The sequence below is a fragment of the Chiroxiphia lanceolata genome, chromosome 2, assembly GCF_009829145.1.
Source record: "Chiroxiphia lanceolata isolate bChiLan1 chromosome 2, bChiLan1.pri, whole genome shotgun sequence".
NCBI lineage: Eukaryota > Metazoa > Chordata > Aves > Passeriformes > Pipridae > Chiroxiphia > Chiroxiphia lanceolata.
The window spans coordinates 75,379,947-75,524,125 of NC_045638.1; the positions used below are offsets into that span (position 1 = coordinate 75,379,947).

Below are 144,179 nucleotides of genomic sequence, written 5' to 3' on the forward strand. Positions count from 1 at the left end.
TAGACATGTAATGTGCCAGTATTGATGCAACCCACTGATTGCTGTGTATATCGTGCAAACAGGCTTGTTGACCTACCCGTGCCACATTTTCAATGTATATTCAAAATAAAAATCCATATTTAAATTAAAAAACCCCTGCAATATCACAGACTTCTGACTCTACAAACATCTTTTCCTCACTCTGTAATCAAATGCTTGCATTAACAATAACATAACCAAAATCTAATTCAGTGATGCATTTTCTTATTCAGAATTTCCCCTCTCTGATAATGAGAGAAGAAAAACAGCATGGCAATTTTAGCCAGGGAAAAAACCTCCTTGGTTCTTTCGTGAAGGGAGAATATAGCTCTTCGTTTTTTATATGACATTTCAGTGCTGCAGTCACATGCATTAAAAATGTAAAAGGAAAATGTAGATGTAATCTCTACAGTTCTTATTTCTCTACATGAAGACAAGATTAACAGTCTACAACACCTGCACCACTTGGTATTTTCCTACTGAGATCTCAGAAATAAATCTGGTCCTCACCTCGTGATTAAGCACAAAATGAACTACTGCACTCTTTTTTTCGTGGATGCTTTCAGCCTGCTCTTCTCCTGAATGTGTAAGAATTTCACTGTAATAATGAACACACAGTTTTCAAGGATTGCCACTGCCCTCTTGTTAAAAGACAAAAGGTATTTTTTTGGCTGCAAAAATTTTTGTTCCCACTGTCTACCTGACTAGTCTCTCATATTCTTTGCAAATCTAGGAAGTTCCAAAACAAATTCCATTTTATCAGCATGCTAATCAAATCCACACAGAACATCTCTTAATCAGATCTATTAATTTTGTTTAATTACGTAGAAAATTTAGTGTGACCTACATTTTCAGTAAAATTATGGCTTGAACTAAGTGCAAACTCTTGTCTTGATCTTTTGCTGCTAATACCCGCTGTTAGTAATGTGAAATTACCTTAATTCTGACTGGAACAACCTCTCCTTCAGTCCCCCTTTCACACTGAACCATTATAAAATAATTCTCCTTTTCAAGAACGTAAACTGCTTTTCATGTTTCCACTCACTGACTGCAAATACTAAAAAAAAAAACTGTTGCAGCACAACATTTAAAAACAATGGAAAAGTAATCCAGACTAAACCAATGCAGCAAACACATCCTACACCCCCAACAACAACAAACCCCCCAAAACTGAGAGGCTGGTATTAATCCAGATCTGTTTTCAGATAGAATTCACCCTCTAATCTACAGCAAAAATTTACACAAAGAAGTACTGTAGCAGTGGAAGTGATGGGCAGGCAGGGGGGAGATGAAAGCTGCTCTTCTCAGCAGAGTCAATCTAAATTGTCTGTAAAACAACCTGAATGAAAATCATCTTCATGTCATTTGTGACAAACTATGCTAAGATATGAGAAGCTGAGGAAGTTTCATTTAAGCATGAGTGGAATTTGTGACAAGATAATGACAGCATCTGGTTTAAGTGATTAAAATATATTATCAATATATTTGTTTTTCTGGATGCTTAGGAGTGTAAAGTTATTTTAAAAGCTGGTTAGAATGATAATCATTGGGTAAATGAGCACACTGCATAGAGCACTGACTTCTTAATATAGTATATGAGCTCCTCACCATGTCATGGGGCTTTCTTGGGTTTCGGAGCCCGGCAGCTGTAAATGAGTGTTAAATGCAAGCTAGAGGGTCTTGTGACTGGGTGGGTTCAGACAGAACAAAGCCAAAAACAATGCCCCCATTAAACTTATTTGAAGCACAGTACCCAGTTTAGTTTTCTCTGAAAGGCAAACTTCAAAACCACTTTGAGAACTTAACATAAGGCAGCTCTTGATTTGGCTTAAAATTGCATCACTCCTCCAACCCAAACTGCTAGTGCAGACACACTGCTAGTAACTAGCGTGAAGAGAACATATGCTTGTAAATCAAAACATTCAGGTCATAAATTCTTTTTACTAATGAAAGTTTGGATCCCAGTACACCATGTCCATATCTCATCCAGAGGGTTTGTATCAGTGTCACTGGTAAAGACTTTTACTCTATTTATATATCTGAAAAACCTACTTGATGATGTAAATTTTCCACAGTGACTTAAGGCCTAGTAATTTTATTTGTGAGATAACTGGACAGAGCTGACCCTCTAGAATACTTGACCTCTCCAAATTCATCCTGGGCTCACAGGATGAGGCAGAACAAATCAGAAACTGCTTGTTCAAAGTGAATGTGAAAGGAAAGCACTTCTGGTGTTAGGCAAAAACATCTGATACGAAACTGCCCTCTCTCTTGGGGAGGCCTTTTGGAGCAAAAATGACCTTTCTCTAGCTTAATGAGAGTTCCACATAGACTGTAAATTCTGATTAAGCTTCTGTCCTCCTACTTCTATTAATAAACAACATCTACATTAAAGAGTGCAAAAAAAAGAGGAAAGCAGATGCTGTTTGAAGTACTTGCGTTCATTTACTAATTCACATTTTTCTGCTGTATGTATGTACAAATGAGGAAACATTTATGAGAACAGTTTCTTTACTAGTTTCTTAGTACTAAACCCAAAGAACTTAATTACCCAATAGGTCCTTCTGGCTTCAAAATTAGTACTGGTCAAATAGCATCAAAGCCTTTACAAATCAACAAAACCTTTGCATCAACCTCGCAGAAAGATTCCCCTGTAGTGTGGACATGGAATAAACCAAGAGACAGTAACAATGCAGAAGAAACGTTTAAACAGCACTGACATCAGCATTTCAAAATCTAAGATAAGATTATGGTTTGATTAATTTATCAAGGACCCAAGCTGAGAGGAGATGATTAGGATAAGGTTTCAAAAAAAAAACCCCCTCCAACAAAACACAGTAGCCTAAAGTAATTTTAGGGTGAGATTTAGAGCATGTTACCTATACTTCATCTAAGGAATATGTTTATTTTCTCACTCTATGACCTATTTGATTTTCAATGTATGCACTGTTTCTGCAGTGCAGTAAAAAAGGAATCAGATGGCCAGCTACTGTGGAATAACATAAGTTACTAGCTAAAAAATAAGAAATAGTTGGTCAAGGAGAGAGAGCAACATAATTCGTTTGAATTTGGGGTTTCAGTAAACCTGGAAAATCAACACTATCAGACACAATTTTATCTATGTCTGTATACACTATATACCTGATAGAACTGGCAACTCTATAATGGTAATAATATGTGCATTTAGGTCAGGTAGATAGTACATCAAAGGGCATTTGTTTTGGTTTGGGTTCTTTTTTTTTTCATTAGTAGCACTTTTGGCATAAAGTACTCTCTGCTAACACAAAAGAAACCAGGACAATGCACTCATCAGTCACAGCCAGCATGGGTTCCACAGGGGAAAGTCCTGCTTGACAAACTTCATGTCTTTTTACAACAAGGTAACCCACCTAGTTGATCAAAGGAAGCCAGTTGATGCACTCTTTTTGGATTTCAGTAAAGCTTTTGAAACTGTCTCTCGCAGTGTCCTCCAGTTGAGGGAGGGGATTGTCCAGCTCTGCTCTGCACTGGTGCGGCCTCACCTTGAATATTGTGTGCAGTTTTGGGCGCTGCAATGTAAGAAAGATGTTAAGCTATTAGACAGCATCCAAAGGAGAGCCACGAGGATGGGGAAAGGTCTGGAGGTGAAGCCAGAAGGAGCTGCTGGGTTAATTGGCTTGTTCAGCCCTGAGGAGACTGAGGTGGGACCTCACAGAGTCTACAACTTCCTCATGAGGGGAAGAGGAGGGGCAGGCATTGATCTCTTCTCTGTGGTGATCAGGGATAGGACCCAAGGGAATGGCCTAAAGCCGTGTCAGAGGAGGTTTAGGTTGGACACCTGGGAAATGTTCTTGATCCAGAGGGTGGCTGGGCACTGGAACAGGCTCCCCAGGGAAGTGGTCACAGCACCAAGCCTGACAGAGTTCAAGAAGTGTTTGGGTGATACTCTCAGATACATGGTGTGATTCCTGGCATTGTCCTGTGCAGCTGGACTTTGAGGATCCTTGTGGGTCCCTTCCAACTCAGAATACTCTGTGATTCTATGAACTGTGAGAGCAGGAATCTGAGTTAAAACCTGTTCAAAGCCTGTCCCCAGAAGCTTTTCTCTCCCTTCAGTGAGGGAGATTCTCCCTATTCTCCTTTAGTGTTAATTAATGCCATCACTAGATAGTAGCCTCTCTTCTGTTTCCCCAGAGAACACTTAAGAGAATATCCTAGAGAAACTTAAGGAATTTTAGCAGTGTTTCGTTGACAGTGTTTTTGAGTGGCAAAATTTCCAAAATTCAAAATCAGAATAAAAACCTACTGTATTTAATCTATGTATTTAGAATTGATTAACTGCTAATAAACACTCTTATAATTGGAATACTGTGTTGTTGCAGCATCAAATAAGGAAGTTACGCAAATTGGAACTGCTGAAGATTATCACTGGTTTAATTCTTACAATTTTAATTTATGTTGGTGGAGATCCATGAGGTCCCAGTAGCCTCAAAAGGATTTCACACAAGCACACAAGCTTGTACTTCATGATCAAACCACAAACTCAACACCACTGTTAGCAATAGATTATATTTTTAGCACAGAGAGGGAGCAAAAAATAAATTTTTATCATCCAACAATAGACTATGAAAAATCTGTAGTCCTGAAAAGTAAATTGAAAAAAACCCCAAAAATCAAACCACTCCTCTATTGTATTTTCCTACTAGAGATGTCAAAGGGACTGAATGTGATGCTGTGCTTTAGAAAGCCAGGAGTACAAATCCTTCTATAGTCTAGCACAGTAGCTTATCACTCTTAATGCAGAATCCAGTCTGAGTACAATCATGTAGACAGTATATTCCATAACTTGCCAAACAGAAGTCCAGGAAAAATGATAGGAGGTATGGCAGAAAGAGCCCTATGGGACTGTTGAAAGAAACAGCAGAAATTAAAACTCATAGTACGCACCTGAAAGGGCTGCTCTGGGCTTGTACAACCCAGTTCGGTTTTGTATCTGCCCACAACAGCTGCGGAACCAGGACACAGCCGGAGACACACCCCACGATTTTGGAGCGTGATGCTCTATCCCTGTCTGGAGTTTAGAGGAAAACACTAACTTCGCTCAGTAAAAGCATGGCTAAAGCACAAAACGTCGGGGAGCCGGGGGCTGCTTTTTGCCCGCTTATCTTTGCGTTCCTGCCGCTATTTCAAGTTTAAAATGTGTGAGTAGCAGCAGGAACAGCACGCTGAAAGTCTCACTCCGGCAGCTTCACCCCAGCAGCAGAGGCGCTGACCCAAGATACACTCCGCTCCGCCCCACAAAGGGCTGTCATCGGGGAGGACCCGAGAGTCACCTGGACCCGCGGAACGCCTTCGGGAGCCCGGAGCAACCCAGCTCCGGAGCGAATCCCGCCGCCACTTCCCGCCCCGACATCCCCAGACAGGAGCCGGGCAGAGCTTTCGCTGTTGATGCCTATTAACGGCCTCTTCTCCGCGGCGCTCTCGGGAGCTGTAGTCCCAAACCCCTGCCTGCCCGGCCCCGCCGCAGGGCGGATCCACGGCCTTTGAACTACATCTCCCAGCGTGCCGCGCGCCGGGGTGGTGCCCGCCTGTGGCGCCGGGAGGCTGTGCGATGGCGGCAGGTTTGTAATCGAAGGAGAGGGCTGGCGGCCGGGACGGCGCGGCTGCGGGACCACTGTGAGGAGCGGCGCCGGGGCTGGGGCTGGGGCTGGGGCTGGGGCTGTCGCCCCGCTACCTGCGAGGGGCTGCGGGTCGGAGCTGTCGCGGTGTGGGTGCTTCGGGGCCGGGAGAGCAGCGGGCGCTGTGGGAACACTTAGGGCGTCCTGTGTGAGGGCGGTATCCGTGTCCGTGAGGGAAGGAGGGCGCCGGGCCCGACCCCTCGGCTCGGCTGAGGAACGTGGCTGTGCTCGTCTCCCCACTGTCGAGCTTTGCGGGGATTCCTTTGTCCCTCCTCTCCTTCCCGGTACGGGTCGGCCTGATCCCTGCCGGCTCCTGCGGTTGGCACCTCCTGAAGGTGCTGCTGCCGTGAACTTCCTGGGAAGGTTCAGACTGGCAGGCGGCCCCCAGAGGGTGTCCGAAAGGTGACGGGTAAAACAGACCGTGGGCCTTGAGGGCTTGAATTTGCCTCTGCAGGAATCTGCACCTCACTGGGAAACTTCCCGTAGCGTCACAAAACAGAAGGCAGTCGGAAAACATCTCAATAAGGGAATTGCGCTGTTTCTCCCAGTCGTGCTTTCAAACTCTGCTTGGAAGCATAAGCCTTTTTACAGTAGGAAACTTAAGTGAGAGCTGACATGAACTGATCCCTTGGGAACAAGGAAGCTTTATGAAGTTATTTCCTGATCGGCAGGACTGTTGAGCCTGGGCTGCTGTGGTTGCCTGTCCTTTGTCCCCTGGCCCCTTCTTTCCTCTGTGTTTCCCCTGACACACCATATGCACAAGCAGAGAGTTACTTGCCCGACGGCTAGTTTGAGATAGCAGGGCTGAGTGGCCCGGCTCCTGCTGCCACACTGTCATCGGCAGCAGTTCTGTCTCTTTTTCTTCCTAAGTGAGGAAGTCACTTTGAGTCTCCTCCCTACCTGAATTCATTCATGGTTGATGGTACTTGTAGGATATGTTGCAGTCTTCAAACTTCCTTTTGGATGGATTACAAAAAAAAAAAAAAAGAAAGTTTTTGCGATAAAGAAGCTAACAGGCAGCACGGTTGTAGAGTTTCCATGAGAAACAAAGGAATACAAAAAAATGATAGAGTTGAATTGAAATATATGTAGTAAAATGTTTGTATTTAGACGGGCATATTTGAAACTTTGCATTAATATGAACGTCCTGTGGGGGAAATCTTTCACCTCATCACCTGTCTTCTTTTGTTGCAAGTGTTTAAAAGAAATTCTGAATCCTTCTCTGTACTACTGAAGAGAATATTACACACAACATTGTAGTATTTGAAATGATATTAACTGCACTCAAATAAGACGGTTAAGAGTTGGATTATGTTTATATTCTGCACAGGAAGTGTTTGTTACTTCTTGTCCAAATGCTTTCTATTGATTGTGATGTATTTTTATAAATATACCAGATTGGTTAAAAGAGGGTAGCTTACTGGGAATCTGTTATTGTAGATTTCTTATTTTGTTTATCTGCTTAATTTTTAGGTGCTAAAAGTGGATAACTGTCCAAGTACCTGGAACTTTGAAATTTATACTGTCCTAACCCTACATAACATAATATTGTTATGTTAATGCTAATCAGCAAAGAAAGTGGAGTACCATTTACAAGATGCCAACTGTTGAAAATCCGAGTGGTGAACAGAACTTCATTGCACATTGGATGTTCAATAGTTCCCGTGCTGGAGTCTTATTAGATCCTAGTTTTACAGCTTTGAACTGCAAGAAAGAAAATCTGTTACCTGGACCTGAAAATATCACATCTTTACCTGCCGAAGTGTTGCATCTTTCAGACACTTGTTCTATAAGTGATGACTCCCTGTGTGAAGAGTCTGGCAGCTCTCGTACACTTCAGCAATACAGCACTGGAACATCTTTTCCAGCAGCAGCATGTGATGTGGAAAGCTCTAAACCAGACTTTGTCTGTGGTGAAGTGGATGGTCAGAAAAAATCCGGTTACAGTGACCCACTCTTAAAAAGGCTTGAACAGGTAAATGAATTCCTTGACGTACATCCATTAAGATTTAGTTTTTTCCTGCAGATGATTTGTCATATCTGGAAGTAAGCAAACTCCTTGCAATGTATAGACTACAGCAAGCTTAAAGAGCAAGTCCTAAGTTACAGTTATGTGTACATAAAAGTTGTTGTCCTCCTCATGATGTGCAGTTACAGAGTCTAACTACCATTGTTTCCAGGTGGGGCAGGTTCCAGTTTAAAGCTAAATTGTTCTCAAAATCATTTTACCTTTAAAGGCACACACAGTTTTACAATGTCCCATTGTTTCTTCACTTGAAGCTGTGGAAATGGGGTGCTGGTCATTACAGTGGTAGTATTTCACCACAAGTATTCACAAGTAGTGAAGTTGTATGTTCTTGTATCTATAGCAACGTCTTTTGTTAGTTCTCAAAGTAGGTGTGAACACTGATATACCTGGTTCCGTTTAGATGAAGAGAGATGTTAGTTTTGAATGTGTATCCAAGACATCAGGACAAAAAGATCTGGAATTATAATGCTGTGATGTTACTTACCTTTTTTTTCTAATGCAAGAATGTCAGGTAATCCACTGTAAGTGTCTGTACGTTTTCTTATAGCTCTTCCCAACTACTAGATACAAATTGTGTTAGCTGAAAGTGTTCAGCAGCACTTTAATAGATCTTACTGTTAAGGATTAAGAACTCTCTTACCTCCTTGTCCACTCTGCCAGCAGCTACATCAGCACTAATCTCTGTGTCTGTTCACTCGACTGGAGAGGGAGAGAGGGAGAGAGGGAGGGAGAGAGAGAGAGAGAGAGAGAGAGAGCGAGCGTGTCTCTAGATGCTATAAAAGTTAGTTTTGTCCTGTATTTTACATGATAGGAAAATATTTATTCACTTTTTAAATATTGTCAGCAGTATCACTCAGTGGCTAAATGACAAATATTAGCTGGTTAATTGGTACCTTAAGTGCAATTTTTAAGTCTCTTGTCTTAGAAAGTTATTGACAATCTATAACAAAAAAGTAATCTGATGCTTGTCACAGCATGAGATTTTTTTCAGTTTGGTTTTCTGAGGATATTGTTATCGAAACAGGTATGATTAATTTAGTAAGTGAAGGGGTTGGAGATGAGACTCAGGTGATCTTTGGATCTTGATCACTAGCTCACAACTTCTACTTGCATAGTGCCTTCTGTTTATACTGGGACTACAAGGGAAATTCAAGGGGATTTTTTTTCTTACCTGTTGAATGACAGTTGTGGTCCAGTTGTTGATCTGTGGAAGGAATTCATCAGACCCTTCCTTTGGAGGAGCTGGAACTAGCACATGTGTATGCGTGGGAGATACAAAGATGGACACAGAGGCTCACCACCCATTGCTGTGGTTTGGTAGCGTGCAGAATGCCCTGCCTTCATATGACCCTCAAAGTTGGTATTGGGGCAGGACCAGGGACTCCTGCTGCACAAGAAAATGAAGATTGGATTACTGAATTTAATCAGCATTTTAATTCGTTTTTTTTTCAAGTAGCTTCATGGGTCTTAATGTTGCTCAGTGCTCTTTCCCCTCTCTTGTTCCTTTGCATCAGTATTGTTCACTGTAACTGAGACTTTGGAGAGAGGAAAGAATAAAGTCCACTTTTTCTAAAGCTTTAATTATTATGAAGTATTTAATACTTTAATAAAAACACAGCACAGTAGAAGTTGACATTGAAAGAGCAGGATTGAAATGTTTTTCCCATGCAGTAGAAATGAATGTTCTGATTTCTATTTTTTGCAGATTGGTCAATTAAAGACTGGTGGAACTGTTAATCGCACAAAGTGGAAATAGCATGTGTATTCTTAGATAGAAAAATTCTTAATTTTCTCTATGTTACACTGGCCTAATGGAGCATCTTTAAAACAATAAATACCTGCTGTCTTGATGCTGCTAATCCTGTGGCACATTCTAAATAAACCTAGCCTCTAATACATTTAATTTTTTGTTTGAAAAGCTGAAGGAATTGCAACGACAGAAACAGGAACAGCTAAAGAAACAACAGATGGAGCAACTTCAATGGCTAATGGAAGAGCAGCAGAAGCTACTTAGCATGGTATCTGGCCAGACAGCAGCTCTTGGTAAGTTGAGAAAAAAAGCACATGATGTACTTTGAATAAACTGAAAAATTTAATCTCATTTTCCAGTTAAAATCTTAAAGTGTATTCTGTGTTCTTCATCTTAAGACTTGATTAGTCTTCATCTTTGACTTGATTAGTCAAAGATAAATGTTGCATTGCTTCAGTGCCTGAAAAATTGAGTGCTGCTGTGGAAGGAATACCATCCTGTTTTTATAAAATGCCAGCTGTAATTGTAAATTGATCAATATGCACTATGATGTGAGCCCTTGTTTTGAAGTACACGTATTAATTATAAAGTGTAAACCAAAGTTACTTTCCTTTCTGATTAGCTGTTTCTCACAGTACTTTTGATTGCTTTAAACTTGCAGTGTAGCCAAATGAAGTTCCCCAGTGTTTGTGTTCACGCACATCGTGTTCAGGTAATGATCTGAACTAGACTAGAAAGCTGATCTGTATTTGAAAACAAACACTTGTATCAGTTTTCCAGTCTTGTTTGCTGTGTGCACAGAGAGGGGACAGTTCTTGGCTGGAAAAAGCTTTTAGAGTTGAGCAGTGGTATTTTTATCAGTTCAACCTGATTTAAATAATTTTCTGAGACAATTCATTTAGGGCTTATCTTAGGACAACAAAAGCAAGATTGCCTAATCACTTATTCTTGATCAGTAATGTAAGAATGGAGGCTGGGTGATCAATCTTGTTCCTCAGTACCATTTCTTTTCTCCTGTGGAACAGCAGTGTTGTAATACAAATACAATGACAGCCATTTTTTTCTTCTAATTTCAAGGCTATACTCTAACAGCTGAAAGTCAAAAGCTAAGACCTGGGCATTCATCAGGCTTAACAACTTTACACCAATTGCCATCATCTGGATATCAGAATGTCTTTGAAGACAGAACTCATGCTCCGATTGTTGCTTCATATACACAAGACAATGATTCTTTACCAAAGTTGAACAACAAAGAATGCACCTCATCTTTGAAGAACAGTCTTTCAGAAGTGTCTGCCTGTGAAAAGCAAGGTCCATGTGTGCCTATGAAAAGGCCAAATTGTTTGAACAACAAGGAAGACAAATACATTACTGGTTAGTCATTTATAGAAAGATAAATTGGTGGTGGGTTATTTTCCCCTTGTAGTTACTGAGCATAATTTTATACTGCTTATTTTGAAGATCTTCTGATTTTTGTTGGTTTACTTGATTTATTGGTTGGTTTACTGACAGCTTACAGACCTCAGAGTGTTCCTGTTGTTGTCCATGGGAGCTTTGTTAAAAGCAGTATGAGACAAAAATCAAATTATTCTCAATTTATACATACATATGTGGGAAATAGAAGCTTGATAAGAGAGCTCTTCAGCAGAGCAGACATCAAAATTTGTTCACTTATTTTTTTAAGCCATACATTAACAATAGCAAAGAAGATAAACAATCAGAATGGATTATTTAAAGAATGTGGAATTTTTTTAATGCATAATTGGATGTTCCCGTAAAAAGTGCAAATTCAAATAAAAATTAATTTGGGGAAATCTTAGGGCTATTTTGTGTAGGAATTAAGATGACATTGCCATGAAGCTCCCTTCTGGTTTTAATCTGACCTGAATGCTGCTTAAAGTATGTGCTGAAAACTGATTTGTTGTTGGGACAAAAAGAAAATTCTGTTACTTTCATAGGAAAAAACATGTGGTGTCCAGAAAAAAAGATGGAACTATTAAAGGAGAGTGAAGATAATCACATTGATTCTTTATGTGTGGGAATTGCAGATCTCTCTGAAAATTGCAGCGGAGGTGAACATTTGCGGACTAATACAGAGGAAAGGTAATTCAGACCATGCTTACCCAGTTCTTATCAAATAACACAAGTTTGGTTGAATTCTGAGTCCTGATTAGAAGAGTCTGATACTCGCAATTTATGTAGCTTTCTCAACCAAGGATTCATTTTTTCTGGATACTCTTGCTTGAAATTGCTTGTGCTGTAAAAGATGTGATGTTGTGTATTGGAGGAAGAGGTGTGTGTGCAACCTGGGGTAATGCCAGCTTAGAAGCATGTTTTAGTATAGCTCAGTATATAAGCAGTTATAATTATTGTTCCCAGTTTATTACAACCTCCTATCCACTGTTAGGTGCTAAAAGTAGTAACATGAAGGAGGAGTGCAAGGCTGTGACTTTTGAGTCAGGAGTTAAGATTGTTTAAAATGTTAAATGCCAGTTTGGATGGAGCCCTGAGCAACCTGGTGTAGTGAAAAGTGTCTCTGCCCGTGGCAGGGGAGTTGGAACTGAATGATCTTTAAGGTCCTTTCCAACCCAAACCATTTTGTGATTCTGTGAAATGTCTGTATATGGCTAAGAACTAATGACAGTGCTTGTGGCAGAAGCCTTCTCATGTATGTGGCCAGGTTTTGGTAGTGGGGGGCTACAGGGGTGGCTTCTGTGAGAAGCTGCTGGAAGCTTCCCCTGTGTCTGGTAGAACCAATGCCATCTGGCTCCGGGATGGACCTGCCACTGGCCAAGGCTGAGCCCATCAAGGATGACAGTGACACATCTGTGATAACATACTTAAGAAGAAATAAAAAGTTACTGTGCAAATGAAATTGCGGCCGGAGAAGAGTGGAGAACATGTGAACAAGAGTATAAACATCAGGGCCAGTGGAGAAGGAGGGGCAGGAGGTGCTCCAGGCACCAGAGCCGAGGTTCCCCTGCAGCCCGTGGTGCAGACCATGGTGCAGCAGCTGTGCCCCTGCAGCCCATGGAGGTCCACAGGGGTGCAGAGATCCACCTACAGCCTGTGGAGGAGACCCATGCTGGAGCAGGTGGATACCTGGAGGAGGCTGTGACCCTGTGGGAGGCCTGTGCTGGAGCAGGGTCCTGACAGGGACCTGCAGACCTGTAGAGAGAGGAGCCCATGCTAGAAGAGCAGGTTTCCTGCTAGGACTTGTGACCCTCTAGGGAACCTAAGCGGAGCAGCCTGTGCCTGAAGGAGTGCACCCTGTGGAAAAGTGACCCATGTGGCAGCAGTTTGTGAAGAACTGCCTGTGGGACTCACATTAGAGAAGTTTGTGAAGGACTGTCTCCTGTGGGAGACAGGGAGCAGGGGAAGGCTTTCTCTCTGTGAGCTGTAGCAGAAACAGTCTGTGATGAACTGACCATAAGCCCCATTCCCCATCTCCCTGTGTTGTTGGGGGGAAGGGAGTAGAATTTGGGAAGGAGGGAGGGGTGGAGGAAGATGTTTTTAAGATTTATTTTCTCATTATCCTGTTCTGATTCTGTTGGTAATAAATTTAATTAATATCCCCGCTTTGAGTCTGTTTTACCCGTGACAGTATTTGGTGAGTGATCTCCCCTGGACCTTAACTCCTGAACCCTTTGTTATATTTTCTCTCCCCTGTCCAGTTGCAGAGGGGAGTGATAGAGTGGCTTTGGTGGGTGCCTGGCTTCCAACCAAGTCAACCCACTTACAGTATGGTAAAAGATTTGTATATGGAGTTGATAGAATAACAGTAGTAGTTGGCATTGTTTTAAAGCTCATATATAATCAATATGTAGTAGTCACAACCCCAAAACACAGCACCATATGGGCTGCTATGAAAACAGCTCTCTGCATCCCAGCCAGACCCAGTACTCCTGTGAAGGAGGAGGAGTATCAAAGGGGGAGATAGGGAACATGATCTTAGTAGCATTCCTGAGTGGGAAGGTGAGACTGTAGAGCTTGGGAGTGTGGCTAAACTACGAGTGAAAGTTTGGTGATTTGGCCAAAAGAAAGGGTCATTAAGAAAAGCAGTGAAAGAAACCCAAAACCTGCATACAATATATTTTATATATGTGTATTAACTGTTGCAGGGGTTTGATAAACTGTTTCTCAAAAGATAAACACATAGTGTTAAAATGCATTTCTCAGATTAACCTAATGACTGAAACACCTCATGATTTGTTATCTTTTATACAATTACACCTTAGGTCCTTGAATAGCAGTGATGGTAAACAAATTTATTTTATAGAGAATTATAAGAGTTGTTATAGGCTTATTTTATATATTTTTTTCTTTAATTACACTAGACCTATTAAAGCTGCAATACATGAGAAGAAACAGACTTTTGAAGAATTCTTGGAAGAACAGATACAACTAGAAGAGCAGCGTCTGGAGCAAAACCAGAAGTTGCAGGTTATTTATTAATATTTTTAAAAACTTTATTCTTCTTTCTGTTTTGTGTCAAGATGTGATAGATGCTTAAAAATGTACAGGGTACATGCTGGTATTGAAAGCTAACATGTTGCATTCCTAAAAATAAAACAGTAAGTGTCAAATACTCCACTTGTTTAAGTCTTTAGAAATCCAGTAGGAATGTAGCATCTAAATTCCTACTCTAATGTGAGGTTTATTTGAAGAAATCTTCATACTGTGTGAGGAGCTTTTTAACATTTTGTGATTTACTTTTCTTTACTCATTTTCAGGAGACAAATGGATCAACTGTTCAAAAACCAGTGACCAAAAGACCCTTCCTGAAAAGAGGAGAAGGCTTAACAAGATTCACTAATGCCAAATCTAAAATAACAAAACTCGGAGAAAACACCTCAAAACTTCAACAAAGGGCTTCAGATGACAGAAATGTTATTAAAGTGGACAGATCACAAACACAGAAGAAAACTATGCCTCCTGGCAAAGAACTGGTTTCTGAAAATCCTTTTGCACCATGTAAAAAATACAACCACCCCAATAAAGCAAAACATTGCCCTATTCAGAAGACGGTGGTACTCAGGAATCACAATGGAGAAAATATCTCGCCATTAGAAACAAAAATGCAATCAGGAAAAAATTATGATGGACAGATGAGAGATTATTACGCATCAGAAATTAATAGCAAAACAGAAAATAAAGAGAACAGAGTAGAATTTGCTAAGTCTAATACTGGCAAAATCAAAAACAAATTGCCTGGCACAGAAAAGTCTCAGTTGTCTCAAGAGCTGGCCAGTGCCTTCTCTAATTCTAAACATAATATAGGTCACCCTGTGAAAGATTCAGAACTATCTTTTGAAATTTCATTTCAGAATAAGCTGGAGAACTGGGAAAAAGAAAAAGAAAAAGAGACTCTAGAATTAGATGAGTTTTTGTTTCTAGAACAAGCTGCAGATGAATTATCTTTCTCAAGTAATTCCTCATTTGTGCAAAGGGTCTTGGATCGAGATCTGCAAACTTTAAAAGGCCGTAGAATGTCTTCTACCCCTATAAAGGCAAAAGAGCAGCAAGTAAAGTTGCTGGCTGGCCAACCCACAAATGAGAAAAATGAAAGGGCAGACTGCATAGCACAGGAAAATACACATAATAGCCCAGTTATGCACTCAGTCTCAAATTCAGGAGCAGATTCTAGAATGAAGGATCCATTGAATAAAACAGACAATGTGATATTTTCAGCTTCTTCTGTGAAAACAGCTCCTGCTTTAAAAAGTAATCACTGGATTGTAAATGAAGATAAGGATGAGGGCAGCGGTGATACTACTACAGATTCTGAGAGTAGATTTGAGGCCACATTGAAGCATGACAACAAGGATGCTAAGACATCCTTTGTGAGCCATAGAGAAAGTGATCCGGAATTTTTTGATTGTGGAAGTTCTGTTACAGACATCAGCAAAGAAAGCATAAATGGAGATGCTGACCTTGGCTTGTCAGACAAAGATTGCAGTGCACTGTCAAAGCAAAAGATTAGAAGAGCTACAGACGATCACAGAAGTGTGTCGTGTTTAAGGAGGAGTAAGTTTGAATTTGATGATGAAAGAACATGGAGTGATCTTGATGAAAATTATGTTAGCAGTGATTTACCTGAAAAATACACTAAAATACCTTCGCAGATGGACTTTCCTGGACAGAATGATTCACCTGTCCCAGATAAAGCAATAAAGAGAAAAGTTGCCTCAAAGAAAGCAGATGAAATGTCCAAAGAGTCTGCAGTGGACAGTGATTCAAATGGACCTCCTGTATCAAACCTGATGATGAAACTGTTTCCTTCACTGAAACCGAAACAGAAGGCAGGCTGTCGCTTGGAACGTGAAACCAAATCGAATGTGGAACAGGATCCAGGAGGTGAGAGAACAGCAACTGGTAGGAAATGTTGAAGAGGACATATATTACAAGTCTTTCCTTCTAGCCCTTAAGCTGCAACCTGACATTGCACCAAAGGGTGTAAGTACAGACTTCTGCTGCAGGGAATGGCCCTGTTCTACCCTTACATCTCTGGTTGCGTGTCTGATGCCAGGTCTCATGATTATGCAGATTGCAGAATGACTATAATTTGTGAAAACATTTTATTTTTATTTTATTATTTAGTTTTTCTTTTTTTCCCCTCTGGAGGCTAGTTTTTTGTCAGATCAGCTCATTGAAGTAACGTGATCTGGAGCTGCTTGATCTCTGTTTCTGAATCAAGGAAAGTATCAAAGGCAAGCCAAAAATGAAGTGGTACCTCCCTTTCCACTACAGTGTGCATTTACACTACAGTAGGTTAATGCTATGCACTGCTAGGTTAGCTTGTTCCTCTTATAAAATACAAGGAAGTGGCAGCCCTGTCCATATTATCAAAGTGTAGTATAGTATCTAGAGAATTCATGTGGAATATGGGAAATCCATATTCAGTTTTTTGCTTTGCCCAAGTTGATTTCATCTATATGGTTACAGTGTGTGGAGGACTGCCTCTAAAACTTCCTGTTGAAGCTGTTGTGTTTCTGCTATCATAAAACATGGAGTTGTTCAGTGAAAGCATGAAGGTGCAGCCTCCCATTTAAATCTTCTGTCTGAAAGGTTGTGATCTTGGTTTCAAATGCTGCTCCAGTGAATGTTTAGGATTTTGTTTAGGTTTTTATGATAAGCCAGTTGATGTAATCTTTTTGGATTTCAGAAAAGCTTTTGATACCATCTCTCCCAGTATCCTCCTGGACAAAGATGGTGAAGGGCCTTGAGGGGAAGCCATATGAGGAGTGGCTGAGGTCACTTGGTCTGTTCAGCCTGGAGGAGACTGGGAAGAGACCTCATTGTTGTCTACAACTTCCTTGTGAGAGGCACTGATGTCTTCTCTGTGGTGACCAGTGATAGAACCCAAGGGAATGGCCTTGAAGTTGTGTCAGGGGAGGTTTAGGTTGGATGCTGGGAATAGGTTCTTCACCCAGAGGGTTGTGGGGCACTGGAACAGGCTCCGCATGGAAGTGGTCACAGCACCAAGCCTGACAAAGTTCAAGAAATGTTTGGACAATGCTCTCAGGCATATGGTGTGATTTTTTGGATTGTCCTGTGCAGGGCCAGGAGTTGGACTCAATGATCCTTGTGGGTCCCTTCCAACTCAGAATATTCTATGATTCATAGGAAAGCTGCTACTTCTTCTTATTGTTTTCTGGAGAATGGATTGTGTAGGGTTGTTTAAAGGTACCTGCTAGATGTTTGCAGGAAGAGGGGTAGGGGTTTTTTTACAGAATTTGAGAGTATTTCAGGATGAACGAGGCAACTATCTACACTGCAACATCAATATTTAGGCTCTTATGTTGCATACTCAGACTATTAAAACCGCAGGATTGTTAAGTAGGGGCTGAACAGCAAACTGGGATGGCAAAAAAGCCCACAAAAAACCTTCCTATTATCAGCCTCTGCAAGAGATTTCACATCAGTGTTGAGTGTGAGCAGACGTTGTAAGTAAAACTTGAAAAAACTTTTAACTGTAAATTTTCCTATTTGATATGCCTTCATACTGGTGCCTATATATAGTGTGCACATGTACATACACATTTACCATGTACATTCATTATACCCTTATGCCTTCATTTTATTTCTCTGGTTTGATGTGAAGCCCTTCACATCCAGTTCCAAATATATGTTAGTTCTATGAAGATGACCGATGTATTCAATACTTAAAAGTACTACAGGGACGATAGATCTACTCAATATTTGAGGTACTTCAGTAAATAGTACAGAATGCTTTAAAACTTTAACTTCTGTGTTATTTGAATAGTAGAAGAGTTTACAATATTACTACTGTCTCTAAAATATTATTTTTCTTTTTTTACAATTTTTAAGCTGGTATGTGATAATTGTTTTCTTCAGTCTTACGGATGCTGCTTAGATAACGTGCATCTGGCTGTGCTTTGACAGGAAATACTGTTCCATCCCAGCTACTGAGAGAGAGACTCACTGAATTGGAAACTGAAATAGAGAGATTCCGAGCTGAAAACACAACTCTAAGTAAACTCCGTGAAGAAAGAGAGCAGGCCTTGGCAAATATCAGGTAATTTTTAAATGAAACATTTGGGTTGCATTCACTTACATAGTTTGTTGCAGACTATCACGATGTCCAGTTAGTTACTAACAGCACTGGTAAACAATTCATGTGTATCAGTTACAGTGGAGATTGGTCAAGAGACTTAGACAGAAATTATAGTATTAAGAACCTCTGCTAGGTTAATATGATACCATTAAAAGTTATACTTGAGAGAATTTGTGTACTTTTGTTCTGAGGGATAACACAGTCCTAAATTGGTCTTGCAGAACTGATCTTCACACTAACGTGACTGATGCTTTTGCTTTGGATTGCATGTTTGTACAAACTGAGAATCTTTTAATTTGTACTGGGGCATTTATAAGCAACATACAGAGTAGAATAATTGCCTCTGATGACTTAAATGTGGCACACCTGTTCCTACCACAGCCACTTTTGTTTGGAAACAGTATTGTGTCTTTGGCTGATGTTTGATTTGTGACCTTCTGCTATTGGCAGATTCTTTTCCCTGGTACTTTTAGAGGAATGGAATATTTAGCCAAATCTTTTCTAAATTCAGGATAACTGTTGTGACTAGAAGATATAAAAATATAAATTGTTGGACTTCAAACACTGTGTGATAATTCTTACTCCTTAAATAAGTAATACCATTTATAGGTAAGTCTTCCTGGAGGTAATAGATGTTGGGTTGGAATCAATGACCACAAAATACTGAGTCTTCATTTTTTTTCTTAAAATCCAGATTTGAAGTAGATTTGGCCTAAACCAACAACTTTGTTTCATAATTATAGGAAAGAAATTGCAGACTTTGAGCAGCAGAAAGCCCAAGAACTGGCTGAAATAGAAGAATATAAAAAAAAGGAAATGAAAAAACTGCAAAAGGAGCGCAAAGTTTTTGAAAAATATACCGCAGAAGCTAGAGCAATTCCAGATAAAAAAGAACGTGATGAAATTCAGGTATAAGAACGTATTATTCTTCTAGTCCACACAGGAACATGGAAATTCAATTAAAGGCAGTCAACAACTATGTTGTAACTTGGTTGAAAGTTTACTAGTGATTTCAAGATGGGAACTGGTAGCAGACATGGATGGACTTGGCAGTGCTGGGTTTACAGTTGGATTCCATGATCTTGAAGGTTTTTTTCAATCTAAATCATTCTAATTGAGGAAGAAAACTACAGTCTTCACAAGGTTGTTTGATGGTTTTTAAGGCAAAAGCTCTTAACAAGCAAATCTTTTTGTCACATTTCCGTAGTAAAAACTGCTCGTGACTGTGATAGAATGATCTTCAACTTTGAAACAAAATTACCAGAGTTAAAATATTAAGTTGTAAGTTTTTATTCATGGTAGTGGATCAAAATGCAAAGTAGAACTGCACAGGAATTTTATTCTAACTGTTGTACAGTTGATGTAGTAATCTTCTACAATTTTCAGAGTTACATTTTTTATCTTCTGGTATCAGAGATGGTTTGTTCCTTCCTTGTCAGGATGTATCGTGTACGAGATGTACAGACAAGTCACATTAAACACCACACAGGGATTTCCCTTGTCCTTCCCTACACATTTTCCTTACTTCAAAAGACTGAACTGGCTGTGCAGATTTATCTGTGTTTTGTGTGACTGTGTCCTCCCTTGTTTTCCTGTGCCAAGATTTTTGAAGGGCCCTGTCAAGGGTAGCCTTAATGATTTAATGTTTCTGTCTCAAGTGTATTTGTATTGGCCAATCTTTTAAGTGTAAAGGATGCCAAGAGAGCAATAAAAACAATTCCTGTGATAGAAGTTGAGCTTATAAAGTTGGTAGTCTAAAGTAAATCTCTTTCAGGGAAGAAAACTTCTGTCTTTCACCCTCTGCACTACTAAGTTAACCTTACTTTTTTTTCTACTCTTATGCCTTTTTTGTGTGCTTGTATTTCTATTAGAAATTAAAAAAATATTTTGATATATTAAAAAATGAAAGCTCTTCAATTTTTAAATGTGCATTTTTCTAAGGCTTTAAAACAACAGATTGCAGAGTTACAGGAAGATTTAAAACGAAAAGAGGCAAAATGGTCAACTACCCATCGGCGCCTGAAAGATCAAATAGAAGCTTTAGTAAATGAGAATTTGGAGCTAAGAGAAGAAGTCAAAATTATGGAGAAGTTCCGTCTAGAAGCCTGGAAGAAAACAGAAGCTGCTGGAAGCAAGAGGAAAATAGAAAACTCTGCGATGGCTTTAAAAAGAGCAGAATCTGTACGTTATTAATTTTGGTGGTTGGTTTACATATATCTGTGTGAATACTCATGGGTTTTGTGTCCTATACTTGGATTCCAATAGCTACAACTTAGCTGTTTAATTTACTAATGTGGGGACTACAGTAGTGGTGACAGAGAATTTTGTTAATGTCACATTCTTTCCAACTGTGAATGTTCACAATGTGCAACATCCCTTTGGTTGAGGAGCTCATCTTAGAAATTCAAAATTATGCAGTTATAAGAGAAAAATCATTGGTGGGGTCTAACCTGTGACCTTCTGCCCCTTAAGGATCAGCCACAAAAAGCAGGGAGTTCACAACTGTCTAAAGCAGTTATATTAAGTTTTGAAACTGTAACTATTATTCTGGATTGCTTGCACCAAATTAACATTCTTTAGTTGTTGGTAGTGAGGGAGCAGATGGAGGAAGAGCTGCAAAGTGCAGCTTGGGCTACATCACATAAGCCTTTCTGCTGACCAAGTCTCAAAAATGTATAGTTGGTGAAAAAAGCTTCCACTAACTTTCATGTCATATGGTCAATAAATTTTGTTGATGCTGTATGAACAGTTTTATGTCACATAAACCTCCCTTTCTTTTAGTGTCTACCAAATAGAGGCTCCAAAAGTCAAACTGCATCTCTGCTTCTTCCAGTACAGAGGTGCAGCAAAATGAATGGCAAAAGTTATTCACAGGCAAAAGGTAAAAATGTTTTTCTGATCAGAGAATTCTGTTAAGTCTTTAAAGTAAAACTAATGTGAATTTTTGCTTTGTGGAGTGCATCACCACCTCAAAAGTAGTAATGGGATTGAGCATAGGGTAGGATTCTGGATAAAGCTGTGATGAGACCAATCTCAGAATGAGAATGCTTCTGGTCATATTTGGTGGTCCGGAGCATAGCAGAAGGCGTTTTCTGTAATCCAAAATGGGATTCATCATTTGTGTTCTCCAAGCTGTTGATTAGATCACAGAATCATAGAACAGTTTGGGTTGGAAGGGACCTCAAAGGATCATCTAGTTCCCCCATCTGGCCATGGACAGGGACACCTTCCACTAGACCAGGTTGCTCAAAGCCCCATCCAACCTGGCCTTTAACACTTCCAGGGGTAGGGCATCCACAGCTTCTCTGGGCAACCTGTTCCAGTGTCTCACCACCCTCCCAGTGAATAATTTCTTCTTAACTTCTACATGACTGTGTTGAGAGCATTGGAACTGCTGTGTCTCTTCTGCATCTTCTGTTATCAGGATCTATAATCATATGGGCAATGCTGTAGCAGGTGTTCCTTGTTCACATTTAGGAGTAAAAGCCTGTTTGCCTTCCTAATGAATAATCAACGGAAAGTAACTGCAGGGTATTTTTTGACACTTCTGACAGCTCAACCAACCATCATGTTACATGTTAGAGAAGTATGTTCCAGAATTGGAGGTGTTTTTATTTTGGTAATTTGACAGGAGAGACATGGGAAAAGTATGCTGATCAGTTCCTGTTAAAAAGGTTGTATTAATCTTATTTTATTCATTACAAGGCATAACTAAAAATGTTGTCTAAATTCCTGGGGGGAGGGGAGGGAATCCTTTGTAAATCTACAGAGATGAAATAGGACAAGAAAGTGTGTTTATGCCTATTGCAATGATTCTTCAGTTGTAGATTCTTGCTGACACAAGAAGCAATGGTACTGACTGATTCTTTTATTGGCACATGCTGATTCGTTTAATAAATATGCTGCTTTCAGTTACTACTGCACTTAAGAAATGGAGGTGTCCTGTACAACTTGACCTCATATATAATTGTAACACTTAAACCATACTTTAATTTCAGTGTCCAATTTAACTGTTACATGTATCTGAGCAGGAAAACTTTCTAGAACACCTGCATCCGGACCTGCTAAGGACAGAAGCAACTCTGAGACAATAACAGCACTAGAAGATTCTTCTAAGACTTTTATGGTAGTAAGTCCTGATTTTTAAGGGGGAGGAAAAAGCCTAAAAGAAAATGTTATTTGTATTTAAATGAGTATCTGGAGGGTGACTGATAAGGCTGTTGACTCACCTTCTTATGTTCAGTTTTTACAGTCATACCAGAAAATGGCTAGTCAATGAAGAGTGTTTTACCTATATCTAGTAGACGCATTATTCTTTGGCTCAGGAAAGAAAATAAACTAATAATCTCCTGCTCTTTTGAATTTTGCAAAATGTGTTACCCTTTAAGAAATTTAAAAAAGATGGGTGTTTATATGCTCCATGTAGGGCAACTGTGCAAGGATCCTGTAAGTAGTTGAATTAATTCTTACATTAATTGCTGTAGGTAACATTCAGGCTTTATGGAACTTCATCATTTCATAGCTTAATGTGGATCTCTTAAGGAAACTGAGCACCATGCTACAACACACCATTGAATTCCATTTTAGTTCAGACTACAGCTGACCAGGGTCAACCAATTATTGCTGAGGCTGAGTCTGTTTTACCACTTGAATTATACTAGGAGTTGCTTAAACTCCAGGTTGTGCTTATGCCTTCCCACACTTGTCTTCCTCCCACGATGCTCCTTGTTTCCTAAAATACCTGTCAGCCTGGGGAAAAAAAAAATGTATACAAAGCTTGATTTAGTTTTTTTGTCATCTCAGGACATCTCCCCTAATGAAGCTCATGTGTCACTACCATCTGGTCCTGCATATATGGGCAGTGAAGAGATAGAGAGAGAAACTGCTTATCCTGATGGAAAGGTAAAATAAGAGCTTGGCACTCTGAAATTCAGGAAGACAGCTGTTGTGAACAATGAATGACTACATGTGATGGCTCAATACTGACCTCTCTGCAATGTTTTCATTAGGTTGAGCAAGTTTTGAAAAATGGCTGTCACCTTGTATTTTTTCCCAATGGAACATGGAAAAAAGTGGGTTCTGATGGAAAGACTGTAACTATAACCTTCTTCAATGGGGATGTGAAACAGGTTATGCCTGATCAAACAGTGGTACGTATCCTGCATCTTCAGCCTTTTTCAATAAATATTTATTAAATATATATAAAGAAACACTTAAAATTTCTTACTAGTTATATTAAATCTGAACTGTTTTCTGCAGATTTATTATTATGCTGATGCTAAGACTACACATACTACATACTCTGATGGCTTAGAAGTCTTGCAGTTTTCAAATGGACAAATAGGTAAAGAAAACATCCAACCCCCCTGTCAGAATTAGTGCCCATAGATATCTATGTATTTGTGTAATAAGTATCTTGTCTCAAAATACATTTCAGAGAAGCATTATCCTGATGGCAAGAAGGAAATTACCTTCCCTGATCAAACTATTAAGAACTTATTTACAGATGGACAAGAAGAAAGTATCCTTCCAGATGGTACCATTGTTCGTGTTCAGCCGTAAGCTTTCCCTTCTTGGGTCCCCTGGCCTGGGGATGGGACAGGGGCACTATATGGTGACAGATCTAGTTCTACCAGTTTACATTTGAATGTACTGTACTGTGAACATGTACTGTACTGTGAACATGTACTTACTGCTTGAGTCTTGGGCTTTTCTTTTGGTAGCCTGGAGGAGACAAAGCCTGAATGCCTGAGCGTATTGTCCCGACCTGGGAGACTTTTCTGATTTGTATGTAATTCTAGAAAGCACAGGAGAACATGACTAGAAAGTGGGTCTGACTGGCAGTGCTCAGAACATCCAGTTTTAAACTTTTCTTGGATTGTTGCAGCAATGGATTTAGTGCAGAGAAAGAGCAGTAGAGGCTCACAAGAAGCCATGTCAGTTTTGCAGAAACAGGTTTTTGAGTATGACCAGCTACGATGATATTTTAACGGATTTTTCCACAAATACTGTACTTCTTAAAATTCTTCCTTTGTTTAGGCTTGCACAATTGCTGTTCTGAGATTAATCTTAAGCCTATGTATGATCCTTACAAAGTATTGGTTGTTTTTTTTTCCCCTTTAATGCAGAGACGGAAGCAAAACTATAGAGTTCAATAATGGCCAGAGAGAACTACATACATCACAGTTCAAGAGACGGGAATACCCAGATGGTTCTGTCAAGACTGTGTACATGAATGGACAGCAGGAAACAAAGTATGGCTCTGGAAGAGTCAGAGTAAAGGACAAGGATGGAAATATTATCATGGACACTAAATTGTAGCAGTGTCAAAACTGCTGAAGTGTTAAGACATCAGCAAAAATAATGTACATTTCTGTAAACAAGAAGCAATAACCCTTTAAGCTTGTTGTGTATATACTGTTTATAGTTTTTACAAAATAAATTTATTTTTAAGTGAGTGCTACAACATCAGAGTTTTGCCAATTTTTTTTCCCCATTCTAATTTTTAAGGAGCAGTTTATTGATTCAGTATTCTGCCATGTGTAGTTTAAAGGCTGTTTTTTAAAATCAGCTGTCAGAGGAAATCTAACAGCTGTAGATTACGTTATTTTAGACATCTAAGAGAAGATTCCTCAATCCAAGTCATGCTGTTTTAACCTCTGCTGTGGTGAAATACAGCAGGTGGCTAGATTTAAGAGCCTGGGTGTCAGTTTACTTACTGCTTGACTTAAAAGAGTAAATGAGTGGCAGCACTCCTATTCAGTCAGCCTTAGGCTATTTGTTTTCCTTCCTAATATTTTTTTTTCATCTCTCAGTTAGGAGGCAACAGCATCTGCAGACCACAAAATCTGTTCTATAAACTGCTCATCTATATTCATAAGGCTAGGACAGGTTGAGACTGGGGGACAAGTTAATTCTCCAAGCTACTCAGAAACACCAGAAAATTAACAAAGGTCATCTTCATCCAGTTCTCTCACCTCACAGATGTTTTTAAGCTGACTTGTCTTTTAAAATTCTGCAGTACTTACTCTAGAAAAGGGTTGCTGCCAGGCTGGCTGCTCCAATTCCATTTCTGTGGATGGTGAAAAATTCATTTCATTCTCTTGCACAGTAGAAGGTATTCACTTTCTTCATCTTGTCCCTTCTGCTCCCCCTCCCTTTTCTCCTCAGTGAAAGCAAACTCTGTTCTTACTTTGTCTATGCCATTTTGTACTCATGGGGAAGCAGTGAGAACTGTTTGTCTAGCCTGGTAAGCTGCCTTCACAGCACACCTGGGCACCACTGCTAAGGTCAGCTTTGTACCCTTGCTTTCTTTCATGGGAGCCTGAGGATACAGATGTGTAAGGATATGTGTGTGTGAGCACAAACTGGAGCACAGGAGGCTCCCTCTGAACAGTAAGAGGCTTTTCTACTGTGAGGGTGACTGGGCACTGCAAGTGGTTGCCTGGAGAGGCTGTGGAGTCTTCATTGTGCATGTGTTTTCCTCCATGATCTAGAACAAAACTTTCCACAGGGAGACTGAAAGGGGCTGAGCTTTGCATGTAGAAGATTTAGTACAACTGAGACAGCCAAAGAAACCTTACACACTGTAGCAGTAAAGGAAAACAAGCTTTCAGATGCATGCTGAACAAACTTTATTCCCTGAACTCTGAAGTGAAAGAGGTGTAACAACAGAAACAGAAAACAGCAACAATGCAAACATGGTTCAGAATAAAGACAGTAGTGCTCCCCCACCCAAACTGTTTGCTCCCTATCCTAGACTGGTGCTGGAGATGTCTGTCATCAAATAAACCTGAAACACAAGGAGGAGTTACGTCACAATAACAGAACTATCATCTTCCCTTCAAGTCTTCTAACAAGATACTAGAACAACTGTACCTAGCATCAGCTTTTTATCTGTTTCTTTACCACTGTACATTAGTTCTACCTACTCCTGTGAAAAGGGTATCACAGAACAACACTTAGGACTCCGTGGTCAAAAAAGATTGAGATGTGAATATAAAGTTTCACTATTTCAAGATCAAAGGATGTATGGAACATTATCTGTAAACATCTATTAGAAGAGTGCTTATTAAATGGGAGGGAAAAAATACTAGATAAGAGAGTCAGCCAAGAAATCTGAAAATCCAAGTCTCCGCTGTTCTCTATGGATAACACAGTGTAAAGCTCTTAATTAAAAATATTCCATGTTTGACTAGATCTATGGACATCAACATGTCATTCACGGATGTTTGCCTGAGTAACCACTGGCACCTGCCATTGAGATCAAATGCCTAAAATAAAATTAATTTTTATCATACGGGCAGAGTGCTTGGCCACATATCTGCAAATTACCTTCTTCAGTTACTGGCAGCAAAAGCTCTTTATGTTGTATCACCTTAGGGCTCTTTGTTTCAGTACTTGCTGAAACAAGTACACTTAAACCTGTAACTGTGGGTTTCAGTAATAGCATATAAATAAAATAATTTTTTTAACAGCTTTTTGTTTTATATTAAATACTTCATTAACAGAGTGAAAGTGGACAGAAGGGATTTTTTAAAAATAAATTCTAGTTGTCAACATTACTGGCAGTTTATACTTTGCTTTAAACTTCTGAAATCATCCTTCCAGAATAGTATGAACTTGTAGTTCATAGTCACTGTACTTACATGTCACTCATCCAACTCTGCAAGTCCCATTTCTATCAGTTTCAGATGAACTAGTTTTTTGTCATCGCCATACAAAGAAATGGTGACCTCTGGTGAAAGAGTCTGAAAGTTGACAGAGTTGACAGTAACAGATTTAAATCTCAAGCTAACCAATACTGAAAGTTATTTTACTGGCTATACTCACTGCTTAAATGGAACTGTGAATATACAGAGAGTACTTCGTTTTTAAGTAAATAAAACTGGTTTTAAAACAGCAGGAATGCTCAAAAAATTTTTGACTGCAGGTTTAGAAAGAGCACCACATCATTTCCTTTCTTCAAAGTAAATGGTTCTCAGTTTTAAATTATGAGGGTAAACAGTAAAATAAATACTTAAAAATTAGAGTGCTAGTAAGAATTTTAGGCTGAGCAAGAGCTAGGAGGGGAAAAAAAAAAAGAAAAAAGAAAAGACAAAAAAAGAAAAAAGTGATTCTCACAAGTATGGAAGCAGAGAGATGTTTTCCTTCCACGCAGTCCACCATAGCCCACAATGCATTCAGGCTCCATTCTGGGGAATAAGGAATTCTTTTCGTGTTTTTGTCATCCGAAGCAGGTTTAAATCCAGCCAAGAGAACTCGTACTGCCTGAACAGGGTACTTCAGGAGACAGTAAGGTAAGTGACGCAATCTACAACAAAAATGAGAAGTGTTTGCCCCCAACAATCCACCTGTCAAACTCAGCTCTCAGTAAGGATGTAAGGATAGACTGCTGAATGGTTCATGTAGTAGGTTTACAGTGTGGAAACTGGGATCAGACTCCCTGCTCTATGGTAACATGCCAGCATCAGACTGAACAATTCCTGTGGCAGGCAGGCCCAGGCCTTAGCACAGTAAAGACTTAGCACAGTAATTATTACAAAGCAGTTCAGCATCCTACAGACCTCTTGGCCCACCTGGCACAAACTGCCTCCCCACCACAGCACTTGGGGAGGAGTCTCCAGTGCCTAACAAAGATCTGAGCACAGAAATCCAAGTGCAAATCATCTCAGTGCAGGCTCCACAAACCTTTGTGGTACAAAGTGCTTCATGCCTGAATGTGGTCTAGACACACTACTGGAAATAGGTACCTTGGGTCTGTATTATCATCTCCCCACTCTTCTATCTCTCTATCCCAGAAGCAAAGGAATGGGGAAGCAGAGCAGGAAATGCAACCCTGAAATAAAACACACTGTCTCCCACAACCCCAACAGTACGTGAAGCAGGAAATTGTTCAAATCCCATTTTGTCTTCAGCAAGGATGTGTAGATTCCACAATGAACTCAAGAGCAAGTCAGTGTGAATAAGCAGTACATATAAAAAATATGTACATATGCACTATATATATGTATTATATACAGGTGTATGATAGTACTATCTACACACATACATATATTCATTGTGTTGTGTGTGTGTGTGTGTGTGTATATATATATGTATATATACATGCGTATATGAGAAATTTATACAAGCTTAGGGGACCCTAAAAGCCTGGGGTGTTTGATACACACAGCTGACATCTGTGTGTCAGCACAGGAGCAGTTCTTAGTGTGGCTCAGCACCAAACAGAACAGGGATTTGAACTTCCATTTTCCACACAAGCAGGGCAGGGTGTGTCCCACTCAGATACTCCCCTATCTGTTTATCTTATTCCCCAGCTATCTCCTGTGCAGACTGCAGTTCTCACAGGATCAGAGGATTTGTTTGTGCACCTTGTTTTGAGTAAGCTTCTTGGGTGCAGAAGCAGATTATACTCCTGAGCCTACTCACAGGTTAAGCAGAGATAAAGGAGAAATCTGATCTTATAATAATGGGCTTTTCAGAACAACCTGAGACAGAAGCGGGTGCACAACCCCACGCTCCGCAGACAGAAGTTATTTAACCAGCCAACCCACCTTCTCTGCAACTGGAATCCAACGCTAAATTATAAACAATATATATGCAGTTATAAAAAAATAAATAATAATAGATGATTGCAAGTACATATTTAGTAATGTAAGTGTATATATACATACACAGACATTTGACATGCATTTTTTCTCATATATTTACCTGTTTGTTGGGGCAACTAAATAATTACCGTAGTCAACAAACTGAACCAGAATCTGAACAGGGATAAGCTGTACAATAGAGAGGAGCTTTGCCCTATACCATAAGCCATCCACATATTCTGCAAGGCAAGGTAGTTCTGTAAAAAGAAAAAGACAGAGACTAAGTTTCCTTTTCTTTCTTAAATTCATGCTATGATTTTGTTCTATGCATCCTCCAATTCTCTCTGAACTCTAATTCACAATCACTAGTACGCAATTTAAGTCAAGCTTCTCTACCTCACACGGCAATGATGAAAAATAACAGCAAATTGCTTGGTAAAGATAGTGACCCAAACAGTTTAATGTTAAAACTTCTCAACTTGGACTCAGTCGCACATTTCAGTTAGTAAAAAGACTGATCTGTAAGAGAACAGACCTAAGTCTGCAGGACATGAGGCAGATGCTGCTTAAAACCTGAACCAGAATTTCACTTGTTAGTAGAACCAAGTATTAGCAGTAACTGTTTTCTTCACAAAGGTTTAGACCCACATTCTTTAAGCTATTTTAGACCCAACGGTTGTGGATGAGAATTAAAGCCCATTTTTTTGCCTAAATGGAGAAATCCAGAATTAAAGTCATGTTCCTTAGGGTTCACGTTAACTTCTAAACCTTGGTTACATCCTTTTCCATACACAACTTTTGTCTTTGGAATATTTAATAACAATGTTTTCACAGTTACAGCTTCAGTGACAGGTTCCTTAAGGGAAAAGTTCTATTACTACCAAATGTCATCAAAACTCAATTCATAACTTTAACAGTCATCAGAATCGAGTTCTGTCCACCATTTTCCAGTGAATGAGAATGACACAAAAGCCTCAATTTAATGAAAAGTAAAAACATTATTATAGTGTATCATATGACTATAGTGTGGTGGTATTCCTTACTCTCAGAAAGTTTTATTTAAAGATGCATAGAAATACAAATATTCCTATTCTTCAAAAAGAAATTTGGGCTTTTGGTACATCCATATGAAGCAACAGGGAAAATAAACACATTAATGTACCTTTTTCAAAGTTTGTTAGAAGAGGAAGAGATTCCACAATTTTATTGCACCACTTCAGGGCCTCATCAAGGCTCTCTGAGTCACTGCTGGCAGCTCCCTCTGTGGCAGACTGCTTTGTAAGGTTCTCAGAAGGATCAAGGCAAATATAAACCTACTCCAAGAAAAGGCCCTCATGTTACAATTCTTGCAAATGACTTAGAAACTTCGAATTCCATTGGTGATCAACAATTATCAAAAGATTACTTGTTCCCATGTTTGAAAGGTTCAGCACATCCTTGCTCCCTTTTCTTCTTTCTCTATTTCATCACTCAACATTCAAAGTCCACATAGGAATCCTGTATTTGATCAATGCACTTTACATTCTGCCTTTTGTCTGGGAGACTACTAGAACTACAGAAAATCACGTGGGCTTACACAAAAATCACTATTGTTCTGCCAGATTAAAATCCAATGACCTAATTTCTTATTATGCAGGGTAAGTACCAGACAGAAGCACAGTAACTCTTAAGCTCCTTTTTAGAGAAATGATTAGTATTTCTCTGCCCCCACCCATACAGGTATTTCAATTAAGAGTTCATTCAGATCCTGCCCTGCACAACCACCTGCATCAATAACTCAGGACCATTCTGGAACCTTTCTAATGCTCTAAAACTGTTAGCCATGTTCACCAGCTTGATGGGACTGCAACATATGCAAGATGTCTACAAGACTTACCTCCTTAGGAGACACCAAATGGGAAACTCTGACAGGAAAGATATCTCCTGGAACAGGTAGTGGTGGCAACACATAGGAAGGCGAAACATGAGCGTCTCCTGCAAAGAGCACCTAGACCAAGACAGACTTCAGCTGAGCATCACATTTAGTAACAAAATGGAAACTAGCTTTGGTATGACTTTGGGTTCAAAGGAGTTACCTAAGAATGTGTATAATAATAAACAATGTGTCCTTGATGGAAAAAATATTACTCAACTTTTCCTTTCAACACTTACGAGGTATTTTTTAAAAAGCTTTAGCTAAAAGATAAGAGAACTAGTTAACTAACAGTTTTAAAACAAAAAATATATATTTGAAATGATATGAACACACTGACATGGTAACTAGACTGCTGTTAATTTAAAAATGTATTCCGTTTAAAGAAAAAAAATTATAAAGAAAAACTAAAATCATAGCAATTAATTAGCACAGATAATCCTAAATGCCATGCCCCTGTGTTCCTGCAGTTTGCCAGAGCAAGTTATCCCTTAAGAGCGAGGCAAAGAATAAATGAACTCAGCCACCACAATTATCACTCTTTCAAAAAGGCAACAGATATTGTAAAGTACAGATACATATTTTCTCAGTAGCATAGTGTCCTCTTTTAGAACCACGTATTTTACAGTCTGAAATTCTACGTGTCATTAATGCACTCGGTTCACAACAAAATAAACCTTGGTGCATTAAATTATGCACATAGCTCAGCTGGATCACAGGTCATGAATGCAGCTCCTATTATGCTCCTATACAGCATAACAAAACGTACAGTTTCTGCAGCGACAGCAGCGTGCTCTACTGTAAAGTTATCTTCTGAAGAAATGATGTATGTTGGAAAGAAAAATACACTGGCAGGCTTAAACAGAACTAAGAGAAAAATGAAGTAACGGTCTTAGCAATTTAAATAAACCTGATCCTCAGATTCCAAGAAAAAAATATAAATAAAATACAAAGAAGTTACTTATGTAGGATTTAAGACAATGACGACAGGTGAAAAATTCAACCCTTCCCTAAAGAACAACAGATATTTGGAATAAAGAACCTAGGTAATTCCCTTAGAAATCACGGGGTTTATGCAGAAATATCTGATTCAATTTAGTTTGAATTATCTCCATCCTTGGATATACTTTTATGAATAACACTAATCCCTTCAAGTGATAAAAATATTAACCTATCCTAGCATTTTAGGTTTTAGAGGAACACAAAAACTAACTGGACTATAAACAGAAATGCAAAAATATGTTTTCATTATGGAGTCCAGGAACAAATTCTTGGCAACCCACTATTCCATACAATCTTATCAACATGTTGTATCTACACTTGTTATGCTGCAGACCTGTGTATTTGTCTCACTGCTGTTTACATCAAAAACCAGTACAGATCAATCCTCAAAGGTCACAAGAAACTGAGTAATCTTTTTAATGTTGGAATAACAACACTGAAAGAGATGCACACATGCAAGTCTCACCAGCTTTTGTACATCCTGACAATCTTCAGCAACACAGTACTTCTGGTGTGCCATGAAGGATGAAAGCGAAATCCCACCAAAATACAGGCTGATGGACAATTTGTCCCATGGGTTATCTGGTAATTTCTGTTTACACAAGACAAAATAGGTATATGATAGTAATAGTGTGATTGAGGTTTTAGAAATAGTGACCAGGAAATTCAAACCTCTCATGCTGACATGCACCATATTCATTCATCAAAGACACAGAACAAGTCAGGATGGCTACTAAGGTAAGTTATGACACAAATGAGAATATATCTAGCTCTGGAATGGCAGCATCAACTACTCATTTGAACACTGAAATATTATCCCATGTTTGCTCATTCAAACCTTTCTCTTTCACTATTTATTATTAGAAATTAAACTATTTGAAATTGCTTGTTTTCAGGCAATGAAGATTATGTTTCCCTATAAAGTTAAGATAAAAATTTAAGCATGCCCCTACTTAACTATGTCAAAATGTAATCACTTAAAATAGAATTTAGAAGAATTTATGCTGTTGCATAAACTTGTTGCATTCTGACAAGTAACCTAAGTTACTTGTCAGAATGACAACAAGAATATAAACAGGATGAAAAAATGTGACTATCTCTAAGGGACACGTTTAAGGTCTGAAAACGATAATAAAGGTCAAGTCACAGGAGAAACAAGTTTAGTTTTATTTTTGTCTAAGAAATACATTTACTACTATGTTCCTTCATATATTATTTTTAATACCAGTTAAAAGGAAAAAAAGTCCTGAAAAATAAGCTTCCACATCTATGAACAAAGCAAGCTACCTCAACATGTATTTCAACCTCTTCGTTTGTAAGTAGTTCTTGAAGGCAACCTACTGCATCCTGCTGCCAAAAATTTCCAATCTATTTGGAGAGAAGCAAGAAACCCATACATTAAGATGCTGATAAGTAACATTCTTCCTATTCCTAAACCATGTGAAAACACATGACTATCATTAAACAAACTTATTTGAAAATACACATCCTTAGTCTGATTTGTCTACAACCGTTTAAATATTATCTGCTATTTGGTGCATTAAAATTTATGTGACAACACCAACCCACAATTTTCAGATTGTGGAATGGCTTAGAAAGATGAGGCTTGCCAAGTCTAACCTTTACTACGTACATAATAATGTAAGTGTACACGACTGTCTGAAGCATAATCCAAAGAAAAAGAATTAATCTAAAACAAGAGACAGCAAAACACAATACCTGAAATACTTCCTTTAGTCCCCACAGTATCTGTTTGCTTCCCAATCCAACAGGCTCTTTCACAGAACCATACAATGGTTTTGGTTAGAAAGGACCTTAGAGATCATCTAGCTCCAACCCTCCTGCTGTGGGCAGGGACACCTTCCACTAGACCGGGCTGCTCCAAGCCCAACCCAACCTGGCCTTGAACACTCTGGGGACAGTGCATCTGCAACTTCTGCAACTTCTCCAGGCAACCTGTTTCAGCATCTCACCACCCTCATAGTGAAGCTTTTCTTTCTGATATTGAATCTAAACCTGCCCTCTGCCGATCTGAAGCCATCCCCCCTTCTCCTGTCACCACATGCCCTTGAAAGGAATCTCTTCCCAGCTCTCTCATAGTCCTCTTTAGATATTGGAAGGTGCTATAAGGTCTCCCTGGTGCCTTCTCGTCTCCAGACGGAAGAGTCCCACCTCTCTCAGTCTCTTTACAGGAGAGGTGCTCCAGCCCTCTGATCATCTTTGTTGCCTTCCTCTGGACTTGCTCCAACAGGTGGTGCTCTTCAGATGCTCTCCTGCTGACCTGCAATCCCTCTCCAGGGCTGACAAGCCTATATGACCAAAGATGCTCTTGTCTTTCTCTGACAGATGGACCCCAGAGGCCTCCAGCAGACCAGGTTTCTCAAAGGAAGTGCCACTGTGCAAGCAGTCAAACCCCTGGCTGTGGCACCAGTTCCATAACAATTTCTTAACTCACCAGACTGGACTGGCCCTTTCAAATCCCTTCCCTTTCACAGGCAGGACAGATGAAAAAACTGCCAGGGCTCCACAGACCTCACTACTGCTCTTGTGATCTGCAACCCTTCTTGGTACTCCTCAGACTGCTCCCAGCTGTATCTCTGGGGCCAACATGAAACAGCAGCAGGTTATAGTGAGTGAATGGTGTGAGGCCTGGCAGTCACCCCGTGACGTCCATGATATGAGCCCCCAGTAAGTAGCAGACCTCTCTAGAGAGCACCCACTGCTGTCACTCATCACTCTTTGTTAGCTGCACTGCTGGTTGCACGGGCAGCAGATGGTGCTGCCTTACTCAGCTGATATGACAGGCCTGTCCTCGTCAGCCTGCAAGAGTGCCAAAGCAGTTCCACGAGTGCACCTTGAACTTTGGGAGAAGTCTCTGCTTCCTGCAGATCCTTGCCATTGCAAGCTTCCATTCTTCTGCATTATTGCCCCCCCCCCCCCCCTTTGTGTGCCACTGGGAGAGTTTCTGGCTGTTCAGCCACTGGCTGTAGGGCCACTGTAGACTGCACCTGAAATCAGCTATCCAACTCCTTCTTAGCTTTCCTGACATTACACAGACCTCTTACCACCTCCTGCAGCTCAGCCACCTGTTGCAGGAGGTCCTCTACATGGGCAAACCTTTTGCAGGCAGGTCTGCTGCCTGTCCCGGCCCCAGGAGGTAGGTCCAGGCATTTCCTGCAGTCTGAGGTCTGCACCAGCAGGACAGATAGTGCAAACGCCCCTGGCCTTGGCTGGAGCTGCAGTCTTTCTTCATCTCTTTAACTGCTTCCAGCAATAAAAGGGCTTTCTTTAAAAGTAAGTTTAAAAGTAAGCTAGTAATTTCAGTAATTCAAATTTACTAAATGCACCATATAAATCAAGCAAGGTATGATGATATGTGAAGATGTTGTTTACCTACCAATTATTTACTAACAAAAACCCCTGAAACAATTCACTGGTATTAGCTTAGATTGTTTCCTACACAGGAGAGTTCAGAATGACAGAAATACTTTTGCAGGACTTGAAGATCTATGATTTTCTGGTCATTCTGCATTAAGAAATCCAGGCCTTACTTTTTGGTGCTATTACAAAACAAATTGCCACTTCAGAGTATCACCCTGCCAACTACTGCAGTGTCCTGTCTCACAAAGGTTTTAACTCCAATGACAGCTGCTTTTGAAGCATGGTCCCTTCATAAAGCCATCTGTCTGTTCCTGATAAAAGGCTGCCTTGCTGAAATGATACTCATCAGGTCTTCTCTGAATTTGTATAGGCAAGAAAAAATACCAGCAACTAGTCTAAACCTTTCTATGATTAAACAGTGCATTGATGTGAGTAGCTACCTACTAACTCAAATTTGCCATTACTCACCGGTAATGTCTTGTAGAGCTGACATGGGATGCAAAATGGAGGAATAGCAGTATAAAATGTAGTTGGGTATAGATGACACTGAGGAATGCTCTCTATGTAACCACGGTCTATGTACTGTACCTATATGAAATGCAAAGCTTAACTTAAAAAAGCAGGAATAATTTCAGTAAAGTTTAATAGGAGGAAGTCAGTGTTCATTTACAGCATCCACTTTTTTAGAGAAAAAAATAATGGCGTGATGGTAAGTAGGTGCTGTGACAAAGTGGAAATGAAGGAAAGCATTAAAAACTGGTATGGTAGATTAGAAGTTCAGTTTCTAAACTTCTCTTGCAAGAATTTGTGAACTAGGATAGTGTCAAGACTTTGCAAATCTACACTCAAAAAATCATGAGCAGACTTGAGGTTAGGTAAGATTAACAACTAATGAGAAAAAGTAGCTCTATATCTGTGCAGCAGAAAGAATTCAAAATAAACAGATAGCCACAACTTTTTGGGTGGGGACAGGGCAGGGGGATGCTAAACCTAATTGTTTTGAAAGCACTCTGTATGTGGTATGAACAATAAAAGAACCAAAAACTCAAAAAGGATTACTTACAGGTGACCAAGGGTAGCTTTTTACTCAAGAAAGCTTACCATTACTTGGAAAACTATGGGGAAAATGATGACAACTTGAACAGGTAGGCAATTCATCTTTAAAATAAATGTAAAATTCAGGGAAGTAATCACACTTTTAAGCAAAAGGAGCATCTGCATTGCCAGGTCAGCTGAATGAAAAAGTGTGGGATCCTAAGTTTAGTTTAGGGGATTGGATTATTTGCCTTTTTTTTTTTTTAACATACATATGCACACATTCATACACCCTCCTCCCCCATATAATCAAACTTACCTGGAGAGTACTACTGCAGACTTCTACAACTTTACCTCGATACCACACGGTATCTGATCCTCTTACAACACAAGCTTCTCCCTTTTTCCAGCAGTAGGGTATCAGAAGACCAAGACCTTTGAAGGTATTTTGTATTTCAGTCATCAATCTGCTTAGTGCAGTTTCTTGGGTGAGGGGGAAATAAAAAAAAAAATTCAAAATAGTCTATAACATATTCATACAAAATATTTTCATCACAAAAACCCAGAAGATTCAGATGAAGACATATATAAACATAAAATACACATGCTGCTACAAAAAATATTTTCCAACACTGATACAATATGTATGTTCAACATCTAGTAAATGTTAACAACTTGCTACTTAAAATAAAAAGTAAACTGCATTTCTAATTCTGAAGCCCTTAATTCTGCATTCTCATCTCAGAGAAGAAGGGTCTATAAATTTTGCATCCAACACCTTGGCAGGACTAATACAAGAGCCATACAAAGCACAAACAAGACATCAGACTCCCAAAGACAGTGGTAGGACACCATGAAACACCACAAAGCAGGTGTCCAGCAGAACCTCTTCTGCTGTGGGTACAGCCTACAGCACTAACTGCAGGAACAACTCAGTCCTGGACAAGTGGGGTTCCTGTACTCTGAATTTCAAAGTTTTATGGTGTGATCTAGTAGTTAAATGTACTTGTGGAGCAAAAACCATAAATTAAATGTTCTTGTATGTAAACATTTTTCTAAAGCATGACATACTAGTGGTGCTACTGAAGACTGACACTGCATCTGTCACATAAAAATTAACCCATTTCCAACAGAAAATATTATGAGGTACAGAATCTATCACAATACAAATAAGGAGACCAAGGAACCTGGGTACTGAGCTCAAACTGAAGGAAAACATCCAGTAATATATCAGAATCAGGCTAATTTGTAAGAATCTTTATGACTGTATCTTGGTTACTTTAAGTAAGTTACTTCATTTACTTTAATAGTAAAATGTATCACAATTTCGCCGCCTTACCCAGGAGGAGAAAGGCAAGTAAACTACCCATCCAAATGCTTGGGTTTTCTGGATTTCTTGGGATGGTGGGAGGACAGGAGAGCTGATTTAAGGACAGAGCAACACCTCCTGGGGATTTGGGTTTCCTCTGCTGGGAAGCTGCAGGACCTCTCCCCATGGGAGAGGGGCACCTGCCCCTCACCCCCTATGCCCAAGGACACAACACCTCCCAACAGCACCCCTTCCAACAGGAATCTTCTAGAACTGTGTTCTGATTCAGCACATGTATACTAGAACACACATCTAGTATATTCTGATACACCAAAGTGCTCAGATTCATAGACAAATGTATTTTCCTCTACGCAAACTTACCATATGATTTAGGTATTATATAAATAGTTCCATCACCTCCAATGCAACTCACTATGGCTTGAAAAATTTTTGCTTCAGGTACAACAGGAAATTTATATGTTTCATCCATTCCTGAATGAGGCAGTGTTTTGAATGGTTTTTGTTCACTCTCTGAAACAGTGATGTTCTCCTCTGGAACAGCTCTGTTTCTTGCACATGCAGGTTTGGAATTATAACCATCCAGCTGCGTGTTCTCTTGCTCTATGTATACTTTAACATGTTCTTTGGAGACTGAATTAGTTCTAGCAGATTCAAACAAATCATATTAATATATTAACTGACAAAGAACTTGAGAAGTGTCAAAGCATAAAATAATAGAAATAAAAAACAAACACATAAAAGGTGACAAATGCTTGTTAAAATACTGTCAAACATCTTGTCTACCAACACAGAGAACTGATATGTGCAGTGGATACAATAAATAACATTATGCTCAAATAAGTTCACTGAAGATGGAGTTCTGTTGCTACACATGCTGTAGAGGACAATCCAAATTTTTAAATTATTCATTAGCATATCCCAGTGTGAATATCAGAATCTGAAAGAATATAAAAGCATCCAAACCTTCTGCTTCTAAGAGCCAAACCCTGTTCAATAAGGTATTCAGAAGTATCAATCACTTTTCCTGTTTTATCTTTGAAAAGAATTTTCACAGGCAATGCACACGCCCCATCACTTTCCTGGAAAAAATGAGAGAGTTGGACAACACATTACAATATACATTTCCTCTAAACTACAGGTAGATTTTTCATTTTATTGGTACTGACTGCAAATCAGACATCCTTGAACAACTGACATCCCCATCAGAAGACAAAAATTTAATCCATGTGACAGTTCCCAAAATTTTACCAACTATTATGAACATGGCATTAAAAAGGAAGTAACAGAATACAACCTTGCTTTTTCACCTTGTTTTATTAGAATCAGCTGCCAGACACTTGCTTTCCTCCAGCATGAGCTTTAAACCCACTCTGTGGGTAACTTCACTCATCACTGCTTTTATTTCCTTACATAATGTAAAACCTCAATGGCAGCTCCAACAGACACTGAACAAATCAAACCCTTAAATTAGTACTTTTTTTTAATAGAGGGGAAAAAGAAATCAATTACTAATGACGTTGAAACACCACTGGATTCTTTCCGTCTTTGATGCCTGAAAACTAATATAGTAACTGCTGAAATCATTCTCACCAACAACTTGAGCATCTTGCTTATCTGTCCATAAATGATGTCAGCACCCAGTGATTCCAAAAATACAGATATTATTCTCCAGTAACTAAATATATTTAAGACTAAGTTCTTTCCACACTAGGTAGCCAAACTGCTCTAATGCTCTGGTGAATAACACAAACAGAGTAGAAAGAAGAAAATACCTTCTCCTATAAAGAAGAATATAGCTTTTTCCCTACAGCAAACAGCTATCTAAGCAAGTTCCATTCAGGACTTTTAAGAGTAAATCATTCAGAAAAAAACTAAATTAACAGACAGCCTGGCAGAAATTTTACAAATACTACTGGATTTGATTACAAACCTGTATGATTATTTTTACTTGTACTCCGGTTAGGAAAGAGGATAAGAATTCACACACTGTTGCTGTCCACTGTGTGCTTCCACCTGTTGGTCTAACACAGAACAAATGATAGAGAAGTTGGCATCTCCTGAGACTAACCATAAACCCTTCCCCTTACTGAGAATTCTTTTTTTTTTTTTTCCCAAACTTCCTGAACTGTCAGGGAAAAAACCCCACAATCTCCATTAATCAACAGTAAAATGAAATGATTATTCATTTCTCGATTTTTATGACAGGAAGGATAAAAGAAGTATAACCCCAAAATTTTAAAGTGAGGAGGACAACAAGTTCCAGAAGTATGACACCTGTCTTAACAGTCTAGAAGAGATCTTCTATGCAGTTTTGTAAGATTTGATTAATCTCAAATTCTCAGCCGAGGGAAAAACAATTCAGTAAAATAAATCTGTTCACTATTTTCTAATTCATCCTATAAATACTATTTATTTCTACAGCACAGTTTCCGTTTTACTGCTATGTAGTATAACCCTTAAAAAACCCCCCAAACCTTTACAAAACAAAATCACAGCCACCACCCCATTTCTTCTTTATTCAAAAAGGAAACCACATCCAAATCTTAGATAATCAGTGCTTATACAGGAAAATAAATTATATCATCATTAGTTTCTAACGCTGTAACTCAGTATAAGGGAAAGCCTACCTTATATCTGTCAATGAACATTCTATTGCTAATGTCCGAATTATCTTCATACTTTCCTCAAGTTTTCTTAGACAGCTGATCTCCACTGTTTTTTCAGCTCCAGAATCGTAAAGTACTACCTATTACAGGCAAGAAACAAAATCAAACAGAAAAAAACCTCTCAGAGTTATCTGTAAGGAATGACAATTCAAAGCATGCCTGAAGAGGTTAAAAAAATTTCAAGCATTGCAAAAGCCATTTGTTGAATCTTGGTAATCTTCATCACACAATACAAATGACTACCACAGCACAGCAAGGAGACGAACCACACAAATGTGCTCAAAGGGGGTTAAATGAATTTACAGACCTTTTGTAAAACCAAAAATTGCTGAAATCGCTCCCCTTCAACCCCTGCTTTTTATTCTGATGTGGTTAATAGCTTTTTGAGGGCTCTTAGGCTCAGAAAGCAGATGCTGCAAACCAGAAGTACAGGAATTCTCACTTATGCTTCCTACTAAGAAGACCCCTGGGCATAACCCAATGATGGTGTAGAGAACCAATGGTAACCCCGTCCTAGATTATCTGTATGATTACAAAGCCACTCTTATTTTTGAGGCAAGTAAGTATCTAGTCACAAAATGCTTTTTCTGATGCTCACTATTTTCAAATTGGTGTAACAAAATACGTTTAAAGCAGCACTGTGTGAGAGGTTACTCTGGAAGACGTTATACCTACATGGCAAAGTGCATCACCACCAGTTTAGGGTTCAAGCAACAGCACGACTACGTATGTTTCTGTGGTGTTGCATGTGGTTCAACTGGCACCTTCTTTTAACAAGGATCGTTAAGTTTGAATTACTGTGACCTTCATTTTCACACACCTTCTGGAATCTAAATTATTAAGACTATATCTTGGGAGTCTGAACCATGTTCCAAAATTTAGTGTACACATACAGGAAGTCTACTTCCTGAGCCTTCCTCAACTACCAGGTTCCCTGCTAAAGGCATTTGAGTTTTGATGAGACAATCAACTTATTTGCAGCAACGTACAACTTAACTCTCCAGAAAAGCAAGAGACCATATGAGAAAATATTAACACAGAAGTAAGAAGCAAAGATATGACCTTATTTTAATCAATGAATGCTTACAAGTTTAGAAATGAAGGCATGAAACCTGTTTACCTCTGCACTTGTTTCGGAGACAATCCTATTTATTTGACCTCTTTGCCACTGTCCCACATCACGTACGTAAACAGCACAGTGCATACTACTTTCCCACTTCACAGACTGTGGCTGGGATTCTTTGTAAATGGAAGCCATCTCCTCCTGCAAACTAACATTCAAAAGAGACTTTTCTAGTGGTAAAATTTTACAGAATGAATAAAGGGCTTATTGAGTCCATCACTGTTTAACTAGCATACAGTAAAGTTTGAGCAGCTGTTTAACAGACACATAGTATTGTAGTTTTTCTTCATGACACAGAAATACATGAAATGGGAGCTACAAAACACATGCACCCTGATTAAAATTCTGTAAACCTACCATGTTTTCTTAAACCATGGAATTAATCTGAGCGATCCTGACCACATTATATAGCCCTATTTGAAAGATTCAGTGTTTTCTCTTGGCAGTTTGAGAGCATGGTGCTCATTTAGCGTCATGACTAATTAAATGGAACTCTAGGTAGTTACAACCAAGAAGGTAAAAAGATAAATAAGAAAATAAGCAACTTACGGTACGTCACAACATGTCCACTTAATTGTCTTCAAACAGCAGGCACTACTACCTAAATGTTACCTAAATATCTACCAAAAGATGGCTGAAACACTATGTCTAGAAATTTTCTTCAAACTTCCTAACAGTTTACTGGAATCATGATGAAAAATATTACTACTACTATAGTAATTCTATGACTTAGGATACTGGTATTATTTAACCAGACCTCTAATGAAGGAATGGGAAAGAGAAAAGAAAGAAAAAGATTCAATCTTTCTGGACAGTGTTGCATTGGCCCCGATACTTACTACATTAAAACTGATTTGAAATAGGAGTCAGATCATGTACTTAATTCGGAATCAGAAGTATTAATAAACTACAGCATAGTGCCAACTTGTCTTTTGTTCCTATGCTTTCCTCAACAAAGGAACATAAGTCAGCAGCCTTCAAAAAGTACAGTGTCAAATGCAACTCTATTCAGAATTTGTTCTAACTATACACCTAACCACTCTGTAGTAAGAACATCTTAACTCAAGAAAAGTTCTTTGAATTTTAGTACCTTTTCAGTATATTTTCTGATGACAGCAATTGTACAAAAATTTTACTAGGAGACACAACGTGACTAACTCTCCCATGTATCTCTTTGCTAGAAACCAATCTGAAATGTCCTTCATCCACAGGTTCCATGTCTACAGGATTTAAAACTTCCGAGCTTTTAGGATTTTCTTCTAGAGGATCATCCCATATTTCATTGGGCCCTACTGCAGTACTTCTGGTGTACCTGTAAAGAGCACAAAATAATTAGAGTGGAAAGTTTAAACACATTTTAAACAAAGTGAAAATCACTCGATAATCCCATTTTGACGTGACAAGAATCATAACTTTAAAAAGCAGAAAAAAATCCCAATAAAACACAAACATTTATAAATGCTATTTATGAAACTCTCACGACAGTAACACTTTTTTTCCTCCTTTGGAAGGTTTCATTGCACATTTTTATGTCACATGGAAACACTATGCATTCCACGCTGCCAGTGAAAGCTGAACCCCAATGTTCGTGTTTGGCTTAAAAGATATCAAATTACTAGGATCATGCTTCTCTAAAGCAATGTTGTCCCTGAGTAAAAGCTGCAACATTCAACTCCTACAATGTGTAAATATTCCTTTCAGAAGTAAGGAATATTAACATTAGCAAAACATTTACCTTTCTAGCATTCCCTAAGGATAAAAATACAACATTAACTGGTACCAGCACTTTCCTAAGTAGAGTGTTAGATGAAACACAGTCATGGCAATACCTTGACGAAAACTTGTTTAAATTGTGTGGATTGGATAAAATAAAGCCCAGCAGCAATCAAGAGTTGCCTGCTGTGTATTTTGAGCCACAGCCCACCTTAGCACAAGTCTGCATGGATTATGCCACCTAGAGACTGTAACGGATTGCAGTCTGAAGAAACATCCTTTAATGCAAAAGAACTGGTTTCTTGCAAATATCACTGACTGAAGGAGACAGCAAGCCTGAGTTTAACTGTTGGCCATTACTTGGCCTCTGAGAGGAAATTATTTTCTCTTTTCAGAGACCTAACCACCTGTCTTCTCCTTCAGGAGAAGAAAGTGAAGTGCTCTGTCAGAGAGAAAATTCCTTTGTATTTAAGTATTGAATCATCCACTACATCGGAAGTTTACATGAATCTTCCTGATGCAGGTATTTGGAAACTGCTGGGTAAAACAGTTAACTTGCAGAACCAGGAAAGAAATGCACACCCTAGCTCAGAAATATGCTTACCTTGTGAACAACTAGTCTGAACTATGAAATGCACAGAGACAATCTGCCACAGAGAAGTCTCCCAAGTGGAATACATGTTACATGCCTTACAACCCCCTTTCTAGTAACTCCACAATGGCATTATAATCACAGATTCATCAGGAAAAAGACTATCAATTTGGAATGGATTTCAGACTCCAAGGTTTCATTCTGGAATTCTGTATGGTCTACCTCCTATCCCAACATAAGAGTAAGGTCACTGATGTTTGCCTATCAGCAAGTCAGCTTTAACAGAGCACTGTGTTCTCTTGCTTTACATTATGCTAGTTTAGAGGAGACTTGGGTATCCCTCAACTGCATTAAACATGGAAGGTAGTCATACCACAAGTGTGACTCTAAATGACCTACAGTAGGTTTACATTATCCAGTCTTGCCTTTTCACAGACATCTTCACAAATGGGAAATTCAGTGAGAAAGAGTGACAAATGACCTCTGAACAGCTAGATACCCACACACAACGGAAAACAGAGCAAGCCAGAAGTCCCCACAAACCACCCCTTTGCCCCTGCTCCCCAACAGGAACATAATTCCAACTAAAAAACACGGTGCACTGGGTGTTATGTTGGTAGCTGGGAACAGGGGCTGAAGGGGCGACCTGTGACAGGAGAGGCCGTGTGCTGCTCCATGGCAGACCCAGCTCTGCAACACCCCCTCCACAGGGCAGGGCTGAGCACTTCCTCCAGTGAAGCTGATGGCACTGCTAATTTAATGAAGAGCAGAAAACACCAAGGAGAGAGAGAGGAGGAACTGACGAGACAACATAGGGAACCCCAAGATCCTAAGAATAGAAGGTATTTTGTGAGGCAAGAGGCCCAATCCTGAGGGACAGAGGCCTGTAGAGGGTCCATGCTGAAGCACAAGACAAAAAGAAGGAGCAACACTGATAAACTGCTGTGCCCTGAACCCAACCCCCTGCACTGCTCACTGCCTCCCTGAAGAGACTGAGTGTAACCTGAGCGTAGGAGGGGGACAAGAGGTGCTTGGAGTAAATTTGATCCAGGGGAAGGGGGAGGGTAGCTGCTATAGATGTTTGTCTTTTGTGTACCAATGCCTGAATCAGAAATCGAACAATTATGCTAATTAGTAATAACTAGTTAAATTAATTCTGTTACGCCTGCAACAGTACTTGGTAAGCAATTTCTCTGCCTTCATTTTGACCCATGAGTTTTCTTGCTCCTGCTTCTTTCATTTTCTCCCCACTCAAACCAAAGGAGAAGTGCGTAAGTGACGAAAAAAATCAAGATTAGTCAAGTTACCAGTGTTACACAGCAACTTATGTTAAAATGATATACACTTGATTGAAGGCTGGAAGCAGCCATCTAAGTATAGATGCAACACAACAAAATACCTTAGTGACAGTGACAAAACAACTCAGTTGTTCAGGTTTAAATAAAGCTGCTTAACTTTACAAAAATCTTACTAAAAACTGTGGCTGTGACAAATTCAAGAATTAAGTGTTACTACAATTCAGTTGTATTTCTGAGTTAAGAGATGAAAATCCACTTATATGCTTCCTCCTGAAAAAAGCAAATACAGGAATTTCCTTCTGGAATAAAAACTTCCTTTTGAACAATCTATTTCCATCAGTATTCAAACATTTTTAATGGAAGAATAATCGTAGATTTTCATGAATACAGCCCAGGGATTATATCTATAAAAAGCCAGCAGATTAAATGCAGTAGTGTTATATCCTTATGAGCCTCATTATCCCCAACACACTTCCCAATATTTCTTGTTGCTACCACAGCTGAAGAAACACCTGAGTGTTTTTTAGTAACAGACCTTCCAAAGAGATGACTTACCTTAGGTGCAGGTTACACAAACACATTTCTTTTCTTACTACAGGGGAATGGGAACTTTAACAATGAACACTTTGGGAAGATCTGGTACTTAAGGACAGTACAAGTATGATGAAAACATTTAATCTCCAACTTTTCAATCAATTACAACTTCAACACATTATGTTAGTCAAGACTTAGTTTGAGAATTCAACTATCAAGCTGCAGAGTTACACTCTAACTTATACCAGATAAATGTGATTTGTAAATTCAATTATCACAAATGTGGTAAATTCCAGCCACTGGAGGTGACGTACAGAGGCCAGTAATTTTGATACACAAATTCAGTATTTCCAAATACTTTAAGTCATGAACAGTGTATTTACCCAGGTATGTAGGATGCTAGGTCTTCTTCAACTAGCTGGCAGTTAATACTAAACTTTCTCCCATTATTAGCAGAGGAATTGAAGAGTTCAACAGATAAGATGCTGTTATCTAAAATTTCTGTGAATTAATAATATAAACATAGTTAGTGCCAATTACTGACAGTATAAAAAGTATAAAAAGTCATTTTACAGGTACAATAAATGGTACTAGAAGACAGAATTTTGTAAAATTACATTTGATATATAAAATAATTAATTCTGAACATCAACAATATGTAGAGGCTTAGCTCTGCACATATCTAAAATTCACTGAAAATACAACAATCATTACAAAACACTGTTGTACAAAGAAACCAACTGCTACATTTAATTCCATTTATGCTGTGAGTTCCAAACCAACAGGGGCTGAAAAGTAACAAGCTGCATGTGAACAATAAACAGTATTAAGAAAAATCCTACTAAGGCATGTATGTTATCTGAAATTCCTTTTTTCTGGGGGCAATGTTTTAGAGTGGCAACATTCACACTCCCTGCTACTAATGATGTTAGGAAGTGTCAAGAATAGCTAGTACTTATGGAAACAAGCCCATCTGAATGCACCAGAATACTTTTATCAACTAATGCTGGCGCTGTGTGTAAGAGAAGACAAAGAGAGGTTTTGTCAGAGGTTCTATCTGTTACATCTCCCCCAGTTAGTTCACGTTTAGACACTCACTCCAGGGTACCTCCAACATGTATGAACATAAGCATTTCAAATAAATACTATTTTAAATATGTAAGTGGATGTTTTACATTTAAGTCAACTTAATAATATGTAAAGAAAGATTAATACACTCTGATAACTTACCAATTACCGAACACAGTATAAGTTTATCTTCAGTAATTTCTTCAAATCTTCTCTTGGCTTCTCTGTTCCACTCATTTGTCCCTTTAAAAGGCTCAATACAAGCCAGCCTACACCTGACTGCCTGAGGAATAACCCAAAATTATGCATCCAATATCACATATGTATCAGGACCATCTCATTACAATCGAATCACAGATTTTGCTTTGCACTCATACAAGACTGCATGACCTTGGCTTCTGGTTCCATGTTACCACTACATGCTTTAGTAGTGGTAACTCTTCCCAGAAGCTGAGCATGAACCTCAAATTCAGATACATGCTTGCTGCAATAGAAAGAGCTTACTTCTCCTTGCCTTATCAATGCTTACTTGCAACACGATAAAGCTGCAAAAGCAACCTCATTTCTGATACTCTTACCTTCTGAATGCTTGACTTTCCAATCCTGTGTTCATTCATGTTTCAAAGAATTCTAAAGCCTTAAAAATTATTTTATTTAAAAAGCAAAGATGTACACCCAAAACATATTAAGTCAGTCACATCGTAAACCCCAGCAAAATTCTGAGTGCTTAATCCAGGCAAGCACTTATTTACCTTTTCTGGAAAGCTTAGAAACTCCTCTTTTACTCTGCGTATGTCTTTATGAGGTAAGTTAGCAGTGCTGCCGTAGTCAACATACTTTACTGTAACTTCTTGACAACTTGGTAGCCCTTCGAGAAAAATAACCCAAGTTACTAGAACAAAAAAATAGTTATCTGATGCAAGTTAAAGCACCAGAAATTCAGAGCAAAACTGAAATTTCCCACCATATAATCATTCACACAGTATAATAGTTCAATACAAAATTTTCTTTAAGAGCCAGCCATTTCAGGTTCCTGAAGTGACAGTGCTGGCATTTGGGTCCCCTAACACCTAACCTCTTTATGAGACACTGGCACACTAAACACATGCCCAGTAGACATGTAAGCATACAGACACGCCACGTTTCCCATACAGGCAACACAGAGGTCAGCATAAGCACATCCTCCCCAACCCCTTTGGAATTACTATAGAGAATTATTAACCAACACTACATACACTCATGGGCTGGCTATAATAGCCAAATCTGTAGTTCAAACTGTAATAGTAAGTGAAATATTATTTAAAATAATTATATCGTAGAATTTCAACGGTCTCTAGAAAATGAACTATACCGCTTCTTTTTATTTAAAAAAACAAAGCAGATGTATAACCAGTCTATTAATAGCAAAAGAATATGAAATAATACTGCTGACTTTATGAACCTGTTAGTACCAGAATCCTTAGGAAAAACAATGGCTATTTGTTACTGTTTATATCCAGTGTGTGACTCTGATTTAGCTGCACAACTGATTTCGCAACCCAGCATTAGAGTGAAAGAATCAATACCTCACCTACAATCTGTGCTCTGTACCAATTCCCATCCTCTTGTTTTGCAATACAAGCTTGGCCTTCAACTGGGTAGAAAATTTCTGAGTCTTCTCCACAGTCATGTTTATATAACTCCTGAATTTTCTCTGGAAAAGATTCCAGGTTCTCTCTCTAAAATAAAATAAACCCCCAAAACATATATACATACCTGATGTTCTTTTTTCATGGCATTTTTGCTCTTTAAAGGGTTATTTTTTTTCTAGTAGTATACTTTCTCGTCTTCCTCACAAAATTAAAAAGTGGTTCTGAATACATGAAGTGAATTAAAGAGCCTAACAATTGCTGAGTATTGCCCTGTTCAATCACCATTCTAAACAGTAAAACACTGCATACACACATAGGAATTAACCATGTAACATAACTGGCAAAAAATGTCAACTTTCCTGTATTCTAAGAACTCCTGGAATTAATCTAGGACAAAACTAGGATTGCAGGAATTAACATTATTTGTTAAATCTAGGAATCCTAACACTGAGTGACAGAACTTAATGGAAGTTACAGCTTATTTAGTGTGGACTACAAGTAGCTCAACATTAAAATGTCTGTTTGGTTTTATTTAAAAAGACACTATTTCTAAACTTACCAACTGGAGGTAGAAATCACTTGGACTATTAATGTGACAAACTACTACAAAGACTTCTTCTCCTTCTTGTGGAATATTAGGTGGACTGTAGTGCAAGATGGTAGTATTTTCTAATTGACTGGGAAGCTGTAGTCTAAACCTAAGGTAAACAAAATGAAATCTGGAATAAATTCAGTTAACTTTAACTGAGAAGGAACCCTTTCATATTCATAAAAAAACCCACAAAATGGTCCTATAAAAGTAACTTGATTCATGTTTATATCTATAGCTTAAACTTTCCTTCTTGAAGTTGGTAGAGTCCATTATCTCTATCTTGTCCTATCACAAATGTAACATATAAACAATGATATATGATATATGGCAGCTGGTTCCTAAAAAAGTATTTATTTGGGATGCAGTAGTGTACTATTTACATTGTAAAAGAACATAAAGTAAAAGGTGAGATTCCACTACACATTGACAAACCATTTTCTTTCAGATTTCCTTTTCCTCAAAAGAAAAAGCAATTAACTAAGGAATACAAATGCAGTAAAAAATTATCTCCCACTGCTCCAGCCATCATAACTCGTTATGCTCAAAATAAACAATGACCTTTCTCTGTGTGCTTCACTTTGCAAGCATTATTCCATTATCAATTATGGCACGGGAGCATAAACTAAAGGAAAACACGTACCTTGCCAAATCCAAGAAAACTAATGCATCCTTGAGAGACACTGGTATGTTACTGCTTGTTTCACTGAATGGAGGTTTTCTCAAATCCACAATGAGAACACCATCCTCTTCTCTAAATACGATCATTGAAACAACTTTATTATTTACCAGTTCTAAAAATTTTTTCTTTGCTTCCTCTCCCCAACCTTCACCCTGTGTTAGAAAGAAAAAGTTATGAAGATGTCAGAGAATGTTAAAACAAAAAATACAAATAGCAATTAAAAATAAAATACAAGTAAGAAGGCACAGATGAAATACTGAACACAGTTAGACTGTCTAGTCTGTAGTTAGGACAGCACTAAATAGAATTTTTTATGATGGATTAATAAGTGTATTTAACTGTATAAAACTGAGTCAGATCAAAGGGCTGCAGTTTCCAGCATGTTTCCTCCGAAGACTCAAGTTTTAATCCCCTCTGGTTGTTCTGACAGATCAACTAGAATTGTCTTATGCTCTTTCATTTCATGACTTACATTTCTGCTCTCCCAATTCATGTGTAAGGTTATTACCTTCTTATGTCTTTACATAAATGTACAATATACTTTAGGTAATTTACACATTCCTCCTCTCCACAACATCCTGTATGATGTTTTGTCTACCTCAAAGCCTGTCAGAATTTATTTCTCTGGGATCAAGTTAATGCATTTCTCATTTGATTATGCAAGTCTGAGACTTCTAGGTGTGAAGAAAATGGAAGCACATATAAGGAAGGTATTTTACCCACATTTGTGAAAATTATTCCAGATCTTTCCTCTTTAAAGTTATTTCAGTCAACATCACTCTGGTAAAAAAAAACCCCAAACCGACTAGCAGTGATACTGCCAGAAATACACAGCTGTATTGGACATAGTTCATTCCCATGTGAATGCGGCAAAAATAAAGGAAACCTAATAAAAAGTGAATACTGGAGAAAATAATGCTGCAATATTATCCTTTTCTTTGTAATGGAATAAAGACTGACAGTACTTTACTTGTTATTATACTGAAAGAGAACAAACCCTTTTCAATAGGTGGCAAAAAGTTTTAATTAAGAAAAGGACAATCCCTGAAAAGATTCTTTTAAAAATTCTGAAGCCATTTCTTCTCTGGATGATTTTTGTAAGTTACTACTTGCATACCATTATCAGACAGACATGAAATAAAAGTATCAGTTCTGGAATTTGTTTTTAAGTTGGACAAAAGAACAGGTCTAAATTAAGAGTAGTGAGATTTAAGCCCAAAATACATATTTGTAAACCCAGAGGCTTTTTAAGACAGACTGCTATAAGCTCGTTTCCTTTCCAACAAAAGCAGTGCAACCCATCTATTTACATCTGTACTCTTAAATTTAATTCTGTTTATAGTGGAATAAATTGCATATTTAAGTTCTTTAGTATAAATCTTAAGGAAAAAAAGCTCCTGAAATACTTCAAGTGGCTTGTACTTACTGTATTTTTGGGAACAACATCCTTCAATGAACACCGTACTGCTAAAGGAGGAACAGCTGCAAGTTCTGCCTCAATACGCTGATCAGACTTCCTCACAAACAGACAAATGTCATCTGTTTCAATAGTTTGCAGAGCAGCAGGATCAGGCCTTTCAGTGGGATCACATCTAATGTTCAATGGGAATAAATGCAGTACGAACTTAAAAAAATCAAACCCGACACCTGAAAAGCCCCAAACCAAACCCCAGATTCACAACAGAGGTCATTATTGCAGCACCTGGCATAATGTTATGTCAATGAAACAGAACTAGAAAGTCTCAATGAAATAATTTTTTTCTTTTTTTTCTTTCTTTTTTTAAGCATTGAGGACTCACATGCTCTCTTTTACAACACAAGCCTAAGTTAAATATTTCAATGTATGAAGGCTGGTACACTTCTGTAATTAAATACACTGCCACTTTTCCTGTGGGAAATACGTACGTAGAGGATATTAGTGTCATTTGGATATCTGGTTATCTGCTTGTGTGAAGCTGAGGAAGGACTTGTTTCTCAGCAGAGATCTTCTTGAGTAACAACAGTTAAGGACAACAACTGTAGACAAAAACCTCTCTCTGGAAACATACCCTGAGAAAGTTAAAACTACAGAGCTTCCAACATCAATCAGGAATACTTTCAGCAATGCAACATCACACACTTTGTATCTTATTGGACCACAAGGCTTCCTCTGACTTTTACTTTCTAGGGGAATTAGTTCAGTGATAGTTCCACGGCACCACATTCCAGTTTCCTTACTCTTAATAAAAGTTCTAGCACCTATATGGAAGCAAATAAAAAGGGCTAAATTAAGTATTTTTAAGCATTTCACACTAGAATTATTACTACAGTTATACATAGTATTCCCTTGTTCCCATTCTCCACACACATAGTAAAAGTGCTATTGTTAAAATAAAGACAGACAGTAAAAACCCTGTCTCAAGAGCCACTAGAAATTCCCTCCACCTTCATTTACACAGTGTTCATAAGGCTAGGAAGTGTTTGGTTTGTATTAAGAAGTCATTTCTGGCAAACTTTCTTTACCTCTTAGTAAAGTGGCAAAAAAACATTCATATATAAGGTTATGATATACTTTTCATCAGTTTTCTAAACACATTCTAGAAGTGGGCAACATTATCAACATGTGGATTAGAAAATAATTTTAGTGATTTAGCAACGTATTATTACCTTTTATTTTTACTCCTAGAATGGTTTCTATTCAGTGAATTAAAAAAAAAAAATCATATCCACTAGAAGGGAATGTTGCTTGCATGATAGAAAGCTGATTTACTGACATAGTTAAAGAATTAGGCTCATCATTACAAGCTGTATACTGAAAAAGCTACCAGTTAACCATTGCCACCTAATGCTGGAAAACATGAAGTTCACAGCCAGGTGTTTCAACTGCTCTGGTTACTCAACATACTCAGTTTGTTGAGGTTGAGAAGAACTGCAGGTTTTTTTAATTCTACTGGTTTTGTTCATGGGTTTTAATAAAAGCCTACTTTACCAAATCACGTGTACAATGTTTCTCTAAAACAATTAATTGTAGATTCCAGAACATATAAGGACTGCTTTACTATGTAAAGGGGCAGGGGAGAGAATAAAAAAAGGAGCATGACACTAAGGAATGCATATTGCAGGGTAGTATTTTAAGCCATGAAGACCTTTAAAAATTAACCATTTACCTAGTTCCAAAATGTCTGAAGGCCAGAGATACGAACTCTTATTACAACAGAAGTTTTCCAATTTCTTCTCCAACGCCAAAGCTTCTTTCCTCTGTGAGTACCTCCGAATATAGAAATGGCTTGGATTTATAACATGGCTTACCAACACTAATTCTGTCAAACCTGAGTCAGACATAAAACAAGTTATCAAACACCCTCCAAGTGACTCCAACAGATATCATCAGACATACAATTTGGCTGATGTTGCATTAATCATAACAACATTACCTCAAACAGATTTTAACCTGACAAGTCTGCTCACACTTGTTTCAAACTATTACCATGTTTGCTTACTGATGAAATTGCTCTTTTGAACTACCTCCCTCTTACTACCCTGCAAAACAAAAGGCTTCTGTCACTGCTCACAAAGTGGTAGCCTGAATTTAAGTAGGTAATTCAGAGTTTGTATTCCAACAGAGAAATAGCAAATTAGAGATTAAGACTGCTACCTTTAAGAATAGGTATTCTTTTGTACAGTTAATTAGTGTTAATGTATGAAGATCAGAGATGGTTAGCAAAGAGATGACCCTATGTAAGGCAGTACTTGTGACTAGGTATCCAAATCTTTTGTACTGCAGGTACCTCCCCGTCTACTGGTGATACAAAAGGTAGATTTCTCTTTCTGAAACTACTCAAAGGTCAGAGGGTTTTAGAAGCCAGCAACCCAATTCTTACAAGAGTATTTTACACCACAAAGCTTCCTGCAAAGAGTGGACATCATAATCGAAATTCAATGTCAGCTGCATGACTGATCAGGGCACACCAGACGCAGAGATGTGCAGCATCCTTGAGCACTGCCACCTCTGCGCCTATTGCTGAACTCTTAACAAATCATGGGCAAACAACTATAAAGAGTATGGCACCTGAAACCCTCTGAGCAGGTGTGTAGAACTGTGCTTCCAAGTTTAGGAAATGCAGCCTCCAGAACAGATGCAAGATCACTCCTGGGCTTTTCTACTGGATAAGATGGTATCTGAATAAAACATCTGAATGACTTCAAAGATTTCACCAATACGTACACAAACTGTTCTGGATCATCCGTGGTCACCATCTCTGATGATGCGATGAGTCACTTATGTCGTCTTACATGTAAAATCATAAAATCATTATGGTTGGAAAAGACCTCTAACACTCTGAGCACCTCCTGGACACCAGCTTGGTAGGCTCTGCTGGACTCACTCTAATAGGACAGTGATTTTTCAGTACTCCAGTGTCCAATACTGGACACAGTACTCCAGATTCAGTCCCCCAAGAGCCTAACAGAGGGGAAAGATCCCTCCACGGACCTGTTAGCTACACTCTAACTATTACAGTCTAGGGAAAACCTGACAAGCTGAGGAACCTAATTGTTACTGACAGCTAACGTAGGACAATGGCCTGGGAGAAGATTCGGTAAGCTGAGAGAACGGACGGAAAAGGTTCTCCAGGAGCCAATGTCAGAAACTCTGAAGGGGACTGCAACAACCACGAGTCAAAAAGAATCATCAAGGCAGATACTGGAACTCATGAGCCCTCTGAGAGAAACTGTGAGCAAGTTTTCACTAAGCTAAACAGGAGGACAAAAAAAAAAAAAAAGGTGTTTGCTCAAAGGAACTGAAACAGACATCATTAAAGAATTTGTATGAGCCAAATGTAACTACAAACACACAACATAATACAAGACACAAAAATAACATCATGCTTGGCAATGGAACATTGAAAGCATCAGGTATTAAGAAACTTGCCTTCCAAGTCATCTTCAAGTATTTCTTCTATTATGACATCAGGCACTTCTTCTTGGTCATCGAGGATAAACGTGTCTCGCCCATTATCTTCGCTACATTTGGGAAAAATTTTATTTAAAGACAAATTAATATAATTCAGTCTGTTTCCAGAAAAGCACGAGTCAAAGCAGAGGTTTTATCGAGAACACATCACTATGTTAAGAAAACACCTCAAAAGAGCTGCTAAGAATAAACTGCATTTAGTTTTTGAATACCAAGACAACAAAAACAGTGACATGATCTCTGAAACCTAAAAAGAATTGGCACAGACACAGCACATATTCTCGGGCACAGTTCAACTGCATGAGCTAGCCCTGTTTAGATGATCAGAAAGCACAAGTACAAATACAAACTATTTGACAAAATGTTAATAGTGTACAGATACTCTTAATCCTCATCTGTAGAACTTTCAAATATTAGAGTATGCAATAAGCCTTTCTTAACATAATCAGTTTTATCTACAACAGTCCTCACAGCAACTCTTATTTTCAAGTTTTTGTCAAAGACAAAAAAAATAAAGGGGACTAATAAAATAAAAGCAATTTAGACTGTGAATTGAAAATACCACAATTTCAGTATTTGCTGTTCATTTGAGAGATTTATTTACACTTATGTGAAATAATTTTCATATGCTGAAGTGATAAACATCTCTATTACATGTATTATGAACATGTAGACATGGCACTTGGGGACATGGTTTAGGGATTGCCTTGGCATTGCTAGGTTTACAGGTGGACTGAATGATCTCAAAGGTCTTTTCCAACCTAAGTGATTCTATGACTGTATTATTACATGCCAAGCAAAGTTGAAAATCACTCAGCATGAAAAAAATCTGGACAACTTAAGCGATACAGCAAAACATACGTGGGTGAAACACAAGAAAAACCAAAGTGGCAAACTGAAACACAAATTGGACTAACTGGAATGCTGACCTAAGCATCTAAAGTTTCACTTTGATTCAGTATACTCTTAGAATTCTATAAGCATATACAATTATTTAATTTAGTCTCCAATAAATACTTGACCATTAGAAGAACAAGTAAGCTACTGTACCTATCCTCTTTTATAAGAAAAATACTTACTTCTCTGTCATTCCCCATTTAATCTTGCCCAAATTTTCCACTGAAGATATAATCTCGTAACTGTTCAGGAATAAGCCCAAGAGAAGAGAACAAGTATTACAGAAGGTGACATGAATATCTAAATCACTCTGACAGTTTGAGATCTATGGTATTTTTCAGAACAGTAAGAGATTAATTACATACTCCGTTTTATTTCTTCCACTCCTATGAACAACAGATTTGGCTGCTCATTTATCTTCACATTCATACTTGAAAATTCTCTTGCCTTTTGCATCCTCCCTCATGCACAAAGTACTGCAACATTCACTTACTGTTTTCACACCTATACTCAGTTTAGTTCAATAAATTATACTGCACAGAGAAAAAGAATTTTCTTTTCTTCCTGAGCGAAATCATAACTAAAGTCCAAAATGTATGTTTCTGTTTATTGGTACACTAATAACTATTTTCTTGATCAATGAAAAGTGGTAAAGTCTTTACACTTAGGTTAAGAGAACTGTAAATATACTTTCAATCAAATCCTTACCTTTGCTGTCCAGTTTTAAAAACTGACAGTTTATAAAAACTGAAGTGTAAACAGTATTGAACAGTCATCCGTGCTTCTCTCCCACTGCCCCTTCAGGAACGCACTGCACCTACTCTTTGTTCTACAATGTTTTATGTCTACAGAATGTGCCTCAACTTCTGTGCACCTCCTAGTTGTGATTTTTAATACCTCTGGTGTTATTTTGGAGTGGAACAAGGTATGCAAGACCTTTATATTCATCCTTCATCAGGTTCCCTGTGTGGCTGAAGTTCTTAAAAAGTTAACCAATGCAGAAAGATGGGATTTTGTAGGGTTTTAGTTTTCTTCTAAGCTGGGACAGTTTGCCATTGTGCATTTAAATAGGCTTCTGTGAAATTCTGATTCAATGACATCGTGTTCAAAGTAGTGACTTGGTAGATAAGGCCTAAGCTTGGTAAAAGACCACTTTTTCAAGACTGCTTTATCCATATTCTAACTGAAGAACTCAACTAATGTGACAGGAGTCATCTTAATTTTTGTCTAGCATTGGAAAAACCTTCCCAGGGAAGTGGTTGAGTCACCATCCCTGGAGGCATTTGGCTGAGAGAGGGGGGGGATCTTCAGCCTGGAGAGAAGAAGGCATTGGGGAAGACCTTATAGCACCTTCCAGAAGGAATCACACACAGATTTTCTGACAGGGCTGTTGCACTCAGACAAGGGTAACAGTTTTAAACTAAGATAACATAGATTCATACTAGACATAAATTTTTTTACAGCAAGAGTGGGTAAACACCAGAACAGGTTGTCCAGAGAGGTGGTAGATGCCACATCCCTGGAAAGGTCCAAGGTCAGGACAGATGGGGCTCTGAGCAACCTGATCTCATTCAGGATGTCCTTGCTTGCTGGAAGATGTTTGGACTACATGACATATGTGCTTTCTCCCTGATGCCTCAGATGAAGGCTATTGTGTATTGCTAGTTAGGAGTTTATACTGATGTCTGAAGTAGTAGCTTTTCAGTAAACTGCAACTGAAGAAGTTCAATTTCTGCTGTTTAACTGTTGCATGAACAGTTTTTGTAATTAAGATAACTGGTGCATCCTTTTGCCCCCCAATATATCTCCCTGCTTCAGTCATTTACCTTGAAAATATTTTTTCCTTCAAACTCTTCACTCTTGAGAGCTCAGCCTCAACTGGCAACTTTAAGTCATAAATAACCTGAAATTATGAAATACAATCTTAGGTTCCATTACACAGAAAACAGATTATACAGATTCTCGTGACCTACAACATGACAAAGCCAAAATGTGACACCTTTAATTTTATGGAAAAAACCCCAAGAGTTTAGCTGATAGCCAACTCTCCAATAGATCTTCTTACCTTGCCAAGAATTAATGGCTGGTATGCTGTAATGTTAGTATGTAAACAGAAGTAGAAATCAGACACTCCTTTTGTTTCAACAGGAAGAAAGTGATTTCTAAGTAAGAAGACAGGTCTATGGGAGGACAGTGGCAGGTGCCAGTTCAAAAAAAAAAATAAAATCACACTGGTTAAGATGGAAGAAACGACGGGAAAGAAAAAAAAGGAGGGATTAGACTTCTGGGTCAGGTGAGAGACTCACTTTCTTCATATGGAAAGTGATGAATGGATGCAGGGCACCTGACTTTGAAAAGCACACTTCTTCAAAGAATAATGAGACTAATTATTCATTCTTTCTCTCAACACAAGAGCTATAAAGGTTGCAAATCAAATAACTGTGTGGCACATTGTGAAAGAACAGAGGGAGTTATTTTATATACACCTCATTTTAAATAGTAAAGTGTGAATCTCACTGCCATGACATATGAACACTTACATATAATAAAACGCATATATGAACACACCCATGCACACTGCCACAAGCTTTACAAAGGCATTCAAGGAGGTATTGCACAAGCTTATGACAGAAGGTGATGATGTTTATTCAGTGTAGTGACCCTGATGTATCCTAGTGATTCTAAGACTGTTAACCTTCAACTTCCCAGACTCACTAAATGCTCAGTTTCTTAGATGCTTCCCCAAGCATCTTCTCCTCTCTGTTGTCAGAGACAGGAGACCTCACAGGATGGATCTTTGGTCTGATACAGCATGGTAGGTAGCATGGGCTTCTATGAACAGCAGATATGATGGGGAAGAAGAATGAAAGTAAACGCCTGGGACCAAGAAGATCAGGAAAGTGTGGCTATTAATTCTGGAGTAGTTCTCTGAGAAGGTTTGAGAGCTCTGGAATGGAAAAGGTTTGAGAGCTCTGGAATGGAAAAGGTTTGAGAGACTTCTGAACTGCTGAAAACATCACCCTTTCACTGATCAGTACTGTGTCATAGTTTGCCTGTCTTCCCCCTCCATCTACTGTTTCAGACAGCAAGCTCTTCAAGGCAAGAACCACCTTTTTTGCATCACATCAGTCACTAGATGTGTAAAGGTGGAGTAAGAATACAATACTGCAAAAACATCAGTACTGAAGTCAGCAAATTGAGATCACAGACACTTTCAATCCAATTTTGAATGTATTCCTTGAAAATAAATTATTTCACAGTACAAGAATGTAAGTACCTGAGCGAGATCACAACAGTTTCTTAGAGAATGGGAGAGTTTTAATTCCTTCACAGTCCTAATGGCACCAATCAAGTGGTTTTTCTTCTCTTCAATGACCTCTTTAGCTTTTGCAATACTAGCACTATAGTCGTTGATGTTCTCCATCAATTCTGCAAACAATTTCCTTTTCCTGTATTAAAAACATTACTTTTCAGAATTTAATATGCACTCAGCTGTACAGATTCAAACGAACTGTAACACACAACTACCAGTCATACCACAACACAAAGTGGATACATATCACACATCGGATCATCTTCCCCAAACAGTGGAAAGCAGAAGCATGGGAAACATACTCCATAACTGGAGGAACAACAAAAGTTAAGAGTTCACACTGAAAAGTCACTTTTCTAGAGAAATATTTTTTTATCAAATGTCAGAAGCACTCTGCCATTTAAGCCTCCTGATATTTCCAAACACATTGAGCTGAAAACTAAACAACTGGATTTTACAATTCAGTCCCTTAAGATACCAGATCCCCTGCTCGGAGGCTCTTCTTGTAACCTAAGCTTTGACATCTCTCTCTTCCTTAAATCTGAAGATACAAATATTTTTGAAAACAAAGAAATGAAGTGTCCTTAGGCTTCTATCAGCTTGAAAATTTGCAGAAAGTGAATTGAAAAAACCAAAGTTATTCCTGCTGTTAAACTGATCCTCCACTAATGACACTATTAAAATACCTTCAAAATTGAGTTTAAGAAAATTAACATTATGACTATTTTTTCTTAAAGAGTAGAGTCTGCATAAGTTAGTGTTTTCCAACCATGCAAACCAGCTCCAAGATGCCACAATGAAAGGGCAAAAAATACTGTGCAAAAATTAAACCCAGGTATTATGAAATAATGGTACAAGAGACTAAAATTTTAAGAATTCTTCTACCTGAATTAGAAACAGGTTCTTGATAAAAGTAGCTCACCCGTGCCAAACTACAAAACTATATTACTACCTTGAGAGGAAAGTAATAAGTTCATCAACAGTTCTATCTGCAGCTTCTGTAACTTTGTCTCTTTCGTGCTTCACCTTCAACTCCAAGCATTCCAGCATCTATTTTGTTCAATATGATAAAACATGCATTTATTATTTCATTATTCATGATTTTATTCTCACATGGCTTTTTTTAAAATTCAGGACAGAAGCAATGAATAGTAAGATGGTGATTAATACTCCACAGAAAGAGTGACACTTAAACCACTTACAGCTCATTAAAGCCCTTTGTTTTCTCTAATTTCAAGTCAGCTGGCACTGTTTGGAACCTCCTCAACTGAAGCCTTTAGGTCTATGAGGCAAGAAACAGGTAGATCTTGGGCCCACTGCCTCACTTTCCTTATTTGACATTCAAGCATAGCACCACGCACAGATAACTAGCACGCTGAGATTTCTAATGTTTTTTAAAACCCACTGTGAGCATAAAGTGAAAATAAAATAAAAAATTCCTCCTCTGGCTAAACATCAGTTTTGTCACTATAGTTACATTTAATGAAAAGACTATGGAAAAAGATATGCAACACTGCTTTGGCAATTCCAATCTTTGTTGAAAAGCTGTTGCAAGACCACTGTAGTACCCATGAGTTATTATATTAGAGCTGCTGAAATAGTACATTTTTACAAGATGCTATTAGTATATCAGTATGAATTCAATATAGCTTTGCTTAACAGACAGATTGGCCACTGCAACGAAGTTAGAAAGGGAATGGAGAACAAGCTTTAAAGCATGATTACTAGAACTAAGCTTTTGAATCATTAAATACTTATATACCCGTGTATCTTACAATACAAATAAAATGTAAATAAGTGGCAAACACAGAACTGCAAGTTTTGCTACAGTACATTTAATAAGAGTTAAAGTTTAAATAATTATAATTGATGAAGCTCAAAAGTTACTCAAAACCTAGTAACAGCATTATCTGGTATTTTAGGATTCTCCCTATGTTTTATACTGTGCATAAAAATGTACTACTTGATTTACATGTTTTTGTATATTCTGTCCATTATCATTTTTACTCCTGTTGCCCATATAATTTCTTTTCTGCCTTTAAATCCAGAAAGAAGCACAGCAGAAGCAGAAAGTTAGCAGAGCTGCTAGAGCAAAAACAAATGCTGAATTTTACCCTGATCCAAGGAAATACAAACTTAGTATTTAAAGACTGGCTTCATATGGTTCTGCTAAGTATTCATATTGACATATTAACTTTAAGTTACCTTGTGTACTCCTTTACAGACTACTCCTCTAGGCTACAGCCTGGAGTTTAAGGCTGTATATTCACAGAAATAGCATGAACAGTTAAAGGACAAAAGAGATACCAAAAAAAAAGCAGTAAAAGCACATTTAAATAGCATGTTAATGTGTGACTACTCGTAACAAAAACCTTCAATAAAGGATATGATTTAATATTTCATGATTTATTTAAGTGATTTTCACCCACCTTGTCTGCTTCATGGAAGTGGCCAAGATTACAAACAGCTATGGACAAAGCTTCCTCAATATCTTGTCCAGTGTTGTTCTCCTGAGGAAAGATTTGCTAATGAACACAAAGTTGCTTGTGTGACTAAAAGACAAGATGGTTTGTAAACATTTGCCATTCTGATAGAGGCAACTGTGGCTGACTGATGCGTGTTAAGACTCTGAGCAGGTCTATAGTGGCCAACAGGCCCAAAATACTTAGCTCACCCGAATTTCACTGAGAACATTTACACTGTAGTATTTATGGAAGACATTCTAGAACTGTGTTTTAAAATACACACAGTTTACTTGCAAACACACACACAAAATGACAAGTACATGAAGGAAAAGCAAAATAAAATTACTAATGCAGAGGAAAGAAAACATGGAAGACTGAAGAATGGGAATACTGCAGCCTAGAAAAAAGTATAACGTTTAGGAATATCATTTGGGGAAAAAAAACCCCAAAAACATAGTAAGCTTCCAGTATTAGGCTGACGCAAGACAATCATTTTCAAACTTTAATGGGCACTATAACAAAACCACCTAAGAAACCATGACAGACATTTGCACACTATGATTCTTTCAAGGTCAGCATACAGGACAACCTCCACGGAAGAAAACATGACTGGCATTGGATGTATCATTTGTTTCCAGTTTACTCTGTCATATTAAAATATCCACAACGTTAGCTCCCCTGGCCCAAAACTTCACAAGCCTCATTCAGAAAGACCAGGTTAGGAAATTTAATAGAATGTTTAAAGACAGATCCCTTTGTTCAACAACCTTTTTGCCCTGAATTATTGCCCTAAGGAGGTAGGCGTGAGCCTTGCAGTCCTAAAAAAGAAGTACCAAACCCAATATTGTAAAGCCTGGGATGTAATAAGAAAAGCTAAACTCAAAATACATATTTTCACAGCCAGATGAATAGAACTAATACTCTTCAGCTAGGATCCTATTCAGAGATTTGAGCTGCACTCATTTTGTCAGTTATTTTAACACTGTAGCTGCACATCAGTTCGGTGACAGAATGGAATAATAGCACATAACTATTAAAGGCTGCAGGGGTTTGTGTTTTAAGAAGTACAGTATTAACCATGCATGTACAAATACAACAAGTGAGAATATAAGGAAATTCTCTGTTAACACACCATGTCAGCTGATGGAGTTAGAGTTGGTTCATCCTTCAGCCCACCATTTGAAGAGAACAGGCGATGAACATTTTTCTCTTCAGTATTGTGACTGAAGGGCCTGCAAATCAAAATCTTTTAAGGAAAAAACCCACGCATTTTAAATAAAATATCAAACTTTCTACAAACACTTTAAATACGCATTTCAAAATTTATCATTAAATGCATTCACACCTGTTTTTGAAACAGTTGAATTCACACTGATATGCAAATTTTCAAAAAATTTGCTTTCTACTAGAATCCTCTTAAAAGTAACTTTTTTTCATTTTACAATTTTTGCAAGGTTTAACAAAACCTTAATAGTTAGCAGTGATTCTTATCTTCACTGAAAGTAAATGCACGCCTATTAACATTCCAGGATTAATTTTTCATTTGTTGCCCAAACCTTTTGTTTTCAGACAGTGATTGTACTGTTAAAATCTTTAGAATACACAACAGATGATATCAAAACTGTCTACTGGCAACCTGTTAGGAAGGCTATTAAATTCAGTTGTATGATCACCCATGCTTGTTCTTCTGCAACACCTGACAAGACTTTCACAAAAACATAAAAGCAGCCTCATTCCAGGAAGGAAGCATTGTGTTGTTCTTCCTGTGTTCATTTTGTTCCTTTTGACAGACTAAGAAGATGTCGAGAGCACTGCTGCAGAGATCAACAACCATATATGAAATCTTGAGTTTGTATTCCACTTTGGGCAAGGTTAGCAATGCACGCTACATGTGCCAAACTCAGAAGATAAATTTCCTACATCTTCCTTCCAGAACAGGTCCTTTATGTAACAGATCTGAAAGAATTATCTGGGACTATCCTCCATTGTACAAACATTAATCTCAACAGCAACGGAGAAAAAGACATCCAGTTTAAGACTTCTTTCAGGTTCACCTCGACTAGACAAATAAGCAAGTGAATGTAATTTAGATATGACAGCACCGCAGAACACTGATGGCATCGATCTTCATACAGTTGTGACTGGTTACCTAAGCAGAAGGTGCAGTGGGATCAGCAAGGGGCGGGGGAAGGAGACGTTTTAATGGTACAGTCCTTACTACCACAGCCTGGCATTTCTCTCCCCCTGAACCCTTATCAATGATTTACCACGGTGCTTAAAGCTTTCACACGTTTTCAAGGTAAACCAATTTGTTTCTTGTTGCCTCTCAATAAAACCGTATTTGTACTCAATGTGCTCCCTCAGCACTAGATAACCATGCTGAGAACACATTAGTAAAGTTTAAAGAACACGCACACACACAAAAAAATCAACCCAACGAAAATGTCTGGAAATGCTTACTTGCTCAAGTCCTCTCCCGGTCTGACACGTAAATACATCAAAAGAGTTTAATAAAAGTTTACCTTGCTGCTTTTTCTGAGTTGCCACCACACAGCCCAAATTTAAAGTAAGTTCTGGTCTAGATTCAGAGAGAAAAAGGCAGCAAGTTCAAATACAGGGTTACAGCTAAGTCCTAGAAAAAAAAATATTCTATAAACCTGTTTTCCCGTTCAGTACCCACCCCCGCCCCTCATTTCAGTTAGACAAAGCTTCAAAACAAGTGCTATTAAATTGTGAGATCTAAGAAGATCTAAGGAAAAAGCTTCCAAGCAGAAGTTCTGTAGCTATAAGTGCACCTTTGTAATAAATAAAAAAACACTCCTAGTAAAAGCAATACCGATTTCCTGTTTGCACTTAATATTTTTCCCACTACTATGCAAAATTAGTAATATTGCATTACTGAACCAGACTCTACAAATTACTTTTGCAATAAAGTTTAATTGCAGAGTTTAAATGCCAAAGATTTGACTCATCTGCAGTTTGCAATAAATACTAAATCTGAATTTCATAAGGCAAAAATAGTCTGGCAACACTCTAGCTTTTGCATAAATTTAAAGAAAAAGCACTTAATGTTTGTCCAAAATACAAATTTCTGTGAAACAAATGGCATTAGCATATCATACCACACACTCACATACATTTTATTGGTAACACAGACTCACCCTACATTTTATTAAATGTAGAAACAGAAGTATGTTCATAATTCGTGTATTACAGGGCAAAGTGAAATTGTATTTTTTTTTTAAATCTTTTAAGTCTTTATGGGGGAGCTGACAAAGTGTTCATATGCATCAGTTGCTTTCTCGTACATTGTGTGCAGACAAGAGGGTGGAACACAGCTGGCAACATGGGGCACTAATTAGAATTGTAAAAAAATACCTTCCTAAAGCCAGGCTTTGGACGTCTCATGTGCACCACACAACAACACTGCATAATGAGAAATGTTGGGCAAGCAGGTGGTCAAAGTGCAGACCCTTATAGCTCAGAGGGCACCTGCGTTTACTTTAATCACACTCAAGATCCTGTAACATCAGTATTCCATACCACTACGCTGAGTAGTGAACAGAAAGCTTTAGATCAAACTTACTTCTGTAGAAGAGAAACAAAAAAAATCAGTGTCTTCATCCTTCACATCACCATGCAATGCTGTAAAAGCAAGCACAGAAAACTCCTGTAGGGCATCCTAATCCATGAGATAACAGAAATACACGATCACAGGAGCAGTCTTCTAGATAGCATTCATCAAGTCAACACGAATCAGAGCACTGACTTTTTTACTGACAGAATTTGAAAGCTAGGAATAAAAGTCCAGATAAATAGATAGAGAAGTTATCTGGGAATCACAAGGCTGAGTTGCATGTAATGATCAGGGTATTATCTGCATCATTCGCTGTATTATGTTGCTACTACGTTCAGGACAGGATAAACATACGAGGCAAAAAGACAAAAGCAACCACACATTCTAAAAGTGTACCTAAAGTACAGGAAAAAAATTGTTTCATAAAGAACCCATAAATACTATGTATTCAACAAAATCTTGGAAAAAAGCTACTCATGCAGAAAATCCCACAAAAATGAGGTTTCTTTTTAGAACAAACTTGTCAATAGCTTTGTCAAGAAAAAGAGCAGGAGAGGAAGCAAAAGGTATTGATTGTTCTCCCTAACTACTGGAAATACATCAAATAACCAATGTGTTATTCAAAGGTGGCAGTACATCTACTACCCTTCACAGACCATATAAAATGCAAAATAATAGTAAAGAGTGCATACTAAAAACCTGCTGGAAATAAAAGATCCAAAAGCCTCACCTTCCACATTCAGAGCCTTTGACATATGACACAAATCACTGTTTCTCTGATTTGGTTCTGTAAAATCCTCTTCTAGTAGCTTAGGAGATTGCCTTCAGAGGTAAAAGTAAAGATTTAAGTCATCAGGGATATCAATAAAAAATGAATTCTGACTTTCAGCTCTTTTAGAACTAAGCTTCCCACTTTACCAAATGAAGTTATGAAGAAGGTGCACTTAACCAAACACACACACACACACCATACAACAAAAAATCTGCCATCCTCTTAACTGGAGATGTACTTTAGCTCTACGATACTGAATGCATCATACATAAAAGTAGTACTACATCTTCTCTGTATGCAGTATTTCAGCTAACTGCAACCACCACTAATAAATTATTATACAATCAATTTTAATTACAATAATTCTAGTTACTTAACTAAAAACACACTGAATAGATTAACAGTGATTTAATTACTTGTAAAAGTACATTCACATCAGTATAATGTATAAGCAGCCTAATAAGTCGTTTTTCAATAAGTTGAAACTAAAATGTCTTTTTCCAAGAACCTACTACAAATGCTAAAACTTTTCACAAACTGTGTATTTTTACTCACATACATTTAAAAAATGGACTCACTTGCAGTTTTGCAGAATACAACCATTATTTTCTACATTTTCTCAATTCTATTTCCTGATAAACATACTGTCAGAACTTTTAAAGCCACTAGTCTCAAAAACTCACATACCTCACAGCTTTCGTTTTTCTTCTGTTCAGTTCTTTATTACTCTCATCCAACAAGTAGAATTCTTTCTTTCTATGCATGGCGTCTGACTTTGGGGGAAAGAGAAATGACAAATTCTCTACAATATAAGGCAGTTCATCACTTGAGCCAACATCACAGATTCACATCGCTTTGCAAGGTACAAAACTAAAGAGACGGACACGACGATCATAAAGGCTAGTTTTTCCTTGAGAAGCAAATCTTTCAAACGCAACAGAAGAGTGGTCTGCTTAGCACTACCCAGCTCCTCCACCCCAACCTTACCACTCCTGGTGTTCAAGCCTCCTTCCACAGCACGTGTGCTCCAAAGGACAACTTCTTACTGCAGTATCTCCGCGCTGCAGAACCACACCCTGCTCGCAATCCACTACGTCTGCTCACCCCGACTCCTTTCCTTAAGGACTGCTATCTGGCCACCTGGGTCTCCCTTCTAGATTTACTTATACCCGGCAACTTCACCGTCTTCACCTGCCCTGTTCTCTTGTCCTACCCTCTTTTCCTCCTTTCGCACCCTTTCCGGTTTGGGTTTTTTTGTTTGTTTGTTTGGGTGTTTTGTTTTGTTTGTTCGGGGTTTTTTTTTGCTACTCCGCGAGAGGTGCTCTTTCCCGCTCCCGGTTCAGGCGCCCTGCGGGGCGCTCCCGCAGGTGCCTGGCGGAGCAGGACGTACCGCCCAAGGACGCTCCGAGCCAGCCGGGCCGGGGCTGCGCTGCTCCCGGCGGAACGCACACAGCGAACGGGAGACCCCACTCCTCACGCTGCCTCACGGAACCTCCAGCGCGCCAAGGCAGCCGCCCAATCGGGGGCCTTTTCAGCGCCGCCGCAGCCAATCAGGGCCGGGCGAGAGGGGAAGCGCGGCTCTTAATGGAGGCGCTGCCCGGCCTGGTCGCTCGACGTTGTGCTGCGGGAGCAGAGGGCTTCCCTTAGAGGGAGTGTGTTTCTCGGGTGCAGTGGTGTAAGTGCAGCTAGCAATCAAGTGCCACGCAGCCGCTCTCTCACTCCACCGCCAGAGGGATCGAGTAGAGAATCGGGAGGGGGAAAACTCGTGCGTTTATATGCAGTTTAACAGGGAAAGCAAAACACGTGCACGCAAGCAAGGCGAGGAATTAATTCAGTGCTTCCCATGGGCAGGCAGGTGTTCAGCCATCTCCAGGAGAGCAGGGCCTCGTGACACGCAGTGTTTGCTTAGGAAGACAAATGCCAGCACTCCAAAGGATCGTCCTTCATTTTTCCTCTTTAAATACTGAACGTAATGTCATACGGTGTGGAATATCTCTTTGGTCATTTGGGGTCATCTGTTCTTGCTGTGTCTCCTCCCCAGTCTCCTTGCCAGCGTGGCAACACAAAAAGCACAAAAGGCCTCAACTCTGTCTAAGCACTGCTCAGCCATAACAAAAACATTTCTATATTATTATCATTCAGTTCAGCACAAATCCAAAACAGGCCCATGCCAGCCATACTGGTGAAGGAAATCAACTGTACCTTAGCCCAAACCAGCACACTGGGCTAAAAGCCATTAAGTTCATGCTTTGGGCTTACTTTGTTCTATGTGCATTTCCATTACTTGCAGAGTAAGTAAGAGATGTTTTTGGAGTGTTTTACCACTTGTGTTTTGGTTGTTGTAAATGTAGCATGATACTCTCTAGCTATCTGTTTAATCACTTAGTAAAAAACGGTTAAGTTTTAAAACTAGAAATACATGGATTTTCCCCTGTTGACATCCAGGTGTTACAAAGATAAATTTCTTGTCGGTAGAATTGCCTTGTTAAGGCTGAGGGTTTGACACACTTCAAGGATCTCAGACCCAGGAGAAGGTTAACAAAGCTTGGGGACAAGGATTTACCACTGACAGGTGGACACAGGGAATGCAGAATTCATAAGCCACAAGGACATTTGGCAGAACTCCCCAAAAAAGGAAGAAACTAATAAAGCCAACTCAGCAATTGTGCAGGAATCAGCTCCAACTGGGAAAAGCATAATTCCAGTAGGGGGAGATTTCGACCATGACTCAGTGCCCACCAACTCACCAAACCCACCAACTCAAGAGAAGAGAGTGACTGAGCATGCGGATTAATGGGCATAAGAAGAGAGAGAGTGATTTAACCAGTAGAAAGTAGAATGCTAATAAGTAACAATGATGTAGCTTGAAGCCAATAAACCCTGATTTCTTTCTTTGCTGAAATGTATAAATGATGTCAAGTTTTTATGATTGCCAGCCTTTTGTGGGCTACCACTCAGCTTCCTGCTTTGCGCAGACTAGAATAAAGAAATAGAAATACCTCATCTTGGTGTGTAAATTGTTGCTACACTTCAGGCAGCAAGCCTATATTTAGACACACTGCAACTATTAGACCCATGCCAACTCATGAACTAGACCAGCTTTCCAAGAAACAAGTTTACTAACAAAACCCAGTTTATTCATGTTTTTGCACTTTTTGTGCAGTAATGCTAGGATCTACTCTGCATCTATAATTTTAAATGTACTAAGTGAGTGTTTATTACATGTTTATTGACTCAGATAAAGGTAGAGTTTGACAGGTTACACAAACCCTGCTCAAGGTTTTCTTAATAGCAGGGAGTACTGTAGTTGGTGTGGCCAAGGCAAACAGTAACTGCGAAGAAAAGAGCCAAAAGAGGAGAGTCCTGTCTGCTGAAAAGGCAAGAGAAGAATTTCAGGAGTAATGGGTAAGAAAGCATGAAGAAAATAGGAGTAAAGTTTAAAAATTATGCAATTTTATGGAGCTAGGCCCTCATCTACTTTTTGGTAAAACACCCAAATCAGACAAACTTGCATTGGTTTTGTTTATCTACACTTGAATGTGCCTGCTTTGTTTGTGAGGGCTGGAACTTTCCAGACCTTATCCTCAAGCTGATTCAGCGTGTAAATAATGTATCTCAGAAAGGAACAAATGAACCATCTCTTTCAGTCCTATAAGAGCTAAACCTCCTTCTCCTTATTCTGTTAATATCAGTCATCTTTCAGATTCTCCAACCAGTTTTTGCAATGAAGATATTTTTTCAAAATGTATTTAGCTTTGGAAATTGCTTCTTTTACTTCCAAGTTGAGGAAAGGCTTATGCATCCAAAATTTTGTCTTAATCTTCCTTATTCTGTGTTAATTCCCCCATAAAATTTAACTCATAAACAGTTTCTTAGGAACATAATGAGTACAGCTGAGGGGTAGAATGCGGGGTGGCTGATGGCAGACCTGTTGTGGATGTAGCAGGGAAAGGGAAATGATAGGAAGGTTTGTCTCGGTTAGAGTTCTGAATGTAATTTTAAACGTTACCGATGTTTCTTAATTTTATCGGGTGCTGTTCGAAGTGCAGGCTGTGTGAAAGTCGGTGTGTCTCATGTGAGTCCCCACGAGGTGGCACCATGGCCTAACCCTGGGTGGGCCTCAGCCGCGGCGCCAGCTTTGGACGTGGTAAAAACGGCGTTTGAAAGATACCGCTGAACAGAGGGGTGTCTTTTGTGTGAGCGCTGCCCTTGTATTTTAAAATCGTGGTCAAATGCAGTTTGAAAACATGTGTTGGATTACAACGACCCCACGCAGCGCTACAGGCTGGGGGAAGAGTGGCTGAAAAGGTGCTCGGAGGAAAATGACCTGGGGGTGCTGTTCGACAGCAGCTGAACATGAGCCAGCAGTGCCCAGGTGGCCAAGAAAGACAATGACATCCTGGCCGGTATCAGCAGTAGTGTGGCCAGCGGGACCAGGGCAGTGATTGTTCCTCCGTACTCGACCCCGGTGAGGCCACACCTTGAATCCTGGTGTTCAGTTGTGGGCCCCTCATGACAAGGAAGACATCGAGATGCTGGAGCGTATCCAGAGAAGGGCAGCAGAGCTGGGGAAGGGTCTGGAGCACAAGTTTTATGAGGAGTGGCTGAGGGAGCTGGGGGTGTTTATCCTGGAGAAAAGGAGGTTCAGGGGGCACCTCATTGCTCTCTGCAGCTACCTGAAAGGAGGTTGTAGCCAGGTGCGGTTGATGATCTTGGAGGTCTTTTCCAATCTAAAAGGTTCTGTGATTTTATGATTTCATATTTTCTTGATACTCTTTCCAGGTAGCTCTTATTTCTTCAAATGCATAATGCATCCTCATTTCTCATTGTCTGTATCTCGTCTTTTGTCAGCAAGAATTTCTGCTTTCAAAATTCAGTTACTAAATGCACTAAAACTGGCTAGGTGTGGGTTTGGTTTTTGTTTGTTTTGTTTTGTTTTGTTTGTTTGTTTGTTTTAATTTAGATGATGGATTCTCCAAATGCATATCTTGGTTATTTGATATGTCATCACTACTGGATTTTTTTTCCTGTAGTAGGGTTGTGCTAAGCAGAAAAAGGGTTTTCCCTGAAATGCTGCATGAGGGCTTACGTGTGTGCTTGGAAAAGGAAGGATACCTGTTATATTACTGTGGGTGGGGCCAAATGCTACATTCACAAAAGTTTGTAGGTAGGAGTTGTGCAGATGTATTGGAAGTACAATTCCATTAATTACATGGCATTAACAGCTGGAGGTTTACATGTTAGACAAGTAATTTCAAGACTGTGGTGGTCTAAAAGAGAGACACTGATACCTGAGGGAAAAGCGCTTAATCTGTTCGCCCACAGTTTCTGGCTCATAATACTTATAATTATTTTCTGAAGTATCACAGATTTAGGTTACTTACACTATCAAAGAGGTTAAACTTCAAGATGATCAAGATTTTTGTTAGCCAGGACGTACATGTTTGTGATTTCTAGAGTTACCCAATGTGCAAAATTTCTGCTCTAACACTGCAGCTGGTATTTTTTCAGTGAAATTTCTATCATTATAAATAGTTAATTTTTACAGCTGTAGTAAATGGCAACACTCACTCAAAAATTGAAAGTTATTGCTTACTCATCTTCAGTTAATACATTGCTTTTATCACTGTGGCTAAAATGACTTTTTATGACCAGTTAAAGTTGATCTAAACCAGTGCTGTTGCTGAAAGGGTAGGTTTTGCTTTTTTCCTCATCCCAGGTGTGTGTTCACCCTTTTCTCATATTGCCACTAATGTTTCTGGTGCCATACAGTGAGCTGCATGTGTAAGTTGCTGTTGAGTAACCACTTAGTTCCCTCATAATTCATACTGAGAGCCTTCGACCTTTGCATTTAACAATGCAGTCAGTGGCTGTTCTTACATGGGCTTAGTAGTAGCAGTACCCAAAAACCATTTAGTAGTGGTTATTGGGTGCTTATATTCAGTAGCTATTATTTATCTAGTTTTCTATGAATGAAATTATTTGCAAAGTATGCCAGATACTTTCTTCTCATCCACCCTATTGGTTAAAACAAACAAAAAATCTGTAAATGTAATTGTGGACAGTTTTGGTCCTACGTACTTCTGTGGCACTGGTACTGAACTCACACTGATTCTTATTTCTAGAGAATCTTTTTTTTCTCTCTTAGGCACAGTGTAGGAAATCTGCTGAGTCTGTTTTCAGATATATTAACAGTAAAAATATGACATGAAAATTCATAGGGATAAGAGTGTTTAGTTGAAAGTATTATTGTGACTTTTGATAAGACACCTTTAATGCTTGAATGAAGCTTTCATCCTTTAAAATTTCCCCTCAAGTTTTTTGCTGTAAGCATAACACAGTACTTTTTGATCTAAATTCTATCCCTATTTATCATGTAGGGAAGTAGCAATCAGAGTTAGCCTTCTCCATTGTGCTCAGCTGCTGAATCTGGAAGCCTGACAGAAGTGAGACTGTAGAAGCACCATCTCTCCAGGTCCAGTAGTGAGGTGTGTGTATCCCCAATTTTAATTTACTCTTGAAAAGACTACGGTGCACCTTGGTTACTTAGTATAAGTAGGGATCTCTGGAAGTAAAGACTTATTAAACAAACAGAAAATCTGTTTCCGAACTTAGCTTTCAACCTCTGGAACTCAGTATGTCTGTAGCAAGGCACAGATTTGGGCTCCAGTGCTGAAATGAGTATCAGATAGAGAGATTGCTTTATCCTGTGAGATCTGACTGAAGCCTCTGTGTGGGCACTGAAGTTTGTTTGTGGGTCTTTCAATTACATTTGTGTGTATGGAGAGGTATAAAAGATGTTGAAATTTTTTCGCAGATCAGCCACTCTCAAGTCTCACTGAAGATGAAATTCTGTCTCTAGGCAAACCAAGCTTTCTCTTTTGTTCTTTAGATCTTTAAGAGGCTTGGTTTCACAGCAAAAATCCTGTCTGAAATTATTGATGAATTATTCTTTCCTGTCTAAATTTTTGGAATGTAAATTGTTGCTTAGTTAGTATAATGGGGGAGGGAGGGGGCAAGGGAAGTCTAGGTTTTTAGGGTCTAAACACATAGCTAAGAGGAACATGCTGGTGAGCAGGCTTGTTATTTGTTTTTAGCCTATCATATAATGTAACTTTAGGGTCATCCTTTATTGCTTAAGCAATTTCAGAACACAGCTTCAAAAATACTAAAGGTTCATGAAGCCTTCAGGAGACTAGCAGTATTTGAATAACATGTGAACCCAACATTGACAAATGGTAAGCAGTGCTTTTTGGAAGGCAGTATTTCAGCTGCATACATGCTTGTGTAGTCCAGAATTACTATAAACTTTCCAGGAAAAAACCAGAATGGCTCTCTGTGCCACTGCTTTCAGAAACCAAATGAGATGATAGGCAAAGTTTATAGTGATTCCATAGTCTGTGGAATATAACATTGCAGAAAATAATGAAATACACTATGCTGCCAAGGCTGCATGTAGTTTTGATTGCTGTATTTCTGCTCATGAATAGAAAGAACTGCTCCAGGTATGTTTATGGAGTTGGTTTGCAAGAGAGTGAAGACATGGTAACCTGGGGAACCAGGCTCCTTGCTAAACTTTACAGTGTACACTGAGGCTCACGGTGTCATCTTCTCCTGTTAATGCTGTCAGAACTATTTGAATCCAAGGTAGTTATGTGCATATTGCATCTGCATCCCTCGTTTTAGTATGTTTATTATTGAGAGACAAAGATGAAAATTTGCCTGTCACAAGTGGAGGTGGTGGAAGCAAAGGCTTAGGAAGAGCATAACCACTCCGGAAAACAGGCATGGCCTCTTGTATCCATAGAGAGTGCATATGGAAAACGTGCTGAAGGAATGTTTGGTTCATCACCTACATTGAGACTTTGAATGCAAAGGTTATGGGTAGTCAGAATGTCTCACCTGAAATGGACATTTCTCCTCTCAGTTCTCCTGTGGGGTATTTCTAAGCCAACAGCTATGCACTGTAGGCCCTGCTGGAAGGTGGGATAAATGCAGTGATCTTTTCCTATGATAAAGAGTACTCCCATCAAATTATGGTTTTGTTAAGAAACAAATTTGTTAGAAGATTTTTTTTTTAATCACCTATGCGAGATGAAAGTGAAGAGATCAGCAGTATTCTTTTAGTGCCTGTACACAAAGTTTCAGCAGTTCAAGGTGCAAATATGCACTGAGGTTCCCTTCACAGCAGAGTGTTGCAAATATGATTTCCCATGTGTGTCTGTATAAACTTCCCAGCATCTTCCTGGACTGCTCAGATTTGGTGTCCTTTACTGGACCTCTGTGTAAGACACAACCACTAGCTTCTTCATTTTTTATAACCAATATGTAAGAAAATTGTTGATTTCTTAAGAAGGCATTTAGAGGACTTACTAGTTAGAATTCATAATGCATTGAAAATGGATATTGATGAAGGAAGAGTATGGGTTATTTCTGCAGTTCATAAGGCTTTGTATCAGGGTTATGAGCTTGGATATTAAGACCACTGAAATGGCAGTTTAGTACCATATTCCTCCACTAACTCCTTGTATGATCTCTTGAGCTAGTTAGTTACTTGACCATCAATTCCCCTTGTCTACTTTGGTTATTTTGTAATATTTTCTCCAAAACTGAAGACAAAGGAGTTGGAAAAGCTTTTAGGATGAAAAATATCACATACTATTGGTTCTGAATTATGTTGCTTTACTGATAAAAGTGATGTTGTTTATAAAGAACAGGATTACCACCCTGTGGCACATCCATTCCAATACCTGTCATTGTAATTACTATCAAATTAATTCTGCCTATTCTAGGAAAAATAAAGTATTTTACTGGAAGGTACTCTGTGTCTTAAGGTTTTTGTGTTATTCATGCATAAAGAAAAAGGAATGAAATCAGTGACAAGTGGAGAATCTAAATTTGAAGTGACTGCTAAGTGAATGGGGCACATTCTCAAGATTGTGAGTGTTCTAATTTTCAGTCTACACAAGGTATAATATTAAAAGTCCAAGAAACACTGTATTTGTGGTTTCATGGAAAGATATGATTGTATGCCTCTTCTGCCTGCTGTTCCTAGAAATTATCTTTGTATCGTTCATTTTTTTTGCAGTGTACATCTGCTATTTGAGAGAGTGTGAAGCATTGCTGCTGTCTATATAGCACATGACCATTAATATACCCAGAACTTTTGTGGAGTAAAAAAAAAAACAAAAAAACCCCCACTGTATTTTAAGTCTCACTACCTTTCAAAATACAAGAAAATGTAACGAACAAAAAGGCTTTTTGTTTACTTCGGCTGGTATAGCTGTCTGCTTCATGTTTCATGTACTTATCTGTTTTTTTCTGATTCTTTTTTCTGGGATGCTAATTGAAATGTGTGTTTAAAAACTTTTATTGATGAAAAAGCTATTTTTTAGTACATTCATATAATACTGAGCATAAAATTGAAGCTGATAATCACGCGTAAGGAAAAATTGCTCCAAATCACTTCCAGGAAAATACACATTTCTTCTTTGTGTTTGAAGGTAAAAATCACTGTGAATAATTAGAAATACACAGAGATTTCTGTAAGAAAAGGCTATAACTCTTAAACGGGTGTCACTGATGGACAGAGTACAGGATAGAGTATTCTGTAAGAACATGGACAGGCACAGTTGTTCATTCCTTCTAAGAAACATAAGAGCCAGAAGGCATCTGATGAAATGATAAAATGACAGACTTATATTAAGCAAGAAGCACTTTTGAAAACAGTCCATAATTTAACACTAAAAAGTACTTACTACAGGATTATAAATGTATTAAAATATGATCAGTCAATTTTATGGTCCATGAATTAGACCATAAATTAGTAGTTAAATTAGTAGTTAAAAAGTGGCTAAAAAGGATGGTGCACACATGGTCTATTATAGCTCTGTTAGTCTTTCAGGACTCATAGCAAGAGACTTTACTAGGGAAGCATCATTCCATACTGGCCTATTTTTATATGTTTGCTCTAAACACTCACTTATGGCCACATCTGGAATTGTCTCTTTGTATGGACCAGTATATTTTTGCTTTTGTTTCCATGCTGGTGGATTCTGACCCCAAGAATCTAATAAAGGTTTAATACAGAGTTAATATTACATGGTAATACTGTGATTTTGGAGAATCAAATTCAGCCATGGCACAAGATGATTAAGTATACAAACAATAAAATTTTAACATACATATACTTATTTCAGGTGCGTGATTAGTTTTGAATACATAGCTTAAAGGCATTTGTGACTAGTGCATTTGTGCATTTGTGTTAGCAGTGACTAAGTAGTTATACATCATCTGTTTGATAGCATCACTAAAATACATTTTGAGCTTTGGTGTATTGCCTGGTTGGGTAAACATTCCAATGAACATATTGGCTAATACATTGACTTTAGCAAAGATGACACTGTTTGAGTTGAGAATGGGAAAAATCTTCTTTCACATGAAGATGTAATCTTTCCAATGCAGGCTGCTGGCTTGCTGATGGAATGCAGTGGGGAATCATGAAGACCAATATGGTAGTTGTTCTGGCACCTTATTTAATTCAGACAAGAACTTTTTCATAAATACTTAAAATGTGCCCCAAGTTTGTAGCATTTTAGAGAACATATAATGAAAATTTATGACGTATTCTTGATCAAGGGATAAAAAAACTTGAGCATTTTCCAGTGTCTGTCTTCTGTGAAGGAAAGGCTTTGCTGGATTTTCTCTCCATGTTATTTTCTCAGTTTTTTAAGTCACACTTGTCAGGCTGAAACAATGTGTGGAAGCTCTTCCCTGTAAGTTGCCTATATTCCAGGAATCCCTGGAGTTCTAAATGGAAAATGTGAAACCTATTCTAAACTGAACAGCATAGACAGCCAGATTGGAGTGGTAGAGCAGTGACTGGAGTGTGGAGAAAAACAAATCCAAAGTTTTCAAGCAGACTTCAGTTAAAATAATGGAAAATTGTAGGATAGACTCAGAAATGCTAGAAATTCTTCAGAGTATATTTCCATGTATTTATGAAGTGGAGCTAAGTCACATTCCAGGCAAAGCTGATCAGTTCATCCGTAGTCAGTTGTTTTCAGTCTTTCCAAGCAGGTCATAGGTCTAAGAGTTCTGGACACATGTTTACAATCCCAAATCAAATTGTTCTTATCCTGGACTTACTAATGAGTCCAGAAAAGAGCCTACGCATTGGTTTGAAAGTGTAGTTGGCTGGTTTTGGTTTTTTTTGGTTGGTTTTTTTTTTTTTTGTGTGTGTGTGTGTGTTTTTTTGTTTGTTTGGGGGTTTGTTTGTTTGTTTTTGTCAGATGCTTAAAAAAAAAATCTATCTCAGGTGGGGTTTTGCATGGAGTTTGCAGTTGAGGAATATCATTAAGTAAGACAGGTTGGCTCAGCAGTTTCTGGATGAGGACTTGGAGGGAGATTACTTGAGAATGTAAAAGATAAGATCTGTGGTGTTTGTGATGGTGTAGGTGGGAAGAAAGGACTTAAGGAGAGAAAGCTTGATAGAAAGTGTATTCATCTCTGCCCAAAATAGTCTACTGAAAATATTACCTAGTTTTATTTACCTTGTTTTTTGTTTTCTGCTGATGTAGCAGTAGAAACTCTTCTTAGGACTAATAAGAGCCTCTGCATTTTAATAATTTTTGAAGCTAATAAGAGTATTGTATTTTCCAGGCTTCCTGTAGTATTATTTAAAGGTATAGCTTCAAAAGGAGTTCCAAAGCTTGTACAGAATACTGTTAAGCTAATGTTGCTTTCCATTATAATGGTTATTTTGATAAGACTGGGAAGAAATGAAGATGGCAAAAGAGGAGCATGACTTCACTGGATTCTTTCTGGAAGATTCTTGAAGACATCACAAGGAAAGGTTTGAAAGCATGTTGTGTCTGGCTTACTTTCTCCCCCTTGTCACCCAGCTGAGACCCTCTGAAGAAAACCAGGACCATACGAATTCTGAGCAGAAATGACCATGCAGAATAATGTTTTCCAAATGGGGCTGGTTCCCTGCAAGCACTCCATGGGTGCAGTTTCAGCCCTTTTTGAGTCCTACTTATGTATAAACTGACTTGCCTAACCATTAGTTGTGAGTAAGCTGACGAGAATGACATGGAACCCAGAGAAGTGGAGAATACCAGCTCTCTGCTACTTGTGATGAAGAATTATTATGTCTGCAACTGTAATAGGCATTTGCTATGTCACCTCAAAGGTCAGTTTATAAGCATGTGGATTCCTAAATCTGTGCAACCTGGACATGATTCATCTGACCACCCTCTTGTATTAGTTAAGAAGAGAAGACACTTTTAGAAAACCGGTCTTTGCATTCTCAGGGAGATGTCTAAAGCAGGACCGATGAATAACGCTTAAAAGTTACTGCTTTTCTCTACGGACTATAAAGGTAACTTAGAGAGACAGCTGAGACTGGGACACCTACCTTACAACCTTTCACTGAGATGAATTCTGTTCAGATGGTTCTGCTATCTAATAATGTGTCTGGAAGAGTTTTTTCTGCAGTCTGTACAAGTTCTTTTGCACTCTGGCCGTGCACATTAGCCATGTCCTGGGTATGGGATTTATAAATGCTTTCAAGCATGACTGAGGAAAGACCAAAGTGCAGCTGGTTACTACAGACAAAATTTTGAAGCAGTGTGCAGAAGTGCCGAGGGTGCCTGACGTCTCAGTCGCTACAAAAAAAAGGAAAGGTTTCATTTTATGCTCATCCAGCAGCTGACTTTTCAAAGTTGAATTAATTCAACCCAAATGGTAAAATAGTCTGACCACAGGGAGCACACTTACAGGGTATCTTTCTTTTAGCAGAGTAGCTAAAAGGGCATTTTTCAGTCTGCTGTATTAAAGAGACCATCTTCATACTCCACAAATCATGTGTTTTTATCCACTCTGATGGCAGGCTTCAGAATTGTTGTTCTGGTAGGAGAATTTAAAGAACATTATTTTAAAAAATATTCACCTTATAGCTTTTTTTTTTTTTTTTCAAAAAATAAAAGGGATTGTGACACTATTACTGATTTCTTTCTTTTGAGTTTAAAAAAATAGGACCTATACTGTAAATTTATTTGCAAGTTGTAATTTGGATTAATATAGCAGCAGTTCTAGAAGCATTCAATTAAATTAATAACATTAAGTGGAATTACGTGTCAGCTTTTTGCCAGGTTTTGCAAAGATAGTAAAAATTAGTTCAGTCAGCTTGGCTTTTACTTATTTTCTTTGTTTCTTTGTTTCGTTGTGTTTTCTGTTTGTAATTATTACTGTAATTAGTTGATAAAGGTTTATGGCAAACTATTAATAAAAAGCCATGGACACGAAAAGCTTGTTTGTGTTTTTCTAATAAGATATAGCACTTGCTTTCAGATGATTCAAGTGGCAGGTTATGTAAACATTTCTATTTCTGATCCTTCTAAGGCTTTTGTCTCTTGTCTATTAAGTGTTTTGTGGGGGAAAACATGATCATCAAGTCGGCAATCTGCCTAGGATTTCAGAGTGGTATGAAAATAAATAATTACACATGATGAAAACATTTAGGATATTACATTGTGATCATTTCATGTCACTGGCAGACACATTTCAGGAAGAAAAACAAAATTACATAAAGTCTAGTGGTACAGTAAACAAGGGGATTTAAAGACTGACGGATATCCCTGTTTGTTCTCTCCTTAGGATAAAGTATCCACTGTAATACTTTAAAATTAGGTTTTCTTTTTTTTTTTTTGTCCACAACAGAGAAATCTGCAGGTGACTGATAAATAGCAAGAGTTTGACAGTCTGTAATAACTCTTCCTTGGAACAGAAGACCTAATTTCATAGAAGGATTTCCCTCCAAGATTACCTGAATTTGTAAACATCTTACCTTGGTCACCTACCTAATCATTAGGAGGAACAAAGCTGCTCAGTTCCAGATTCCAGGCCTGAATAGTACAGTGTCTTTGTAATATTCATAATCCCCTTCAGAATCCAAATGTATCTGATATTTCCCTTTATTTATGTCTTTTATCCTTGCTCTGACTACAATGCTAATACTCATCGGAGCTTCTGCTCAGAAGGAAAGTTTGAGTTCTGTGTTGCATCAAAGGAGAAAATGAAAATACTCATTAGAGGACAAGGTGACCTAATTTAATGTAATTAATCTACTGTGTTAAAAATATCTTAGACATGTCTGGTTTTGAGAAGTGTTGCACTTCCAGAAGACTAGTAGAAGACAGTGGCATTAGCACTTTAATGAAACAATTCTTATGCCCATATGCATATGGAAGCTTTTGACAGTTCCTATGTAGCTAAATATGTTAACTTTTAAATATTTATCTTTCCCTCTGACCTTATAAACTTGAAGACCTTTTTAAACAAAGTTCAAGAAATGTTGTTACATCCTTGGTTTTGGTCAGCCTTTATGCTTAGAAACCCTTAGAGTCAGGAGTGCTGCTTTCACTTGTCTTAGTGTGAACCTGCTTTAGTATCATTGGTTTCTCCCATTTGGGAAACTGCATACTACTGAGTGAGAGATACAGGATCTCTGCTTCACACTGATCTTAGCCTGAATTAGTTGGCTTTTGGCCAGAGAAAGTAGAGTGACCGAACACATTTTCTCTTTGAAAGAAACAGAGGAGCTGCCCCATCAATAAGGAGTCATGGAAAAAACCAGGTTATTCGTAATGAGAAGTTGTTTGCACTAATTTGTGACAAACACGTGAAGACATACAGATTTCATTTACAGGGGCTTATCTTCAACAATAACATGGAAGATAATAGGTATTGGACACTATGTTCATGCAAAGTGATGCAGTTAGATTCACTTCAGAGAAAGGCAGAAGTCTTCGGGGTTGGGTGCTTAATGATGCAATAGGTTTCTGGGAAAGTCAAATACTTTGCTGTATAGAAGTAACATTTCCTCTCCTGCCTGTGCCATATCTTCTCTGTGACCTACCTGTTCTGCAGGTAGCAGCCTTTTTCAGATGTTGTTGTGTCCCAAGACCGTTAGTACCACTTTCTTCCATCAGACATTGCACTGTGGATGTCCTCAACTAAGATGTAAACTGTGTCTGTAGATGTTCTGTGAAAGATTTTGAAATTATGCAGTTTAGAAATTACAAAGTAAATAGGAGTTCATAATAGTGCATTATTGTGAGCAAGGCAAGTATCATCTGAAAGATCCATAGTGTACTTTTTCTGTTTGGCAGGTCTCACTGCTCTTTTATGCCAGTTTTGGGGAAGAACATGAAGAAAAAGATGGACTGGTTGAATGGTGTGCCAGGGAAAGCAGCCAGACTTGTCAGGGGACAGGAAAGCACAGCCAATGAAAAGAAAATGAAAGGAACACAAATAACAGTGAAAATTTAGACTTTAGCTGAAGCAGAGACTAGTTAGGTTAAATACTGTGGAAAAGTTCAAATGTTAAGGAGAGATAAGCACTTAATGAGATAATTGATATTTGAAACTACTGCACACCTGAAGAATATATTAAACCACATTTCCAGGAACAATATTTGACCCTAGTTTACAGCAAGGTGTTGGACCATAACCTTTTAATGTTTTTTCTCTACATATTGCCTATGATTTTATGGCAACTACCTACAACATTGAGCAAAAGGCAGAAACTCAGAGCACCACTTCATAACAGTAGCTGTACTGGTTTTGGCTGGGATAGAGTTAAATTGCTTCATGTACCTGATATGGGCTGTGTTCTGGATTTATGCTGGAAATAGTGTTGATAACACAGGGATGTTTTTGTTATTGCTGAGCTGGCCTTTTCTGCCTCTCACCTCATCCCACTAGTGAGTGGTCGGGGGTGCACAAGGAGTTGGGAAAGGACTCAGCCAGGATAGCTGACCCCAACTGACCAGAAGGAGGTTCCAGACCATGGGACCAAAGGGAGGTTCCAGACCATGTGGTGTCATGGTCAGCAGTAAAACTGGAGGGGGAGGTTGGCCAGGGGGGTTGCTTCTCTGGGACTGGCAGGGTCAGTAGGTGATGAGGAACTGTTTTCATTTGCATCACTTGTCTGTCTTGGGATTTATTTTTCTATTTTTTGGTTTTTTTCCTTACAGTTATGATTACTGTTGTTATTAATTTTCAGCTACTACGCTGTCTTTATCTCAACCTACACGTTTTCTCACTTTTACCCTTCTGATTCCCTCCCCTATTCCACCAGCAGGAGTGCTAAACCAAAAACTGTAACTTTACAGGATCAGACCAAAGATTGAACTAAGCTGCTAAATCAGCATGACCAAGTACCTCTCTGGAGTGCCTGTATGCTAGTGCAAGCTCCGTGGGGAGCAAACAGGGGGAGTTACAGCACTGCATCTACCTGCAGGGTTAAATCTCATTGTGACCACAGCAACATGGTGGGATAGCTGCAGTGGATTGGAAAAACAAGCTAGGAAGACAAGAAGGAAGAGTACAGGAATACAATGGACAAACTAGAACAAGTCCACAAAGGGCCATGAAGATGATTAAGCACTTGAAGCATCTTCCATATGAGGAGAGGCTTAGAGAGTTCCGACTTTTTATCCTGGAGAAGACTCAGGGGTCTTAATCAGTGTTTATATCCGATGGGAGGGAATAAGGATGATGGAGCTAGAGGCTTCTCAGTGGTATCCAGTGACAAGAGGTAATGCGCACAAGTGGAAAAATTGGGAATTCTGTTTGAACGTAACAAAAAGCTTTCTTACTGTAAAGTGGTCAAACATTAGAAAAGGTTGCTCAGAGACTGTAAAGTCACCCTCCTTGAAGATAATCAAAACCCAGATGTGCACAACCTGTTCTAGGTGACCTTGCTTTGAGCAGGTATGTTGGAGTAGATACCTCCAGAGATCCCTTCCAACCTATCCCAATCTGCGATTCTGTCAAGTAGTGGTAAATAGTGGGTGCACAGAGAAACATCAGAGGTACACACTGCACCTTTTCCTGGTTTGTCCTTTTAGCTTCTGGAATCAGTAGGTTGAACATTAATAATGCTTAATAGTCATTGATAGATCTTCTCTGTATAAATCTGTTTAATTATTTTAAACCCCATTTATGTATATAATGTCTCTGGCATGTCGTGATAATGAATGCCACAATTTGATTATGCAAAACATAATTCATGCAGCCAGAACTATTAAACCAGGCCAGTGAATTCCCCAAAGCACTAAGTTCTTAGCCACTGATATTGGTAGGAAGGTTGCATGGGAATCAGATGGAGAATGTGACTTTCTGTACTAACTAAACACTTAGGTCCTTTTAATATTCAGTGCCTTTTGTTTGCAGTTGCAAATCACTGAGAAAATCTGGTCTGCTGCTGTATTTTCTTCACTTTTATCTCTCTGCTCCTTCTTTCCCTTCACTGTCTTTTAAAGGCTTCTGTCTTTTGTAGCATTTCCCTCCATGGTGTAACTCTGAACTGCTAATGGAGCTATTTTCACTCCAGTACATACCCTTCCTGAACCACTAATATGACTGCTTTTGAGAGAGTTTTTATTCCAGATGACTTTCATATACTTTAAAGATGATATTCCAGCAAAGGAGGAGTTAGGACTGTGGGAAAATAATGTTGGATGAACTGGTCTCATGTCCGTGAAGCTCTCTGCAACCATGTAAAATACTAACACATAAAAAAAAGGTTATAGGTGAATTTCTAGAGATCTTGATATTTATCTGTGGTTACGTATATATATTGTGCCATCTCACACATTTGAAAGCCTTTCTGTAAAGCCACGTGAATTTAAAGGAATACAGTGCAAAGACTAATATTAGAATGTGTTTATACTTTGACAACATCATGTAATTCATATATTGAGTTACAATCTTATATAACTGCTCTTAAAGCTTTCCTCAAACAATACAAAATGAATAACTAATGAATTTTCAATAATGTAAAAAATAAACTATGCTTCTAAAAATGCTTGAAATGCCATTTAAATTACTAAAGCTGTTTTTTTACTGCTACAGTTACTGCGATCACTACCAAAAATAACAAATCTTTGTAACTGGTCCTGATCCAGTTGAAGTAAAGATTGTTTTTGCATGAAAGAACCTGGGTAAGGATTAACTTGAGTTATATTGGATGCAATCCATATTGTTTTTCAAAATGAGCTATCATTGTGAACTTTAATTTCTTGCATTTCTTTTCACTAGTTTGGAACATTATTGTTTTGTTTAACTTAATGTATTAGGAAGTACTCCAGCTCTTTTTGTCCAATTTTTAAAATTACCTGAATTTTAGAAAAAAATTAGAAAAATAAGAAACAAATGTGTGAAATAGAGCAAGACAGAAATTATATTAGAAAGGCTGTACTCTGTCAAAGTTCCATGCATTATGTAGGAGGTGCGTGGCTGGCTGTGGAAGTTAAGTCTACTCATTTGGCCTTTAGCTTGGGCTCAGCTCTGTAGCCACAGCTCTCGTGGGCCTGTGTAATTCAAGCCATTACGTTCTGTATGAAATTGTAGGTTTCCCTGCCTGTCCCCACATGACTGTCTTAGTTGGCTGTTTATGGTGCCACAAGTTGGGCTCCAGATGTGCTACCCAGTCTAATTCACTTCTGCTCTTGTTACACCCGGACCTGCTAGTTCTACTCACATTGAGGCCAATGGAAAGAAAGGCAGAAGGGCCTGTATGGGAGAATTTATGTGTGAGAGCCTGCAATGGGGCATTTGTTTCAAAGACTGCACTTCAACATTAGTGTAGTCCTTTCAGCAAAATTGAAGTGTCTATAGAGGCAGTTTTGGAGAAAGAGGTTTCACTAGGATAAACTAAAAAATTAGAGGGACTGGGATTAGGAATATTTCCTTTGAAAATCTTTCCCTTTATTGCACTGAGAAGGGGATGAGGTACATGCACAACAGCCAAAACCAGACACAGAGGTGGTAACCCAATGTCCTACAGAGCCACAAAGCATTAATAGCATTACCTTCACATATGTTTCCTCTTCCTCTGGCCCTTCGTGAGTCTGCTGATTTGTAAATTACAAGATGGCAGGTGTGCAGGGAGCAGTGCTTTCCCACGTGTGACAGAGTTGAAGCAGATGGATATTTTCAGCCTAAGGGACAGGGGAGGTCTGGAGTAAGTATCCTGCTTTGTCTATGTAGAGAAGGTCAGAAAGCATCTCTCAGCATTTCCACCATCAAAATCTTTCTGGTGGGAGCTCTGTTGCTTGGATGGAGCAAGAAAGCTGGCCTGCTGTGCTGGAGAGATGAGGAGAGCATGCACAAGTCCAACAACATGCTATCTGGCTGTCAGAGCTGATAGGGCTTGCATAGAAGCCACTTAGTATGCTCTCGTAGCTCAGGACAATGCACTGCATACCCCAAGAATACTGCTGTGCATAAGGCCCTGGAGAGGACCTTTGTAAAGAAACTGGGAGGTAGAATAGGTTAGGAGGGACAAGCATTGGGAATTAATCCACTTTTTTTTCTCTAAAAGCTTTATTTTTAAAAAACTACGAAAAGAAGGCATTCCACTACATCTCTGTGGAGAAACAAAAGACACAATCTTTTTGAAACAATCGTTCCTTTGGCAGCCTTTCCTCTCAGAGCTAGTTTAAAGACTGTTATGTTGCTGTACACTGTGGCTTCCAGCACTCAGCTTGTTGCAGGAGAGAGAACCAACACACAAGGGGATGGATTTTCATAAATGCATCCTACCACTTATAAATACACATAAGAAATTTAGCAGCTAGCAAAATCTAATCTAATCTAATCTAATCTAATCTAATCTAATCTAATCTAATCTAATCTAATCTAATCTAATCTAGTGTTTAGCAGGGATTTTTCATTTAAAAAATAGGAAGAAGAAAATTACCTTTACTGTCACAATATCAGGCATCAAAGATTGGACTGGGTAAGGAGAAGATCACTGTTATTGCCCAAAAGTTTTGGATTAATTTTTCTTATTCTACTAAGAAATTTACTATATTTTTATTCTCTGTGATATCTTTTTTCATCTTACATAACTCATGTGAAACTGTTTTATTCATGGTGAAAAATGAACACAGGGAGGAGAGAGAAGGTTCAGGAAGAAAAGTAAATAAACAGAAGATTCCATATAAACCCTTGTAATATTGAGCAGGCCATATTAAGTAGTAACTATAGAAGCATAAAGAAAATAATTCCAAGTGGAGTAACATACTTCTTACTGCATGAAGGTGAAAAAGTTCTCGAAATACTGAGTCTACCAGAGACTACCAGCCACTCAGGAACTAACTGCCCTTTAGAAAAGTGAGTAATGCACAAAGATATACAAAATATTGTCAGATCAATCCTGTAGCAGACAATCCATTGGGAGCAGGTTTTTGTCCTGCTAATGTAAAATTGCCTGTCTGTAAGGCAGCAGGGAGTTTTTCTCCAGCAGTTTAGCAGTAGCTGTCTCCAGCAGACTCGTGAAGAGCACAGGATTCGTGTGCGGAGTTGAGGGATCTTATAGGAGCTTTCTCAGTGGGCTGCTGTCTGCGGTCTCACTACTCCTACGATCTTAATATGTAACATCTTGAAAGCATTCCCCAGATACTTGAGGATTTAGAACAAAACATTTTATCAAAATGATAAATTTGGTAATGAGCTGGTTGAGTGTCAGAATCAACAATGAAGACAGTCTAACAAGGGAGTTTTACTGAATGCATACACAGCTATATGCAGTCAGATTTATTGTTAGCTGTGCAGTGATCAAACTGGTTTTGCAAACTAAACTGGATCTGCAGTTTTGCCATTCGGTATGAGCGACGGTTCCTCCCAGGGTGCTGAAATGGGTATCTTAAAAATTATGAGAGAAATGAAAAGTGTGGGAAATAGAAAGTGTGTGAAAAACCTCCCACCTTTATGCAGTTAAAGCTGATCTTTAAGCTTCAAGGCATTGTATGTTCCTGTCTCCTTTTTACTAAAAAGTGATGAAGAAGGGATTTCTGTAAAATTATACGAGGATACTTATTTGCTAGTGATCCAAACACTTCAAAATAATACCATTAAGATCTAAATGGCTATGTTAGAAAATATTTATTAAAGCATTTTACTAAATATTGTACTTACCAGTTCTTTTTATTTCTGTATTTTTATTTCTGTATCCATCACTGTATGTTGAATTGCAGATATGAGTAATATAATATTTGTAAAGAAAAAAATTTGAAGGCCAAAATTTATGATATTTACAAGATAAAAACCAGGTAATGCTTTTATTTTGATACTAGGCTAATAAAAGGCATCATCTACCAGAACTACCATTTGCTCCAAGCAGAACTAATATGAACAGATCAGGTTCAGTGTACAAGAGCAATGCACATTATTTATGGAAGCAGGGAGAAGATACTGCTCACAGTTGTTGCTTTTCTGGTGGTGAGATCTCAGTGTGCCTGAACCCTCATACCTGTGCATCCTGCTGAGGTGCATCCAGCTGTTGGATAGGTGAAGTGTTTTATCAGACCAGGATTAACTTGGTTGGAGTTTCTTCCTCTTCTTTTTTGCTCCATTTGTCCCATCTGAGAATGGACATTTTCTTGTTACTTGTTCTCTGTAATAATGTGAGTACTTAATTTGTATTGCTAGTGGTTATCATCAACAGAGAAAACACATTTGAGCAGTTGTGGAAATACGCTTGCAATGTGTGATTTTCTTGAACATGTGAGAAGCCAATGGCTTTGAGAGAATGGTCAACTGGAAGTCAAACTGTCCCAAATATGTTCTACGTTAACATGTTTAGCCGTAAGACTGTAATTTTGAAATTCCTTGCAATTCCTTACCAATTATGGTAAGCATGATTTAAATGTGCTGAATTAAATAAATCAGTTATTTACAAAAAAGCCCCCTCTTACTATTCTTCACTGTCTTTTGTGCTAGCTTTTAATTGCTGTGAGTGTTAAAAGCTTTTAGAACTGCACCTAGGTTTGTTTTAAATACTGTAAATTAAAGAAAACTCATCATACTTATAAGAAAGCTTTTAAATTCCTTGTTAACAGTTTCCACTTATTTTTAGGCCAAAGTCTCCAGTTTCCATATCTACATACTGAATCTCATGATGTGTTTGTGAACTTAAAGATCTGTCTACCTTCAGGAGTTTCTCTGCTGTATAGATACCTACAGACTGAGCAAGCTCTGTGTTTGCTTTCCATTAGAGAAATGGAACAGATCATGCTTTTCATTCTTTAACAACAAAGCTGTATCTGGATGTGCCACTGTCATTTGAACAGCTTTCTGAACGTTTGTCTGTATGACATGAATAACAGACAACATGCTATGTACTGAATTATTACCACTTCACCACTTACAACTGTATAGTGTCTCTTAATGCACTGTGAGGTTGCATTTTGCTCTCAGCTAAAATTAAGTTGCCCTCAAAATGAAATCACTCTCAGCTCATATTCAGTTGGTTACTCTGTCACACCCTTGTCGTTTTCTCTGCTTTCTCATCTGCCAAATTGCAAGAATTTGATTTTTCACTCAAGTTTGCAGACACACAGGTTTGTCAAAGTTACATAGTTAGTTAGTTAGTTAGTTATACCTTTGAAAAGGTACTCAAGTAAAAAATATCATTATGAGAGTTATTGCTATGGCAATAACAATAACATGGTGATGGTGTGGGAACAAGCAGAAATCCAGAGTTTCAGTGCTCCTTTCTTATTCCTTGTTCTTGTACTGCAGGTTCTGAATCTAATAGTGTGATGTGCCAAAGATAAATAAAGGTAAGGAGCCAGAGACTGTGTTAGCTTCACTAAGGGGTTTTGCATGTGCACCAAAAAGTGGTGTGAGAGATGGTCTTAGCAGTATAGTTCCTCTAACTGTCCATGTACCCATACTTGTCTGATATTTTTAAATAAGTATTCTGAGCTGAAAGGCTAAAGTTTCTGAATCGAGTGGGCTGAAGGGCTGAAGGGGGTTGAATCAATATTTTGGGGGTTGTTTCTTTTTTTTTGGTTTGCTCTTTCCATTTTCTGCTTACCAGTTTGTAGCTGTCCTTCTGCAAGTCTGGTTCAAATTTTCAGGGTCATTTACAGAGGCACAAAGCACCAGGGAAAGTGTCAGTTCTGGTTTACATCTGAGAACAGCCCCAGACATTGTACTGTCTGAAATATTAGAGAATGGCTGAGTTAATTTCTTCCTCAAATATAATCGTCTTTACAACTGTCCAAGATATTTAACTTAGAGAAATGTTTCCCATGGAAATTCAGAAATCATTATTTGCTCCATCCCACTGCTGTATTCCTCTTTTAAACATTTTTTTAAAATTTATTTCTTATTTTACAATTCTGTTAATGTAAAGGAAGTCAAACTGGTGCGAAATGGCTGTGAGGGAATGGAAGAGCAGATCCTCTCTGAGTGCGCTGATATATTGTGACTGGAGTACTCTGTTCTGACATTTAGAGAAGATAATGTAACTGTGAAAATGTCATATTCATTATCAAGATCTGAATGCCATCATCCTTTGACCTGAGTTCTATAAAGATTGTTAACTTTAAAGCTGTTGTGTTTTCCTTCCCATTTGTCTTCTGAGTAGAGTTTCTGCTGCTTTGGGAACAACACTGATATTTGTTTGAGAACTTAGTGGCAGGCACAAAATCACATCCTGAAAACAAACATATAGAAACTTGTTGAGACATGCCGACAGCTAGATAATTTCAACTGTGCTGCTTTTCAGATCTCCACAGGCAGATGTTTTGTAGAAAATGAGGATCGCAGAAAAGGTGAGAGCAATATAGCTAATCCTGACTTCTTGATGCTCACAAAATACTTGACTTCTGATAGATTCTGCTCTGAGACTGGGCAGGAGTGAATGTGAGAAAGATGATGGGTTCACTTGCTTGTCTGGCAAGTGACTGACTTACACAACCTCTAGGAAAAAACACTGTATTGTAAATGCTAATGCAGTCTGTGACCTTTGCATAATAACAACATTGATAACAGATTTTCCAATGGTGCACTCATTAAAAAAGTGGAGGAAATGGGACTACTTTGACAGGTGTGTGGCAGATAGAATTAGTCTCTGTAATCATCTCATCTTGATGACTGAACTGCTTTACACATGTTTATCTTGGAGGCATGGGCTGGAATCACACATCAGATCTCTATAACCTCATTAATATCCAAGTAAAGATTAATATGCTTTTCAACATGATGCTAGACACCTTTCTACCTGACCTGATGTCTGAGAGGCCAAAGGTACTGAAGTCTAATACTGATAGGATATACTTAATAAGGTATCCAGTTTCCAGTGAGGAGGAAGGGTTATGGATTACGAATATTTTCTAGAGTGGTCCAGTTTTAGAAGTCACTGGCAACAATGTCCATTTAGAGTAGGACATGAATTAATTAATTTTCATTGAACTGCTCTGCCAATGATCTGCTAATTTGTACTGAATCTTCCTGACAAGAAGCAGACTGTCATCTCTGTCTTCACCTGTCAAGGAAGTCACTCTGCTGCTGGGAATCGTGCTGTCATGCTTTCCAGGAAGAAGGTAAAACATGCTCCTCAAGGAGTATGGGAGATAGCATGTATTTAGGCAGGACTTAGAAGCATTAGCGGTATATTAGTACTGTATATACTGTGTTCAACAAAATCCTTTCTTGGCTGAGTTAACCTGGAGGAGAGCATTGGACCATGCAAGGATTGAGCAAGATCCAAAACAGAAGGCAGTAAATGAAGGAAACACATTCTGCGATCAGCATATATAATTATCCTTTGTTTAGATGAGAATGAGGCCATTGCTAGGGGCATTTCAAATCCCACTGGTATCACAGAAATAGCCCAAGAAAGTAAATATTAAAGCACTGAAGAGGAATTTATTCCAACTGTATTAATGCATGAGAAGGCTGAATGCAGCCACACTGCTTTCGTTAAAAGTCATTTGATGCTGGTTTTGAAATATGAATCTGAGATCCTTGGTGAAGTCCTCTGGTCTCATAGTCACTTAATTTCTTACTTCAGTACAGACTTATTTTTGTGACTCTTTAGTGCAACAGTGCATTACAATACAAGACTTTACAGTCACTTAGATGTTTCCTGCAAGAGGTTAGTTTTAGACCAAAATTAAGCACAGGAGTGGACTGAGTAATTAGCTAAGGTTGGGGATGTTGATAGTGATCTCTTTGTTGACAATGTGGGAAGGTGTAATTATTATTTTTTGAAATTAGTTTAGACACTGTCAATTTGTTGCCAGCATGGCATATACAGTATTCTAACAAAATAAATGTTGCCATGGACACATATTAAAAATAGGTATTACCTGTCAAACCTCTAAAGACTGAAATACAATCTGCAGTTAGGAAAAGGGTCCAAAGTAAAGAATAAAGAACTGCACAAGGGATTTTAGATGGTGTGGTATCTGCTCTGAATTTCTCCAAGTAACACCTATTACCTCAGCTTCGTGTTTTGATTATCTCTAACAGAGAGAGAAGTAAGAGTACTGAAAAATCTGTATTTTTTTGAAATAAAGCTGTCAAAAAATAAAAGGAATAAAGTGATGAACAAGAGGCCTGTTTTCTAAAACCCATGTCTGTTATGTGTTCCCATGGTCCCACTCCCCAAGCATCTGTCACGCCTTGCTCTGAGAATGTGCTTGACAACATCATTGTCAACTGTGAGTGACCGAAAACAGGAACAGATTGCCCAGAGCTTGTGGAGTCTCCCTCACTGGAGATATTCAAGAACTGCCTGGACACAATCCTGGTGCAATGTGCTCTAGGAAGACACTGCTTGAGCAGGGAGGTTGGACCGGATGACTCACTGTGGTCCCTTCCAACCTGGCCCACTCTGTGATTCTGTGTTCATGAGCTGTTTACTTTGAGCATCAGATCCAAAACACCCAGGCTTGCCCTTCAGCCCGTGTTTACGACCTTCATCCAATGGGTACGTATGTGTGGCATATCCCCCTGCTCTGATACCACAGTGGGATATCTGAGGTAGAGTTGCCACATGGGCCAAATGTGCCTAGTGACTAGCCAGATCGGAGCCCATAGTGGTCCCAGGATATTTGGATAGCCTTTTTCAGTACTGTGCATATTTACATGAAGTGGTTTGGTCTTTTGGCTTCTATTGTATATAGTTGTACCACGGTGTACTTAAGTCTTTTGCCCCTTTCTTGTGAGATAGCAAAAGTTGTCCCAGGCAGCTACTGCCCTGCAAAGAGACACCAGCATCATCCTTACTCCGTATACATGTAACAAACATGCAGATAGCATGCCAGGAGGAGGAGCCAGAGTAGCTGTCTCCCTCTGGACACACAGTGTTGTCATGCTTCCCTGTTACTGCAGCCCTGCCTCTTCTTCTCCTGCCTGAGCTACATTTCCAGATGCTGCTGAAGGAAACAGTGCATGGCTCCATATCACTCACCCAGGCCAGTGTGAGGTCCTAGTGTTTAACTTGGCACAACCTGTTATGGTGTGTAAATACATGTGCCCTTCATGGCCATGAGTTGTCCTTGGGAATGGACAGCACAGAAGTCAGTCCACCTCCTTTCATCATCAGTAAAAATACTAAACCCTAAGTGCCCTGTCCTGAGTTCATTTACATTCACACTTGAATTTCTCTGTTGAAGTGAGAGGAAAAGCCCCGTCTGGGTGTTCTTCAGGTCAAAATCTTAGAGATGGGAACGCACATTACTCCTGCCACGGTGTTCTTGAAGAGAAGGAACTAATAAGGCTTTTGGGGGCATGTAGTCAGACTGAGGAAAAAAATTTACCAATTCCCTCTAAAACAAAGACTGTACCTCCAAAGCTAGCTTCCCATAAGTGCAGTTCTGAGAGGGTTTTGGGGCTTACATCTTGCAGGTAGTGCTCGGGCAACGTGACTGCTGAGAAAAGACCCAGGCTCCTCAAGGGAGATTTGGTGATGCTGTTTCATGTTGAAATGTTGAGTTGATAGGGTGCTGGCCTTCCTTTTTCTGTCTCAGTTAGCTGAGTTGCCAGGGCAGACACTCCACTGTCCAGATTTTGGCAAGCAGCTTTTTGGTCATTTCTGTTGTTCATGAAGTTTATCAGAGGATTCTGAAGGGTCTGAAGTGCAGAGTGGCAGCCTTCCCTCCATGAGGCAGCCTTTTGAAGGGGACTCACAGGTGTGTCTAAAAGCTTAAAGAGAAGATCATGACGTCAAGAAAAACAGCTGGCCATTTAAATTTTTTATATCCTTGCCGCTGGCATACACACTTTCCTTCTGTTGTTAAACTTACTTAAATTCTCCCTAACATGACTGTCAGGGGCTAAACCATTTCTACCCTCCATTGCAAATTTCAGGCAGCAACACGTCTCAAAGGTACCTTCTCGTACGTATGTAGCATCCCTTGGTTCTTCAGCACATCTGACCTGAAGACTTTCCTGAAGTGTTTAGGGAAATACAAGCTGGAAGGCTGTCTTCACCCTATCAGCAGATTCCCTTCTCCATGGAGAAAGTCAGTTGCTGCTAACATCACCTGAAAGCACTGGCCTCTGCAGGAACTCTGTGGTGCTCTGGTGGTCCTTTCTGTCCCTATGCTTCTCTAAAACATCAAAATATGGTGTTAAGAGCATCTTGTCAAGGTTCTGGCAGCTTCTACAATTAATATATATGAATCAGATTTTTGTGTGCTTATTTGGTAGTAAAGAGGAGATATATTTAGTCACCCCCTATTCTTACATATTTTGCTTAAGTTTTACTTGTGACGTCCCAAAGTGTCCAATTAAGATACTGCTTTCCATTAGAGACACACAAGAGAAAATAATACAGTTTATTATTAAACATTCTAATTGTATTTAGGAGAAATTCACACTATTAAGAATGATACTAACTGATTATTTGTGAAATAATAGGGTATTCTGTGTTTCAGAGAACTGAGTGGATATAGTGATCAGATTGCAGCTCTGGTACATAGTATCCTGAAAAACACTTACTTAATTTTTTTCCTAAAACAATTCAAGTTCTTCCTCCACTTGCATCTACAGGCCTCTGGCTTATTATCAAGAAGAGTCATTCCCTTCCAAAAGGTAATTTTGATTGACTCAAGATTCCCATTTCAGGGTGGGTGTTTATAATTTTCACAGATGTTTTTACCACACACAAGGGTTGGAAATTACTGTGACACAACCCCTGGGATATGACATGAGCTGTATTAACCATCAAAAAATGTCTCTTAGTTATGATTTTCCTCCTTCGTGTAATTTTAGATTTAATTGTACCAAACTTGATCTGTCATTTTCTTCCTCAATCACTTAGTGGTAATACCCTTCTGCATTTCTGCAGTCAGCTGGCAGCTGTATTACCTTGCACAGCTTGATATTGTTACCAAACATTGATGACCCTTACACATATCATCTGTCTCTTTAGAGACATGGTGACCAGTGTGGCCCTAAGCCACAGAGCCCAGAGCTTCATAGTGACTTGCCACATCATGAAAACTGAGTAAATATTCCTGCCCTTTGTTTTCTAGTCATGTAGCCATTTGAGGAGCTTTCCTCTTGTCCATTTTAATTTGATTTTATAGGAATATATCATAGTAAGCCTGGCCAAATGTGTTTTGGAAATGAAAGGAGATTATATCAAATGCATCTTCTTTGTCCACACATTTACTAAAGTATAATCAGAAAATTCTGGTAAATTTGTGATGCTTGACCTCTGTGAAGACTCTGTTGATCTTCTCATTGTACCTGCTAATTCTATTTCATAGAAGAGTTGCTACTAATTTCCTCAGTGTAATGTTGAGGTTATTTGCTTATAGTTCCTCAAATCTTTTTTGAAAACCTTTGTAAAAACTGTTGCTACTTTCTGGATGTAAGGCAGTTTTAAGGGATTTAGTGGTTTGACTTTTTTATCCTTGAGAGTGCCTTTAAAAATCACAAGTTCCCATTGTCTTGTCCCATCCAGTTGTTACCACTCTTTCTTTTTTTCACTCCATAACTACTGCTATTGACACCTTGGGTTGAGACAGATCTTCCATGTGCTTAGCATAACAAAAGTTTTCTGATCCTCTCCTCAACCTCTGCCCTTTCCCCAGCAAATGCAGTTAAGAAATAGACTTAGCTTTTCTGCTATGATTACTTTTTTTTTTTCCTGAGTCTTTCTGTTGTAGCTTCATCACCTATTGTCTCTGCAGGGTCTCTAATATGTTTTTTGTTCTTAATGTGTTTGAAAATTTGTGGTGTTTTTATTCCTTGCCTTGTTTCAGTTCCAGTTATTTCACTTCTTCTCTCTGTGTACCTGAACTCTGACAAAGTATTGCAGCTATCATCACAAGAACTATTGTTTGTGTAAATTTCTGCTTTTCATTCTTTTCTTCTTTACAACAGACCAAGCTAAGAACAACCCTAAAATCAGTAGAGTTGATAAGTGATCTTTTTAAGGGAAAAAAGATTTACAAACCTCCAATTTGCAAAGCATTTCTGTTACCTTTAAATCCAAGAATCCCACATCTGTTGGTCTAGCAACCCCAGGATGTAGTTCTACCTCAGTCTCTAGTGAAGAAATAATGATACATAAAATTTCACGCAATTCCCCTTTTTGATCCCTTTCTTGATTCAAAACATAACAAATGCCTGACACATGTTCAAGGCCACAGTACAAGACTTGGCATCTCTAAGACTTTGTACCCAAATGCTTACTTGCCCCTCCTCCATGCCCGTGAAGCCAAGTGAGGAGACTGTGCACCCTTTGGCAAGGAAGCTGTGATCCAGATAGTCACTTGTACCAACTAGAGTCCAATCAGTTCTGTTGTTCTAGACACATAATTTTATGAAAAAAACCCACTCTTTAGCTTTTGAGTGTCTTGTTTTCTGCTAAGGTCATCCAGATGACTTCCAAAATATGGGGCACAAAATTACCAAGAGCATTTGAAATTTTAGGCTTGTACTTCTTGCTTTCATCTGGAGAAATACTGGAAAGAATAACAGTACTGAAAACAACAGGAATGTATCCCAGTAAATCACATGATGTACATAGCGAAGTGTCTTCGTATTCTTCAGGCAATATTGGCATTTCAGGCTTTTCCTTTTTAAGGCTCATCCATGAACATGATATGAGCTGGCTAACCAAGTTTGAAAGGCTGCAGCATCCATTGTTTGCTTATAAGCTTTTACAGGAAGCCCATCAATTGAACAGAGTATGTTAAATTTCAAACATCAAAACAAAGATTTGAGGAACCTTTTTGTTCCTTGTGTCACCTTTCTGACCTCTGGTACTATTCCATCTAGTCTGGATCACCTATGTAATCATTTAATGAGGAAAATGTGAGAATATCATATAAGCTGTGTGGATATAAACAATTCAGAAATACAGTTTATGAATCTTTTCAGACTCCATCGCTATTAAAATTTATGATTAGTGAAGTAAAAAACAAAAGCAGGTTGCTATTGAGCAGACTGGTTTCCCAGATCGTCTCAGGTGAGTGACAGTGAGCTCTGATGTTTGAACTACAGTGAGGGAAATAAACTCTTCTCTCCCCTCAATTTTTTAAATTAGTTTGGGAAAATTTTCTGCTTCTGCACTATAGAAAGAAAGTGGGTGTAAGTAAGAGATAACCAGACAATACCTGATGTGGCTATATTAAAATGTAATACCATAATATCAATTTTTAGGAATTAGAATTGCCATACCTAATTGTACTAATGAAATATCTGCTTATAAGATATATTGCCTTTGATTAAATTCTTCAGAATTACATGCCTATAAAAGATGCAGAAGATGATGTATTTAATCTTGGCCCCAAGGAGATGCATCTTTGCTGCTTTACATGGATGTTTTGGAGATACATTATCTTAGCTGTATATTTAGGAGTCTGGTTTTGTTCCCACTTTCTCCCCTGACTCTTCTTCACCAAAACACAATGGAGACTTTTCCAGTCTCCTTTATTTATCTGACAAGTACAGGAATATCTCCTTCAGTGAAGGAATCTGATTGTAGCTTTGGGCTGTGTAGCTTGCTGGAGTCTTCTTTTTATGCAGCAGAAGTCCCGTGACTCCTTCTCACTAACCAGAACCGTTAAATCAGCAGTACTCAGAACAGTTGGGATGCTGTTCATGGTGGGTGAGACGGTTCCCACTGTGAAAAAGAAAGTTCTCATTACTAGTGTAGCTCCACACTGGAATCTTGTTTGGAAATGCTGGATAGGTAAATTCGGAGCCCAGTGTCTTATTAACTTTGGCAACGAGGGAAGGGCTACAGCTTGCCTTCCTCTGAGAGTCAGCTATATAATACAGAATAGTCAAAACTTCTCTGAAGTAAGCAACAAAGGAGATCTGTATGTCAAAGGTGATCCTAAATGCTCACATGATATGAAGAAATGCTTTGTGGCAATGAGAACTGTTAGGTTACAGAATCACTTCTGAAAGGAAGCAGGAGGAATAGAGAGACTTGCAACACTGAAAACTGGCAGGCTGTAAAATGTACTTCAACTGTAAATAAGAAAATGTAAATGCAATCCTGTAGTTATGAGGAGGCATATTTTGTTGCCCACTTAGTGTTCTTCCTCCCTGACTTCACAGAATCATTTAGTCCAACCATTAACCTAGCTCTGCCAAATCCAAATGTTGTTGCCTAAGTTATTACTCTCCCTGATATTCATGACCTCAGGATTCATTCAGAAACTGAAAACAGGTGACATGAAATCAGAGGATGAGCATAAATTAATGGCAATATGAAGATAAGATTTTTTTTAAGAAATGGGTTAAGCTTGCTCCAGTCTCATTTGACTGTTAGCAGATGGCACTGCACTCCCTTTCTTGGCAAATTCTTTTAGCAGGCTCTCTGAGCAAATGCATGTGGGGGTGGAAGTTATGATGCCTTTCTAAAATAGAAAAATAACTTATAACTCAAGTTTTATGTATTTTAAGCTATTATGAGCAGCTGTGAAAACACTTATTTATTTTGACTATTTGCCTTAGCTTCAAAATTTGTAATTGGAATGAGAAATCACAGGGTGTTCCCTTTCTATATCCTTTTTTAAGGATTTGCGTGCAGGGCTTCTTTGCCCCTGTGGATTCCGGAGCTATAAGTAATGCAATAAAAGCCTGATCCAAATCTCACTGAAATTGGCAAGTGGCTTTCCGTGGACTTTATGGGGCTTTCTGATGGACCTCCTCTAGCTTTGGACCAAGCCAGATGCTTTACTGCTTTCAAATCTACATGAAAAGCTTTGCTTATTTAGAGGGTCCTGCTAAGAAGCTGGGGCACGACTTACCTCAGTTTCAGGCTCTGACATGCCTGCAGAAGTTGCACATCTGCAACTTCGCACAGTTACAACTCTGTCTACCGGCGTTTAAATGGAAGTAGAAATGACAGCATGAGGGGCCTACTGTCTGGTCTGAAATGGGCTTAAGGAAGATACTGAGCTCTTACACTGTGCTACTCAGGGTATGAACGAAAACACAGTGTGCAAGAGAACTTGTGGTCCCACTCATCCAACGGGGAAGTTTTGGCAATGATAAGGTAGAGCCTTCTGACTTGGTTCTTGGATTTGGAGACATACACTTCCTCCACAATCCCAGTGTGAACGCTTCTACATCTTGCTATTTTTGTGTTTTCCTCATATAGTCTACCATCTGTTTCACCCACTTCATTTAGCCACTGACTGAAAAAGTTGTTTTAAAATCCAAATAGGGACTGTAGAGTGATTCTTGACCAGGTATAATAGGAATAATTCAAACAAAAGCAATTTGAGGGTTTTTTAAAATTTTGAGACTGCTTTTCCAGAATGTACAGGAACTTGTAAATTCAGATGATCAGAAGAAATTCATTTCATAAAACCCAAGGAACCATAGATTGAAAGTAATAATGAGTGGTTCCATGTAATTGACATCATTATCTACACATGAAAAATGGAAAGTTATTCTTCTCCTGTGGAGCTACATAATCATGTACCTAAATGTGGCTGCTCTGAGAGTTACAGGTGTCACACTCATTTACTCTGTAAGACATTTACTTGTATTAAATGAGAACACCTCAGAGAAATACATAGATTCAAAAACTTTCACATTGCCAGTGGTAAAAATTTCACATACAAGGATTTCTAGGCTCTTAGGATTTAATTTTTGAAGTTGCCACTTGGTGTTTCACATTTAAGAGTTTTTATTTGTTCTCCCATATAAATCTTATCAAATTGTTACCAGATGAATTCAGCTAATACTTCATCTTCTCCACCTGTACATTTTTTTATAGCCAAGTGGACAAAATTCTGCATTTGTAATACTTTAAATTTGACTTTATCAGGATTCATGAGCTGAATCCTTCTGATATTTTTTCTGATTTTTGTTTTTGTTTGGGTTTTTTTCCAAATAAAAATATGGTTAAACTTTTCATGACATAAATAAATTGAAAAAGTTGCTTAATACTTCCATGTTCCATAATTACTGTCAGCACTGTTGTGAAAATTCTCTCCTATTATCAAAGTTTCTTCAGTAATAGGAAACATTTTAATTTTTCAAATGTAATCCTTGAAAATAGTTTCTGTTGAAGCTCAAGCATACTTTGCACATTTTTTTTATGATCTCGAAATAGATAGTTTAGTGTTTTGAGAACAAGATTAAAAATAGCAGAACATATGAAGCCCGTGGGTTACTGTGGATAACACAGTTATGGATAATTCTGGCCAGTGGAGGATTGCCATAATGTTACCTTTTCCAAAATCTGAGTAAACACTTGCATATGACTAAGTTGTCTCATACTTTTATTCATCAGCATCACTGAATTCTATGAACTCCCTTTTCCAGAAGTATCTCGAGCTAGTTATTTTCAGTGCTCTTCATATTCTTTTTACAATTTTCAGTCATTTGTTATTTTTTATAATTTTTGGTCTTAAATGTTTTGTTTAGTGTTCATGTGTGAATTGCCATATGAATGCCCAGTTACTTTTTCATTTGAGTAAGATTCCACAAGTATCTCAGATTTGGTTCACCATTTGTAAGGAAATATGTGGGGTTTGATGTAACAAAATAATTTTCAGACATTAAGTTCACAAACATATTTGATTTCGTTGTTTGTGGAGCGTAGGTAGTCTTTTAATACAGTGTGATAGGGATATTTAACTGCAATTGTCAATGTTGCCTCAGAACTCTGTCATCTAAACGAAGTAAAGCTTAGTTCTCTTTGCCCAAATTATCTCTCAGTGGATTTGTTATGTCGTATCTGAATGGGCTCATTCTTTTTTAACTGTATCCTGCTGCATATTTTGATGAATTCAATTCTTTTAGACCTATGTTTTCAAGAATGACATAGCAGAAGACAGTGTAGTTTCTTTTGTGCATTCCTTGTTAGATAGGAGCTTTTCATATTGAACAATAGAACATTCCATCTGCTAATTTATTAAATAGTAAAGTCAGGTTTAGTCTTTGTTGATGTGCATCACATTAAAGTGCATTAGGATCTTTGAAAAGAATTACAAGTTAATTAATAAAATGAACTCACCCTTCTTCTAAAATACTGTAATATCACATTACTTCAGTCAAACGTTATTTCCTAGGCATGCTACTCAAGTAATAAGAATTCTTCCATTTTTGAAAACGAGTTTTTTTCCTGACACCTTTCAAAATGGCATATAACAATAAGCATTCTAAAAAATGTTTTCTTTTTAATAATGGTTTACTCTTTCATTCAATCACTATGTGCTTGAGTATTTATCATCTTTGAAAACATCTCCCGGCGCTTTGTTTTCCTTTCTTACCTCTAGGCTTCACCATTATGAAGCCAAACAACTTAAGAATCATGGTGGATGTATATGTTATGCCATTCTAGCAGAGTCTTCATTCCTTCTCTTCAAAAAGGTTGCATGTGGGGAAGCCTTGTATGGGTGTGTTATGAAATAAATCCTTTTATAATCAGAAGTGCTGCAGATACTGGTGTGTAATACTGGTGCCTGCCCAAATCTCTCTCAGGGCCCGTGGTGCTTGTGTTTCATTACTACCAGCTTTGATGGCATCTGCAGAGAGAGAGTGTCTTTGGGCTGTTTTAGCACTGAAGTGAGGTATCTGAAAGAGATGTACAAAAGCTGCCCTGTCCTCTCAGGTTTATTTCAGTTCCATCTGCCTCATTTTCTTTATAGTGCGTTTGGTTCTTGTTTTTCATTTAGTTTCTGGTGATGTTCTTTCCACCCTTTGAACAGTTATCTCTACGCCACCTTAAATGTCATCCTAGGTCTACAGTCCTCTTGCCCAACCATCTTTACTTCTCTCAAAATAAACTCTTCAGGTCATTTAAGCAAAACATTGCTAACAACCATTTTATTTTTATGTGTTCATCTTTACAAAACTTGAGTCTTCAAGTAAGTATAAAGAGATAAATCAGAATGCAAATAAATACAGATTGAGCAAATGACAGTTCCTGGAATTAAATATATAGTATTGAGCTTGCAAATTATTAGCCTAAAAGTTTTTGGGTTGTTATGTTGGTGTAATTCTAGCTAAATTCCCCTACTTTAAATAGTGAATGATGTAAATCTAACTAACTAGCCTCCGGAATTCCTCAGAGCTGATGTCAGCAAGGGACTTTCAGTAGTTTCAGAGGGGAGATATTTGTAAGCAGAAAAAATGTTTTTATTGTGTTTATTTTTAGGATTAAGATAAATAGACCTGTTATCCCAAAACCTCTTTTAAAATGTAGTTGCACAGTACTAGGACAAAACTGAAGGGAACTTCTGTGAGGTAACGGAAACTCCAAATGTACGTTTTTCCAAAGACAAGTTTGACTCTAATACCTAAAGCACAACTCCCTTGGACTGTTTTCTATGATGGCAGAAGAAGATTTTTCATTCTTACACCTTGCAGTATACAGATGGCCTGTGTCAATGCAATCACCTTTCTTGCTTAGCAGAGAAGAGAACAGATGATAGAAGTTAAATTAGAAACGTGAAAGTGCCAAGTAAGAAAGTGTGAGAGAGAGATCTGTTCCTTTCTCTCACCTCCAAGTCTGCAGCAGCCCCTGGGTACAAGAAGTGGAGGCCTGTGGTCTGCAAATCACTGGGGGATGGCTTTTGGAGTGGCTGGAGGCTATGAAAAGGCAAGCTGGAAGCAACTGACTTCAAATGCTCCTCTATATGTCAAACAGGAAAAAGAGGATATTCTTCAAAAGTGCAGTAATAGAAAAGGGGAAAGGAAGGGCAATAATACATAGCGCAGAACTGTGTAGCTAGGAAGTAATAGAAAAGTATCTTCTGCAGTAATGTAGGAATTCGTCACTAAGAAAGACCTGACTAAAAAAAAAGAGCTGTGTTATTAAGAGCTGGATGTAATTAGCAGCAACCATGTGACCAGTATGAACAATAATTGTGTTACAGCCTTGAAATATACAATTTCGTTCCCATGATGAACAAAGCAAGATGTTTCCATTGGATATAATCTCTCCAACAAGCGCTCCCCTGGAGTGTTACTCTCTGCTGTGAATGCTCAAGGAGTTAATTGCAGAGGAGCAGACACAGGGAAGAGTTGTTTGCACGATAGATGGAATAGGGGAGATGTTCTTGGAGAGAAATAAAAAGATCTTAGTTTCTTCTAGTGAACTGAAGTCAGAAAGTGGGCATTATTGCTTTCCATAATTTAACTGGAGGTGGCTGAAAGGAGAGGAGGAAAATCACAGAGACAAAATTATGAGGGTCCTTTAGGCAATAATTCAGTTTTGCAGTATTAGCACAGTAGATGCCCCAGAAGATCAGCTAAAGATGGGCACCAGGAGACCTCGGGGGAGGTGCTTGGCTTCTGTAGTGGGTCAGGGGAGGTGGGGGGAGGGCTGGCCACTTCTTGTGGGGCTGTGGGAGGTAGAGCTAAAAAAGTTTTAGGGGAAACTTTCAGTCAGATAATAGGCCAGTGACTCTCTAGGGTTTTAAGTTGTGTGACTGGGAGGGCTGACCATAGCTTGATGGGGAATTTCAGATCTGGGTAAGGTGATGTAAGACATTGATTTCTATGTGCTGGGGAAGGCTCTGTATGTAGATGGGGAGTTTTTTACTGTTTTCCTCCTGTGCTCTTCAGGAGAAAGGAAAGCCTTAGCCCACTTTACCAAGGTTTAACAGACTCTCTCCCACCTCTTCAGTTGCCAGTCTACTCCTTACCCTGCTACAGGAATATGATTAAGTGGGAAATGAGTAGAATATTTTTTGCCATAATGGAAAGAAGACTCTGGAATAAGAACAGCGGAGCCAAAAGACGTAGCAAATTTAAAGGTGAAACTAATTCACTTCATGAAGGTCTTTACAGAACATTTACTGCAGAGCAAGGCAGACCCAGTGACCCTGGACATCCTTTCTATGGATGCACTTCTATGGAAAAAATACTCTTTAAGTTTTGTCTTCTGTTGCCTTAAAGAAATGTTTTATGCTCAAAGAAACAAGACAATGAAAGCACTGCTAATGTCTATACACATCAGTGGTTTCTACAGAAAAATCACAAGGCTTGAACAGCCAAAGGGGTGCCCTGGAAATTAAAGCACTTTTATGAGGATATCTGGCTGACTCTGTGACTCTCTGTTCTCTCTTGCTTTACTACAGATCTGACTTATAGCATACTGGACCCTTTCTCTGTAAGTTTAAGCAGGAGTAGAGGAGCAAAACTGAATAAAGTGATGCTACCTTGAGCTAGGTTTTCTGTTCATATTGTAGCAAAGAATTGAAGGGCCAGCCTTCACCAAATAACTTCAAAATGTCACAAGGATTTTATTCCCTTTAAGATGAAGAAATGTTGGGAAAAGAAGCCTTTAAATTCAAATCTCTGTAATTTTCATTACACAGAAACTATGAAGTGCTGTGAATTCAGGACTATTTTGTAAAATGAAGGTAAATATTAACAGCATGAAACTGAACAATAACTATCAGTCAAGTCTGTCATCTTTATCTGCATCATTAAAGAAAATGCTTTTTGTCAGAAAGAAGGCTTTGGCTGAGTGGTCATGATTAAAGCTTTTGACATCTATTTTAATGAATAGCTACCCTGAATTTTCAAGAGATGGCTCTTCTGTCAGACATAATTCTTCCAGAAACAACAAATATGCTTTGAGTTTATATTGTTGAGAGAGGTCAGCTGTGATGTGAACTAGCAAACTCTGCTAGTGCTGGACTTGACTTCCCTCTGTCATGCCAAAAATAGAGGTTTATCATCTGCAATCTTCGGAACAGGCTCTTACAGGCTTTGGGTTTTTTTTCTTAAGGAGATCTTCTCCCGTTTCCCAGCAAGATCTCCTACTCCATTTAAAGTACCTGCCCAAGTGTAAATTAAATGTCTTTTAAGAAAGAAGAGGAAAAGCTGTGATGGGTGTTGAAGCATTCAGTGCTTCCTAAGCCAGAAAGCTTTCCACAAGGCAATTGGTGTTGGCAAGGAATGCAGCCTCCACCCCAAAGCTATTCCTTGCACAATTAAACAAGGTATTGGACTGTTTTCCAGGCAGCATATAAGATTTCACTTGGAAAGAGAAAACTGAGGTCAATCCATCAATACCATTAGCAATCAATCATAGATTTTGCAGAAGGGAGATGGGCTGGGTGGTTACAGTGCAGTACCCCAACCAACAAACCTTACAGTGGTGAGGTCAACAGAATTGTTTTATTTTACCTTTTTTTTTTTTTTTTTTTTTAAATGAAGAGGGAGGATAAAGGTCATGCAGAAACTCCAGCTCTTCCTTCTTGTTTATGAATGTAATCAGTAGATCTGCTTTAAATTAAGGAACCAGTCCTGCCTTTCTGCTGTCAAGCATTAATGTCAGCATTAATGAGGCCAGCTTCTCTTTGGAAGAGAAAGTCTCTCCCAGATCAACCACTGAGATGTGGATCAAACCAGTGATACTTTGAACTCTGGTGACATTCTTTACCTTTCTTTTTTTGAACCCTGGAAAAAACCAATCTGATTATTTGTTACACATCAAGGCACACATATTCAGATGCAAATAAAGATGTTGTATGGCCAGTATGGAACTGGTTTTCAAAAGGGTGAAGCATCCATAGCAGAGATTCAGGTCAATGTGAAACAGTGATGCTCAACACCTCTGAAGAAACCAAGGCCAAGTTATTTTCAACTAAGTGTCTCTCTACATGAATGAAATTCATGAAAAGCAATGTTTAGTTTGAAAATGTGTCAGTCACTGATTTTCCCACGAACACATTGAACCTAATAAAGTATTTGAAATGCCCGAAGCAATTTAGTTCATCTAACAATGCAATGGTTCTTTCTCCCAATCTTCTTTATTTTCTCTCTGTTTCTCATAGGCACAATTTTTAATCATTCCTCATGAGAAAAATTTAAGCACAAGGGCAGTGCCATAAAGGTATTTTTGCTTCCAAGGTATCTTGGTAATATTAGCAGGGGATATACTGTCTAGTTGTTAAAGCATACAGGACAGCACAGCATGTGTATGCACTCCCATGACCATTGCCACCCGTGCACAGGATTTTTCTACTAAACAATCTGGATTAAATTTATATTGCATAGGTAAAAATTACAGTGTACAACATGAGGGACATCCAGCATCAAGAAGTGATACATGAAGATTAGCCTTTAAAAGAAAAAACCAACCACTTTCTGTTTTCTTACATTGCAAGGGGCACAGCAAGGCAATGAAGGTGGGTGAACAGCTTGTGCTGCTTTATGACAGGGCCCACTGTTGTCTGTGGGTAGACAGTAAGAGCAAAAAGATACTTGTTTGTTTGCATAGCTGCAGAGGTGCTGAAATACAGCCATGAAAACATTCTTTACTTTTCTAGATGACAAAGGCTTTGCAAAGATTTTCCTATTATGCGACACCAGATCTTCTCATAAACCCTGCTCTCAATCTGTGCTCTTTACTGTGGTCCGTATGACAGAAGCCACAGGTGCAGGTCAGGAATGTGTACTGAGTTTTCGTACTTCGATATGAAAAGTGTATACAGGTGGTATGCTCACCTGCACCTGAAGTTGAGCCCCTGGAATGGCTATCTTGATGCAAGTCTTGGTGCAGACCCAACTTGCAGTACTGCTGAACAAGTCATTCAGTGCTGGCATGGACTCGCTCACCTGAGAGAATGGTATCAGCACAGGTGCACCAGCGGAAAATGTGCTCCTGAACAAGAAGTGGGTTACAGACTTGAATTACCTCCATTTGAGGAGTTGCAAGCTTTCAAAAAACGGGTTTTGTGCTGGCTGAGACATCTGCAGCATGTGATTCCTGCACATCGCACATTAATACCCGATCAGAGAGCATTAGCCTCTTTCATCTTAATGAATGTAGGTATCTGTGGTTATCATGAAACAACTGCATGGCACAGTCTGTGTGAAGTGTGTCCCCTCCCGCTGCCCGCTGGTTCTGCCATCCCCACTGAACCGTACCCCTGTCTCGGCTGGCAGCCTTCCATGCACTGGGTGCCCTGCTTTTGGGGGCCACTGCTGCTCTCTCATAATTCTGTGTAGGCATCTTTATCTGGCACAGTGTGCTGTAAAGCTCATTATGCATTAACTTGCACCACACTCCCTCAATCAGCAGTGCTTGAGACAAAGAAACATATGGGCCTCTATCGCTGTCATTACTGTAATGATGATTACCCAGGGAAAAGGAAAGATAGTTGAGAGCAAAGTCTAAATGACAAGATTCTTATATTAACATGCCATTCTAATCAAGTAATCTTGTTTAAGTAATTGCATTATGATTACTCAGAGGGTATTCATTTTAAGATCCAGAAATCTAAATGTATATAAGGCCAAAGCCCTGTAGCATCTGTGTTATTACTGCTATGCACGAGTTTGTGGTGCGCTGCTGGGAGCTCGGTGAACTACCATCAGACCTTCGTGATGCTGTCATCATCACTTTGTATAAGAAGAAAGGTACTAAATCAGATTGCTCAAACTATCGTGGTATTACTCTGCTCTCCATTGCTGGCAAAATCCTGGCAAGAATACTCTTGAACAGACTAATACCCACTATAGCAGAAGGAATTCTACCTGAAAGTCAATGTGGTTTCAGAACCAACAGGAGCACCACAGACATGGTATTTGTCCTCAGACAACTGCAAGAGAAGTGTAGGGAACAGAATAAAGGTCTCTATGTAACCTTTGTCGACCTCACCAAGGCTTTTGATACTGTGAGCAGAAAAGGTCTGTGGCAGATTTTGGAACGTTTAGGTTGTCCCCCCAAGTTCCTTAAAATGATCATCTCACTCCATGAGGATCAGCACGGCCAAGTCAGATATGGCAACACACTTTCTGAGCCCTTTTTAATTAAGAATGGTGTGAAACAAGGTTGCGTTCTCGCTCCTACCCTATTCACCGTCTTCTTTAGCATGATGCTCCAAAGGGCCACAGCAGACCTCGATGATCAGGACGGCATCTACATTCGATACCGTACTGATGGAAGTCTATTCAATCTAAGGCGACTGAAGGCCCACACCAAGACCTTAAACCATCTTGTCCGGGAGCTGCTTTATGCTGATGATGCTGCCCTTGTTGCCCACACAGAAGCAGCTCTGCAGCGTTTAACATCCTGCTTTGCAGGTGCTGCTGAGCTCTTTGGGCTGGAAGTCAGCTTAAAGAAGACAGAGGTCCTCCATCAACCTGCACCTCAGGAAGTCTTCCATCATCCCCACATCACCATTGGCCAATCAGAGCTCAAATCAGTCCAACAGTTTAATTACCTTGGTAGCCTCATCTCCTCAGATGGTAAGATCGACGGAGAGATAGACAACAGGTTAGCTAAGGCATATAATGCTTTTGGAAAACTCCACAAGAGAGTATGGCGTAATAAACACTTAAAGAAAAGCACCAAGATCAGTGTTTACAAAGCCATAGTCTTGTCTACTCTCCTATACGGCTCCGAATCATGGGTCATCTACCGCCACCACCTGCGTCTCCTAGAACGCTTCCATCAGCGCTGCCTCCGTACAATCCTTAACATCCACTGGTCAGATTTTGTGACCAATACATCTGTACTAGAGCAAGCAGCTGTCACTAGTATTGAGGCCATGTTACTGAGAACGCAGCTGCGATGGGCAGGGCACGTCTCAAGGATGAAGGACCACCGCCTCCCTAAGATCCTGCTCTATGGTGAACTTGCCACTGGCTGCCGCATGAGAGGAGCCCCGAAGAAAAGATTCAAGGACTCCCTGAAACAACATCTCAGCCTTGGCCATATTGATCACCATAACTGGTCTACTCTGGCCTCCAATCGGGAGGCCTGGAGACACATCATCTACAACGCAGCTGTCTCCTTTGAGAACTCACGCAGGATCACTCTCGAGGAAAAAAGGCAACGCAGAAAGAACCGTGTCTTGCAAAATACACCATCTAAGGAGTCTTTCTGCTGCGCCTTTTGCAATCGGATATGTCTATCACGTATTGGCCTCACAAGCCACCAGCGTGCCTGCAGCAAATGTGGATAGTGCCTTCACAAATCTTCGTTCGCGAAGCCTAGCCATGACTGACTGACTATATCGTTGTCTGGACTAGATACGGGAAGACTTTTCTAGAACATTTATTTTGCAGTGAAAGTGGGTATCTTTACCATGTATAAATAACTTAAATCAATCCCTTCTTCTAAATTAAGAATTTTCTTTTCTTCTTTTAAGATTTTAAAGACAAGTGCATTTAAATGTCTATGGTAAATTTCTCTAATTTCTTCTGTGTTAAGAGGAAGACAGGAACAACTTCCATATGAATGTGCAGCAGTTAATGATATCCAATATTTTGCCAAATATACTGATATCTATGTAAATAATAAAAATTAGCTAAGGAATTTCCCTTTTATGCTTAAATTATATGTAACATTGCACAATAGCTGAATAAATCTAATTTAGTGTTGCTCTGCTGTTTTTGAAATACCTATTTACTAGCAGTTTGTCATGTATTTCTAATGACAATCATAGTAAATTTAGACTGTTTTGTTCTGTTACTATCTCATCTAATTTGTTTAAGCATATGGCAAAGAACAGAACCCGCAGATAGCAGTAGACTCAAGATACAGTTCTGGGTTCACAGCTGCTTAATTAACTTCACTTACTGCTGCAAAAATGTATGTATGGTTCACCTGCCTATATTAGTTTATGTTAGATGGATTATGTGAAAAGTTATTTCTCTTTAATTTTTCTCTGCTTCATCAGGAACCTTGTTTCAAGGATGTCCTGACAGCTTGATCTGCTGAGAGCAGCCCTCATTCCCAGTGATATACCTTTCAAGAAATGTTTGGTAATGATACAAGGTCAGACCATAGATTTGGGCTTCCTGCTAAGCTTAAATGAACCTTTTCCTTCACTTTTATGCAGGGGCTGTTCCCTAGCTGTTGTCTTTCTGTCTGTGATTTTCTGTAGTGACTGCCTTCAAGGCTGTATCTATTTCCTCTTTAGTGTCCAGTTCTTTGCCGTTCTTTTTCACTTCTCTCAGACTCTGCTGTTTTCCCCTGTAGCTACATATTTACTTCTGTAAAGCCTTTTGGAAACAATTTACATATGAAATGTTAGGAAAAAAAAGACCGTATTACATGAATTTTGGACTTATTCTGCATACACAGCTGTTAGTAATAGAAAAACTGAAACATTATCAAGTTGATTGTGATACTGCTTGAATAAAGGGCTGTGATTTCATCTAGAGTCTCCATTTTTTTCTTAATGGAAAGCTCTAACATGTCTTTCTCTGCAATTTCATTAAAAAAGCACATACTTCAGTTTTGTTTGGCAGGAAACAATGGGCACTAACAGCCCAATGACCAGCATTTGGCAAGTACGCTGTCCAGAACACGTATTTGCTGGGTCAACAAGTTACATGGAGTTGGGAAACTGCTGATTTGATGGTGCAAAGACTATGAATATCTTCTCATGTAGAAAGCATGCGGTCCCTTTCTCATAAACCCTACAGGTAGAGTATGTGTCATTCTCTAATGCTGCTATGGGGAAAATTGCAAAATGGAAAAAATACTAATAAGCTTTTCCAGACGGCAATATAAAAACAATACTGCTTCTGCTACCATGTCTGCTATTTATTATATCTCCTGTTGCCCAAGCATAGCTTAACTCTATCATAGGTTTCCCTCAGTTCAGTTCTGTTGGAAATGCCTAGAACAGAAATATGGAGAATTTCTTCTGCTGAACGTAGCTTAATTTTTATAGTTTTTTATTTTGAGACAGTTTATCTGGTTCTGAGATTTGCAACTTTTTTTTTTTTCATTTGATTCTGATTCCTGTATTTGCAATTCCTTTAGTTTTGACATCGGTCAGGGAAGGCCACAAAACATCAATACATGGAAATACTTTTAAAGTCGTGGTTTATCTGAACTGTTGGGCTCAAGTCTTTGGTTGTTGTAACAAGAGGTGATGCCATTGCGTGTATGCCATGAGCCAGCACATACACAGTTTCTTAACAGGAGATACACACAGGACAGTTTCTTAATGCTCAGCAGTAAGTCAGGGACTCTAAGGGAAAAGGCACTTTCCCTGGGCAGTCACATTGAAAGCCATTGCAGAAGAAGGATTGATGCCCAGGAGGTGCCCAGTGAAGGGTTCGAGAGAAGTAGAGGCCCCCAGGCAGTTTGCAGGCTCGATCCAGCCTGCAGGAGGGATCATCTGTATCTCCAGAAGCCTGCAACCTCCTGCCAGCTTTCCCAGTAGCCCAGTCACATCTTCTCTAATACCTGGAAATATATTCACTACATGACATGCCCTGCTGCATGGTAGGGTCTCCCCTGTTAAGGACTATGTGAACATATTACAGCTGTCAATAGTGGCCTAACCAGGCTAATGGTTCCTCCATAACAAGTATTATCCAGAGAAGGGGCATCAGTTTGCTGGAAAATATATGAATCAAATGAATTGGAGAAGTCAGAGAAATCCTATAGAGATGTTTTGGATTCACACCAAGAAATTAAGCTTGAATTGCTGTGGGTTTTTTTCTAGAGCCATGTTATCACTGGAGAAGGATTTACTTGCCAAATGTTGGAGTGGGAACAGCTAAACAAGTACTGAACATATGGTAACTGGGTACTGTTTCAGAAGTCAAGGTTAAAATCAGAGCTGCCATTTTGCCAAGCAAGAGACTTATAAGGTGAGCAGCCGAAGAGACTAGATACAATTTTTTGTTGTGGACTCTTCCTCCAGGAGAAAGTGTTGGGAAGGCTGAGGAGTCAGAGACTAGTGCCGTGTAGCTCCCAGGAGGGATGAAGTCGTTGCTCAAGCTGCACAGAATGAGCTAAAGCGTGCTGGCTAAAATGAATAGGATCACTAAGGAAGGATTTTGGGACATCAAAAAAGCATTTGCCTGTAGGTGTTAATGTCCTGTAATCTGCGAGGTCAGTCGTTGATCCACCTATTTTAGAAGATCTCTGTTACACAATAGTAGAAACAATATCTCAAGCAAGGTTTGTAAATTTTTCTCCCCTCTGGTATTAACGAATACATGTCATTAAAAAAACCTGCCTGGAATCCTTTTCCCCCAGATTTATGGGGATTTGAATTTTGTGCTGATGTTATATGCATCTGGCATAAATAATTTTGAATTGAGTCATTACTGAGTCTGAGAGCTGGCTCATCAGCATGTTGCTGGCTTGCATGCTCTTAAACTTGATGGATTGCTGGGTTGGATTTTGAGAGTTTCTGGGAGAACAGCTTCTAGGAAATCTAGTCCTTAATCTGTCCCAGGGCAGATGGATGTCTGTAATTTCTAGTAACCCTCTTCCCTTAATGGCCTGAAGTCTATGTGCTCCTAGGCCAGTCAGTTGCCTCCTGTTGTCTCCTGCATGCAGCAGTGCCATAATCCCTTGAGACAGCAATCAGATGGTGTAGTAATGGCATGTCTAATAGAGAGGGGTTAGATACTGATATCTAGAAATCTATTAATTAAAGAGTTAAGCGTGAAAAGAAAGATAGCTTTTATTTGATGAGGAAGAAGGAAATTAATCTGTGAATGGTGTGTGGCATTTGTGTCCGTGAGCATAAAGGAAGCTGGAAGTAACTGATGACCCACTGTTGAGCTGTCTGAGTTAGTCCTACTTCAGCTGAAATGGTTAAAAGCTTTAAGTAGACATTGTTAATATTGAAGATGAAAATGACCCGCTTTATCCTACTTCTCAGCTGAAATACCCGGGTTAGAGAAGGAGCTAAGTGAGGCTGTCTCTGTCTGTGAAGTCCAGACGAATTTCCTATGCACCCCTCAAAGATGCAGGTTGCAAACTATTTTGGACTGGTGATGTTGGGTAGACTCTGCCATTTTCTTGGTTTGTTTATATAGAAAAAATAAGCCTGTTTAAATAGTTTTTCCTTCCCACACTATGCAACCTGTCTTGACTAAAATGCTGAAGGACTTTTTCTTAACCTGTATGTGGACTGTCTTATAAAACTCTGGCATTTTAAAGAAATCAAAAAAATGACTTTGAGAGTCTGTTTAGCTTATCTTTCATCCCTCAGACAGGATTAATTTGTGTCTACATAATTCGTGATTCCTAATTATTCAACATTTTTTTGAAAGCTCTGATTGTAGAGATTCCACAGTCTTCTCATCTGTCCTCTTCCAGTGCCTCACTATGCCCTCAAATATAGAGTTTCTTCCAGTCTACTCTTTTCTAGTTTCCCAGTGATGACTATTTCTTCATGTACAGTGCCCAAACCTGGACATGGTGCTCCAATCAAAGTTGCACCAAAACTCTTGATATATCAGAACTTTCAGTTCATAGAATCACACAGAATCATTTAGGTTTGGAAAGACCTCCAAGATCATTGAGTCAAACCTTTGACCCCCTTGTCGACTAGACCACAGCACTACATGCCACATAGTGATGGTGACTGCAACACCTCCCTGGACAGCCAATGTCTACTGCTTGAAAAAACCTACATATTTATATGCTTTCTTTGTATTTCAGATTAAAAAGAACATTTCATCCTTCTGTGGGTTAATGATTTACTAATACTCAGTCATATACTGGAGTTATATTTAGCTGATTCTGAGAATGTTCAACATATTATGCCTCCAACTGGCTGACCCAAAGGGATATTTTCAAAGCTGTGGAGTTCTGATAATGGCATCATGGTAGGTAGGTTCAAAAATCATTCTTGAGTTGAAGATTAAAAAATCCTTGTGAGGGGAAGGATTTGAATCCAAATAACTTTTCGTCTGGCCTGGGTTCTGAAAGCCAGCTCTTCCTCTGTGGAAGCAATCTGATGACATAATAGAAATAAGATCCCCATTCATTTGATTGCAAAACCTATGAATAACGCTAAAGAGAATATGGAAGAAACACACTGAACTGCCAGTCCAAACTGCTCTGTATTTTCATGTGATGCTTCTGTAAATGCCAGTGAAAGTGATGATCCCAAATTTCTATTGTTACAAAAGTTTCCTTCCTTCTCTGTGATAATCAGAACTCCTGTGGTCCCTAAGCAGATTAACTACTTTGCAATAACGTATATACCCAGAGCCTCATCTGTGTTCCTGATGGCATTGCAGAACACTGGGAGCTGGGACAGAATTTGCAAAGAAGATGTGAAGGATTCTGAGTTATGTTACATGGGTCTTTATGGGAAATTTACTTATTTGTGCTCTTCAAAAAATGTTAGAGTTGGGGAGAAACTTTCGTATTGAGGCAGGTTAGAGACAAGTGATCGGTTTCTGCTTCATTTTGCCATGTATAATTTCATTTAGCATCAAAGAAGAGGCATTGCCTGCAAAATAGAATGCATTTTGGCCCAATATTTGTAGTTAGGAAAATATTAAGAGGAAACACAAGAATGACAAATTGAAGGGCAGCAATGGTTGAACACCTATGCACTACAAAATTTCTGGCTGATGGAAGAGACTGGGCTGTGGTACACCCTGCCCTGTGGTGTACAGGTGTACAAGGCTGTCCTACCACACCTCCCCCCGCATGGAGGTGGGAGGCTAAAAAGTCCTGTTGCCCCTTGTCCCACTCTGAGAGTGTGGGGTGCTCTATGGACGATTTAATGGCCTTTGGCTTTGCCAGCAGTGCTTCATCACTCTGGAAGGCAGAGATTGGAGATGGTCTTCAGGTGGATCAGGCTGTTCTAGCTTCTGCACTTCTAAAACTGGAGACCATGTCTTGCCCAGCATGTTAGTTTTCTCAGACTGATCTGCTTCACAGTGTTGTGACTCTTCATGACATACCAGTGTGATATTAAGAGCAGGAAAAGGTCAAAGATGAGGAGGCAGAAATACAAGCATACTCTTCTGTCTGGTCACTTGCAATGGGTGTGAACTAACACAATGCTGTGAACCTGTGTGCCTTCAAAAGATATTGGGCAGTTGCTTGTGCTGTTTCTGCCAGTGAGCTGATGTATTTGTTCTGGTAAAAGCTTTTATAAAAAAATATAATTAGAATACATGAAACATCTCCATGTGTTATTCCCATAGGAATAAATTTAAAGACTACTCTGTTATTGTGTTAGAGTCGAGTACTTTGGTTGAAGCAGTATACTCAGTTCTTCAAACAGTCATTCTGAGCACAGCTTTGTTTGCAGGAAAGTTGCTGTTCTGCCATGGTTTTGAGTACAGGGAGGCTCAGTCACAAGCATAAAATGATTCACCTGTTCCTATAATAATTCTTCTTTGTTTAGCTGGTAAGGTTGTTGCAGATGGATGACTCTGCTATGTTCCTCCATAGAAAGAAATACTTCTGAGATGGGGTAACAAGAAATAGACAAAAGGTGATAATAATAGGAAATAAAAGTAATTGTAAGGAGTAACTCATGATACAACTTTTTATCCAGGTGTAATTTCCCACTGACATTAAATCAATTATGTCTTTTGCTTTCTAACATATTTATGTCCTGAAGCAGGCAAAACTTTCAGAAAAATTGAAATTAAGAATTTTGGAAAGCTCAGAAGCTGGAAAACAAGCTGCTTTTGACTTGCTTTTCCCCCATTGCCTTCAGAGTCACAAACACCAAGCGTGTTTGTTTCTTTTTTGATGTGTTTAATGGCTTATTCTTTCAATGTGCTCCATGCACTGGTCAAGAATTGGCAAGCGATAAAATGTTATTTGGTAGCTTATCAGAGCCACTGCCAACACATGTGATTGGCAGCCCCTGAGATAAGTAACTAAGTGGCTGTCCCTGCCGCTTGGGGAGGACTTCAGCATTTCTTCCTCATCAACTTTGACTTTTCAGAATAAGCTGCCGGCATGGTTCTTGCTGAGTCCTCACTGTGCAGGATGATCTCTGCCTCTTTCCAGGCGCTTCATTAGAATTATCTGAGACAAGGAAACCGCCGGAGCACTGGCTGTCACTGCTACTGCCCTGCTGGCTTTACTAGATGCTGATCTGTACCATGGCAACAGTAATGTTGTCTCTATTGCTTTCAGCCTTTTCATATTCTTGCTATGCTTTCTTTTGATTTTCTGACACATGCTGTCACTTAGTAATAATAAAGCTGTCAATGGTATCAACAACTTATCTTTTAATGTGGGATCAAAAAGACTGGCAAGAGCAAAGGGGATGTTAGATTTCTAGTGGCAGGTTAATTTATTCAAAGTACTCCCAAAATTATTTCGGTTCCTGTTATATGCAGCCGATGCCCAGCCAAGGCCAGGGCCTGCAAGATGGGGTGCAGGCTGCAGAAGGATTCAGTGTGCAGGAATTCTGTTGAATAAATAATTTAGCTACAAGCCAAGCTAATAACTAAAAGCTGTTTGCTAAATATCCTGAGGCAGAGCCTGTAGGAATAAGTTGGAATTGCTATCTATTTGAATAGGCTATGAATCACATTTTCAATTCCTCGTCCATATTCCTAGGTGGTCTCAGCAAATAGATAAGCTGTTTCAGAGGAGCCCAGCACAGCGGGAGGCTTTCCTGGGAGGACTTATTTCCAAAGAATGCTGGGTGCTGTTTTGTGCTGAAGAACATGACTACTTGTTTTAAGGAGTACTTTTCCAATCTTCTACAAGCATATCTGTTGGTAAGTGACACCCAGGAAACAGTACAGTGGAGAGAAATAATTTGCTTCAGTACATTAGAAGTGTAGTTGTAATCTTTGTTTTTTGTTTTTTGTATTTTTTAATTGTATATTTATTTTAAAGTTCTTATCAATTTTGAGTCTGTCTTTTGTGTTCAGCAAACACGTACAGCATCTAGTTTATAGAGGGGAGAAGTCATTGCTTTTTGAAAAGGAGGCATCTTTAGGTATCTCCAAAATGAGGCATTAAAGTCCACTAGCCTCTTAAAATGTCTAGAAAGGCATGCTTATGGGATGCTACACAATTTGAAAATATTTTATATATCACTTCAAGATTAACAGGAGATTTTTCCTGGTACTGGATTTCAGTCACCAGAAAAATAAAGTAGTTATCTGTAATTTACGGAGGAAGACCTGAGTAACCCTCACTGGTATTTCAATATTCCTTTGCCCAATTTTCTTTCTTGCCAAGGAGGACAAAAAGAGTAGAGAGCAATGGTTTTCAAGTGAAAGGCAAAACATAGATTATATTTTGAAATATAGTAAATTTTGTTAATTTCTGTAAATTTTTTAGAGCCAAGAGGGTAGAAGAGATCAAGAATAATATGGAAGATTAAGCCATCCACAAACAAGTTGGATGAGTTAAAAAAAAGTTAGTAATCTTTATGCTTCAATGCATAGGCCAGTGACAGGCCGTAGAAAGACTTTTTCATCATTCTGTTTACTCTGAAGCATCAAGTAGATAATTGAATTGGACTGATTTTTTCCACTGTGTCAATCTCTGTGTTCATGTGACAGATAAAGACTGTGCATAGCAAATCGTGCATTTAAAAATCAACTTCATGATCTAAACCTAATGATTTTCACCCTTTAGTCTCTTCTACCCTCTCATGACTCTCCTAATACAGGCATTCTTAACAATGTCAAGCACTTCCCAGGATTTTCTCCGTGACCTGGTCCTTCCAAGATACGTTTCGGTGTCTTGGCTCAGGTCAGCTGCAGGCTGTGCCGTGTCTCAGGAATGGATCTGGAGATCCAGTGCTGTGGCAGCACTGGTGAGTCTGGCTTCAGCTCTGCTCATCCTGACATCCTGACCTTTCTTTATGCAGTATTTTACCAGGTAGAATAACTGCTTGTTTCTGGTTCCTCCTAGTGCCTTTTAACATTCAGAGGGCCATGGGTAGGGTAGGCAGCAGCAGACCTCAGGCTGTGCTGTCTGACCCTGTACATTTCTGAGTATACTTTTCCCATCTACCTACCAGACTGCTACATGTCCTAGCTCTTATCCTACTAAATCCCAGCTGACATTGGTTTACATGCCTGTTGGCACGGACAGGATTATTTTTGTTCTGTTTACGACAGTGAACAATTCTGCCTTTGATTACATTGATTTTTGAGGATATTCATGGTTGACTTCTCTTTTCACTTCAGGCTGAAATCTGAGTTAAAACATTAGTACAAGGAGAAGATGCAGATCCATACCCTGGTCTCCTTTTCTACCAGAGGAAACACTCAAGCAGGTAATGCACCTTCTCCCAGCAATCTGACATCAGTTTACTACTCTGAGCCTATTTATTAGAGGACCAGCATTCCCCCTGGTGTGAGAAAGCATTTATTTTGATAAATCCTGTAAATTCTGACTTGTCACAACATAGTATTGCAAGATGACAGCTTCTTCTTTGCACCCTTTCTTCTTCCATTGTCAAAAACTCATCATATGTAATCCACAGGACCATATAAATGATTTTTCCATGAAAAAGAATGCTACAGATTATTTAAAAGAAAACCCCAAACTCCCAAAGCTCACTTTTTCAGAGGTGGTCCAGGACTGTGACATTTGACTGATACTTTTGAAAAGTGTGTGTGTCACAACTAAGGGAACATGACCAGACAAGTGGTTTACTATTAGCAATATTTTTTTTGATTTTGTTTAGCTTTTTTTTTTTGGTTTAAGAACTGACAGATGGCAGTACCTGAGGAAGAACAAGTCCTTTGAACAAACTTGAAGAAGATCACTGAAGTCCCATTGTCAAATAATCATGGAAGGCAATAATATTGGTTAGTTAAAGAAGGTGTTAAACTGGTAGATATTTCCAAATTTACATGAGTACTTGTGTTGTTCAGAGCACACATGTTAAAATCTACTGAATTTGGCAAGAATCCCCAAGGCTGTAATATGACAGACAGGAATTTATCATGAAGTTGTGGTGACCTTTATGGTTTCTCCTGGTGACGTGCAGAGATGATGACAAAACAAATCTTTCAGAAGAGATGAAGAGCAGCACACGGAGGTGGGGCTTCTGGGAATTGATATTTGATTTGTTTCTTCAAGATCAGACTTTCATGCCATATATAAGCAAAGTGCTATTGAAAAAAGTAATCTGTAATTACAGTAACCTATTAAACTTAAGTGAAAAATTATGCTTTATTTAAGTGCTCCTATGAGTTTATGCTGCATTCATTCAAGGTAATTTTCCTATCATCTCCTTTATCCAGGAAAAGATCTTTTCAAAATAGAAGGATAGTTAATCTGAAAGAGAAGTGATCAAAACATTCCTTTTAATTGCTTTAAGTGGGTATGAGAAAACAATGAGGCTATTCCTCCTCTGCCTTATTCTTTTAACCTGTCATTTGAAGCATTTTTGTACACTGTTTTCTAGCTGATAATAGCCAGAAAGTTCAGTTCATAATTATAATAATATCTGGCAATCATGAGGAGACCTCTGTATTGTATACCTGCTGTTGGGTTCATCTCTGCTACCATCTAGCCACCTGAAAGGTGTGATGTGGTTTAAGCTAGTCATCAAGGCTTTCTCATTCCCTGTTCTGGAGAGAGACAGGCACCTCCAAGGAGTGAACCATCCCATAGTAAGACAGGTCTTTGATTTTGCTTGATCTCATTTTTCCTTTAATTTTCCACGAAAGGTAATGGTGCTTCAGCAGATGTGTCAGGTTGGTTGGTTCAGGAGAGCTCCTACCTCAAAATGCAGGAGGTTGCATTAGGGTCACGAACCCAGGTTTCCTGGGATATCTGGGAATCAGAATCTGCCGTAGGAGCAAGACAGATGAACTGTGGCAAACGTAAACAGATTTCTAGCTTGTTTCCACTGGAACAGAACTAAAATCCAGCCCTCCTTGTGGGTGTTTTCAGTGCAACACGATGACAAAATCTGAAGAAAATTGTTCCACTGGGGCTTTTTAAATGTGTAGCTTCAGAGACATGAATAGATTTGAATTCGGGAGATTTGGATTAATCTTTCAGTTTTGTGGATGTGTGACTGGATGAGTAACATTGCCTCTGTGTCTTGTTGATCCTTCAGTTCCTTATCTATTGTCCTCTCTCTGGTGACCTCTTCCACTGTACTTGCATGAGGTACCATCACAGTAAAAACAATAATAATATGCATTTATTAAGCTAGTCTGCTTCCACATTGTGTCATTTGTTATGCAGGCTGATAAATACTTCTCCATTTCACACTTAATGAGGCATTCATTTAAAATAAACTTCTGTGTAATTCAATACAATATTTCTTCATTAAAGAAAAGCTATCTGTTTTATCTGATCAGTGTTAATGATGTCTGAGTATTTAATCTAGACTTGCTTTTCCTACAGTAATATGTACATTTGCATGAGCAACATTAGAATACCTAGAGATCATTATACATCCTCTATAATTTGAAATTATAGTCAAACTCTAAAGCACAGTAGTTGCTGGTGAAGTAAGTGGAACTGTGTTTATCTATTAACAGCAGAAGAATTAACTTGGTGGCCTGCTGTCTGGAAAGCGACTTGTCAGGCAGCCTGACTGGACATAAACCTGAGCAACCTGCTGTAGGTGACCCTGCTCTGAACATGGTAGACTAGGTGGCCTGCAGACATCCCTTCCAACCTCACTTATTCTGTGAGTCTGCGATTCTTAGGAACTCATCCACTATAAATACAGCTGAAAAATGGTGTGAAAGCATTATTATATGGTTGTTATGTTCACCTCTGGATGTTTTACCTAAACCTAAGCATAAGAATCCTAAAGTATCTGCCCACATTGATTTTAATTCAGTAACAGCCATAAACAAATACTTTTCAGAAGTTTTTATTTTGAAGTTTTTCTCCAGGCTAAGGCTCAATAACAACCTAAAAGGTACATGCAGAAGAAATGAAATCTAATTATTTATTTGTAGTTAATATGACCTGCTCCCATTAAGCCCTCGAACCACATAAAAGCTCACGTAGAGATGGAATTCCCCTGCTGCAGTAGAAGCCAGGAAACATAATCAGCTGTAAGAACTGATGCCATTGTTATCACAGTGCCTTGGAGATAATAATTGCTATTAATTCTTTTTCTCATATTTCACTTGCCTGGTACATGATTGCTTCACTAAAATATGCTAATTCTGTCTTCTCATGTGTGGGTCTCACTGCTTTCTCCCATGACTTCACATTGGAATAGTTCCACTGCTAATATGGATTCACACAGACAAAAGGAAATATAGGCCCCCTTTCTGAATGTCAGGCAATAGTCATGATACTGTTCTTTCCTTTAGCTTTAAGAGATATTTAATTTTTCTTCAGGAGTCAAAAACCTGTGCTTTGTTCCATATGTGCAGCTCTCACTGCAATGACAGGGCTTTCAGCCACATAAAATGTAGTCCGAGATATGTTCTGCCACCAGGAGATAACATCTTTTCATTTTCACAGTAACGTGCTACCTGTTGCAAGGTGAAATACTTCTGAGAATTTCTTTGAATGAAGCAAGGATATATTTTGAATTCTATTTAGCAGTGGACTTAGCATTTCTTATATCCCACTTCGGGGTTCAAATAAAGAACAAATAAGTTTTGCATAGCTTTGGACACAAGATTAAATTTCATGTGGTCTGATGATCCATCAACTCATCTTTGTCCCTGGATTACTCCTGTATTGAAGCAGAAATGATTTCTCTTCATGCCCTCGTGAGAATCCTCCCTGTTAATATCATTACCTGTCTCATAGGTGAGAATGTGCCCTTTTAGCACTGATTTTGTTCATGCTCCTTTAATGCTCTACTTGTGTAAAAATGCATGTATTTATCTGCATATATATTTTATAACTTCGAAATGGCAAGCCAGACCCATAGTTCTGTTGCAAATTAAAGAAAGATAAGGATAATCATGGAATCATAGAATGATGGGATGATTTGTTGGAAGGAATCTTAAAGATCATCTAGTTCCAACCCCCCTGCCATGGGCGGGGACACCTTCCACTAGACCAGGTTGCTCAGAGCTCCATCCAACCTGGCCTTGAACACTTCCAGAGATGGCATATCCACAGCTTCTCAGGGCAACCTGTTCTAGTAATTGCTGCTGTCTGATCCAGGCTATTTCTCTGTGAGACCTGTCGTGGGGGGAAACATTTTTTCACCCTGCAGTTATAAAATGGTAAAACCCCAGGGGGTGGTGACCCTTGAAGTTTTGAAGTTTTAGCCAATGAGTGCTTCTGCAAAATATAAACATATCACAACCAAATGGAAGAGAAAGTTGTAGTTTGGTGGTAGAAGAAGGTAGCCATGTTGTAGGAGCCACGAGGAAGGGGGCTCGGAGCCCTTTGGGGCCTCTGGGGCCCCCCAGCCCCTGGCTGGGGGGAGCTGCAGAGACTTGGAACAGTGTTAGACTGGGCTAAGTGTCTGTAGTTGAGCTGGGAGATGTTTTCTCCACTGTGAGCAGCAACAAGAGATCCTGAAGCAGCGGCAGCGTCCAGAGACTGTGGCTAAAAGCCAGAAGATAAGAACTGAACTGGAGAAGCAACAGAAACAGCATGCAACTGAGTAAGGAAGACACTGAGTTGTCTCAGAAAGCTGAGAGAGCAGCAGGGAGAGAGGAAGATGGGGTAAGAACTGGAATAAAACCCCATACCCCTCTGAGACCTCTAAGAAAGGAGGGAGATGGACTCCTGTTAAGGAGAGGAGTCTTGGAGTGCTGCAGCACTGGAGAGAGAGAGGAGCTGAGAAGCTCATAGGCGTCCTGAAGCTGGACTGGGACGGAGAAGGAATGCGGGGGGGTTGACCTTGGCCCCCCTCGCTGCTACTGCTAAGCTAGCAGCCTTGAGACAGAGCACGGAGCTCTGCAAAGGGGAATTTGAATCCCCTGAGGAAGGGACTTTCATGAAGATGCCCCTGCATTTCGTGATATGCCTGTGGTGAAGCAAGTTTTGTCCCTGCTGGCAGTCCACAGGTGAGACCTTCGCTTGGAGTTGAAGGGCGAGAGAGGGCTTGGATACCCTCCTCGTGTGTACTGGCAGAGTCCAGTTACAGTTGCTGCATGGAAGACAGAAGAAACTGCTGCATGGAAGACAGAAGAGAGGCTGCTGCCCTAAATGTGGAAAGGATCTTTCCTTCTTCCCTCCTGGACTTTTATTTGGAGGGGAGAAGAGATTTGATCCATTATAAATACTTATGTCATGGTAGAGATAGCTAAGATTGTATGTAATGTACTGTAGTATTTATTTATGTGTACAGTCATTGTAATATATAACCCTTCCCCCCATTTTGAGTCTGGTGTGTTTGTCTGGAAAAAAAGCCATCTCACACTGGGTTGAGATGTGGGAGGGGGGCTTTAGCTAGGGAATTAGATTTTGAAGATCTCAAACCATGGCAGACCTGCCCCCCTGGAGAGCCCAGGGGACATCAGGGACTATGTGCAGACGCATGAAGCTGTCTGATGAATCCACACCTTTTCTTACTGGAACTCATGGCAATGCAGCAAACCTGATGATCAGGGCAGATAGATTATCAGTTGCTTAATCTTGCCTTCACTGAAGCCAGCACCAAAATTCATTTAGATAATTTTTCCCTTATCTGTGTTTCTGTTTAGGGATCCACATACACTGTTCAGGTTTACCTCAGCATGTGTTCTGACATCAATAATGTATAAATTAAGGCCAGATGGGGCCATCCTTTAGTCCAAGTTTTTCATACCACAAGATATAGGATTTTACTGACTTAATGTATGCCTGATCTAGAGCAACATTTTTGGAAATTTTCAAATATGCATAGAGGAGGACTCCACTGTAAGCCCTGGGAAGCCATTCCTATGGGTAATTGCTCATGCATTTAACTTCCACTTCCACCTATTGGATCCTTATTACTTTTGTTTTTTCAGCATAATGAAGAAAAATAGAAGTAGCTGTCAAAGAATCCCATTATGACATTTTCTGAAATATTAAAAAATGATGATCAAATCTCTCTAAAATATTCTTGGAAAATTGAGAGATTTTGTCGGTTTGGCAGCCTTTAGTCCACATAATACATGCCATGTTGATGTTGTGTGGTTATATTTTGTTTAAAATGTCATGCAGTCTTAAGTCAGCTTGTTTACTTAAGTTTGCTGTTATTACATCAACACTAGTCTTTTTATCATCCAAATATTTAAATCAGTGAAAAAATTTCATTCAGCTGTTTCACCAAATCTGTTTTCTATAAATCCACACAGATATTCAAAGACTGCATTAATTTCTGTCATTCTGTATTAACTGAGTGTATGTCACATGCATTCCTACTTTTTTGGGGATCAGTGTCAAGCTAACAAGTTTGTTAGTGCACGGGCCACACTATTTCTCTGAATGTCAAGGCTTTTTAAAAGGCACATCCACATTTCTTAAGGACTAACTCAAAAATCTCAGCATGAATAAACCAGAGAACTCCTGGGCTGGCTTCTTTAAACTCTCATGTGGAGTTTAGACAGATATGCTTAAATAAATATTTAACTTTATTAACTGCTGATTGACATTGTCACTTGTTGCTCTATTGAAATAAAAATATTTTGTCATCATTTGATATCAATGTATTTTTTTACCTAAAGAAGAATGGAAACATTTATTGACCACTTCTACCTACTTTTCATAATTGGCCAAGACTAACATTTATATACAGCACAAGAATTTACTTGTTTTAAAAGTTTGTATTGTACTTGAGATGCTTAAAACCCAGAATGTTGTTCATAAGTCTGAAGGCCATGGAAGTGTATTTCTGGTTTCATTTCCCTTTCTAATTTTCTTAAATTTCTGAGGTTTAATGTGGATATGCTTATTTGCATTGCTATCGTGATCTCTGTTTTACTTTCTCTTTTCTTTTTCTTTCTTTTCCTCTAGCTGGTTTGCTAATTAACCTTATTTTTCATTGGGACATTGGCCATTTGGACACTCAGGAAGTGTTCTAAACTCCTGTCAATGGTTATTCATGTCTTTTTACTTCATTCTCAAAACTGATTTAGTGCATAACAGTCTTAGGCTTTGTGTCATGTTTAGCGGTCAAGACATTTGCTATATGAACTATAGTCAATGCACAAGCACTTCTTCTGGAACAACCATTCCAATTGGAGTAACCTTTCTATAATCACCTTTATTTTCTGTGTCAAGATGAAGCCTAATATAGATTTTTTTTTTTTGCACGAGTTAGGAAGGTGAGAGATATATTTTTAGGAATCTTAGGCAGCACTTAGTACTGGCAGCATAAAAAATTGAGTGCATGTCACTTAAATCAAAGTGACTATCAGAACACTTTTCTTCCTGCTGTATGAATTGTAATATTTTTTAAGGAGCTGCTTTGTAGCAGATATCAGCAATTGTTCTTGACATTAATAGTTGAATCCTCAGCCCGTGCTCTTTTTTTCTGGGAAATGGACTGTTTTTAAGTAGAATTAATTAACTAACTCTATCTGAGATTTCTGTGTGAAGAAGTTAATTTACAGTTTTTCTTTGCTAACCAACTTGAGGCAGAGAGTTTGCCTCTTCTGATTGTCTTCCATAGTAAAATAATTGTTTCATTAGGAGGGGGTCCCTATGTGAAGCTAGCTGGTTTGCAGAGCAGAGCTGGGTGAGATGTGTCTGCTTTCTCCACTAGAAAAAGGGACAAGGAGGTGTCACTACCATCAGGAAAACCAACGCTGTGGATGTAAAGTGTCGGTATAACTGAGAGAGGATCCTTTCCGATTAACAGATAGGTGATCACTCATTTCTGTGGGCTTTATAGTCAACATTTGATGAGCATTTTAGGGTTTGAAAGGCCCCCAAAATCTGTACCTTGACTTCCTTTGATTAAGAGGTTTTGAGTGAGTTTCTATTCTCTGTAGCTGAGTGAATCTACTAAATGTACCCAGAGGCACACAGTACTTTTTACACAATGCTCCATTCGGTGTGGTTAAAAACTGTGCTTGCTTTCGTACCCGTTACTTTCCTTTTGCTGAATTGGCTATCCAATGGTACAAGGCTATGATTTTGCTTCTTGAGTCACTCCAGCCTTTCCATTGCTCAAAGGGCATTTTCTTTTCCTAATTCTTTTGTGAGTTGTGCTTTTCAGTGCATTGCATGGTTATCTGTAGTGCTTGTGCTTCAAAGCACACAAGTCATACAAGTGAAAAAGTCCTGCTGTTAATTGTCAAAACCAAAGTTACAGTTAATCTTAATATTTCAGCTTCCCATAGCAGCTGTTACTAGACAATGAAATCCCTCTTGTTCCTCTCACCTACTCTGACAAAGCAGGCTTTCATGTCACACCCGGAGTGCTAAGTGGGTTAGACTTGCCTTCCAAAATCCGCAGCCCTGTAGGTGGATTCTTTCTAAAGACTTTGATCTTTGTGGAGCACCACTATGAGATGGTACAGCCTGCTCCTTACAGACTATTAGAGATAATAAATAACTCAAGGAGAGCTCAGGGCCTACAGTGATACTAACTTTACATGTCCCATTGAAACTAGTGAGGCTGCTGACTGGAGGAAAGTTTGCTTCCTTTGGCCAACCACGGTGACTTTGAATTGATGAAGGGTTGCTTCCTCTGGGCTAAATTCCTCCCCTGCCATATTCCTAGTCTCCATTTACAGCTGACTTCTCCTGATCTGGATCCTTGTACTATGTTCCTCGTACCCTGTGCTGTAATTCCTGCCTTTCTTATTTTCCCTTCATCTCATTCTTGCCCCATACTTTGAATTCTCCTTCTGGAATCTTGTGGTGGTCAGTCCCATATCTGCTTCTCCTTGCCTTGTGCAAGAAACCTGATCCATAACAGAGATGGGAGAGCCACATTATGTGACTGTGATGAAGAAATGGAGTCAAAGGGGGATAAGAGGAACTTTAAACAAATGATACATCTAAGATGTGAGGGTGTAACTTATAAAATTCGACCCAGCAGGTAAATGTTTCACTCAGCAACTCTGTATGCTCTGAAGGAAAGCATGACACTGTGCAGTGCAGGAAGAACCAAAGAGGGCAAAGCCTCCAGCTCTGTGCTTGCTTGTATCTACTAAGTTGTACTGGTGGGGAATGACAGAGCTTGATGTGCAGGAATTAGTCAATAATGTGTTCCTGAAAACAGCATTCCATGGCCAACATTTTGTTGATAAAGAAAAGTTATTTTTTACCTGCTTTCATGGTCAGTTTGGCAGCAACTGCCAGTGTAGTCTCAAGAAACCCATAAAAATTGAATGACAAATTTGCTGTGGATGAGTAATAACTTACTAATGTCTAGTTCTTACATAATTTTGTTTCTTACTAGGTTGGAAGTGCTTTACAGAAATGGTCACTTAAATCCATTTACAGGGAAGAGATCCAGGACACAGGGGAGTGAAGTGAATGTTTTTGAGCTAGCAAGCTGTCCTAGAGGAAAGCCGCATCTGTAGGCTCTCAGCTCAGCATCCTGCTCACATTGCTTTCCCTTGCAGCTCATCTTTATTTCTCTGGCAATCTTAGCAGACCTTTTTATGTTTTGCTGTATGTTACTATAATACTGGGTGTTTTCTTACCTTTAATGTTGCCCATGCTGCTGCAGCCCATGAAGTCCAATTAAAACAGAGTTGAAAGCGACTTCTCATGGCTTTCTGTATCATTGTCATCACTTCCCTGCCTTCCCAAACAGGGAACTGAAGGAAATGGCTTTAGGTGTCCTATTCTTAGCAGCTATTAAAAAATGTCAGGAGCACCACTGAGCTGTCTATGATAACAGGCTTCTTACACCAGCCCACGTACAGGGAACTTTTCAGTGCTATGATTTCTCTAAGAGTGTAGATCTTTAAGCAAATATCTCAGCAAAACTAACCTGACCTGTGCAAAATGACATTTTACAAAGGTAATAGCTTCAGTGATAACTGTAGTAATATTTAATCTGAAAACTTTCATTTTCCTCGAATTCAAGGCTGATGCAGTTGAACAGATAAATAATAATCTTCCTTCACATAAACAAGGAGTCTATTTTTAATGCAGGTGTATTTGTATTTTACCATACTTGGATTTAAAAAATTTGTCAGTATTTCATAAATACAGCATTAAAACTCATGCCAATGTCACTGACATAGGCAAGGCATAGTAAGAAGGGCAGTTTGTTTCCTTAATGAATTCAATTTTTGGGTAGAACTCTCCTGTTGTAGCTAGTGCATGATAGTTTAAGATAGAATGTGAAAATAAATAGATTGTAGGTATATGCAGGGAGGATCTGAGCTGGATAATTTCTCTGAATTGAGTTGAAATCAGCCAAACACCACCCTGCCTTGCTTTCTTTGCTATAATATGCTATGCTAAGCTAATTTCTCAACATCACAGTACTTTCTAGCAGTGAATGCTTTGGCATTAACTAATTATAGTGTGTTTTTTCTGTTTCTTTCCACTGAAGAAAATTTTCCAGATGGTAGTTTAATTTTGAATGCCTGAAGAAGATATATGGATATGCATAGGTGTGACTCTTTTTAGAAGAGACGGGGTCAAAGAAATGTGCTCTGTCCTGGGAGTAGCAGACTGGGGGGCTGGGGACTACCTTTACTTTCAGTGCAAGTGCACCTCAGAATTCAGTGATGTCTTCTGAGAAGGTACAGTGCTTTTCCCCTCTGTACAGAGGAGTTTTTATTCTTGCCCTAGTGAATTCTGTTGTGCTGAAGACATGAATTTTCATCTGGAGACTTGATGTAGAAGTAGGTGCAGGCTGCAGTGTGCCTTAGAGACCCATGTGGGATCTTGATTTCAGATTGGAAACCTGTGAGAGAGAGTGGGCTAGAGTGAGAGTAGTTTTGCTTTGTTTCTTAGAGCTAGTGTGGCTGAGGATATCTCGGACATGTAGCTTGTGTGCTGACTGTGATCTTTTGAATCCTAAGAGTCACATCCAGTGCATTGTTTATTTAACATGCCTCATCAACGAAATTGTTGACATCATTACTATTATATTGCAATGCAACAAAGAGATAACAAAGCTGTGGAAAGCAATGGCCAGATCATAGTTTTCAGGGAATGGAATCCTCTAACCAACCATAAAAAATTAAGTGATTTGGGGGCCTCTGACACTTTCTTGTTATCAGAAAGTGAAGTTTTCATTTCTTGCAGTACAATACAATCATATTGAGTTCCAGAAAAATTGAGAATGGAATGTATTTTAATTTTGGCAAGGAATTTACTATTGATATCACATGGTTTTCACCACAGAAACTGGAAAAATATGAACTGGATAGAACAAAAGAATGAATTATCCTTAAAATTTCAACGAGAAAATACTTTATGTGTATCAAATAGCTTTGCTGCTTGAATGGAAGTAAACAAATGCTTAAAGAAGTGTTAGTAGAAACCAGAAATCCAGAACAGGAGTCATACCATTCTTACTGGTACAAGTGCTACCTTTGTAGAATGTGGTGGGACTGGAGAATTTGGCACAGACTGTGCAAAAGAACGTATGTGGAAACATACCCCAGAGAGTAAAGTTTCAAGCAGCACACTTAGCTCAGGTTAAAAATTTCACATTTCCCATTACTCCAGTGAGTTTAAACTCACAGAGCTGAAAATGCTACTCAAGCAGTACTCAGAATAATTTCCTCTGAAAGATGAAAGGCAACATTCAGGTTTGGGAAATTTCTGGAATTAGCTTGAGTAGTTTTGAAAGCTGAAATTATGAAATTCCAAAAGGCTCTGCAGCAGTTAGATCAAACTTAATCTTCCTGATAAAACACAGTGTCTAATTTTCACTGACAGGGACAGATAGCAGAGATGAAAATGTTTTGTTATGATGGCTTAATCTATCAGATTGTCTTGTCTGTCGCAGAGCTTTCTAAGAGCTTTCATCCAAATGTATATTCAGTGCTACAAGAGAAAGATCTTCCATAAGTTTTTCTGACATGCTGTTCCAGTGTAATGAACTTTCCAGTTAGTTGATAGTTGCTAATATTCAGGCTCCTTTTTCTTTCAAATTCCATGTGGTGACAACCCCAGCTTTATGACCTTCAGTCTAAGCTTACTTAGAACTTCAGAACTATTAACAGAGCTGGTCAAAATGCAGAATTCCCATCCATTGAGCTTTTTCTCACTGTAGTATTTGTTTTTGTTCTGAGCTTGGAATTGCAGAAATTTTGAACGTACCTTATTATACAGAACATAAAATATTAAAATAATTCTGCATGGTTTTGAAACATTTTTCTCTGTAAATCATGTGGGTTTCCCCTTCATATTCTAATGAAATATGCTATATTCTGGATGAGAAAAAAGGATAAGCACTGTGTAGTATCAAGGGGTGCAACTGTTTACAGTAATGATGTCTTGGAGCATTTTCATCCATATTGAAAACATTTGATCCTAGCACACAATATGGGGCTAAATAAATGAGATTGCAGAAACAAATTTGGCTTCTTCAAAACATTTTATTTTTTTCTAGGACAAGCCTGTTTTGACCAGAACTTGTGATGGCCGGAATTAGAATTCAGATCTCTCCACTAAGCAAATCAAGTGTAAACTGTCAGGCTATACAAACATTATCAAGGTTTCTTCACCAGAAATTGTGAATTTGAAGACACTTCAGCAGCACTGTTTCTGCACATATTTTTCCATCCATAGCTCTCAATCAGTACATAATCATAGCAGAAAATTGAAGCTAGTTCTGATTCCTCTCTGACTTATGCTGCTGTTAATGACTAATAACTTAAGTCAATGCAGTTGTAAACAGAAATGATTGGTAAGTTAAGGACCCAAAGGTCTGATATCTACGTCTATGAAGGGCTGCTGGGGATGATGGAAATTTAAGTGTCGATTTCAGCTGAAAGGAAAAGTCTGTTACATTGAAATTCTATATTTATATATTCTAGAGTGTGCATATAAATACATACTATATTTTTTCTCAGATATCTTATGTTGAAAGCACATTGTTCATCCCGTTTAACTAAATTTCAGTAGGTTAAACAATCTTCTAACATTGTGTCTAGAGAGTCTGATTACAATAAAAACCTGTTTGGTCTATATGGGTGACCAAAGGGAAGATCATTTCCAGTTCAGCAGCTAGCATATTAGTCAGCATTTTAAAATCCATGATGAAATATGGGATGAGCAGAATGAATACCACCTTTATCACATCTTTGCTTTCTGCTGTCTGAGAGCTGCCCACTGATTGACGGTTAGCATAGCAGCTCAGGAGCTGTATCATCTGTCTATGAAGTGAGAGAAACATCATCAGTGTTCAAGTAGCGATACACAATCTTTAAAGATTTTTAAAATAGCAAAGAAAATTATCGGTATCTAGAGACATACTCACTGGCCTAATAATATTCCTGTAGTTAAGCTCATATTAAAGGGAAAAGAGAATCCTCACAGTCATTCCTCTGAAGGGAGAACCAAATCTTCCTCCCTCTGCATTCAGTGACATTTTCACAGTGGATGTTAGTAAGACTAGAATTGACACTTGTAGTCATTTGTATGGAAAACATCTACCTGTGAGGCCAGGCTGATGTAGCATGCAATGAATTCCCCAAGTCCCCTTTTAATTAATGAGTCTAACATTCATATGGAGATAATTGCATGTAACACATTATTTGTGTTCCATTAAATTAGATGGAGCCATTTCCATCTGAGAACAGGTTCTAAACACCTGCTTCTAAAAAGCAGTATTATTGTTTGTTTGTACAGGACTAACCATGTGCCAGCTGCTTTACCAGCAGAGAGGAGCCAGGTCCTCACTTCAAAAAGTTTGCAAACTAAATAGACTGCTTGAGAACGAAGAGGGAGGAAGGTGAATGAAAGACAGTAGCGCTGTTGAGACAAAGAGTTTCCCTTGATCCCATCAGAGCTCTGATTTTTGCAGTGATAGTAAAAGATCTCATTCATTGAATATATACTATTCCTACACAGGCTGAAGAATCCTCATCCCCATCCAAATTTAGCCACTTGAAGGAGAATCTAAGCATGTTTGGTCTCTAATCACTGGAGAGAGGCAGGCACTTCCAAGAGATGATCCATCCTATCCTGAAACAGGGCAGAAAGGATAAGTTCAGGTTCCTCCTCTGGTTTTCTCTCTCCATTAGCATAGCAGGATCCCAACAGGCAGCTTGAATTAAACTCCTAACTTTCATATGGCTGAAGTTGGAAGAAACAAAGCCTACCTGCCAGCAGTCCTCTTGCTCAGTCTAGTTGCTGCTGTGTGTGCTTAAATGGCTCCACTATTCGAAATCAGAGGCTGGAAGAGATCCTGTTGGGAATGACCAGCAGAGCCCACGCACACAACGCTTGTATCATTGAGACTCTATTCACTGGCTCCACACATGCTCCACATTGTGCTACCATGCTCAGCCTGGCCAGAGAGGGAGGTCCTGGAGAGGGGTTCAATTTGCGTTCCACTTCCAGCAATATGGATCTCTGCAGCCTCCTATGTCTCCCTGGGCAGCTGTCTCTGACATATCTAGTGTGTGAGCTTCTCCTCGTGCACGAACATGTAATGGAAGTGTGCCTCTGGCATCCACTGGTACTCACATAGAGGAAGTCCAGCTCTCACTTCACTGCAACACATGGCAGAAAATATCGTGTGGCGAGAGCATTAGAATTAACACACTGGGGAGAAAACAGCAGCAAGTCCCATCAACAGCAATGGCTAATGGCAGCCTGGGCGGTATGAACAGGAGCAGTGCCAGAGGTCGAGGAGAGTCATTATCCCCCTCCCCTCGGTACTTATTAGGCTACATCTACACACCCAGTACAGGACAGACACCATTCAACCAGCTGCTGTTCAGAGGAGGCCCCTGAGCTGGTAGATCTGGAGCATGGACCCTTTGAGGAGAGGCTGGGACAGCTGGGTGTGTTCTGTCTGAGGCAGAGATGGCTTTGGGGAGACAATGGACCATACAGGAGACCCCAGTGCCCCTGAGAAGGTGCATCACTGAAGAGATGGCACAGGACAGAAGGATGTGTCCCCACAAGGACAATCAGAGAGGAGCACAGGTTGTCCAAAGAGGCCGTCCAGTCTCTGTCCACTCTTTCAAGACTCAACTGGTTGAAGCCCTCATCAGCCTGACCTGACCTAAGAGCTGACCAGCTGTGAGCAGGAGGCAGGACCAGAGGCTGACCAGCCCAAGCTGTGATCATACTATGTCAGACTTGATTGCCCTGAGTGACTGCTGAGCACAAAGCCATGATCTGTCCCCACGCACATAGCACGCTGTGGGCAGGCTGCCTGCCCTGGCCCAGGATGGCCACATGTGTCTGACTGAGACTCAGGAGGCTTGTTTGGGACAAATATCAAACAGTTAACTGCAGGACAGGAAAAGTTGAGGACCAGCACATTGTTTTTTGAAGTCTTGTTTTCTGCCAAGGACCAGTAATACTCCTGTCTGAAGTCACTGTGATCATGGGGCTGAAGGCATAAGCTGTACATAAGTGGCAAAAAAGCATTTTTGAATTGGAGTTTAAAACCATTCTGCATTTCAGTGGAACATCCAGAGAGAGCCTGCAGAACTGTCTGGGTCTATTTTTCTCTAGGCAATACTGGGAGGTGGGAATTTTCCTGCCTCACGTGAAGAGCGGTCAGCAGTTGTACAGTGCCACTGTCACACAGCAAAACACATAAGCCAGGCCAAGCATTGCTAATGGAGGAAGGAAAAATTACACAATTTTCAGAGAAGTAAATAAGTTTTTTCTGAATGCTTTTATCTGAAAATTTATCATGCAATGGAAATCAATACCACTACTTTGGTAGAGAAAGATGCAAACCCAGTGTGTTATGAAGAGTGGCTAAGACAACTGTTAGGGTGATGGCGAGTAAAGGCAATTCTTGAATGAGGCTGTCTAATTACTTTTTTTGTGTACCCTTTCTCCATCAATTGTACTTTCCCCCCTACTAATAGATTCTAATATATTTGGCTAATTTGGCTCTTTGCTTTGTTTTGTCTTCTACAGAGAGTCCAGCCCAGTATTTGTGCTCCGGTGTCCTAAACTGGTGATTACTATTTTTGCTGCTATAACTTAGAATATCATCTCATATCTGTACATGTTATGTGCAGATTTGCACAGCAGCATCTACTGTCTCTGAAGGTTTGGGGGTTTGTTTTGGGTTTGGTTTTGGTTTTTTCCTCAGGAACAGCTTCAGCATTTCACTGGAAATGAAAATTTGCCAAAAAATTTCTTCACAGGAAAAATTTCTTCACTGAAAGGTTGGTCAAACTTTGGAACAGGCTGCCCAGGGAAGTGATGGAATCACATCTCTGGAAGTATTCAAAAGACATGTGGATGTGATGCTTAGAGACATGGCTTAGTGGTGGACCTGGAAGTGTTAGATTAATGGTTGAACTAAATGATCTTAGAGGTATTTTCCAACCTTAATGATTCTATGATCTATGGCAACTAAAGGCAAACTATGGTTTGCCTTTAATACTGCTTTCCAATATTAAACAAAGTGCAGCTTATTTAATATCAAGTTCTATGTTCTGTAGGACCCATTATTAACTCACTGATTTATTACAGAAAACAATCAAACTGAAATGCATCAAAACAACTCACTAGGAAGAAAAACCACAGTGTGGTGTTTATCTTTGTCTAAACAAAACCTGTAGGAATTTTTCTGTTGAAAGATCTCATGGGAATATTTCATTGAAATGCCCCACTTCCAGGTACAGCTTTCAGCAGAAAACAATCTAAAAGCAATCAAAAATGTTTTGAGCAGCTCCCTATGAAATATTAGAGGACCTTGCTTGTACAGTAGGAACCTGGGTTAAAAGCCCAAGCAATACCAACCATTGAAAAGGTCTAGCCTCATGCAGAACTGAAAGAGACCACATGCACTGTCCTAACCAGTGATAGGTTTGTCTAATTCCGTGATGGTAAATGGTCTTCCAAGTCAGTGAAATGCTGACAAAGTGCTGTACACAGTGACAATGGCTTCATTTGTTCTGCTCTGTCCCAGAGGCAAACTTGAACCCTCCCAGGACTGGCACAGGAATTAAACGAGAAGAGATTCCAGATTTTAAGAGATTCTACTCTAGACTTAAATAGAATATAAGGCATCAAGTGAAATAAAGAGTGCTGGAGGAATTGAACTGGTCTCCTACTTGAAGGTAAAATGCGTTTGCAGCTCAGGCTGGGCTTGAGATTTTCTCGCTGTGACAGCTTTGCACAGCAGTCCAGGTGCATTATGAGGCATGTTTTTATGCGTCCTGATGCCAGAAGCAGGCAGCTGAACCAGATGAACCCCTGGTCTTTTTTTGGTAGAGCAATTTACATGTAAGCATGTAATTTGAAAAACAATGTGTTGTCCATTTAAGGCTCCCTAGTAAATAAAATAATTTACCGTTCATGACATACTTCTATATTTTGTTGAAAGGGTAGTTTTTTGCCAGATTATAAGTGTAAAAATGCTAACAACTGTCTCTTTGTAAGTATCCCTGCTATAATAGATCTATGATTAAGATGTTGCTAAATCGTTTTAATGTTTATTTATGCTTTCTGTCAATCATCTCTGGTCTGTATTTTCAGTTCATTCTTTCTTATGTTCAGACTAATTCTAGATGCCATAATTTGCACACACAGCTTCAGTTACTTTCTCTATTTTGATGACTCACAATATCTTTTCAATGGCCACATAAATTGAATTCTGTACCCTTGTAAATAATTGTTCCCAGTGGAAATTGTGTGGTGAAATTCTGAATCACTCTGGACTGTAAATTTATTTCTGACCTTAAAATCAATGAAACACCTCATATATAGCTGACATTTCATCAGGTATTGCTGACCTTTTGCCCTCTGTGCAGGTTCTCGTAGCTGCACTCTGCTTTAGCTGTTCTGGATTTCTGCTGGTGCTCAAATGTAGGCTTAAAATAGAATTACTATGGTTCTCTCTCAATATTCCTCACCCCCTCTGGTGGGGTACCAAGCCAGCCGAAGCATTGAAGTGAATTTGCATAGATATTTCCATAAGGTAAGCACTGCATAGGAACCAACTAGGACTTACCAACTCAAATGACTGACTGATATCCCCTTACGCAGGTTTCCCTTAATTTTGTTCCACTTATGAATTGTTTGCAATGTTTCTTCCTTAACTCTGCAATTTTACCAGATGCCAAAAGCCTAGGCCTCTTCTCCTGCCTACCTTCCACCTGTAGCTGGACTACAGCCAGGCTATCCACAGCTGCTCTATTACTTCCCTGTGAAAAATGGAGTCTCTGATTAACTACTGACAAACATGAAGATTTTCACAATATTATTGCGTGTCAAGCACAATAAAATCCTAAGAAGTTGCAATAAAAAATTGCAATGATTTAATCATAGTGAGTTTAAATTCCTCAGCCTGACCTACCTATTAGTTTTGGTACATTTATTTTCTTGGGGCCAGTTCCAGAGATCTTTGAAAATAGCTGAAGCTTTTGATAGAATGTAGGCTATGGCTTAAGTATTGGCATTCCAAATGACATTCAGAAGGTGCTAATTGACAATCTTTTTTTTGTCTAAGCGGAACAGAAGAAACATGTCACTATATTTGGCAGATCTGCTACTTTCTAGTGTGCTCCCTGAAAATGTTTCTATGCCACCACTATGAAGCCTAGTGGCATTTACTAACAACTTGTATGATGAAATGTAGAAATAGATTTTGTATTTTTTTTCTTTCCTTGGTCATTTTGGAACAAAACTCTTCCGCTTTCCTTCTGCGCAACTTCTAGTTGCCATAAAATTTATGATAAAGCCAACTGTTGCTGACATCTTTTTCATTCATCTTTTGCAAGTACAAAGGTTACATTTGCATAAAAGTACATTTGCATTTTCTTTTTTAAGGAACAAATATAACTATATTTGAAGCAGAAATAAAAATACCTTGTTAGTTATTAACCTCTTCCATGTGTGATACTTTAATAAACATGGTGTTGTTTTTAATATGACTTACAGTTAAAGCTCTGTGGAATTCTTGAAAAACATGGAAGTAGATATGCAGAAACATAGGCTGAAGCATACATAATAGTGGAGCAAGAATAAGAAGACATTTGTTTTTCATATTTTTTAAGACATTATTTACCTTTCTGTCTACAGGATTCTGGATCTGACCCTCATATCTCAGCAGTGGAGCTCTAGGATGGAATTCAGTTGATTAAATTTGTGTGCCTATTGATGATTTAGGTACTCTGAGGTATCCCATAGAGTTGCGTGGGCCTGGTAGAAATTACACAGGACCTGTGAAAGACACTTGTCTGCTGGGATAACTGCTGAAGGTGGGATAATTAAGAGCAGTTCAAGATGCTTTCCTGTAGGGAAGAGTCAAGCCCTGGTCAGTACAGTCAGTGGAGTTTAGATAGCCATGCAGGTCCCTATCTATTTTATAGTGAGCTGAATATCTCTCTGGGTTCCGTGACCCATCTGATTATATCTCCACTGACAACAAAGGGAACAGATAGCTAGTGCGCATGTACACTTCTAAATTTAGCCATGTTAGTCTTTGAGCTGAATCCTACCTGAAGACTTCAAAACATAGCTGTGCCAGAACTGGTATACTAAAACTTCTGTTGTCAGTTTTCATCAGCCAGCGCTGGAATATCTTTCTTTGTTGTATGATTTTATCCAGAGCAACAGATGAAAAATATACCGTAGATGTCTACTTACTGCTGTCCATTCCTCATTTGTTCTCAGCAGGGATATGGCTGCTGCTGTTTACTCTTTATTCTGGGAATCCATAAATAATTGCTTTTCTTGTTTTTCTCTTCCTCCTGCCCCTATCTCCAAACACACAATCACAGAATCATAAAAACATTTTGGTTAGAAATCAAGTCTAAGTGTTAACCCAGCACTGCCAAGTCCACCACTATACCATGTCCCTGAGTGCCACATCTGCATGTCTTTTAATTACCTCCAGGGATGGTGACTCCACCACTTCCCTGGGCAGCCTGTTCCAGTGCTTGTCAACCCTTTCAGTGAAGAAATTTTCCCTAATATTTAATCTAGACCTCCCCTGGTGCAACTTGAGGTCGTATCCTCTTGTTACCTGGGAGAAGAGGCCGACTCCCACTACCACCTTCTTACAGGTAGTCGTAGAGAGCGATAAGGTCCCCTCGAGCATCCTTTTCTCCAGGATAAACAACCCCAGCTGCCTCAGCTGTTCCTCATAAAACTTGTGCTCCAGACCTTTCCTCAGCTCAGTTGGTGTTCTCTGAACACACTCCAGCACCTCAGTGGCTTTCTAGTAAAAACCCAAAACTGAACATAGGATTTGAGGTGTGGCCTCACCAGTGCCAAATACAGGGGAAGAATGACTGCCCCAGTCCTGCTGGCCACACTATTGCTGATACAGGCCAGGATGCCATTGGCCTTTTCGGCCACCTGGGCACTGCTGGCTCATGTTCAGCTGCTGTCAACCAGCACTGCCAGGTCCTTTTCCTCCAGGCAGCTTTCCAACCACTCTTCTCCGAGCTTGTAGTGCTGCATGAGGTTGGTGCGATCCAACTGTGGGACCCAGCACTTGATCTTGTTGAACATCATACAGTTAGTCTTGGCCAGATCCCTCCATAGAGCCTTCCTGCCCGCCAGCAGATAAACAGTCTCACTTGTCTTCGTGTCACCTGCAAACTGACTGAGGGGGCACTCAATCTCCTCATCCAGATCATTGATGGACAAAACCAGAAACTCTTTATTCAGCATCTTGTTTCATAGAGCTTTTTGTTCTTAAGGTCTAAGGATGTTTTTGGTATCCTGAGCAGCATTTCAAGATAAACAGAACTGGCTCCAATAATGAGTCCCAGGGAGGGAACATCACTTGTGATACACCCTTCTCTTCTTTGACTCTATTATATGCTCCATCTATCCTGACATGACATGACATGACATGACATGACATTGTTTACCATCCGTAGCAGAGTGGCATACACTGTTTTAAAATATCATTGGGCTGTCAGGGGAAGATGATTGCTAACAAAGAGAAAGTTTGATAAAGAAAAGTGCATTGCAATGTCTGACAGAGACATTAATTCACATCAATTTTACTATAAGCTTATTTCAAAATATGCACTGTTCAGATGAACACTAGGATAGATGAAGAAGAAAGGCTAGAAAAGCCTGGAGTATTTACTGTAGTGCTGTAGACACAGCCTCCTACCTGGTGATATTGCTGTTGCTCTAAATGTATTTTTCAGCTTAGTTTGTTAAACAAAAACAGAGGCTCTTTTATTTAGCAGCTCATTCCGTGGAGCTTTTTGTTCTCAAGGTCTAAGGATGCTGTTGATGTCCTGGGCAGCATTTTCTCTGCCTCACAGGAAATTGCTCTAATGTAAAAAAGACTGAGTGCAAGCCATTCCAGAAATTGTAATAACTGTCATGCTGGCTCATACAGGCACAGCACTATCACTGTAGTAGTCTTGAAAGCTTCTTAATTGGTGACGCCAACCAAACTCAAATGTGTTAGATCTCCCTGCATTATCATTACAGAACATTCTGGCATCAAAACATTGGTGAAACAAATGAGAATGGAATCAAAATACTAACTTCTGTGCATTCATGCTCTGACAGATTTTTTTTTTGCCTTTATGCAAAATAATTCCCTTTGAATGTCATCTAGGCACATAAATATTGTGGATTTCATGCAGATTCATGAAGGTTTGGTTCATTTCTATATAACTCAATTTCTTCCCAGCTGCTAATGGGAGGAGTGAATTGTGTTTTTGTACATAGACTCTGCTCAACATATGGTCCATAGCTAGGAGCAAATAACACCACCCAGCTGTTGTATCCTCCAGGACTGCTCCTGCAGATTATTCAGACTCTTCAGAGTTGACTTCCCATACAGATCACCAATAAAGGGCAGAAAAACCTGTCCATTTGCAATGGACAGAGCAGCAGGTAGCAAGATTAAAAAAAAATTAAATGTTAGTAACATAACATACAGTACTTGCCTGTCATTACCCTCTGTTTACACTGGCGAGAATGTGGAAAATGTTGATTCAGTAGCATCTGTTTTAACATTACTCTTGATTAGGGATGGCAGAAGGAATTGTTTGTTTGGTGCTGAATTTGGAACTTGAAAAACAGGGTCCTTAGTCCACTGTGAGCAGCAGGAGTAGATTATCTTATTCCTTCCCTCCTTGTCCAGTGTATTCCGATTTTGACCTCTGTGAAAGGTGAGAGCACAGATTAGTTTTCTAGTGTCAACCTCTTATCCCAGTTCACGATAACAGCTACCAGTAACCAGAATGGCTGTTTCTCTTCTGCATGCCTGTAGCAGCTGAAAAACAAAGTGAAGACACGACGCAGTCACTCATGGATCAAGGGTTGGACTTGATGATCTCAGATGTCCTTTCCAACCCATCTGATTCTATGATCTGATTCTATGTCTTACTGCCTGGTCATCGAATCACAGCAAGTTGCAGTCGCTACAGATCAGATTAAAGTGGTGACTTGTATTCATATTTTATTCCCCCGTATCTTCCTTCCAAGATCTAGCATATGATGTTATACGTCATTTATAGGTTCAGCAAAACAAGTTTGCCCTTCTTATTTATAACATTTTTAATGGTCACCAGGGGTTGGGTAAATCTGCTGGCATCCTGTGTTCTGCAGCTGCCTATTATGACTAACACAAGTTTGGTATGGCTCTTGCTGGCTTCCTTTGTGCGTTACTTTGTTTGAATTGGAGACTTATGTTACTTCTTATTGGCATATGTTTACATCTTCAGAACTCCATAAGCTGTCTGAGACTAATCCAATTTATTCCTTGCTGACAGGAATATGGGAGGGACTGTCACTTGCTAGTCTCAGAATGAAATGTGATTTCATGCTGACTCTCCCCCAGAAATGCAAAGCTAAGCAAGTATTACAGAATGGAGATATTTTAAAGATCATGACAGTTGGAAAGGTTTTGCATTTTGCTCAGCCTTTTCCAGACTTTGTTGGTTTTGCTGTCTTTATAGTCTTTGTACAGCCTTGTTGGCTTATCATTCTTGTTGGAATTAACTCTCTAGTATCTTACATTTGCAAGCTTGGAGAACCCATATGTTTCAGTAATTGTTTTAATTGAAGTAGATTCAGCATTTTGTGACACTGAAGTAAACTTTTTGTGGATCAAAAATTAGGTTAGGATGTAAGTGGAAGTTTAATTCTAAATTTTCACCCTTATCACCAGAGTATGTTTGTCTACCTCCTAGACACAGTGACAGCCTTCCTAAGAAAGGGACTTTCTAGATGAGCATCCCTTGCATGGTCCTTGCTGTCTCCTGGAATTCAAAGCTCTTTTGTGGGACAAACTTGCATGCAGAGCCTGAAAGCTGTGCTGGGAGCTGCTAAGGAGCTACTTACATGGAGAATGGCGTCTCAAATTATAGTCAGTACTGGTGAAGTTCATCTGTGTTGACATCTCCAGTGTGGGCACCTCTATCAGAGCTAGTTATTCTCTGCTCTCTGTCTAGTCAGGGCAGAGACACAGACATTTCTGAGAATTTCCCAAGGAAGTGAACTGCTGTGGAGATCTGATGGAAGTAAGGTGTCTCTGCCTTGCATTTGATTTGCAGAGTAGCTTTGGTGGGAGATAGATGCTTTCCTACTACGCATAGAGGGAGCTCTGCTGTACAAAATAGAAAATCAAATGCTTTTAGGAGCCTTATACATTTACTTATTCTTAATTACTTTAGAGTCTAAGGTGCAGAGATCAGTGTGCTGGGTTGTGTCTTGTCTATATTTTATATGGGTTTAAATTATGGTAAATCTACACTATCAACAGACTTGCTTTGTGGTGTTGTCCAGAACTTTGCTCTTCTGTTTGTCCAAAATGCCTACGTGCTAACTTGTGCCTGAGAATATTGCCTGGAGTAATGGGGTCATACTCTCTGGGAGGAAATCAAGACACAAGTGAATCACAGGGTAGCTGAGCCTGGAAGGCATCTCAGGAGATTGCCCATTCCAAACTGTTGCCCAAAGCAGGTTTCCCAGGACCATGACCATTCCAGAGACTCCATAAGCTCCTTGGGCATCCTATGCCAGTGGTTGATCATTTTCATGGTAAAAAATTGCTTTCTTATATTTAAGCAGAATGTCCTGTATTTCGGTTTGTACCTATTGCCTCCTGTCCTCTCACTGGGCACTACTGAGAAAATGTGGCCCATCTTCTTTACATCCTCCCATTGGATACACACTGATAAGTTTCCCCTAAGAATCCTTTTCTCCAGGATGAATGGTCCATAGCTGTCCACAAAAAGGTGGACACGTTGTCCTTATCCACCAAGATCTTAAGGTCCTTCTCTGTCAAGTTGCTTTCCAGTCAGTACTGGTGCCTGGAGTTATTCGTCCACAGGTGCGAGACTTTTTCTCCCCTTTGCTTCTCCCTTTGTTGAACGTCACAAGATTCCCATGTGCCCATTTCTCCAGCCTGTCCAGGTCCCTCTGAATGGCAGAACAACCATCTTCTTCATCAACCACTCCTTCCAATTTCATATTTGCAAACTTGCCAAGAGTGCACTCTGTGCCATCATCCAAGTAATTAATGAAGCTGTTAAGCAATGTTGGCCCCAGTATCAGTCTCTGGGATACATGGATAGTTACTGGCCTCCAGCTGGACTCTGATCACAACCCTTAAAGTGCAGTAGTCCAGCTAGTTTTCAATCCACTTCACAGTCCACTTGTGTTGTCCATAACTCATCAGTTTGTCTACAAGGATGTTATGGGAGACAGCAATGAATGCCTTGCTGAAGAAAAGAAAAAAATCCATCCCTCTCCCCTCTTTCACTGAACCAGTCATCTCCTTTTAGATGTATACACAGGGGCACTGCTATGTATACTACGTTATGTGGGTTTCATGTCTCCTAGCTTTTTAAGTGTATACCTCCTAGATATTAGATAGAAGAAATAAGTAGGAACAGGTCCAATTTATCTTAAAAAACCCAGAGGGAAACGGAGTTCTCATTGCAGAAAGAGGGGGTGGGTTTTAATTACTAGGTTTCTCTTAATTTCCTTGGTGTTGTTGGAATACATACAAGAAAACTCAAATGTTTTCTTCTGTGGCATATTACCAAGCCAGAGCTGACGTTCAGTTTTGTATAAGGAGTTTTAGTAGAGAGTTAGGAGAACAGATTTTTTCCCCCCTGCATCTTCAGTCTAAGAGCATAAATTACAAATAAAGCTCATGAAAAAAGCTGTTTGGTGGGGTTTCTGTGACAACAGTAAGAATGAATAAAATCAGAGGGTTTTAGGAGATTTGCAGATTCTGAAGATTTTCTTTCATATCTGAACTCAGCCTAAATTATCTTCCTGTTTTTTCCTAATACCAAAGTATAGGCAAGAGAGATTATTTTTCACCGGGAGTTGCATGTTATGATAGAAAAGGATGTAATGGTTCCTTTTGTTTTCTAACATCTTACAGGACTGTAAAATCACATCTAAATTGAGAAAATAATTCTCAAAGAGGAAACTGGTGCAACTGCCAATTTTTAATGCACCAGTGTGACAAGCCAACAAAAGCTTTGCATAAAAATTCTTTTCATATTTACATTTATTGAATTGAGTATATCCAACCACTGATATATCAGATCCTTTTCTAGAAGCCTGTATGAAAGGAAATAAATTTCATTGTATTAGAACAAGGCTGGATTTGTAATCTGAAGAGTTTGGGTATCTGGAGACTAATTTTTCTTGGAACAGTTAATTTCACAATAATTTCTGAGATTCCATTTTGCACATGGTTGGAGAAAATGTGCTAGAGTGCTTTGAAGCTTAGAGAACAATTACTTTTGATGCACCACAGAATGAAAAGTGTACCCACTGAAATATAAAACCGTTCTCTGTGTGGAAGCATACTTGATCCATGATTCATAAAAATACCAGTATGAGTGGCGGTCTGAAAAATAAAAGCTAGACACGATCCCAGTATGGGGGAACTGGAATAGTTTATTGAACACAAGAACACTATTTTAAAGGCATCTGAGGCTGGACATGTTAATGAAGGGGACGAGTTATGTTAATTATGGAATTACACAAGTTTTTACTACCGTTGCCGAATGGGTTAAACATTTCCTTCAACTAAGATTACATAGGGGGAAAGGATTAAGGGGTTTAGACATGGTTTGATACAATCATCTCAAAAGTCTTTTCTGATTTCTGCTGGAGCCAGGCTTGATCCATGAGGTAGAACTTTAACAGGTCTTGTGAGAAGGGTCCAGCTCCCTCAGATCACGAGGTTTTTGTCAGCCCTTGTTTTCCTTTGCTGAAAGCTGGGTTTGGGCTCCCACAAGTATGTTCTGTGTGTTATGTGAAGTTTGAAAATTACTCTTACATTGCCCCTACCATTTAAGGAATGTTTCTTGCTTTTAAAGCACAAATAAGAATTACAGAGCTCTGAAATGATTGTACTATTATTGACAGTAGCCTAAGAAAGGCACAGAGACAAAAGTCAGAGTCCCTTGACCTTTATAAACATTTCAGAGCCAATGTGGTTGGTTTTGTTTCAGAAGACCATAGGATACTCTCAATTCACCATCTCCCCTCTGACTACTAGTTACACTAGGTGTACAAGGAAACTGTGGCCTTCCAGTGTCTTCAGGCTAAAGCTAGACCTGCATATTGAAAGTCTCAGAATTACATTTCTGTGAAACACAGAACCTACTTCCATTTATTGATAATTTTTTCGAGAAGTATTACCAAATGTCACTTAAAAATTGACCAAATCCTGAAATTTAACCTTAATCTGAGGACACACCATAGAAGAGTTTACTTCAATTAATTCAGAGGGGTTTTTTCCAGGTTTGGAAATTCGGTGTGAATTTGGCCAACATCATGAAATACAGTGCATCCCTTCATGTGGAGGGCTCATGGATGACATCAGATCTATATTTCAAAGAAATGGTGAAGTTAAGATTTAAATAGTTTGATTCAGATACTTGGAAAAAACAATGGAAGAGGACTAAGCTGAAGGTACTATGTTTGTAAGCCCTGGTCTTTTCCTGCCGTGTACTTGGAATTGATGAAGTACAAGACTGAAGAAAACAAATCTAAGTAGCTCAGGATCTGATGTGTGGATTAGGAAAAACGTAAGGCTAGATAAACACACATTATAAAGAAATTTACAGCATTGGGAACAGTAGGAACAGTCTCAGATAAAGTAATGCGGCATTCAAAACTTGTCTCTTCTGAAGTCCCGGAATAAAATTTGTCCGGGCATTGTCCCAGTTTGTGCTGCCAGAGAAGCTTGTCTCTGTGGTAGGCATTGTTGGAAGTCAGCAGTATTTTTTAACAATGTTTTTAGTAAGGAGACACCAAATCCTATTCAGCAGAAACTTACAGATTGTGCATAGGACACTGACAGATTTAATCTGCTGCAGATAACTGCTTGCATTGCCATAATGCTGTTAATGATCCCTGGTTATCTGACTTTGCTCTTTTCACTCTTGGCATACTGATGCACATCCCAGTGAGTGGGAATGTCAAACAGATCCTCTTTCTGCTACGAGCCCCTAACCCAGGAGATAAAGGGGACGTGCCATTGCCTGTTGAATAGAGAAAGCCTATGAAACACAGCTGAGCAGCTCTGGCTTTATCCTGTGGACGGTGATGGCACACATCAGACCACTGCAAAACATGCCAGATGATTGCAAGGTAGCTTAACTTTCCTGGGAGGATCTCAAAGAGGGAAGGTGGCTGTTACTGCTCTTGTGCCATTCAGGCCGCAAAGCCATGCTGTGAAGGCGAACAAAATAATGAGCAGGTAGTCTGAAAGTGTGTCCCTCAGCTATTCACCTTCTCTGGAGACTTCAGGGATTGGATTTGAGAAAACATTGCTTAATTAGCTCATCAGACTCTCTGAACCTGGAAGCAAATGAGTTTTAATTCCCTTTTCATAATATGCTTTGTTTTTATGAACCTTGTGTGGAGCATTCACTATGTAAATAAATTATATTTTCACTTTTTCCTCTTCTCCACAGTGGGCTCATTTAATACTCACTTGGCTTGTATCTTAGAAGAAAACAATCACAAACTGGAAAGACCAGAGCTCTTTAATTTAAACAAAACCATTATTTTGGAGCTGAAAATTTAGTTTATTCTCAGCAAAATAGCAACCATATGCAGTCTTTGGAGTAATTTTTATTTATATATTTA

At 39.0% G+C, this 144,179-nt stretch overlaps 2 protein-coding genes across 7 annotated transcripts; one reads left to right on the forward strand and one right to left on the reverse strand.

Annotated features, from left to right (window-relative positions):
* The first annotated feature begins 5,523 nt into the window (after positions 1-5,523).
* CENPJ (centromere protein J) lies at positions 5,524-24,495 on the forward strand. Of its 6 annotated transcripts, none has more exons than XM_032680642.1 (17): positions 5,524-5,618; positions 7,149-7,650; positions 9,624-9,747; positions 10,532-10,828; positions 11,413-11,557; positions 13,792-13,897; positions 14,188-15,811; positions 17,861-17,993; positions 18,776-18,941; positions 19,974-20,213; positions 20,814-20,913; positions 22,064-22,161; positions 22,836-22,934; positions 23,042-23,182; positions 23,292-23,376; positions 23,470-23,590; positions 24,161-24,495. In XM_032680642.1, the coding sequence occupies exons 2-17, from the start codon at positions 7,273-7,275 to the stop codon at positions 24,351-24,353; spliced, it is 4,050 nt and encodes a 1,349-aa protein (XP_032536533.1). In that variant the 5' UTR covers positions 5,524-5,618; positions 7,149-7,272; the 3' UTR covers positions 24,354-24,495. The 6 variants fall into 6 exon arrangements, with proteins under 6 accessions (XP_032536533.1, XP_032536536.1, XP_032536537.1 ...); XM_032680645.1 differs by having other exon boundaries at positions 22,064-22,158; XM_032680646.1 differs by having other exon boundaries at positions 11,503-11,557.
* A 1,147-nt stretch (positions 24,496-25,642) lies between these two features.
* Positions 25,643-66,579, reverse strand: RNF17 (ring finger protein 17). Its single transcript, XM_032680479.1, has 36 exons — positions 65,843-66,579; positions 65,114-65,205; positions 64,393-64,451; positions 63,329-63,384; positions 61,939-62,038; positions 60,771-60,866; positions 59,294-59,391; positions 58,306-58,477; positions 56,858-56,931; positions 55,211-55,288; positions 54,090-54,181; positions 52,327-52,488; positions 51,229-51,418; positions 50,607-50,772; positions 49,142-49,332; positions 48,469-48,607; positions 47,849-47,996; positions 47,031-47,146; positions 46,441-46,561; positions 45,594-45,711; positions 42,164-42,385; positions 41,071-41,221; positions 39,912-40,030; positions 39,215-39,305; positions 38,248-38,363; positions 37,645-37,925; positions 36,274-36,437; positions 35,388-35,507; positions 32,826-32,906; positions 32,005-32,130; positions 30,501-30,611; positions 29,787-29,937; positions 28,746-28,881; positions 27,156-27,345; positions 26,681-26,782; positions 25,643-25,824 (listed from the first exon to the last, which is right to left on the reverse strand). The coding sequence occupies exons 1-35, from the start codon at positions 65,917-65,919 to the stop codon at positions 26,684-26,686; spliced, it is 4,503 nt and encodes a 1,500-aa protein (XP_032536370.1). The 5' UTR covers positions 65,920-66,579; the 3' UTR covers positions 25,643-25,824; positions 26,681-26,683.
* Positions 66,580-144,179: the final 77,600 nt, after the last annotated feature.

What these genes read in the sequence shown, in the direction of transcription:
- CENPJ (XM_032680642.1), top strand. Translation starts at nt 7,273, where the DNA reads ATGCCAACTGTTGAAAATCCGAGTGGTGAACAGAACTTCATTGCACAT. An exon ending in TGGCCAGACAGCAGCTCTTG is followed by an intron (nt 9,748 to 10,531) that starts GTAAGTTGAGAA and finishes TCTAATTTCAAG; the next exon opens with GCTATACTCTAACAGCTGAA. An exon ending in CTTTAAAAAGAGCAGAATCT is followed by an intron (nt 20,214 to 20,813) that starts GTACGTTATTAA and finishes CCTTTCTTTTAG; the next exon opens with TGTCTACCAAATAGAGGCTC.
- RNF17 (XM_032680479.1), bottom strand. Translation starts at nt 65,919, where the DNA reads ATGCATAGAAAGAAAGAATTCTACTTGTTGGATGAGAGTAATAAAGAA. An exon ending in GTACAGAGCACAGATTGTAG is followed by an intron (nt 47,147 to 47,848) that starts GTGAGGTATTGA and finishes TTTTTCTCGAAG; the next exon opens with GGCTACCAAGTTGTCAAGAA. An exon ending in TATAATACCTAAATCATATG is followed by an intron (nt 36,438 to 37,644) that starts GTAAGTTTGCGT and finishes CCCTCACCCAAG; the next exon opens with AAACTGCACTAAGCAGATTG.